This window comes from Cibotium barometz, chromosome 27, assembly GCF_041138505.1.
Source record: "Cibotium barometz isolate CiBa-2024 chromosome 27, ASM4113850v1, whole genome shotgun sequence".
Lineage (NCBI taxonomy): Eukaryota > Viridiplantae > Streptophyta > Polypodiopsida > Cyatheales > Cibotiaceae > Cibotium > Cibotium barometz.
The window spans coordinates 34,520,543-34,664,721 of record NC_141072.1 but is presented as its reverse complement, the minus strand read 5'-3'; the positions used below and the strand labels follow the sequence as shown (position 1 = coordinate 34,664,721).

Sequence of the window (144,179 nt, the reverse complement as noted above, 5' to 3'; positions counted from 1 at the left end):
TGCACTCCCTTGGGTTCCAGCCGAAGGCCAAGATGCTAACGTGGAGGGATGGTGTGAACCTGTGTAAACTGAAACGCTTTCTAGTGGCTCAGGCTCTAGCACCCGACCAAAATGTAGATGCATGTGACGTGGGTACCCTACATGCGTTGGTAACTACCCTCGAAACTCACACAAGTGATTTCTTAGGTGTTTCGCACCCCGTTTTTACTTGTTTTTAGATTGTTTTTAACTCGTGTTTGACCCCCTTACTTACGATCAAACTTGGACTAAGGCGTGTGATAGCTCGAAATGAGCGTATCGTTTAAAGGGTCCTAGCGTGCTTTACAGCACCGTGTTTGCCTATCCAGAGCTTCTGTGGTCCTCAAAACAGTCCGTTTCCCTATGGGGGAAGGGGCAAAAGCCTATTTGCTTGTGGAGGAAAGGGTGAGGGCTTTATCCCACATGCTCACTTTACTCCTTGGGGAGTGGGCTACATATAGGGCACAACTCTCCATAAGCTCTCACTTGAAAGAAAGCTATGGAGGCTCACTCTCCTATATATATATATCAAAAGACTGAGACCGAGGCCGGGGTCGTGGGTCAACTAGTCGACTTGCTTCTGTAGGAGAAAATGTAGCCACCGGTAGCAAACAGTAGGTTGGCTGGACCTAAAAACGCAACACAGCTAGGAAACGTAGCCACTTGTTATCACAGATCTGTACCTAGGAGAGAGATGGAGAGAAATGCATAGCAAATGAGGGAAGGATGGGCAGATTTGCAAAGTTTGGAGTAGCCTGGATCTAAGCATATGATACCATGAAGGAGATTTGCAGAGTTTGGAGTAGCCTGGATCTAAGCGTATGATACCATGAAGGAGATAGTAGAGGCAGAAGCATAAACAATAAACATATGAGAGAGTGCAAAGGATATTAAGAGAGTTGGACAAGATCACCTTTTATAACAGCAGTAAAACTTTACAATGGCGATAGCCAACAACTGAGTGTTGAACAACATGCAAGGGAAGTGGATGAATGAGTGAATAATGGGGAACTCCTTATATAGTGCAATAGGGACCCGGCCCACTGCCTCTAGGGCTAGTTGACTGGCCCTGGATTAAAAAAATAGGAGTAAAATACAATAAAATACCAGATAAATGGTAAAGCCCCAAAACATAGAGATGCACAAATTTTAACACTTTCACCAATACTACAACAAGTTGTTGAGCACTATATAACCATGATGCATTAGCCGCACTAAATGTGTTAACTCATGACCATGCCCAACATATGAACAAATACAAGGTGTATGTTCACCAATCAGTAGCTTCTAACTGTAAACAAGCTAGGGGGAAGCGACCAAAGATGGTAGGCAAGAGTGAGTTAATGTTCCCTATCTAAGATGATGCTAACAAGGGAACCATAGAGTCATGATTGATAGAATCTAGAGAGTTTCTTTATACAAAAAGTATCCAAACAAATAGCCCTAGAAAGGTTAATAACCACAAAGGGTATTGGTGAATATCCCAATGTTGAAAGAGAAATTGATAAAACTAGAAACAACAAAGGGATTGATTCGAGAAACCTAGGAGAAGTTTGAACAAAAGATAATTAGCAGTAAAGCTCTTAACACAATGTATTCCTAAGATAAGGTGAAATAGAGAATTGGACATTCCAGAGCCGATTTGAGAACAAGGGGAGAAGCAAGAACTTAGCTCTAGGGAAGTGTCAGGAGACGACTTTATGAATAGAATATTTGAAATAGTGGATGAGGCATATACTCCTAGATAAAAAAAAATATTGAACATGTCTTTAGGGAAAGTGTGATAGCATACGAAACATGGGATGTACCTAGTTTGAATTCATTCTTATTGTCAGAGGTGAAAATGCCTATCGGAACCTTGCTTCATAGCAGTCCTCTTCTATGGAGGGATGGAAAGAATGGATTGAAAGAACTTCAATCCATTGGGTTATCCAGAATGGATTGAAAGAACTTCAAAACCATGGGTTATCCAGGATGTGAACCATAGGGAATGCCGGCCTTAGAACGAACAAGCCTTGTAAAAATGGTCGATAGAAAATTTTCAAGATTCATGGGAGTCTTGCAATTGATACTAAGTTAAAAATCTTTTTCGTTAAGTATTAGCACACTTTTATAGTGATGAATTTATTGCACCAATAACTAGATTTGTATAATTTCATGCTTGGAATTAGACAGTTCATGAAGCCTAGTAGGTGCATGATTAGGCCTTAAATTAAGTCTATTTATGAAAAGACACCCAACTATTTAAGGACATGGAAGACTCATCCTCATATGGAGGGTAACGTCTTTAGAAATGAGTCATTTACCACTGATCACACCACATGAGTGTAAGTGTGTGAACCAAAAGTTGCTCCAACTAAGGGTGAGGAGAAGGACTTGATGTATGCATCCCTCCATCCTCTAGATTTTAGTGAAAATTGGAAGCATGTGTTATTAGTGATAGATGTATGCCCTAGTTGGGGAACAAGTACATGAATTTGGACTCAATGAAGCAAGGCCATTTGACTTCTTTCATAATTATCAAAAAAAATTTCTTCAATTAAAAAATCTTTCCTCTCCACACGTTTGGTTTTTTCTTTAAAAATAAAATTTAATTTTTAAATTTTTTTTATTTTTTGAAATTAATTTTTTCTTTTTTTTTTAAGAAAAGTTTTCTAGGGTTTCCTTCTGGGGTTCAGCCTTGGCCGCGGCGCAGTTCGCACATAGCACAGGTCTGGGGATTCAGAAATCCCTCTCTCGCGCAGAAAACCAGATAACACAACGCACGCCCACACGCGGAGTGGAAAAATAACAAAAGAAACAGAAATACAGAAGACAAATTACAGAAACAGATTGCAAAACACAGAAACGCCTCAACAACAAACACACAGACGCCTTTCCTACAGTGTAAATTAAACTTCACGCAGCAGCTCGAGCTGCAAACTGCAGCTTGGTGCAGGGTAACTCGCCGGCAGCGGCGCCAAAAATGTGCGCTTTTGCCGCATAGGTCGTATAGCTGGGGACTTGCCGAGCACCGTATGCGAGCCACGAATGGCTGCAAGCATACAACCAGGGAAGGAAGCTCAAACAGAATGCAAAAGGTGTGTCACTCACCGCTCAACCGCCGCCGTGAAGGATTCCCGCGTCGCAGCCGTGAAGAAGGAGCCGCCATCGCCGCTCTACCGTCGTTGCCGCTCCACCGCCTCTCCACCGCGCCGTGCCGCTACACAGTGCTCGATCGCTCTCTCACTCTCTCTCTCTCTCTCTCTCTCACATACGCAAGAGAAGGAAACCAAGGAGATAAGACAAGAGCACTCTTGTATTCACAACACATGAGAATGAGGATTTTAGGGTTACATTTGACTCTTATAGGTGACTTGGCCGTTCACACTTGGGCGCCCATACATGGCCGGCCAATCCTAACCCTTATCCTACTGATATTCAAGGTGCGCCTCTCATCGGCCATCACCCAATCCCTTTATCCTTAACATATGGTGCCGACAAGCCCGGCCCATGACTCAGAATATCTAAATTAATGACGTAAAACATAGTATGTCTCAATGTCCGTCTCATGGGTTAACAAAGTCTAATGTATTGTAATGTCTATTAACTTTCAATTCTTACATGCCAACTTCATAGGTCTCACAACAACTGCAGAATATAATGCATGTCCAATTTGTGGTCCAAACAAGTACATGCACTAAAGAAAGTGGTGTATGATGAACATCATCAATTGCTTCCTCCAAACCACCCAAATTATGCTCCATCAGAGGTTTCTCCGATTGTGATGAGAGGTGCAGAGTGGGAGGCCATGTGGCATTTGCCTCCTACAATGCCATTGGAGGGAAGGTGGAGATATGGAGAGTGGGACGAGAGATGGAGGGTGACTCCATCTCTCGTCCCACTCTCCCACAGGTGTTGTGACTCCCATCACAACACCTGTGGGCATGAAAAGGTATTCAATCGTCTATCATCTACTATATTGGACAAAGTTAAGCATAAATCATATTTTGGATCCAATGCACATTTTTAAGAATGTGGCATCAATGATTTGGGACCATCTAATTGGTAAGAAAGACACCCATGCAATAAGGGATGACCTAAAGGATATCGAACACATGGAAAATGCATGGCCAAGGGTAGTCAATGACAAGGTTGTTTTACCAAAGGTGCCATGTAGGTTGACAAGGAAAGAGGAAAAGAATGTCAAGAATCAAATTTCATCTTTTCATACACCAACTGGTGTAATGCACTCCACTCATTAAAGGGTGCATTTACAATAACAAAAAAGAAGGGCGAGCATCAATTGTATTGACTCAAATCACATGATTAGCACAAGATGATGCAGGTACCTACATAACTATATCTATTTTTTGGGCACTCCTTGGTTTATGTTGTGTGGACTCTATATTGATCTTTTATTGTTTTCAAAAATTGATTGCACTAGTTCATACTTCCAATATCAATTGTTGGTGGGTGTGCGGAGAAGAGAAAGCTCAAAATGCCATCTATAAATTAGGTGGATTGGTGAGGTGAGTTCCAATAAAACATATAGATTTGTGCATTTGGTATAACATATAGCTTTGAAATTATCTATTATTCTTTAATTTACACTACAACAGAATGAGGGTGTAGCAGCAAAAATAGTAACATTTTTATAACTAGAAGGGTAGGTAGATGTCAGGCTATTTTTGCTGCTCTAGAAATGCTATTATTTTGGTTTGTAATAACGGGTTCACTTGCAAAATAGGAGGAAAATTTTGCTGATAAGTAGCAGCTACTCAACAGCAAAAGCACTGTGTAGTAAAAAAGAGCTGGGGCAAACAAGGGAGTTTGCATAGGACTCCCAAGTCTACCCTATATCTCTTTTTTAAAATTAAAATAGAGTCACAATTTCAGTTTTATGACACAAACACAAACGTAGGAAACATATAGATTGTGAAGAATGAAATTGAGCCCAAATTTTATTTTATTTCACAAAATGTCGGGCCTTTGGCCATATATACAAAAAATGGCTACAATGAAGAGGTGGCTAAATGGAATCCTCATCGAATTTTGCGTGATCATCATCATCATCTTCGTCGTCTCTTCACTTACTTCCATTGCTTCATGCTCATAATCAGGATCCTCGTCTTCCTCTTCCCCTTCGTTCTACAAAATTAATGAGGAGAAGAAATAATTACTAAAAACAGTATACAAAACAAGAAATGAAGAAGGACTTTCCTCTCGAGCCAAAGTGTGAAGCCCCTAACCTTCATAGTCGGGAAGCACTTAGTGCCCGCTTGTTGTTGAAAAGCTCATGGGTGCTTTCTCACGAAGCTGCGTGCATGCCTCCACTCCTTAACAAACTATACAAACGCTGGGCTTCTCCAAATTATTTGTTACTACTCTCTTGATATTTGCTCTCCTATTAGAGAGAAAAAGCTTGATTCGTCTCTTTATCCACTTCTCAGAGAAGCAAAGACCCACATGTGGAATAGGGAACTCCGACTTAAGTACATCAATGATGTATTGCTTTGAAATTTCATCTTGTGCTTTCCACTTTTTGAAGGAGTTCATGAAGGTTTGCAAGTACATGCATGCAGTTCATGACTTGCCTTCCTCGTGCATTCATCATGAGGGCACCATCTACATACACATTGTATGGTAGGGTGTGTGGATTGAATGGTGGAATGGGTCTCCTTGGGGCTAGCTCATAATTTGTAGATGAAGAGCCTCCCTACTAGGGGAGACGTATTGGGAGACGTAGTGATTCTTTTGCCAAAGCAAAAGCAGCCTGTTCCCCCTAGCTAGCACGTCTACTAGCCCCCCGAGACTCCCTACTATGTCATCTTTGTGGTGAAGGACGGACGTGAGGGAGCGGGGGTGGGTCTAGTCGAGGAAGGTGGTGTGGGCTCATCACAAGTATATCGTGATGGGCCTGCACCACTCAACCCCACGCCACTTTTTCTCATACCTATCAAAGGCGTGGTCTATCCCGACTGGCCAAGTGGGATAGATTGCCCCCATGCCATTGATGAGACTAGCCCGATTGTAAGCCCGCCTCCTGCATATAGGATTAAAAAATAAGACTTACATAATGCATAAAAGATTAACTTTGTGTATGTGAAAAGGTTTGATGGAACCATATCTGTTGGTGGCTGAGTAAACTGAGACCAAGCTTGGTGCCCATATCATTTGTTTATAATAGATAGTATATTTGCCACATCAGAGTATTGTGAGGGATTGATCAAAATTGCCTATACATACATCCATGAGGCAAGAAAACATGATTTCTCTAACAAAATCCATGCTTAAATCTTAAATTAAAAAAGGCAACATGTGATATTAGAACAATTTTAAGACCTCCTACAATACTTCTTAGCAAGCAATGTGGACAATGCCCCTTTTTTCAGATGATACCTTTTGAGGATTTTCCACACACTCCCCCAGTATTAAAGCCAAAGGAAAATCCTCTTTTATAAGAGAAGAATAGTGAGAAGATCAAGGGCTCCCCCTCCACTATAACCACCTACTCGCAGCAGATAACTACTCCTAACTTGACATAAACTGCATTCTAGATGGCCTATAACAACTCCTCATATCTCTATGCATAAGCCTATGCATAGACTATCCATACCCTATGCATTGCTTATGCATACCCTATGCATAGCCTATAGCCTATGCATACCCTATGCATAGCTTATGCATACCATATGCATAGGCTATGCATATCCTATGCATAGGCTATGCATATCCTATGCATAGATTATGCATAGCTGTTATGCATAGCACTTATGCATAGGGTATGCATAGCCTATGCATAGCCCTTACGCATAGGCTATGCATAGCTTAGGCCCCCATTTCAATGTTACCATTATCAAGGACCTCACCGGGTAGTAGTAGAGTGCCCACACAAAATCATTACTTCTAGTCAATAGAAATCTCCATAAAAAACATTAATGGCTTCTACATCTACATGTACAAAGTGTAGACGACTATCTAGTCAAGGATTATCCATACAAATCAAAAGGAGAAGCATCAACTTTTTGAAGGAGATAGCACATGCGGAAGCATAAATAGTAAACATATCAGAGAGTGCAAAGGATATTGAGAGAGTTGGACAAGATCACCTTTTATAACACCAATAAAGCTTTACAATGGTAATAGCTAGCAAACAACTGTGTGTTGAACAATATGCAAGTGAAGTGGATGAATAAGTGAATAATAGGGAACTCCTTATATAGTGCAATAGGGACTTGGCCGACTGCCTCCTTGGTTGACTAGCCCTAGACAAATAAATAGGAGTAAAATACAAGATAAATGGTAAATCCCCAAAGACAAATAAATAGGAGTAAAATACAAGATAAATGGTAAAACCCCAAAACATAGAGATGCACAAATTCTAACACCCCCTCTGCAACTCATAGTGTGTAAGAGTTGAAAGAAGATAAGTCGATGAAGATGCAACCATGGACCCTCCAGCACCACAAATACTAGAATCACCTGAGAGAGAGCACCCGCCAACCTCTTTCCTCGAAACAAGATGCTACCAGGAACTTTGCTTGGCCACAAATTCCTACACAAGTGTTCACTGAACTCCAAGAATAGATGATGAGTTGCTGGACACACCGTGCCCATAATCCCCAACAATGGACGTAACACATCACTTCCCAAAAGCCTCGAACAATGAACTTGGAATAGATCTAGTTCATAATCTATGCTATACCAAAGATAACCATGTCCTACACGATGTCTAATGCTTCGAACTCTGAATCACAGTCTCCATGCACCACTAAGTGGAGCTGCAAATTAGCCCCCTCTCCTTCCCACAAGCCTCTTCTGACTGGAAGCACATGGGGAGAAACTGCATGTGTACTAGAGAAGTACACCATCTGGGTTCTCCTGAGAGCTGAAAGCACCCTGAGAGCCCTAGAAGTGGTACTAGAATCAGTATCACTATCTTGTGTTGTGTCTTTGCCTTTTCTCTGAGATGAAGCCTTGCCCTTGGTCTTGTCCTTCTTCTTGGACAAACAATCTTTGGAAAGATGGCCTTTTTTTCCATAAGTAATGCAGTGACTCTAACCTTTCTTCTAAACCAAGGAAAATGGCTGGTCAGAACTGTTTGTGACTGACACCTTTAATTTACCCTATGAGATGAGAATGGACTCCTCCTCCAAAAGTAGGGAGTTAAGATCATCAAAATCCAGCTGAGTGGATGTGACCTGGCACTGCAAAGATCAAGAAATCACATCATAGTCCGGAAGCTTGGTGAGGATAAGAGCAGCCAATTGAGAAGAGGACAAAGCAACACCCATAGCCAATAACTAGTCATGGATAACCTTGGCCTTCATGAGAAAAGACTGCATGGAATTATTTTCAAGGAATAACAAACTGTAGAGCTTCTCCTGCTAGGTAACTGCCCTCATCGATGAATATCGTGCAAAGAGATCCTCCAATTTTTACCATATCTCATGAGCACTGGTGAGAGTTTACAGGACCAGTGAGACCTCCTTTGTGATGTTCCACATATGAACAGAATGCGCCTTCGATTCTCGATTCTCCCAGTCTTGTAATTCAATAGCAAATTCATCCTCTTGATCCTGAGTCCCCCTCCTAGAGTTTTGAGGATGCTCAAGCTTCCTTTCAGTGCCCTGAACAATGTTACACAAACCTTGTGGATGAAGAACCAGATCCACATTTAAAGCTTCCAATGAGCATAGTTGGGTCCTTTCAACTTGTCATCCTTGTTCGTATAGGGGGGAGCCATCCTTGTCATCCTTTCAACTTTTCATCCTTGTTCGTATAGGGGGGAGCCATATCCACAACAACAAAGAACAAATATCAGCTCTCAAACACTTATCTCAAGTGCTTTCCAATAAGAGAGGCACCAGGAGCAATCAGCCCCCTCTCAAAACTTAGAGAGAAAGAAGCTGGATAGCAGCAAAACAATCCAAGATCCACTAGGAACCTCCTACCGGAAGGGCAGGGACTCGTGGAGGAAGAAGACAATGTAGGGCCACTTATCTGGCAAGACCAAATGCAAAGAACTTACCAAAAATAGATGCCGGTGCAGAAAACACAGCCACAACTCCACCTTTTGCCTCTGTAGAAGAAAACAAAGTCAAGTAAACTAGTCGACTTGCTTCTGTAGGAGAAAATGTAGCCACCGGTAGGAGCAAACAGTAGGTTGGCTGGACCTAAAAACGCAACACAGCTAGGAAACGTAGCCACTTGTTATCACAGATCTGTACCTAGGAGAGAGATGGAGAGAAATGCATAGCAAATGAGGGAAGGATGGGCAGATTTGCAGAGTTTGGAGTAGCCTGGATCTAAGCATATGATACCATGAAGGAGATTTGCAGAGTTTGGAGTAGCCTGGATCTAAGCGTATGATACCATGAAGGAGATAGTAGAGGCAGAAGCATAAACAATAAACATATGAGAGAGTGCAAAGGATATTAAGAGAGTTGGACAAGATCACCTTTTATAACAGCAGTAAAACTTTACAATGGCGATAGCCAACAACTGAGTGTTGAACAACATGCAAGGGAAGTGGATGAATGAGTGAATAATGGGGAACTCCTTATATAGTGCAATAGGGACCCGGCCCACTGCCTCTAGGGCTAGTTGACTGGCCCTGGATTAAAAAAATAGGAGTAAAATACAATAAAATACCAGATAAATGGTAAAGCCCCAAAACATAGAGATGCACAAATTTTAACACTTTCACCAATACTACAACAAGTTGTTGAGCACTATATAACCATGATGCATTAGCCGCACTAAATGTGTTAACTCATGACCATGCCCAACATATGAACAAATACAAGGTGTATGTTCACCAATCAGTAGCTTCTAACTGTAAACAAGCTAGGGGGAAGCGACCAAAGATGGTAGGCAAGAGTGAGTTAATGTTCCCTATCTAAGATGATGCTAACAAGGGAACCATAGAGTCATGGTTGATAGAATCTAGAGAGTTTCTTTATACAAAAAGTATCCAAACAAATAGCCCTAGAAAGGTTAATAACCACAAAGGGTATTGGTGAATATCCCAATGTTGAAAGAGAAATTGATAAAACTAGAAACAACAAAGGGATTGATTCGAGAAACCTAGGAGAAGTTTGAACAAAAGATAATTAGCAGTAAAGCTCTTAACACAATGTATTCCTAAGATAAGGTGAAATAGAGAATTGGACATTCCAGAGCCGATTTGAGAACAAGGGGAGAAGCAAGAACTTAGCTCTAGGGAAGTGTCAGGAGACGACTTTATGAATAGAATATTTGAAATAGTGGATGAGGCATATACTCCTAGATAAAAAAAAATATTGAACATGTCTTTAGGGAAAGTGTGATAGCATACGAAACATGGGATGTACCTAGTTTGAATTCATTCTTATTATCAGAGGTGAAAATGCCTATCGGAACCTTGCTTCATAGCAGTCCTCTTCTATGGAGGGATGGAAAGAATGGATTGAAAGAACTTCAATCCATTGGGTTATCCAGAATGGATTGAAAGAACTTCAAAACCATGGGTTATCCAGGATGTGAACCATAGGGAATGCCGGCCTTAGAACGAACAAGCCTTGTAAAAATGGTCGATAGAAAATTTTCAAGATTCATGGGAGTCTTGCAATTGATACTAAGTTAAAAATCTTTTTCGTTAAGTATTAGCACACTTTTATAGTGATGAATTTATTGCACCAATAACTAGATTTGTATAATTTCATGCTTGGAATTAGACAGTTCATGAAGCCTAGTAGGTGCATGATTAGGCCTTAAATTAAGTCTATTTATGAAAAGACACCCAACTATTTAAGGACATGGAAGACTCATCCTCATATGGAGGGTAACGTCTTTAGAAATGAGTCATTTACCACTGATCACACCACATCAGTGTAAGTGTGTGAACCAAAAGTTGCTCCAACTAAGGGTGAGGAGAAGGACTTGATGTATGCATCCCTCCATCCTCTAGATTTTAGTGAAAATTGGAAGCATGTGTTATTAGTGATAGATGTATGCCCTAGTTGGGGAACAAGTACATGGATTTGGACTCAATGAAGCAAGGCCATTTGACTTCTTTCATAATTATAAGGATGGGGACTAAAAAGTTGTCAACAAGCTTTGATAGTGAATCATTGCCAAAAGGGAAGCACCCAAAATGATTAGGGAAAAGATGCTATCAAGCTAAAAATAACATGTTATGAAGCAAATGCATAGATGCACAATGGCGAATACATGTTAAGGCTACAAAGGTGTATGAGGAGTTTTCTAATAATTAGGGCAAAGAACTAAAAAAAAATCAATGTCCTTGATAAGACACACGAAAAACATCAAGCTCCAAAAACATTTGAGCTGTAACTTTCTAGATCAAAAAGACATAGAAGAAACTGAGCCTTGGCAGAAATAACAAGAAGCTAAGAGGATATTGGCCCAGATCAACACAAAATAAGATGATGTAATGGATTTAAGACGAGTCCATAAGCAACTTTAAATCATAGATAATTGGTGAACAAACAATTGTTTTTCTTAGAGCCCACCAACGTTCTAAGGAAGGGAAGGATGGATTGGACTTGCTGAAGTTTAGGCCGTAGACTTAATGGAAACATGGGAGGAACCCAAACCAATGTTCAATTCTAAGGACCTAACTCTTGATGAGGAAAGGGAAGTGGTAGACCTATTAAGATAATTCAAGGATTACTTTACCTACAAATATATGGATATGAAGGGAGTGTCACCTAGGTTCTACAACAAAGAATCCCTATCATACAATTATCAAGACCAAGAAGGCAAAGAACTCATCAAATTTATCTAAGAAGAGATTGACAAGATTATTGCTACAAGATTTATTTACCAAATCAAGCATATTGATTGGGTATCGCCCATTATCATAGAAAAATGAAAAAGTATGAGTGTGTGTGGACTTGAAAAAAGTGAATGTGGCCATATGAAAAGATCATTACCCATGGATCACCACAAGACCACATTTACTGGTAGTTTTTGTTGGTGGGGAGCATACCTGGGGCTCTAGGTTATAGGCTTCACAAGCTCACTAGCAACTCCACTATAACTTGCACTATGTGCTGGATAATTTTTACATAAAAGAGTGTAGGCTCTCATTGTTGTACTAGTTGAGGAGATCTAATAGAAAGCGGTACGTGAGGTTCAATGAAAGTAACAAACTCTGTTTCTGTTATACAAGATCTACCCCAAAAACCATGGTAGAGAATCTAGTTGGCGAGGGAGGTAGATAATTTAGTTGGGGATGGAGGTAAATCTTACTATACATATTGCTCTCCTTCTTTTGAAGCCTCTTGTCCTCTACTTCCTGATGGAACATTCTTGACAAGGACACAGTCTACCAGATGTCTTTTTTTATCCTTCCTCTCCTATCTTTTTCTTATGTTCCATACCTTCCAAAATTTCTTTCGTGCTTGCTATAAGTATATTGTGTTGGGTCTGGACAACCAAACGAGTCGATGGGGGCCGAACAGGTCGGGACACCATAGTCGTAGTTAGTACCTCTAAATGAGTCATGGCCAGTTGGCACTTGTAAAAGTAGATTTGTTGTCTCAACCATCATAGATGTAACATAGCCCCATTGCTTAGAGCACGAAAACTTCTCCTATTGCAATGCCACCTTTAGCAGTATAAATTGTAATGGAAATAAGAAAAAGATTGTTGATTGTTAGCCAGTTTGATTAATCAAGTGTCTATTGTATATATCATTCTTTTCTTTCTTTTTCTTTTTCTTTTCCTTTAGGTAATACATAAGCATCGATTCATCTCTTGTATATGGTATTTCATCTCTTTTGATTTAAGTTATACTTAGTCTTATGCACCTTTATGCGTATTTTTATTGGGCGCTACAATGGTTTATGTTCCGCACATAACCAAAGAACACTCAATAGGTTATCGAATCGTGGTCACCCGATAACACTTTAGCAACCACGATGCGACTAGCTATTTTTTCTTGTTTTGCTGTCTGTGTAATTTTCTTTATTTTTGAGTCCATCACTCCTCCTTGCATGGAAAAGAGAGCCCATATCAGCACATGATCAGTGCTATTTAGCACATTTACATGCTCGAGCACTTCCATTTGTTGAATCCAGCTCGGAATCATCACACGAGGAGGAGAAGGACGAGTCTATAACTCGTCCATCCTCTCCAAACGTTGAGAACAACCCACCACCACAACACCCACCACCTCCCCCACCCTTACAACACTTCCTCAATTTCAATCACTTCAACATGCTTCCTAGGACCAACTGTCATGTTGAAGTATCTAAAATTATCCAAGAAATCCTACGAGAATGTGGATGCACACATTATTCTTTTTGACAGTGCTTGGGTGTGTGAATGTCATCAGGTCGATTGATCAAAATCTTAAGAAAGTAACCTTTGTACCAATCTTACAAAAGAGTGTAGCACTTTGCATTGCAGAATATGAGTTTGATCCAACCTATGATGCAATATGGGATGCATTTCTCTAGAGATTTTGGGAGGACAAGACCTCTATACATGTGCTAAATAAGGTATGCCAGGTGAACCAAAAGAAGTTGATGGGGTGGAAGATTATGTTGCAAAGTTTTGGAAGCTCCTCAAAAACTAGATGCAGCTCATTGGTTAGTAGAAGAGATCCTCAGTTTCTACTCTGTAAAGAGATTGAGTAAACAACTAAAAAGGGCAGTTTGCTAGTGCAAATCTCACAAATTTGACTCTGGTGAAATTCAAAGTGGGGCGGTGCTATACACATGGTACATCCTTGGGAGAAAATCCTCTTGGGAGGAATGTACGCCTTCTATATGGTTCTTGTGGAGCCATGTGTGGCGCAAATTGAACTACCGCCACCACTGGAGCCGGTATTGCAGTTAGTTGAGGTAATCTTCTTCCATTATATTTGCAAGCATCCGTGTTGTGTGTGGCAGTTCTACAAATGGCACACCATAGCGCATTTAAGCCACATTCCTCAGCCACATGGTTGTGATTCCGACATCTCACACACCAAGTGATCAATCAGACTTCTTGAGAGGTCTTTGCTCCGTCTCACAGTGGAGAACTTAGCCATAGTTGCCGTTTGTAGCCAGTTCCTTGCCTTCTTGTCTTTGACCATGTCTTGCGGCTTTCCTCCTCATCCTCCAATTCTTCACTTGAATATGAGAGATTGGAATCTTATTCTTCTTCCTCATCTAGAGAGTTGGAAGTGTATTTTTTTGACTTGCTTTTGCCTTTGGCTGATGTCACCAACACTCTCTTCGCCCTGGGTGGTGATTCCACCAGCTTCTCCAAATTCACATTTGTGAGATTTGCACCAGCAAACTGGCCTAGCAGATCAGCGCATAGTAAACTCTCTTACCCATATTCCTCTTCCTCCTTAAAATGGTAGATGAGCACAGACTACAGTTGCTCAGATTGATCCGTGGACTGACAATGAAAGTCTCTGGATTCAGCTTCCAAATAGGAGTGGTGGTGCTGCACATGGAGGACATGAAAGGTGCCTACCCAAGGTTATTGGGCAGACCATGGCTCCAAAAAGCATGAATAAGGCAAGATTGATATGTGAATAAAAGCGCCATCTGGAGAGGCAAGAAGAAGGTCGGACTTTTAGTGGCCAACCGTCGCAAGAAAGAGGAGAACCCGTGTCAAACAAAAGTAGTCAAAGGAGTCAACATGCTGGAAGGCTTGGATATGGATGAAGAAGAGGAATATCTCCAACAATAGAACACCAATCTGATTAGTTTGTTTGAGTTGGATGTGGTCTACATCATGGAGAAGTACCACCTAGCCGGTAAACACCAGAATGAGGTAGGCAAGAGTCACTAGGACCCACTGAGGTAGGTGGAGTCTCTAGATGAGGCCCAAGACTTTTATGAAGAATTGGCCAAGGATGACAGTGTACTAGACCTCCAATAGATCGTTGCAGTGGAGAAGGCTTTTAAAAAGGACCTGAAGCAGTCCAAATGGGTTAAAGAAGATGAGGTGATGGAAATGAACCTAGGAACAGAGGTAGATGTGAGGATAGTTTGAATCGGTGCAAAATTGGATGATGCATTCCGAGGGATTTCTCACTTACTTCAAGGATGTATTTACATAGAGATGTAGAGACATGAAAGGGATTGACCCTTGATTCTACTAGCATTGGTTCAATCTGAGGCAATCCGATATAGCAAAGATATTGGATGAACTCAAACTATGAAAAAAGGGTGGAGGAGCTAGATAAGCTACTGCATGCCAGATTCATATATCTGATCGATTATGCAACTTGCTTGTCACCGATTGTGATCATCCCCAAGAAACATCAAAAGCTTAGAGTGTGTGAACTGTAGGAAGCTCAACTTGCCGCAACCATTTCAGACCCCTTTCCTCTGCCATTCATAAATTCCCTATCGGATGCAGTAACCAATCACAAAATGTATTCATTCTTGGATGGATTTAGTGGCTACAATCAGGTAGTATAGATTCCCTATTGGATGTAGTATAGCCAGTCACAAAATGTACAATCACATAGTATAAATGGCACCAAAGAATCGGGAGAAGATGGCATTTGTGTCACCGAATGGTGTGCGTTTGCATTCAACATGATGATTTTGGGCTGAAGAATGCTTCAACATGTCAGTGGATGGTTCATGAAATTTTTGAAGAGCATCCCTTGTTTGTGTTAGTACACATACCAATTTTGATGCATAAATATGCACATGGAAGATTATATCCCATTTTGGGAGTCTTAAGATAGGTGCACTTTTCAGGGCCTTCTCTTAAGTTCATGATATGCTTGCCAAGGCCTTCTCAAGTTCATCATATGCTTATCAGAGCCTTCTTAAGTACATATTCATGCTAACATTCTTTCATCCATTTAAAGACTACCAATAGTCTATATAATGGCCTTACAATTTCTACATAGAATATAATAAACTTTATGTAGTACCCAACATGTCCCATAAATCTTTGGAATCCCTTAAAATTAGTAGTTTTTGGTATTTCTAGAATCAATTTGACTTTGATGTAATCCATGGAGGTATCATTTTTAGACAAAATGTGTCCCAATATAACCACACTTTACTCAAATTGACATTTCAATGGGTTCAAGGGTATTTGATACAATCGACGGCTTCGAGAAACTTTTCTCAAGTAAGCTAGGTGGTCCTCCCATGTGGAATGCGCATGCAAATCATCAATAAAAACTTTCAACCACTTATATAGGTAGTCCTTGAAAGCTATTTAAATGGCAAATTGAAAGGTTGTTTTGGGGGCATTGATTAGTGCAAAAGTGAATAACTTGGTAGGAAATCATACCACCCATAGTAATAGAGGGTAAGGAAGAAGAAGAAAAGGAAGACACTCAGAAATCCAAAGAAGTGGTACCAAAGAAGGAGAAACAATAACGAAGAACATCCAAGGATAGAAAAAGCGTTAGAAGGAGAAACTCAAGAATAAAATCCTCTCATAGAATAGGTAATAAAGACAATTGAGGAAGAATGTGGGGGAGATGATGAGCTTAATATCCTTGCAAGAAGTGGTACTAGACAAGGAGAAATAATAAGAAGGATAGAAAAAGCTTCAAAAGAAGAAACTCCTTTCATAGAATAGGTAACAAAGCCAACTAGGAAGAATGTGGGGGCTTGAGCTCCCTGTAAGTAAACACACACACACAAGAGTGTATATAAGAGAGATGGATGGCTAGATTTGTTTCTATTCACCTTTCTTATCTACTACCATTAACATAAAGTGATAAGAGTACATGCATATTAGAAGGGAAAGTACTCTCCTATTATAACATACAAAGTTCGATCCATAGTGTGAATCTAATTACATGAGTTGGTGCTATATGAGAATGCCCTGCAAAAATCTCAAGCATACCAAGAGGCTCACCAACCTTCTCTTTTCCTTTCTATGATGTACCAACTGCATTTGTAGGACTGGTATTTTGATGCAGTCTTCCACTCCATGGTCTATCAATAGACCCAACATAAGAGGATGAGTTGTATGCATTCCAACATGGGCGATTGGATGAGTAGTATCATCTCCTGTTTCAACAAAAACTGGCTTTTCACGATTTTTCATATCCTTGAACCACTTGCCATGACTGGTCATGTGGTTTGAAGCACCTGAATCCACATACCATACATAATCATTGCATGTGGAAATATCATTTTCCAACATAGCATTCAGCACATGTCGCATAACAAACAACCTTTCATTGTCCTCATTACTTTGGCTAGAGGACGCATAATTAATTTGCTGCACTTTTCCACTTCTCATGTCATTTTTCTTCTTATAACAATTTGCTTGCACATGCCCAGATTTTCTACAATAAAAATAGCCTCGTGTATCATTTTGCTGCCTTTGCCAATTTCCACGACCTCTTTGACTCCCCCTGCCACTAAACTAGCGTTTTCCACCTGTGTGTTGTTGTTGTGATTCATGGGATTGTTGTTGTGCTGACCATAATTTTGATTACCTGTTCAACCCCACCACCTTGGACATGGACTCGATCTCTACCTCGTCCTCTTCCTGCACTTGTGGAGAAGGCATGTTGCTCCGAATTGCCTTTGTTTTGTGAAGACTGGTCTTAACCCAAACTCTTATCTTCAATGATTAGCATTGACACCAAATCTATAAAGTTGGGAATGTTCTCCCAAGTTTGAATAGATGTCTTGAATTCCTTGTATTGTGGCCTGAGACCATGTAGACATACTTCCACCTTATCATCATCATCAACAGCTTGTTGTAGCATGATATGCTGGCTACTTCGTGTCAGTTTGGCAAGAAGTGGGACATTTTTTAGCCTCCTTCATATGATGTAGCATGCACATGTAGGACTAAGCCTATGTTACCATAGATCAATTTTTTCGTGAAACACCAAGTAATAAGCGTCCTTTGATTTAGACTTTGGGTGGACAAACAGTGAAAAGTTGATTAAGACAGGTGGAAAATGGACTTCCCTTACTCAAATTCACTCCATTGTTTTTGTTAAATTCATCATGACAAGTACTTTGATCCATAAGAAATTTAAGTGCAATGAGGGTTGTATAAAATTTATATAATTGAATTATTAAACTTTTGCAGGCCCTTTAAGAGACTGAGTGAATTTTTGTAAGATTCCTCCCCAACCTTTCAGGATGTCCAGTATCTTCCCCTATAGTCAAATCCCTCTTCAGAAATATCAAAGATCTTGTTTCTACCAATTTTGGCCTAGAGAGAGAAAATCTTCTAGAGAGTGGTAATTCAATTTTTAAATACTTTTGGATGAAAAAATATCTCTTCTTATTAAAATAAGTTCCCCCGAAATAGAAGTTCAAAAAGATTTTTAGAAGGTGCATTAAAAATTAAGTATAATCTGTTCAAGAGACATTATCCTAGGAGTCAAGATTTTTTCAAAATTTTAAATTAAGGTTCCTATGGACCAATAAGATTCATCCAAATGTAGGGAGGAGATAAATGGAGAAATAAAAGGAAAATCTCCCAAAAATGAGTAAATACTCACATAAGATGAAGAGTTGACTAAGGACAAGGTTAATAGTTAAAAAAGAGAGATATTTAGAAGATATGATGCATTTTTGATGCCTCAGTATGGGGGAATTCCCCTCATGAAGGAGGCGCCTACTTCACATGCTTGAATGAGTTTTAAACTCAAAAATAATGTGATATTTTTATCTCTCCTCTCTCTTGGATCAAACCGAATCAAAAAGGAACCAAACTAGGTCCAAATCTGGTCCAAACTGAATCTAGAAAATTCTAGAAATCAGTTGGTCTTGGTTAGAGCCTCCCTCTCCTATAAATAGAACCTGAGCCCTTTGTAAAAAAATAGGAGAATTATACTATGCCAGAATTATGCTGAAATAATGATAATTTTTGCTATTCTCTAAAATTCTCTCCAAATTGAAGAAATTGGAGCTTCCCTCCTTTAATCTCCATTGGTGGCTCCATCAGCATAACAAACTAATTGATTGGTTGGGGGCCTCTATCGTGATCAAAGAATAAAGCAATTTGTAAGGTAAAGTGTGAATTTTGATCTTTTTTTATAATTTCTCAATGTTTCTCTCTTCTCAACCCCTCTCAAGCTTGAGAAGCTTAATTGGAATGGCTTTTTAATGCTATTGAAGTTAATTGATGAATGGAACTAAGGAAATACATAAAGTCCCATGTATGCTTGATTTTTGTGGTTTTTTTTTATGATTTTTGTCTTCTCTAAATTGAATATGATGTTATGCCTCATTGAAAAAAGGCATTCCCCTCTCTTCTTTAGTAAATCCAACCATTCTTTATCCTAGATGAATGATTAATGGATAAAATCAAGTTTTTCATAATGTTTCGCTTTGATAAGTAGAAAATGTTTACATTAGAATGATTTAAATACTCTTGGTGAACTTCCAATTAATTTTAGAGAATGAAAAATTGAAAAATGATCAGCCATACAAAGGAGGTTATGGCAAAATTCTCTAAAATTGTGAAAAATAAGTTTTAATTTTTTTTATTCAAAAAGAGTAATTCCCATCGTATATGTATTCTTAAAGTGTTAATTTTCATCCTAGGTATAAGAAAATGCATACTAAAAATATTTTATTAAAAAAATATTACTTTCTTTAGAATTAAATTCCATGCATAGAAGGAAGTATATTGAAATTGTTATTTTGATTATAAAAGTGTGATTTTCATCATAAATGATTTTGATGCATAAATAGATACATAAAAGAAATTCTTTTATATTAAAAGAGTGATTTTCATCATAAATGATTTGTATGCATAAACATATGCATAAAAGATATTTTTTATATTAAAAGTGTGATTTTCATCATAAATGGAATTTATGCATAAATTAGATGCATAAGAGAAATTCTTTTATTCTAAAAGTGTAATTCCTACTAAATTGGATTTATGCATGGAAAGATGCATAAAGAATTTATTTTAATCCAAAAGTGTTATTTTCATCAATTTTGATTTTATGCATAGAAAGATGCATAAAGAATTTTATTTTTAATTCAAAAGAGTTATTCTTATCAATATTAATTTTATGCATAGAAAGATGCATAAAAGATTTATTTCTATTTCGAAAGTATTATTTTCATTGAAATTAAATTTATGCATAGTTAGATGCATAAATGATTATTTTTTATTTTGAAAGTGTTATTCTCGTTTTAAAATGGAATTTATGCATAGTAAAATGCATAAAAGATTTATTTTTATTTTGAAAGTGTTATTCTCATTAAAATGGAATTTATGCATAGTAAAATGCATAAAAGGTTTATTTTTAATTCGAAAGTGTTATTTTCCTTAAAATGAAACTTTTGCCTAAATAGATGCATAAAAGGATTTTTATAAAAGTGTTATTCCTACTAAAGTTGTCTTTATGCCTAATTAGATGCGTAAAGAATCTTTATATTAAAAAAATAGAATTCTCTTACATTCAATAAATAGATGTGATGAGATGTGATAGGAATCAGATAGATGTAAATGGATGGATGGAAGTGATATGAATCAGATAAATGTAAATAGATGAATGGATGAGGATGTTTGTGAATGTGAATGTGAATGTGAATGTGAATGTGAATGTGAATGTGGAAATGTGGATATGGATGTATGATTGAGGATGTGGATGTGGATGTGGATGTGGATGTATAAATGTGGAAGTGGAAATGGATGTGTGGATGTATGGATGTGGATATGGATGTGTATGTATGAATGTGGAATGTGGATATGGATGTATGAATGTGGACTGTGGATATGGATGTATAAATGTGGAATGTGGATATGGATGTATGGATGTGGATGTGGATGTGGATGTGGATGTGGATGTATGAATGTGGATATGGATGTGTATGTATGAATGTGGAATGTGGATATGGATGTATGAATGTGGAATGTGGATATGGATGTATGAATGTAGAATGTGGATATACATGTATGGATGTGGATGTGGATGTATGGATATGGATGTGTATGTATGAATGTGGAATGTGGATATGGATGTATGGATGTGGATATGGATGTATGGATGTGAATGTGGATGTGGATGTATGAATGTGGAATGTAGACATGGATGTATGAATGTGGATGTGGAAATGGATGTATGGATGTGGATGTAGATGTGGAAATGAATGTATGGATGTGGATGTGGATATGGATATATGAATGTGGATGTGGATGTATGGATGTGGATATGGATGTATATGTATGAATGCGGATGTGGAATTGGATGTATGGATGTGGATGTACGAATGTGGATGTGTATGTGGAATAATGAATGCGAATGTGTATGTGAAATGATGAGACGTCGATATGAGTGAATGGATGAGATGTGATGACATGTGAATCGGGATGTGAATAAATGATATGTGATGTGAATGAATCTGATGTGATGAGATGAAAAATGATGTGATTGGATGAGAATGAGTACACATATGAATGGAATGTGGACTGATGAGGGATAATGTGGAAAGACGAGAGTTCATTATAGAAACTGTATTTGTGACCTATTTGTAAATGACTGTTTTATGTCAAGAATGCTGGGGAAGCATTTTGACCGTCTTGTGATTAAGGTCGTGGAGACCTAACTGATAAAGTTGCAATAGCTGACAGAGAGTCAACGGAGGACATCTCGCATAGCATGGTCGGCCGAGGTCTTGACCAGCCTCGGTTCGATTTAAATGGTGAGCTTCCGGTACGACGGATGAGGGACCAAGGAAGCGGCCTATGAGTGAAGCGCTAGGTGACCTGTGAAGGATCCTAGAGGGTGCTGACCATACAGTGCTCGAGCTCTAGGTCGCCCGAAGATACCCACGTGCATCATGGAAGATATTGAATCAAGGAGTAAGGGTGCATTTTGGTGGCTGTAATGGGGAGTCGTGGTAGGGGAATGTAAACGTATTTTGGTGGCCATGGCTAGGGAGTGTAGAATATACACTTAAAGCCCATATACTTATAGAATATACACTCCAATAAACGTATATGCATCATGCATGCAAGTGTAAATAAACGTATACACTCCAATAAACGTATATGCAGCATGCATGCAAGTGTAAATACTCCAATAAACGTATATGCATGCAAGTGTAAATACTCCAATAAACGTATATGCAGCATGCATGCAAGTGTAAATACTCCAATAAACGTATATGCAAGTGTAGATACTCCAATAAACATATATGCATCCCAATCATGGCTACCAAGAAGAAAACTATGTATGGTCGGTTCGTACCTTCTCAAATTGATATCTTTTATTCATAAAAACTGTGTATATGCATGCAAGTGTAGATACTCCAATAAACATATATGCATCCCAATCATGGCTACCAAGAAGAAAACTATGTATGGTCGGTTGGTACCTTCTCAAATTGATATCTTTTATTCATAAAAAATCCCTAGCATCTTTAAATCCATAATAGAATTATTATCTTTTTGGTCCACTGTTGTGGGAGGTTGACATGAACCCAAATAATGGATTGCAAAAATATTAAATATCAAGCATAAATAGAATAAACAATTGCTCGTCGACACAAGATTGGGCCCAATTCGCCCCAAGACAAGAGTGAGCCCACAGTTCCTCTTGGTGAACTTAAATATATTCTTAAGATAACTTTTGGGGCTCAAAATAGTGTGTGTTTACTTCAAAAATAGATGTGAACCTAAAAACCATATAAAGGTATACATTTCTTGTAAAATCAAATATGCACAAGGGAGCTTTCACATGTCCCAAATAATATATACATCGTCAATAAATATGGATGGTCCCCAAAATGAATTAATGGCGCTTGTTGTTGTCACAAAATAAAATATTATCGTTGATACTCAAAATTGGTCATCTCAAAATATTCATGACCACCTACTAGCTCACCTCCATTATCCAATCCAATGATTTGCACTTACATCAACTACGCCACAACCAATTAATAAATTCATTGATAAAAATATAAACAACCATATGAAACTCATAACATCAAGAAGATGCAACCGATACTCCCATACATGTATAGATTCACCCGAGTATACGCAAAGTAAGCTATGATTGCTCGGATTTAGAAAGGCATGCTAATCTAAACCCCTCTAGGAGAAAAATAGGAAAAGCAAGAATATATATTCTATGAATTAACTCCAATTCATAAACATGGTAAACCTTGGAATATATTCCATGAATTAACTCGTCATAATATGCCCCAGGGGTGACAAGCAATTTTCCTCATTTATTTTCACAAAATCATAAATAATCATCATGGGCTAGTATGAACATAAGATGCAATCAAGCATGGATAGGTAGTAAGGGCATGATTAGGTAGCCATTGAGAATCTTTGATGGGGTGGCCATTATACTTGACCAGATGATAAATATTACCTTTTCTTGTTGTTGGTCTGCTCATGGTTTAAAGTAATTTTTGGTTTGATTCTCAAAATCTTTGTCTAATAATGGAGGGTCATCATAGACTGGATGGCTTGAAGAGGGGCTCTAATGGTTTAAGTGAACTAATGTGAAAAAAGTTATGAATATGCCAATATGATGGAATATCTAAATGATAAGAATTTTTATTAAAATGAGAAACGTGCTTTCTTTATTATAGGTCCAAGCATACCTAGATGATCAGAAATATTTTAATGTTCAAAATTACCCTCTTTCTTGAAAGAGAAGTCGTCGTCCTCATGGTTGACTCATGTAAAAAGAAATGCTTGATGAAATGTCTAAAAAGCATACATTGACAAAACCTTTGAAATCTCCTGTTGCATGTAGGCCTTTATGCTTAATTTGTTAGAGGTCTAGTACTTTGGATGTACCCCTTTTATAAAATCTCCTTGGGCAAAAAGAAAAGACCTTGTGGGAAGCTTAAGTGTTGAGGGTTATGCATTGTATTAGCTTTTTCTTAGGCTAATCTGTATAAGAATTTTGAGAGCTTTTAATGTAAAGATTTTAAAGCTTGTAAGGCTAGGAAAATTTAAGGCTTTTACGAGATTTGGGTAGAGCTGAGGAAAGTTTGAAAATGGAAAGCTTTTAAAGTTTTAAGATATAAGGCCTTTTGAATGTAAACCTTAAAACTTTTAAAAGCTTTTGAAGTTTAAAGCTTTAAAAGCTTTTGAAGTTTAAAGCTTTAAAAGCTTTTGAAGTTTAATGCTTTAAAAGCTTGTAAAGCCTTAAAGCTTTTAAGCTTTAATAAGCCAAGACCCAAACAGAAGGTTTTTTGTATTGTAGAAGTCTTAAGATTCTAACATCCTGACGAGATCCAACGGAGTACTCTGTTGCGTTTGGGGCTCTCGCTTATAGGCACATCTCCACTTATGGTTGGCTTTTGGGACTTCCGCTTATTGGCACTTCTCCACTTATGGTTAGGTTTTGGGAATATTAAGCATATATAGAATAAACAATTGCTTAAGACACAAGATTGGGTCCAATTTGCCCCCACACACGAGTGAGTCCACACTTCCTCTTGGTGTACTTAAATATATTTCTTGAGATAACTTTTGGGGCTTAAAATAGTGTGCTTTTTATAAATATATTAAATTATTTAAGAATAGCTTTCTTTATTGAGTGTGCAAGCTAATCTACTTCAAAATAGATGTAAACCTAAAAACCATATAAAGGTGTACATATATGCAAATATGCACAAGGGAGCTTTCACATGTCCCAGATGATATATACGTTGTTAATAAATATGGATGTCTCTCAAAATGAATTAATGGTGCTTGTTGTCACAAAATCAAACATTATTTGTCAAAAGTCAAAATCGATCATCTCAAAATATTCCTAACCACTACTAGCTTGCCTCCATTTTCCAATTCAATGATCTGCACTTACATTAACTACACCACAATCAATTAATAAATAAATTGATTAAAAATATAAACAACCATACAAAACTCATAACATCAATACTCCCACATATGTACGGAGTTACCCGTGTACGCATAAATTATGGATTCAGCCGTGTACGTGTAAAGTAATCTACAATCACCCAGATTTAGAAAGGTGTCCCAATCTAAACACGTCTAGGATAATTCATAAAAATGGGATGGGAATATGTTTCCATAAATTAACTCCAATTATATTGGGAAACCTTTCCATAAATTAACTCCAATTATATTGGGAAACCTTTCCAATACTCCCACGCATGTACGGATTCACCCATGTACACGTAAAGTAATATATGATCACCCAGATTTAGAAAGGTGTCCCAATCTAAACCCGTCAAGGAGAATTCATAAAAATGGGAAATGTGGGAATATATATTCCATGAATTAACTCCAATTCAAAAACATGGTAAACATAGGAATATATATTCCATGAATTAACTCCAATTCATAAATATGGTAAACATGGGAGTATATATTCCACGAATTAACTCATCATAATATCCACACAATAATAGACTCTAAGCATCCCCATTAATAACCACTATTGAATCACACTAGTTGTTGGTGGCTTGTAGGCTCATGTGTTATTAGAAGGTGGAACAATGCATGAGCATGCAAGCCATCAACTTATATGATCTTATCAATAGTCATAATCATGAGATTATGTTAGTGGGTGAAAGATAATATGGATAAAAGATGATGCTGATTTTCTATGAATAAAAGATTTTACCTATTTGAGAAGGTCCCAATCTCTACCATATAAAGTTTTCATCAAAAATTTCTTATTGAACTACATTAAGAATGCCATCATGCACAGGTTATGATGCACTAGGCATAATCCATGATGCATAAGGTTTCATGTAGTATGCAAAAGCTAAATTTGTGCCGATTTACATTATCTCACAATATGCAGTACAAAGTTTAATTTGAAGAGTTTGATTTATTAGCCTTTATGATCAAGAATTCAAGGCTTGGTTGGCCTTGACTCGATGGTGGAAGGAGGTCAAGGTCTTAATCATCATTGGAAGCTTTGCGATAGTTGTTATACTACATAATTTCTCAAAAAATGACATAAAAGTTCTCAAAAAACGATATAAAGTTCTCAAAATTTTTGTAGACAAGCTACTATAGTTGGAGATGAAAAGCGTGCATAGGATGAATGCTAAAAAATATCACCATTTAGAGTCTTATGACAAACCTTCATAGAAACTCTTCTTGTTTGCTAGGGACATTGTGTGATAAATAGGATTGGCATGCTTTGTAATTGTCGTCTATAACTCTATGAACATCTTCTTCATCTATGCCTCCCTCTTTGGGGAAGCCTCCATGCCCAACTCAATATTGCCCAAATGAAGAAAGGAGAAAGGTCACTTACAATGATGAAGAAAGGAGAAAGGTCACTTACAATGATGAAGGGTTTTCTCATGTTGGAAGCCTCTAGTTTTATGTAGCATAGGGAGTGTCTTTTTTAGATGATGGGCATTTTTGGCAGAATTTTGAGCTACTATGACTTCTCTCTTATAGGTTCCTAGCTGGGAGAGTGGTGGTTTTCATCTCATGTTACATTTTGATATCATCATTGACGGCGGCCGCATCATGCACTTGGTAGCATTATAGGGGTTCACTCAACTTGCACAAAGATTTGATGCTGATTTACTATCTTCATCTTCATGTTGGCGCTTGTTGTAGTAGGCAAAATTTTCCCATCCTTTGAAAATGGAGCTCCTCCTCCAATTAGCCCTACATTTGACACTTGTTCGGCCTTTTCTTCTTAATACAAAAGGCAAAAATGTAGACTAAGAATGATTATTGGAACCAATGACATAGGAAATATATAATAATAGAATAAGAATGATTCTTGGAACTAATGACATAGGAAATAAATAATAATACAAAAGGAAAAACGTAAGGTTTCTTGTTTTGGATGACCATTTTTAGTAAGCCATTATAAAAGTGATAAGCATGTTTCTCACTAGATCTACTTTCTTTTTACATTCTTTATCTCTTTAGTCTTTCTTTATTTCTTTTTGCTAACAAAGCATGCATTTTAAAAATCATAGTGTAATCAAAGTAAGCCATTATAAAAGTGATAAGCACGTTTCTCACTAGATCTACTTTCTTTTTACATTCTTTATCTCTTTAGTCTTTCTTTATTTCTTTTCGCTAACAAAGCATGCATTTTAAAAATCATAGTGTAATCTTGTTGGAGTGGAGACAAAGGTAGCAACACACACATAGATGCATGAAGGAAGCAAAGATAGAGAGAAGCACAACACTCAAAGTAGATTGATAAGAATGAGTGAAGTACAAGTGAAGTGATATGATAAGTTCACTTACACATTAAAATTAAATTGATAAGAATGAGCGAAGTACAAGTAAAGTGACATGATAAGTGCACTTGCACAATCAAAGTAGAGTGATAAGAATGAGTGAAGTACAAGTGAAGTGACATGATAAGTTCACTTACACACTCACTCATAAGAGATGCTCTAGGGAAAAAACCTCATAAAGGAAAGGGAAAGTGATACTATATAGATGGCTACAAATTCCCTAACAATCTTTACTTCTCTTTACATATAGAGGGTACTCTCAATTACATAAACAATCTTTACTTCTCTTTACATATAGAGGGTACTCTCAATTGGGACTATTACAAAAACCATTTGTAATCAAGTATGCATTTACCTTTTCATACCATGCTTTGAGAGCTTGCTTAAGACAATATATAGAGCTTTTCTTAACTTGCATACTTTAGACTCTTACGCTTCTTAACAAAACCATGAGGCCTCACGAGATACATAAACCTCCTCATGCAAATCACCATTCAAGAGAAGGCACTCTTGATATCCAACTAATGTATATTCCAACCATGATGCACTGCTAATATGCAATGATACACCTAATTGTAGTCATGCACTAGACATATGGATAAAGGTCTCATCATAATCTATATCCTTCTTTTAAGCATAACCTTTTGTAACAAGCCTTGCTTTATAGCAAGCAACATTACCATCAGCTTTACACTTAAGCTTATAAACCCACTTTATACTAATGGCATTTTAACCATAAGGTAAATCTACCAAATGCTAAGTGTTTTAGGATTAAATCGTACTCATCCTTCATGGCCTTGATTGATCATTTTCCTATGCTTCTCAAAGGAAATAGGTTCCTCCACATGGCATATACTAGCAATGAGAGCTTGGTCCACAAAATAATAAGAAGCATGATGAGAGCCAATGCTAGGCAAAAGGAGTAGATAATTAACTATCCCACAATCTCTGCACCAGTTATTTTGGCATACTCTTAGACATCTATATGGTTGCTCTTTCCTCATCCCACTGTAGCATCCACAAGTGTCTCATTAATAGGCTGAACCATGGGCTGAAATTTGAGCCGATTTTCAGTCGTCGGTATGGGCTAGTTGCAGCACCTTGTTGTTGTGAGCAACATTCATTTTCTCCCCATATGGTTGTCTAGCATTGTACAAGTTTAGGAGTGTATTATGTCATGTGAGTACATTTTGATGTTTTTTGTAAAAAAAGCATAGGCTGATATGAGTTCTCAACAAAGACATTATCTCTTTTCACCAAAATATGCCTTGTGGCAAATGGTAGAGTCTATACCCTTTGTTTTCTAAGCTATATCCCACAAAAATGCATTTTATTGCCTTATCATCTAGTTTATTCCATTGTTGCTAAAGCACAAGAGCATAAGTAAGACAACTAAAAACATGCAAACGAGCCACAAAGGGCTTCCTGCCATTCCAAGCTTCATAAGGGTAATTGTCTGCAAAACTTCCTCCAATCAAAAAACATGAGGTAAATCTTGGTCTTTAACCATGCAACGTGCCATCACCATGAGAGTTTATTCTCCCTCTCACCCACAACATTTTGCTGAGGTATGTAAGGCACCGTACATTGATGTTCTATGCCTCTTTCAACCATATATACATGAAACTCCTTTGACATATACTCCCTCCCTCGATCTATATGAAGGGTGCCAACTTTACATGTAGACATATTTTCACCCAAAGAAACAAAGTGTATAAAGCATGTAAAAATATCTAGCTTTACCTTCAATAAATACACCTAGTTGTACTTGGAGTTGTCATCAATAAAAGTCACGACTCACAAAGTAGAGATATCCCTCGATTGATGGTGTCCTCTGAATTACACATACATCATTATGTATAAGCTGTAATTTTTGGACATGGCTCACTGATCCATCTTTTGGGAATGATTCCCTTTGTATCTTACCCAAAAGGCACCCCTCACATACATGTTTGATAGGGGCCTCAAGCTTTGGCAACTTTGACACCATCTCTTGCATTTTAAGGCACAACAAACTGTCAAAATTCAAGTGCTCAAATTGGGCATGCCATAACTCCGTGTCACTCATAGCACATTTGGAGGTAGCTAAATAAGCACTTATGTGCCAATCTATCACCCTGTCTAACCTATAAAGCCCATGGCTTAGAGTACTGTATATATACCACATTGATTTCTCCATCACTCTGGTCATGAACTATATAACAAATCTGACCACACTAGGCCTACCCTAGCAATGGCAGAGACTCATATCAAAGCGCTTTTTCATTCCTAGAATAAACAAGACTTGTGAGAGAGTGATTCTCCCACCGTTTATAGCAATGAGCACAACCTTACCAACTCCTTAAACTTCTTTTTAATGCCTGAAATAAATAAGACTTCTGAGACAATGATAGTCCCACCATTTACAGTGAGCACAACCTTACCAATGCCTTTCAATGGATATGAGGAGTTATGAGCACTACCTTACCAATGCCTTTCATTGGATATGAAGAGTTTCTTGCATAGCCTTCCTAATCTTATCGGATGTGAGCACAACCTTACTAACTCCTTTCACTGGATATGAGGATTTATTTGCACATATGACTATTCCTCCTTGAGGACCAAACTCAAGGGAGGTAAATAACTCACACTGAGAAGTAATGTGCTTGCTAGCACCACTATCAAAATACCAGACATGCTAATTTTTCTGTGACATGCATACACTATGGACATAAGGGTCATAGCCGCAGTAGTGAACAATGAATGCCAATCATCATGTGCATAGTTTGATGACTTCTTCTTTTCAACACTTGTTACTGATGTATTAGCCACAACCATGCATGACTCTTTTTTCTTCTCCTTCTCTAACCTATTCATTCATATAACGGCGGCCTAGATTTCTATAATCATTTCATTTGCCTATCTTCTTAGGCTTATCACCCCCCTTCTTGGCATTCTGCTAGAAGATTGGGCTGATTCTGTCTTTGGCTTATAGCCCTGACAAAAGGCTTTGCCTTTACCTTTTTGACTGGCAGACGAATGCCTAATCTACCACACGCATACTAATTTGGTTTTGCCAAGATGCTCTTTTTGTAATTGCAAACCAACTCATTAAATGTAAGGGCACTAGGGTTACCCTTCATCATGAGCCAAAATGTGGATGCAAAACCGTGGTATAAATCTAGTAAATCTAAAAGAATAATAGACACCAATGAATTGTCCGGATAGGCCTTTTACATATATATAAGCTACTCTCTGAGATATTTGATCCTCGTGAGAAACTCATCCATTAAGTTTCCCTCATTCATATGCTCGGACTCTAATTGCTTATGCAAGGAGGCCACTCTACCTCGTTATGCACCTGATAAAGCGCAACAAGGGTATCCCAAGCTTGGGATGCATAACAAGTACATCCCAAGCTTGGGATGCATAACAAGTACATCCCAAGCTTGCCTGATAGTTTTATATGAGTAGATATAAGAAATAATGCTCTTTTTCTTTTTCACAAAAAGTTCCACTAATACATGTGCCAGTGAATCCCTGTCATCCCATCTGGCTTGTTCCACTGTGGGAAATGTGAAGGTGGATGCCACAGTTATATTTGAGCTAGTATCACCATCCAAGGGACATGTACCATTGTGCACTAGCGAGACAAGGCATGCCTCAATGCTAATAACAACATTCTAAAGCCCTTTGGCAAACCACCAATACATGACATATTATATAGGATCACAATAGATATGCTACTCCCACCATGCTTATCCTCCATGAAAACATCCCAATTACATCACTACTTGCCATTTCAACCTGCAAATAAAGAATCTTTTGACACAAAATGCAAATATCCCAATAACTTATTATAGGTATTTTTAGTAGATCGGTGATGATGAAGAAACCTGTAAAGTGTATGAAAAATGCTACAGTGTAGAGTTTTAGAAATGTTACTAGCTAGGATGCAAAAGTCGATGACAATGATGATTAGCTCAAAGATGCGATGTCGATGACGATGGAGAAGTGGTGAGATGATGACATTATCTGTACACCAAATGTAGGACACTATAGTGTAGAAAACCTAAAATCGAACAAAGACAGTTCGAACTGACATTCCCCCAAGATGTCTTACGAAAATCTTATAGCATGTGAATGAGCCTTGAAATGCCGGAAATGGTAGAAAGGCATTAAAACTTCGCAAGCATAGTTAATAGCACACTATAGGGTATACCTTCTCTACTTATGAGGATAGCTTAATCTGAGAAAATGAGAAGAACAACTTGAGGATGTCATGACGAGGGGATGAGGGCTAAGACAATCTACTCTGATACCAATTGTTGGAGTGAAGACAAAGGTAGCAACACACACATAGATGTAGGAAGCAAGCATAGATAGAGAGAAGCATAACACCCAAAGTAGATTGATGAGAATGAGTGAAGTACAAGTGAAGTGACATGATAAGGTCACTTTCACACTCATACGAGTGTGTACACATGCTCGAGGAAAAAAACCTCCTAAAGGAGGGAAATAGTGGCCCGACCCATTATTTGCCTACATCCACACATCACTACCATAGACGACAACAAATCTTTAGCAACTTGATCGAATTGCTTTTAAAAAGTGAAAGTTCTAGATAGGGCTTCACATTCCAATTTGATAACAATCTCTTGTCTAGATATCTATACAAACTAACTTAGTGGAGGGAAATGGTGGCCCGTTCGACCCATTATTTGTCTACATCCACATATCACTACCATAGATGGCAACAAATCTTTAGCAACTTGATCGAATTACTTTAAAAAAGCGAAAGTTCTAGATAGTGCTTCACATTTCGATCTGATGCTAGCAGTCTCTTGGCTAGATATCTATACATATTCAGAATAACTTAGTGATTTACTTTTGTGAATAACAAAATTTTTCATTTTAACACAAGAAAGCCCCTATCTTTGTTACACAATTGAGAGAATGGGTATAATCTCTTACTACACAAGACCAACATTCTATAGAACTAATTTATGATTTGAAATACACATGGATTCATAACACAATTGAGAGAATGGTTATAATCTCTTACCACACAAGACCAACATTCTCATGCAATAAACTTTTTCTTTGATACATGTAAATATGATGCTTGCTTGACATATGGCTTGGAATACATAATGTACAACACATGAATTATGGCACAAGCTACTTGGCACAAAGGAAAAACTTGTTCTATAGTTTTGGGAGCCTTAATACCTTTCAACCGTCACCCTTTTATACCTTTCAACTTTTACACCTAAACCCACACCCACACCCCCCCCAAAAAAATAGAAATAAAAAAAATGCTTTAATACCTTTCAACTTTACACAAAGTTCTCTCTCTCTCTCTCTCTCTCTCTCTCTCTCTCTCTCCAACTTCACAAATGTTGTGACAAAACTTACAAGGCTTCTCTTTTGTATATCTCTTCTCTATAGTATATAAAGGAAGAGTTTCACAAAGTTGCCACGTGGTAACAATTTGAAGATTTGAGAAAGAGAGAGAAGGTTCAAGTAGAATTTAAATTTGTAGGTCTCAAAAGACAAAGCAAGTGTTTGCCCACTAGAGAGACAAAAATTACAAAGTCTGGCTGAGAAACAGCACCACACTCATAATTAATTCTTGCGCTTGTTGGTTAAAAAAAAAAGTGTTTGCCCACTAGTACTTATTAAAGCTCCCCGTGGAGACATTTGTGACAAAAAAAAAAAAAAACTTACAAAGCTTGGAATGAACACAACACCTTCCTTGGAACTCTGGAAAGGTTCAAGGAGGGTAAGGAGTATCACGTACTTCAACTTCAAGCCCTATAACTGATCTTTGCCTTCATGCAGTCATTGTTGAAACTCCTCCTCCTCCTCCTGCTTGCAGCCCTGCTTCTCTTTTTTTTTGGGTGCTCGAGTTGCATTCCCATGGACTCATGCTCTTCGTCAAGCTCTAGTGGTCTGCTGCTGGACGGCAAAGAAGACCGCTATGGTGGCTTCATCATCGACCCGCTCTGCCTGCCCACCGACCCCTCCGCATTCGCCCAAATCCTTCACCACTCTCTTCTCCACTGGAAATCGCAGGTACCATCCAGACCCTCCCACCCTTGTTTATGTGTTTATTTGGCAATGCCAATTTGCAGAGTGTGATATCCTAAGGAATCTTTTGCCGAATGCCGATCTAAAACCGACGAGTAGAGGCTGGGTCTCTGGAGTCAGGGACGTGTGGCATTGTGAAGGTCCTCCCTTGGTCCATCTGTTACCGTGGACCTTGCATGGGCTGTGTCGCGTGGAGCCCTATTCTGAGACACAAACAAGTCGGTGATAGATGTCTGTGCGGTACTCGCCTCTCGTCTTTGTTACGACTTTCAGTTCTCGTAAGTATAGTTATCTGTTGTGCATCACCCACGAGAGGCCCGAACCCCTCCCTGGAGAGGCAGTGGAAGCATTCGTATGTTTCGTAGTACAAACTCTTGACTTCTCATGACAGGCAGAGCATGTTAGACCTAAGCATGCGTATGGATCATATGGTGGTGCCCATAAGGAGTCCAAGGACATGGCAAGATATTTTGGCTTCTGGGCAGAGTCTGTATGGATATTGTTTCTTGTGAAGGCTTGGCGATATCCATGGTGCCTGGGTGGATTATGACCATGTACACATGATGTACTGAGATTGCAAGTGGAATTTTGGAAGTACAAGAAAACAAATGGGTGATTCTCCAACTTCACATGTGCATATGCATAATTTTGCAGGCTCTGACATTATTATTCTTTGTGTGTAATGCTCCTTTGTCTCAACCTCCCCTGTCCTATGCATACCTTGCGTATCCATTCCCCCTAAGGGGTGCGATGATATGCTATACCCAACTCAATCCGTATATGGTGGGATGATATCCGAAACTAGCGAACGGTGATCGGCATGGCATGTGACATCATACATGTGCCTTTGAAGATAGCCAGGGATCCATCTTTTGAAACTTGTAAAAGTGCTCTTTGTAGAATTGGAATTTGTAGTGAGCTCTAGTGGAGACACCCATGTGCGACTCTTGTGCAGCCCTGACATATCGATGCGGATAAGGTAGTTGATCTCCTATAGGGAGAGATCAAGAATTGGTGAATCAAGTTTGTACTCGAAAGGGTGGAGGTGGTCCAATTGAATGCCCTATTCGTCCAACTAGCTAAGCACTTGTGAATACCAAGACTTGTTACGCCCCTCTCAGGTGCGCTGCATGGAGAATTCAAGAGCCAAGTGTGGGAGATGATCTATAGCCGAAACCCTAAGCCCGGGCTGATCCAACTCCACCCTCCCATCTAGCTCACAGGGGTGGCGGATGCCACACTTCCGGCAGCTGGGGCTAGAGGCTGCAAAGAGATCGCATGATAGTGGTACTCTACTCTCTAAACCTCCAGTCCTTAAAAGTGCAGGTGGGGCCTCCATCCGGACTTCAATTTATCAGGGGCCTGCTCCTAGAGCTATTAAAGGAGGCTAGATTGCAACAGACTCCTCTCCGTTCCTGTGTTGCCACCTGGAGATAGGAGCTAATCTCACATAAGGCCCTATCAAGCGAGGCTGCGGCAGACCCAGGATTAAAACCAAAGAACTCCCAGATCTCCAGCACACCTCTAGAATTCAAAAAAAGGACAACTCTTTTTTTTAACCCAAGAAGGGACCACAGTTCTTTCAACTAATAATGGAAAAAAATCTACTCACCTTATAAAGATCATACACTGAATTGTTGTGAGCTAAAACCCGTGAAAATCCATCGATCTCTGGCTGGAAATGAAATTGTGCATAGTAGGCTTCCTACAAAGGCGAGACAAGAAACCAACATTATTATCTTTCAAGTGTTAGCAAACGTGATGGAAGGAAGAGAAATGAATAATACAAGGGGATTGAATAAACATTCCAAGGAAAAATTAGAGTGCCATAAAGAACACACGAATACATGCTTGTGGTACACCTCGCTATAGGTGGGAGCCTCAGTCAGTAATGGGCTGCCCAGGGTGGATAGCAGGACATTGGGACACATTTTGGACATTGGACTTTGAAGCAAGAGAATTCAGCAGCAGTTTTGGCAGGAAAAGTGGTACAAATGGGCTGGAAAGGTGCTAAAAAACTGCCTCTAGCCTAGTATTTGGTTGGTCCAAGAGATAAAAACCCTAAAAATGAGGCAAAGAAAATCCTTTATATAGGTAAAAATAGGGAGAAAAGAGCTGGCCGACTGCATAAGTTGTCTTCCAGAAATATTCAACTTTGTTGAATAGGAACCCAAGCCCACTCATCCCTCATTCTTGCCATTGGAGCCTGTGCACCCAAACTTGCCCTCTCTGCTTAGATCGTGGGCAGCCACTTGCGCTTAAATGCAACCCATTTCAGTGGCAAGTTTCTCTCTTCCTTCTCAGCCAGCATTTTCCCTGCAGAGAGAGGATCTGTCGCAGCTTGGGTTCACCAGGAAGACATCTTCAGGAGAGATTTTAGGTATCTGTCTTCTGTCCAAGTCGTCAATTGCTTTTTAATCTATAATGAATGTTTGAGACAAATAGACCTTGCAATGCTTGTTTGGCCAATGGCCTCTTGACATCATTACTTAGCTCATTACTCAACCCTACTTCTACCTTGCACTATATAACACCTCCAAAAATGCCCCCTATCTAAGGCCCTAGACGGGGCATCTCTAAAACCCCCTATAAAAGTCTCTACGTTGCATTGCAACTTACAAACAGTAATAAGGACTTCACAAATGGTCATAGCCTATCAATACCCACGCCACCACCACTTCACTCCACCTTTATAAGACTACATTGCTTCAAACTCATACGTAATACACAATCATCAGATGTATCAAACAAGTGACAGACAAGTCACCTTGCTTATAAGACTACATTGCTTCAACACATAAGTAATACACAACCCTCGGATGTATCGTCTAAGAGGATAAAATGTGCAGTGTATACAAGAGACCACTCACAAGGAGTAGAATCTTTCATAGTACAAAATTTTAAACCTCAAATTGCACAATAACAGAGATAGAGAAGAATATTGTATTGCTGAAATGATACAATAGATGGCAAAGCCCCACACCCGTGTGCTCCTGTGAAGGGCTGATCTGGAAGTGCTAAAACGGGGGTTGTATGCTAGTAGAAGCTAGGGTGTAAACTCGCAGTGATGACTGATGACCTTTCTAGAGAAGGGGCTCGCCGTGTATCTATATAGGCATGTATTTGGCAAGCGGCCACATCACATGACTGCATAGGTCTGTGGTCATAGTCGGTGACACTGCCCCTAGTGTAGACTTGGAACTAGCAACTACTATGGAGTTGCCCCACATCTCACAACATCTAGGTTCATCTTGGGCCCCGTTCATGCCTCACAATGTCAACACATGGTTTCCAAGAGTAAATTCCACCTAATCCATGTGTGAACCATTATGAGATAGTGGTCCATAATGGTCCAATGTAGCATGTAGCCTATTTGACAGTGTGCCAAATCTAATCCAAGCCATTGCTACACCATTTGGCCTCTTACCCCACCTTCTCATGTGAATACAAGGATGCCAAGACACCCAGGCTGCTCTCAACCATGGCTACTCCTCACAATGGGGACCGTACAAACATGAGCTAGCCGATGCCTCGACAATACAATATGAGAGCGGAGCATTGATATCAACACCCTCCCTCCTGAAGGTGGACCACCTCTGTGATCTGATGTCGAATCGATGAAGATTCAGCTCCATGTGGCCTTTGCTAAGAGCCTTTATGAAGATGTATGCACAATTCTTTATCATTGGGCAGTAGACCATATCAACCTCCTTGAACATGATGAGCTCGCGCACAAAGTGATAATGAATTTCAATGGGTTTCGTACAGAAAACATAGGATTTCGAGCAATGGCCATGCAACTCTGGTTGTCAGATTGCAACGTTGTAGGCTACTTCTCCATCACACTCATATTCTCACATGCACACATGCACTGAGGTGCAATGTGACACACTGACTCATCATTAATTCTATACTTATACAGAAGTAATACCTTTATTGGGAACATTGTCATACGCTATGACCCCATTGTGAGCCCTAGTCCAGGGACATGTCAGGCAACAACTACGTAGGTCATTCCAAGCACTAGGTGTCAGTGTCTCTCACTTAACCCACAGGGAGAACAATCACTCATTTAGGTCATCCTAGCATTAGCCAAGATTTAAAGGGATTTAGCAAAGGTATTAAGGCTCTAGGCTGGCTCCCAAGGGCCAGCCTATGAGCCTTGGAGCTAGTGGGCACCATGGCCACCTAAGGGGCATACAAATGGCATTAGCAGCCAGTCGGCAGCATTGGCAGCTTAGGACAGCCAGTCAGTGATGTTTAAATAGCAGCAGGCGGTGGGCCAACATATTAATAGATAGGCGCTTCACACGTGTAAAGGTGGCTGTCATAAATGACCATTTTCAGCAAATTGTGGGCTTTTTCACCTAGCCGACGCAGCATAAATCCAACCAGCAGGCTGGATGCATATAAAAGAAGCCCTCAGTTCATTGCTAAAATGATCTCATTCTTCATCCAATTCAGTGATAGAACAGTGCAGAATATGTGCGCTTAGGACCCCTGTCTTTTGCATACATAATTCATAGCCAAGCACCTAGTGCTTCAGTCCCAAGGAAGACCAAAGCTTTGCTTCAGCATTCAGCCTTCAGAAGTGCATCTCCCTCAGCAGATCTGGAGTGCAGAAGACACTCCGAAGTGGCTTCAAAGTTGTCTTCAACCCACTTGATGTTCGGCAGACGACGGTCTACAACAGCCTTGTGATTGGCAATCTCCGGCAATCAGCCTCAGTAAGTTTTCTGCATTGTAGCAGAAGTTCCCCAAAGTAATAAAGCAAATACTCCTCCTTGCGGGAGGGGGCCCTTAAGTGGGTAGATTGTGACCCAATCTGGTGTCATGTCTGCATTACTCATGGATTCATTGTAACTTTTGGTCTCATAGACCCTTGCGATCCTTTGCAAACGATAATATATCTTTCATTCTTTCTTTCTTTCTCTTCAACTCTCTCCCCTGTGAATAAAGATAAAAGTGGATTGCTTCATGCTCACTAACATAAAGGTATAAAGAAGGTCTTGCTGAGCGTTACACGATCATACCAATTGCATGTTACATTGGTATCAGAGCTTCTAGTTGTGACCCAGCTTGACTACCTAAAGTGAGAGCAAGTCTGTGAATGGTAAAATTGAGATCAAGAAAAACCACCCAGCCATTCACCATGTCAGGAAAACAAGAAAAAAGCTTCAAAGAAGGCATCATTGCAGAAGAAAGTGTCCATGAAGACACCACTACAAAATAAAGTGTCCACGAAGCCACAAGAAAATCTGACTCGCCCAAAAACCTGCTCATATAATGCATAGATGCCCCATGTCATATCTGCTGGTATGCCAAGAGACTGCAGGCGCTGAAAGAGTCTCTCTCGTGGTACTGTGTCAAATGCCTTGCGGAAATCCACAAAGCAGCAATAGAGCCTTCTCTTACTCACTCTGGCCTGATCAATCATACATCTCAAAGTGAATACATGGTCAGTGGTAGAGAAAGCTCTCCTGAAGCCTGCCTGCCCTGATGAGCGTAAACCTGCTCGCTCAGCATATAAGCTAAGCTCTTGCTCCAGCACTGCACCATAGAGTTTGGCCAACACGTGGCCAACCATAACCGTCCTGTAGTTGCTCGGATCGAGCATATCCCCTGTTTTGTGGATCGGCACAATGGTGTGCATCGTCCACTCCGCACGCAAACCCTCTACTAGTGCCCTGTTAAACAGGTGTGCAAGAAAAGGAGCTAAAGAATCTACTGCATATATGAGATGCTCACCCTACAGGCCCATATGGTCGGCGGCCCGTCCATGCTGTAGGCGGCGGATAGCTTCCTGTACCATCGAGTGGGTAAAGAAGCTAGCTGTGGTAGGTCGGGGCTCTTGTGGCTGAGGTATAGGTGGCTGCTGTGGGGCATGGTATAGGCCCTCTGCATATGTGTGCCATGTCTGTGGGTCTGCAATAGGTGTCGGGGTCCGGGGCTTTCTGAAGTGCCGCCATGAGACAGGGCTATCTCTACTCATGAAGAAATGAAAGATCTCTAGCTCCTGTATCTCTGCGAAGGCCCGCCTTTTGCGGCGAGTAAGTCTCCTCATCTCTCTCCTCGTCTCCTGCTCTGTGATGGCTCCCAAGGCTCTCTGTATGCGAAGCCGTGAGTATAGGGCTCTGCACTCGTCATCATACCATTTGTTCTGGGGCATAGTCCCAGGTCTCACAGGCTCTCCTGAGTGTACACGATGTGGGAAGCTCTGTAAAATAGCCGTGTAGGAGTGATGCCAGCTGGGCTGTAATGGTACCCATAGGTGCCAGGGGATCCATGAGTAGGAGCCCATCCTCTACTCTGCCAGTGTATATGTCTGCCATGTCATGTGTGAAGTAGATGATAGTGTGTGGCGTCGGTATGTGGGGGGCTGGTGATATTAGTGATCCGGCTAGTGAAAATGCCAAGTATGTATGATCTGCCCCAATAGGACGAGGTGGAATGGAGAATGAGGTGACAAGCTGTGATGCCTCCAAAGACCCCATAATGTAGTCTACCACCATGCCTCCGGTCCGTGTATGACCCCCATGTGGGAAGCATGTCAGCCCTCCTGATCCCGGCCACTGTAGCATCCCGTTATAAATAACGAGACGATGCCTGGCTCCCAACTCTAGTAAGTGGTCCCCATAATGTCCTCTGTCTAGTCCAGTGTCCTCTGATGCCCAACTAGCCCCTATCTCCTCTGGATCCACAGGGTGGAGGATCCCCATGTCATCATAGTCATACACCTCACACTGTCTGCTCTGTGTGTGGGCATTGAAGTCGCCCGTAAGAAATACTTCCCCTAGTGTAGAATAATGCATAATCTCCTCTGACAGACAAGTGTATGGCGAGGCTCCTGTCTCCTCACCCTGTGGCATGTCCTCTGTAATGACATAGGAGGATCCTGATGGAGAAAAGTAACATAGAGCTATGTATATAACCCTGTCTTGTGAGAGCTGTAAGCTGATCCACATGTATCTGGCCTCTGGATCCTGTGCTACCACTCTCTGTCTCCCCTGTAGCTCCTGTCTGAATAGGACTGCTACTCCCCCCGACCCTCTCGAGGTACACTGGCGTGTGGTCCTCCTGTATGCTGACTCCCACTGGAATCCCTTTACTCGAGGTAGCCCTCTCCCTGGGCTTTGATGTGTCTCTGTCAGAAGTATGATGTCTCTCCCCACCATAACATGCTCCAGTCGTCCAGGCTGCACCCATAGTGAACCATTACAGTTCCATACTGCCATGTGTATCTCTGTCAGTGGCCTGGTCTGTGTCCCATAGGCCCCAAACCGCTAATCCATGGGCCGGCCATCAATGATGACCCGACCATCTCGATAGAAGGCTTTCTTGCCTTCTCTCCTCGCGTGTAAGACTCGTGGCATGCAAGTTCTCCTATGCTCAAGTTGCATCCTTGTGAGATCATCATCCAAGAAAATAGGAGCTCCCTCTAAACCCCGTAGTATGACCCTCTTCCTCATGAAGGTGACCCTCTCCGTCTCTCCTGCAAACTGTAGGATGAGGGCTCGCTTGCGTGTTGAGTCTTTCCCAGCTCTCCATGCTTTGGTGAAGGGGAGAGGGTGCTCTTCCTTGTAGCCGAGCTTCATGCATAGAAGCTGTCCATCTCTCTCGGGAGTGGAGTCGGGTGTCTCGGCTATACCTGTGACTCGAATGTTGAGGCGGCGGGCATGCCTCATCTTCTCCTCCTCAATGGTGGTGTGAATGATTTGGTGTTCTTCCCTTTGAGTCTCCTCCCGCACTTCTTTACGGATGTTCTTCTTCACCACCTCGACCCATCCTGATTGCTTGGCTTCGAGCTTTCCCTCCATGTCCTTTGTGATCTCCTTGGAGATCTCTTCTTTGATGGCCGTGAGAGTGTTGTCATTGATCTCCCCTTCTTCCTTCTCAGTATTCTTGATGGCTACAATTTCCACTTTCAATACACTCACCTCCTCCTTGAGTGCCGTGTTCTCTTGTTCGAGGTTCGTGACCCGTGCTTCGAGAGCTATGATGTGCCTGTGTAGTTTGTTTTCCACCTCATTGAGGGAGAGAGAGAGAGAGAGAGAGAGAGAGAGAGAGAGAGACTCTGAGTAACTTGAGCAATGAGCGCGGCACGACCAGAGAAGACCAGCACAACCAGCCCACGAGCGCCCACCCCGAAGAGAGAGAGCCGCACGCACGTAAGAAACAGGGAAAAAAAACTTGATGTTGACGTGCGTCAGTTTTTTTAACCTACATTAATCAAAATCCCAAGGACCCACGTTCACTAACATTTCCAAACGTTAGTGAGCATTTCAATCGTTCCAAACGTTTGGAGCAGATCCAAACAACGTTTGGATGCAACCTTGTGCATTACATAACCTTAGCTAAGTTTGGAGCATCCCCTCTCGTCATAGATGGCCTATTTCAAACTCACACTTACATACACCATGTATTATACACTCACACAATCTAGGGCTTTTTTTCAAGCTCTTTGTTAAGGATTCCATCCTGTTTCTAACTCTAGTTTAGAGGTATGTCTGAGACTATTGCTAGCACCATTGGTGTGAAGCAAGGATGCCCACTTTCCCCCACGCTATTTGGGTTATACATTGATGAGGTGGCTGACTTCATTACACGGGGAGGCGGAGATGGAGTCGATTTAGCAGGTACCTTAGTACATATTATGCTCTATGCTGATGATATTGTATTAGTGTCTGAGTCTCCAGGTGGTTTGCAGCAGCATCTACATGCACTCCATGATTTCTGCACACAGAGGAGTCTTACTTTGAACCTTGGGAAAACCAAGGTTATGGTCTTTCATACATCGAGACAGGGTAGGAGTCAGCTGACATTCACTCTCGCAGGATGCCAGGTGGAGGTGGTGACATCATACGTGTACCTAGGGGTTACCTTCTCTGCAGCAGCCACACGCTTCACCATGGGTTCAGCAGCCAGAGCTAGATTGACATGGGGATATGCAGCATTGGCTATGCTAGAGAGACAGTGTCACCAGGCGCATTTTCAGGAGCCCCGGACGAAGGGGTGGCTATTTGACACATTAGTCACACCGGCATTGATGTATGGAGCAGCGGTATGGGCGCCAGGCCTTGCTACCCATTGGTGGACACAGATAGAGAGACCACAGGCCCTCATGATGGCACGCATGATACGCAGCAAACCGTCAGTACCTCATGACATTATTCGAGCAGAGTTTGCTGCGCCTCCTATGATGGTAGAGGCCATATTTCAGACTATATGCCTGCTAGACAGATTCAGAGAAATGCCACAGGACAGATTGTCATACAGAGCTTTTGAGGCATCTAGACAGCTGGCTGAGGCAGGAGACAGAGGATCATGGTATGCACAGGTTACACATTGGTTCTCACAGCATGGCCTAGACATGGATCATCTACCACCATTCCAGTATGACAGGGATGCACCACATATCCGTCTCTCTCATAGTGAGAGGAACAGAGTATTGAGACAGGATCTATGGCAGCTCTATACACGAGAGACATGGATATCGCCTACACAGCCTCTTCCACCGAAGATGCTATACTACAGAGATCACTTCATGAGTATCACTGATGATGGATTTATACAGAGGCCTAGATACATGGAGGGCTTTTTACCACACGGCTCCCGAGTGGCTATTGGTCAGCTCAAAGTTTCATCACACCGATTGGAGATTGAGACTGGCAAAGCAGCACGGATCCCCCGAGAGGAGAGGGTATGCAGATTGTGCAGAGAGGTGGAGAGTGAGGAGCATTATGTATGCAGATGCAGAGCATATACAGCCATCAGAGAGAGATATCCCATTTTATTCAGAGAGCCACATTCCCTACGCCAGATCTTTGAGGCAGCAGACCAGCGCATACTGGGGAGATTCATTCTAGACATACAGCACCGCAGAGAGACATTATTACAGGCTCAGACAGCTCCAGAGGGGGGGGGCGACAGACACAGATTACTACATTTTTTCAGAGATCCATCCCCCTCCCAGCCCCTACACGGGTGGGAATTACTCTCCAGAGAGCAGAGACACTTAGAGCCCGCAGGAGACAGAGGACACCTGGCTTTCGGACACCACGCCTATACCAGAGAGAGATGACAGAGATCAGAGCTTAGTTTCACAGAGAGGGTGCGGAGCGACTGGCTCGCTTCAGAGCACACCCAGGCATGTTCTTCAGGGAGCTGTGGACACCCCCTTCACTGATGTATACCATTTTATACCCCCAGTATGGTACAGGATGGAGCTAGCTAGGTTGCATATCATGATTGTATACTCCATGCATATAGCTTTGCATTCTCCTAGTAGTAGAGCTCCATCCCCTGCACACCCAGATTCAGCTTTTTTGTTCAGTACTTTTTCATTTTGTTGGGATGACAGAGGATACCCCATACAGGTACTCCGATTTCTCATAGGCCGAGTTCGGTCTTTTGGAAGACGTTAATAAAATCTTTCTTTCTTTCTCTCCCCCTCCCGCACACGCTCGTGGTTGGCCGTTGAACTCTCTCTCTCTCAGATTACAGACTTCTTTCGACCAGAGATCGAGCAGTCAGGTCAGCAGGCATTGCAGCTAGCCCCAGAGTACAGCCGCACCAGAGGTACACTGATTGATCGGGCTATAGAGCTGGGGCGGTCTAGGCGCCCCAAGATGAGAGGCCCATCTCGACACCGGCGGAGACTACAACAGAGGATCAGGACCATACTAGCACGGCATGGGAGACGTCCAGTCAGAGTACTCACCATGGAGGACATTGAGGATATCCGCCATCGACCGATGAGAGACATCTTTGGATAGTGATGTGTATGATGCTTACCTTTGTTGCTGGAGTTTTCCTCCTAGATGTTATCCATTAGGAGTTCCTGGTACCGTACTTTTCCTCATAGTTGTTTCAGTTTCAGTTAGTTGTTTAGTTGTTTTTAGCTTTCCTTACACAGACATTGTATCAGATACACCAATTGTTGTAACCTTTTTGGTCTCATAGGTCATTTTGGCCTTTTGAAGATGTTAATATATCATTTCATTTCATTTCATCTCTCTCTCTCTCTCTCTCTCTCTCTCTCTCTCTCTCTCTCTCTCTCGCAACTCTCTCTCTCTCTCTCTCTCTCTCTCTCTCTCTCTCTCTCTCGCTGAGCGTTGGTGGTCCATGGCGCGACGTCGCGCAAGCCCCTCCCTGCTCGCGCTACGCGCTGGTGGTCTCTCGTTCGTATCCATCCGCTCGTGCTGCGCACCTTGGCTGTCTTGTGCCTGGCGCTGCCACGTCCATGCCATGGTTGCATCCAAACTACGTTTGGATGTAATCCAAATGTTGCAAACGTTCGGAACGTTCACTAACGTTTGGAAACGTAGTGAACGTGCACTTTTGATTTTATAGGTTAAAAAACAGATGCAAGTCAACGTCGTTTTTTTTTTTTGCTTATCAAACTGCTGTAAAAAGGTAAGTGCCTTTAACTTATCTTTGGTCCCACTGAATGTGTCAAATTTCACAGCAGCTCCCCCTTCCTTATAATCCTTCATAGGCGTTAGATTATCGTAAGGAAGTGGCTTCACAAGATTGCTACCCCCAGCATTCATGCCCATCATAGGGTCAACATTACCAATTCCCACACCTGGCATGCCATACATTCCAGCCATGTTTCCAAACATACCATTATGCATACCGGGCTGCATGCCCCCATACATATTTCCTTGCATTCCAGGCTGCATGCCCCCAAACATGTTTCCTTGCATTCCGGACTGCACACCACCATACATATTCCCTTGCATACCAGGCTGAAAATTAGCTCCAAAAGTCCCTGGAATGGCCATGCCTCCCTGAGAGTAACCCCCAGTCATGGATTGGAACACAGAGCCACCACCGAAATAACTTGGATGCATAGACTGCTGAGGAATAGATGGCTGTCCGAAAAAGGAACTCTGTGAGTTGGCACCAAAAGCATGTTGCATGTTCGGAAACTGTCCAAAAGATGGATCCTGTGGGAAGGCACCACTATTGCCCTGAGGTAGGTTCTTAGAACGCACTTTCTTCTCTTCTTCTTTTCAGGCTCAGAACGGGATCTCATAAATTCAGCAAACTTCTCACTTTGAGTGAGCTGCATAAACACATCCATTACACCTGCCAAACGATTTTTAAACTGAGCATCATCGTCCTCTTTACTAGGCATATCTTCTGGCTGTGTTACATCCTCATATTGTGCATCATCTGCAGCCTGTTCTCGTGCAAGAATATCCTCAGATTCATTTCTCTCAAGAGAGGTCTCTTGCTCTTCCTCTTCATTATAAAAATATTCGTCTTCTGTGTCTGACATGCTGCTGAATTTTTCAGCAACGACTTTCCTCGAGTCAACCACGAGCTCACCCCCTTAAAAAAGTTGATGATGGGTCCCGGCAACGGAACCTTGAAACCGGCCTCTGGTAGAAACCAAAGTGCGGTAGACTAGCAGTCACCCTTCCACTTGTAGTCCAAATAAATAACAAAATTAACAGGAGCTAGAATGCTCCAAAACTGAAAGGAAATCGACACCTGTTGGCCCCAAAGCTTGGCGCCCCTTTCGGTATTTCTTTATTCAAATTCAATGAAATGTATAACTGAGTACAACAAAGCTAGTCCAGGAGAGTAAACCTGCATGTCCAATCTGGCAGTCCTCAAGACCTCTTGGCACAGAGGATTCACACACAGATCTGTGTCCCACAAAACCAGCACACTGTGCTTCCCTCTAATCAACCAAGACAATTCAGCAGGGCATCCGTGAGCACACATCTGGCATATTCCATGAACATGGTTTCACAACTCAGTTCAAATATACATCCACTGTCCAGTCTCTGTTTCCACCCTTCAAACTGCCATACCCCTCCTCTCACAAGGGGCTAGATGACACAACTCTGCAGCAGACATAAGCCAGTGGAAAGAAAGAAAGATTGACAAGTTCATAGCTTACCAATTCAATGCGTGGTTCTGTACCAAAGGGACTGACTGTACCAATCTGTACTTGCAACAGGTTGTCTGTACTGTTCTCCCTGTAGCCGCCTATGTGATGCACCACCTAGACTCTGATAAAACGCCGCCTGCAACTGTTCAAGACTGAACAGTACTGTAGCAGCCCGTACCAGCCCGTACAGTTCTGTAGTACTCTGCTGTACCTGTCCGTACAGTTCTGTACGTGCAACTACTACCTGTGTCACCTGTTGTACATCAGCCGCCTGCTGTCTGTACTCTGGTCGCCAGTGCCGCCTGAACCAGCCGACTGCACAGCCTGTACCTGCTGTCGTACAGCAGCAGCCGCCGCCACTACCAGCAGTACGGACTGTACCTGCTGTCCGTCCGTGTCAGCGCTGCCTGAACCTGCAACAGCCGTACCACTGTACTTGCTGTCAATAGCTCTGTACGGGCAGCCTCCAGCAGCGCTGTACGGCCTGCAACCACCTGGTCTGTACGGCCAGGATCTGTACGGCCTGCTCTTCACACATCCAAAAACCAGCAGATACTCTCCCTGTAGCTAGCTTCCACGATTGCTCCAAAAGCAAGAGAGAGAGAGAGAGATGAGAGAGGCGTGTAACTCCCAAAGTGGAGTTGCCCCTTTCTCCAAAAATATCCTAGCGGCCCCTTTCTCAAGTTTATTAAACTTCTAAGGGTCACTATGCCTAGGGGCCACCCAAGGTTAAAACATATGGTTCCCCTTCACACTTGGGGATGTCCACACATCATAACATTTGTCCAGGCATCCCAAATATGAATCATTTAATATTTATCTTGCTAACCGACCACCATGCCCACACTTGTGCTGTTCCACTTTCACAGGGTCATGACATACCCCCCTCTTGAAAAATGGCAAGCGTCCTCGATTGCAATCTGGTGATACAGCCAAATATCCAAAGTGAAATGTACAATATGGCAAGATCAGCGTCCCAATCTCTTTAAGCCATGCATATGTAACAACATTCACTGCAAACCAATGGTGTAGTAGTAGTCCAAGTTGTATACCTCTGTGAGCCATACACAACCACAACATCCAATGTGACTAGTACACATATATCATAGAAGTCCCATAAACAGATGTACTATCAGCCATCAGTACCTTCGGGTGAGACAAAAGCTGCACCAAGCGACCTCTAGATTGAAGGGAGCTATTGAAGCTCAGCTGTAGAGAGTTAGGGTTTCATGTGGGAGACACATACAGAGAAGAAGGGAGAGAGAGAGAGAGACATGTGGGGATAAGTCAACTCATAGTATGAGTGTGTGACTCCCCTATCACACATGTATATTTGCTTTAGTACACAGTGCACTTAGTACATTAAAAGTACTAAGTGTACTATGTACTATAAAACTTATGGGCTTATACACACTAAAAGGGTGGGCATAATGCCTTTACCCCAACAACCTCCCACTTAAAGGCAAAGTGCCCTTAAATGAAGGAAAAGAAAAATCAGCATGTACATGATAATATACAAGGCCATATCAAGGCTGAAACTGGCCTCATCCAATGCCCATCAAGTGTCTGCAATGAGCAAACCGCTCTGGAGGCAAACTCTTTGTCAACAGATCAGCCGGGTTGTCATCCATATGAATCTTGACAAGCTGAATGAGCTTGTTCTCTATCACCTCTCTGATGAAGTGATACTTCACATCCACATGCTTCGTCTTTGCATGAAAGACAGGGTTCTTTGCCAATTGGATGGCACTCTGACTGTCACAATGCAACAATGGAATATCCCCTGTATAACCCAAATCAACCACTAACCGAGATAGCCATAATGCCTCCTTGCAAGCCTCTGTGGCTGCAATATACTCGGCCTCTGTAGTAGATAAGGCAGTGCACTTTTGCATCCTGGATATCCATGACACAGCACCTCCTGTGAATGTAAACACGTAACTGGTAGTAGACTTCCGGTTATCTTGATGACCGGCATAATCCGAATCCGTGTAACCATGCACTAATGCATCCTATTTGCCAAAGCACATGCACATATCCTGTGTGCCCTTCAGGTATCTCATGACACCTTTCACTGCTTCCCAATGCTTCTTGCCAGGGTTGGCCATGTATCTAGTAACCACTCCCACTGCAAATGCAATGTCCGGCGTGGTAGCAACCATGGCATACATGAGACTGCCACAAGCTGAAGCATACGGAATCTTGGCCATATCAGCCCTGTCACTATCCGACTATGGGCTGTCCATAGCACTGAGTTTCACATATGGAGGCAAAGGAGTACTAGTCTTCTTCCCCCCGTCCATATTGAACCTCTGAGTCTTTATGGGCTCAAACAGGCACCAAGGGAATGGTATCATAAATTTGATACATTTGTGAAATCCGAGGATTTCAGGAGGACATAGATCACTGCTTATACACCAAGAAAGCTTTGGATAGCAGTCTATTGATCCTCATCTTGTATGTTGATGATATGTTGATTGCCGGGAAATCTCGTAAAGAGATGGATGCCTTGAAGAAGAGGCTGCATGAAACCTTTGATATGAAGGATTTGGGTGATGCAAATCACATTTTGGGTATGCGGATACTTCGGGACAGAAATCAGCATGTGTTGTATTTGTCTCAGAAGGAATACATTGTCAAAGTTTTGCTTTTTCAGCTTGCATACAAGCTTCTCCTTTCCATTCACTGCATAACTCTTTGGCTGTTGCATATATATCTCCTCATGGAGATCACCGTGAAGAAAAGCAGTCTTCACATCCATCTGAATCAAATCCAGATCATCATGAGCAACCAAAGCTAATACAGCTCTAAGTGTGGTCATTTTGACCACTGGAGAGAAGATCTCATCAAAGTCCACACCATATTCCTGCTTGAAGCCCTTAGCCACTAACCTGGCTTTGTATCTTGGCTTTGCATCAGGTGCAACTTTGAGCCTGTAAACCCACTTGCATGGCAAAACCTTCTTGCCTGTAGGCAAATGCACCAACTTCCATGTTCCATTTTTGTGCAGAGAATCCATCTCTGACTTCATAGCACGCTCCCAAAGAGCCTTGTCTGCCCTCTGTAAAGCCTCCTTATAACAAGAGGGCTCTCCACAGTCAGTAAGCATCAAGTAGTCAACCCCTGGAACAACCTGTCAGGGGGTCTGGAGGGTCTTGTGGACCTCCGTACCCAATAACCATCATTTGCAGGTTGCTGTCCAGCCTGCATATCACCTATTGGTGGCTCTTGTTCCATGCCATAAGGTTGAAAGATCATGCCCGTTATCTCCTCTAACTGTGGAATATCCATAGGGATATCTTCTGCCATCTCTGGCTGTCCATTTGGACCATTTTCAGCACCATTTAAGGGCTGGTTTTGTTGCTGTAATGGCTGATTTACAGCCCTTGGTTGTCTTCCATGATGTCCATCATCATCAAAGATGACTTTGCCAGGCTCCTGTTGCCTTGCAGGCTCCTTATACATGCACGGTTCATCAAAAAAGACATCATTGCTGCGTTTAATCTTTCTATTCACTGGATCCCAAAGTCTATACCCCATTTCACCTCTGTCACCATATCCTAGGAATATGCATTTGGGAGACTTAGGATCAAGTTTGGTGCGTATTTCCCTGCGTATGTGCACGTACGCAACGCAACCAAACACTCTCAAGTGCTTGTAGGATGGAGGCTTCCCTGTCCATACTTCGTCTTGCACTTTTCCACCAAGCCTCGTGTTAGGTGACCTGTTTATAAGATGAACGGCTGTCATAACAGCTTCAGCCCAAAAACCTTGAGGTAACGCAGCATGTGACAACATAGAACGGACCTTCTCCTGAATGGTCCTGTTCATCCTCTCTGCTGTCCCGTTCTGTGGAGGATCATAAGGAGCAGAGAGCTCCCTCTTGATGCCTTTAGCATCACAAAAGTCCTGAAATTGTTTGGACATATACTCTCCACCATTGTCGGAACGCAAAGCCTTCAGTGTTTTGCCAGTTTGATTCTCAACGGCAGCTCGGTTGCATTTACATTAGCATGGTGACACGGCAACAACCAGTGAGCCCTTACTAATCTTCCACTTTCCACGACCAAATGTGGTAACATAATCAGCATCATCAAGCTGTCCAGTAGAAAGCAGGTTCTTCTTGATCTTAGGCACATGCCTGACATCATGGAGCATAAGCTGTGAGCCATCTGAAAACACAAGCCTCACATCACCTCTGCCAAGAATCTGGCATGCATGGTTGTCACCCAAATAAACTACTCCTTCATTGCCAGCAGTATACCTGACAAACAAGTCTCTGCAACCTATGACATGAAAGGAGGCACCTGAGTCAATGATCCACGAGTGCATACCATGACCATCTCCTGCAAGGAGTGAATGGGCATCAAGTGAAGACGTGAATAGGACTTCATCCTCACTGTCACCTGCATGTGAGTCGTGATACATTGACTTCTTCAATCTTGATTCTACTTTTGCCCTTTGGCTTTGCATCGTTGGCTTCATCTTTGTCTTTGTCTTTTCCTTTGCCCTTTTCCTTTTGATCATTCTTCCATTTGTAGCATTGCTTTTTGAAATGTTCCTTCTTGCCACAATAATGGCATTCCAAGTCCTTTTTGGAGCGTGACTTGCTCCTTCCCCGTTCTTGGCTTTTACCCCTTTGCTGGGATCTCCCACATGCATTCATTGCATTGGACTTTCCAACAGAGTTGTTCTTCCTGTTCATCTTCTCTTGAAGGAGAGCACCCTCCACATCTGCATATGACAGCATAGCATTTGAATTGCTAGTGGCTGTCCTGAATGTGTCCCAACTCTCTGGCAAAGTGCATAAGAGAAAGGTGGCTTTGAACTCATCGTCCATTGCCAACTTTTGATTGATGACCTGGCTGACAACACCATTAAACTCATTTAGATGGGCTGTCATAGACGCCCCTTCCTTCATTTGAAGACCTATGAGTTTCTTCAACCAATACACTTTGCTTGAGGCACTTTGCTGGGCATACAAGTCCTGCAATCTTTGCCACATTCCCCAAGTTGTCTTCTCTTCACGAATGCTGAAAAGTAAAGTGTCTGACACAGACAACATGATGGTGGATCTTGCCAGCTCATCCATATCTTCCCATTCTTCAGGAGTAAGAGAAGCGGACATTACACCCCTTTCTTTGATGGGCTTGTGTTGCTTCTTCTGGAGCAACACATTATAGCACTGGGTTTGCCAAATGTCATAATTATGTGAGCCTTCAAGCTTCTTGATGTGAAGCAATGAAGAGCTCTCACCTGTGGTTGCCATAGCAATATGCAACCTTTGACACAGTCAATGCGTGACTCCCTGCAAGATGTGCAAACACTGCACCAAAGCACAAAATGCTCACAGTTGTTCTCCCAAAGTTTATCTCCCACTGCGGAAGCACGAATGCAACTCTCCTCCCACTGAATGTGATAAAATCACCAAAATATGGTTGCTGCAGATTTACGACAGCACCTTAAATGTGCTCTGTTCCCCTTCCAAAATACTGTACAACAGTACTAAGTGCTTACCAATGATGTACCAAATCTGCACCGGCAAGTACAGCAACAGAAAATGAGCCTTTTTCTCACTCAAATCAATGTACAGCCATGCCAAAACTTGTACAAAGTTGTACCAAATCTGTACGAGCAAGTACAGTAGCAATAAATGCTCTCCTGGCTATCCAAATGAGTGAAAATCAGACCTTGACAGTCCCCACCACTGCATACAACAGTCCCAGACAGAAATTGGGCAAAAGCCCCTTGACTGCAAGTGGATTTCTGAGGGTTCAAGGCATAAAAGTTTTCCTTGCTGCTTGCCAAGCTCAACAGGCACAAAATCTTGAAAAGCCCCTTGATTCAAGATCAATTTCTGATCATGAATGGTACATTAATGCACATGAAGGCATCCAGAGTCTTCACAATGCTTCCCCCTGGCCACATATACATCCAATACATAAAAGCCCCTTGATTTACTGGCACATTGAGTGCTTGACAGGCATCAACACATTGCCCAAAGCATCAAATGCCAGTGCCTGCATGCAAAACAACCCAATTGGCACAAAAGCCCTTTGATTTACACTGCAATTTCTTGCAATTTTGGCATGAATGTGAGATTGCTCACATCATACAGCATGTATGAATGCTCAATGGCACAATTACATCAAAAGTCCCAAATGTTGACACCCAATTTCCTGCAAATTGACCCGGAATGTGACCAATGTCACCCAATGTTGCCAATTTTGCTCAAAATCTGAGCCATTTGGACCTGTACCTGCTCAATTGATGATAATGGACTTGCAAATTCCAAAATTGAAGCAAATACCTTTGAAATTTTCTGATTTCTGTTGCAGAAAAGAGATGGGATTTGTTGATGGGCTTGCAGATGGTTGCTGACGTGACGGGAGCATATGTGTGCAGAGGGACCGCTCTGTGGATTGCAGCTGGTTGGAACTTCTATACACAGAAGCCTAAGCTGGTTCGCCTATCTACATATGGTGCTGGAGGGGACAATGACGGGAGTTGTTTTGCTGAAGGCGACCAAGATGCAGGCGCATGCGACGGGAGCGAGGTAGGCGCATGGGAAAGCACTGGACGGAGTGTGGCGAGACGGCCACGGCACAGATAAAGCGATGACGGCCACGGCCTTCTGCGATAGAGGCACTGTCGGAGGCGGCGTCGCGGGAAGCTCCTTCAATCTAGACTTCCTCGGGGAAGCTCCAGTGGATGCACATGTCCTTCTTAGGCTCCGGATTCCATCCTTGCCTGTATGCACAGCAGCTACCGATTGGAACGGAGCCTCTCCCGCACGGTGCCCGACTCCTCCAGCTGCACGCGAAACTCCTTGCGCTTGCTCGTGAGGCGCCGCTGCCCTTCCTCCTCGCTCGCCGGCTTCTTGCTGCCGCCCGCTACCACGTGTTTTTGCTCATGCTGCCAAAAGTCCAGCGCTGTCTCAAATGCTCACACACACAGGCTGTCGACCTTCAGTCATGCGTGCTTGGACACACACCTGCAAGCTACCTGCCTGCGCTTCACCTGTAGCATCTCCAATGCTGGCGTTGACCTTGCGCTGGTTTGCCCTATTCTGCACACAGCAACGATACACACATGTGCCTTAGCACCTACACAAGCGTCTGCCCAATAGCTCCTACCCACGTTGCAGCTTACGGTGACCTTGGCTCTGATACCAGTTGAAGGGAGCTATTGAAGCTTAGCTGTAGAGAGTTAGGGTTTCATGTGGGAGACACACACAGAGAAGAAGGGAGAGAGAGAGAGAGAGAGACATGTGGGGATAAGTCAACTCATAGTATGAGTGTGTGACTCCCCTATCACACATGTATATTTGCTCTAGTACACATAGTGCACTTAGTACATCAAAAGTACTAAGTGTACTATGTACTATAAAACTTATGGGCTTGTACACACTACAAGGGTGGGCATAATGCCTTTACCCCAACATAGATGTTATCTGAGCCTGTCTGTATCAAGGGAGTGGAGGTGCTACCCCCCTCTTGAGCATCAGGCAATGCTCCAAACCCATGCTCTGCTGAACATGAATGAACCATAACAAGAGTCGGCTCCAACTTCTAGGTTTAGTGAGTGGATTAGCAAAGCTAAGGAGGATCAAACATGGCTATGGTCATGGTTAGGTCATGGTTAGAAGCAAGATTATGAGTGGATTAAGAAATGCTAATGAAACATAGTTTAGGCATAAACATAGAGACACACGAGTTGTTATCTTCATTAGCAAGGGCCTCTTATATAGGCAAGTAGTACATGACCTCATGACATTACCTATGATGTCTTACAGGCATAAGATGCCATCTCCCCCCATGTGGGTTTGCCATAAATGAACAAGATGTCCTCTAGCCTATTTTGAAATAGGCGCCCATTTGAGGATGAATCTTGAGTAAAGTAATCAAGGTAATATAGCCCCTTTCAACCTTTGAATGGATTTGGGTGATATTATTTCCAACAAACCCTCCTTCAACCAAATCCATGACAATGCTACCTTTATGATGGCAATTCTAGGCTCTAGTTACAACATACAAAAACTAGTTATGATGACCATGCTGGTGCCCGTAGGTCTTATTCTAGTTAGGTTTACAATGCTAGCAATGATGGATGATGCTAGAATACCATAGTAAAGCTTACAATGAGATAGTTATGTTTAGGATGGAGAGGTTTTAAACATGGTACGGGCAATCCCTTGATTTTACTCAAAAGGCCCATTCATCTTCGATAAAATTGGCCTCTTCAGAGGCCTCTTCTTGAAGCTCTTCTTTGTCTTGACTTGTGAGGAATGCCTTTTGTGCCTTTTGTTTGAAGAAACAATTTTCTTCAATATGATTGTCCTTGCCGCAGAATCCACAAGTCTTCTTCTTTCCTTTTGTGTCGATGAAGTTCTTCTTCTTGAAGTGTGACTTGTTGTTGGAGAAGTATGTCCCTTCAATTACCCCTATCTTCTCTCGCTTCTTCTTGGGCTCCTCAAGGAGTGCAGCTTCAATGGCTTCTAAAGTAGGGTCCGGAAGATTCATGAGAGTTGACACTAAATGTCCATATTCATCATAAGGCATGCTTTTCAACAAAACTGCAATGGCATCTTTCTCATCTATTGGTGTTCCTATTGTTGCAAGTTGTGACATTAGGCTTTTCATATAATTAAGATGAGAAGGTAAAGACTCAGAAGCTTTCATTTCAAGTTTAAAAAATTGGATTTTCAGCCCTATCTTGGAATGCTTCCCTTTTGCCCCAAATAATTTCTCTAGGATTTCCCATGCTTCAGCGGAGTTATTTGCATTAGAGATATGATGTATGTAGTTGTCACTTAGACCTAATGCAATTATGGCAAAAGCTTTCTCATCCCTAGGTAACCATCCTTGCTCACCATCTCTAGTGGTAGGTTTTTTCTCCTTTCCACTAGCAACTCCCCACAGACCTTTCTTCATGAGAATAAATCTTACTCTAACTTGCCAGGTATGAAAGCCTACCCCATTAAACTTGAGTATGTAGAGGATGTAATCTTATTCAACATGAAATGAGGATGTAGACATGATGATAAAGCAAGGTCTTACCACTTGAGTATCACTCAAGGGCAGTGTCTAATGCTTTTACAAGATTAGATACCTTCACCAAATAGATGAAAGATTATTTATGAAAAATTCAGACCAGTCATGCCCTCCTGAAATATTGTTTGCTCTTGGGTTGTAGACATTGTTTCTTACCTGTCTCCTCGGCTTTCTGCTTTTCTTCTTAGACTTCAAATGTTGAATATTTGATGATTCAGCATCAGATGGTTCAGCCATTGTGATTCAAAAAATGATGTGAACAATAACATCATCACAATATAGTAATATCATCAAGTATATGGTGACCAATGTGATAAATGCTTTCAAAATAGTTTCTAAAAATTGGGTCACTTGGAGTACTTGAAAGAAGTAGAGGCCTAGGTCCAAGCACCTAATGCTTTAAGCACTTTCAATATCAGTGATTTGAGACTAATTTAAGCACAAAACATTGGTGATTAAGTGGAATAATCACTCATTCATTTACTGTTAAGAGATGAAGCTCCAGAAGCTCTGTCAGTCCTACAGCCACCAAACCACGAAACCATTTGCAAATGTGACCAGATAGGCGTGTTCGCAGCATATGAAAACCCTTGAGGCTCTGAGGAATTAGAGATTGGCAAAGCGATGGCGATGGGGCAACGTTTTTCCCCAAATAAAAAGGCGCAGGTCTCTGCAGCAATGCCGTTGACTCCGGGCACTCTTTGGCTAATTCCGCCCGTCAGCAGCTTCGTCTTTGTGTTGAGAACGCCTGGCTGAGCGCTTGTGATGAGTCTTGAAGAGGACGATGAGATCTTGATCCTCCATGGATTGCCTATATTTCAGGCTAGATAAGTGGAGGGGATAAGATAGGCTTAAGCTAATGAGGTGCTAATTAATCCCTAATGAGTGAGATTTGGATAATGTTAATCCTAAGCTCTGATACCAATTCTAGGTTTAGTGAGTGGATTAGCAAAGCTAAGGAGGATCAAACATGGCTATGGTCATGGTTAGGTCATGGTTAGAAGCAAGATTATGAGTGGATTAAGAAATGCTAATGAAACATAGTTTAGGCATAAACATAGAGACACACGAGTTGTTATCTTCATTAGCAAGGGCCTCTTATATAGGCAAGTAGTACATGACCTCATGACATCACCTATGGTGTCTTACAAGCATAAGATGCCATCTCCCCCCATGTGGGTTTGCCATAAATGAACAAGATGCCCTCTAGGCTATTTTGAAATAGGCGCCCATTTGAGGATGAATCTTGAGTAAAGTAATCAAGGTAATATAGCCTCTTTCAACCTTTGAATGGATTTGGGTGATATTATTTCCAACAAACTCAAAGGCGTCGAGATAAAGCTGCAAAACCTGAGGTGAATCTGTTAAGTCACCTTCCTCCATCCACTTCGCATCCATCGGTGAATAGTTCTTGAACTTCACAAGATAGCGACGGGAAACTTTACCTCGTACCTTTCTTTGCTTATGTGCCAGTATCTGCTCTGGAATAAGGACCTCATCAAGTTCCTCAACTTCCGGCTGAGCCTCATTTGATACATCCTCAGGCACATTCCCACGGAAAGGTCTAAGGAGACTCACATGAAATGCATTGTGAATCCTCCAGTGATCTGGTAGCTTCAAACGATAGGCCACCTCACCAATCTTTTCCAATACCTGAAAAGGTCCATAATAGCGCATGCTCAACTTAGGGAATAAGCGCTCTTTACCCTGCATCTTCTTGAGCCTAGCTTTTTCAAAGCGCAAAAGAACCCAATCACCCAATGCAAACTCTAATGCACGTCTGTGACGGTCTGCTGCTTTCTTTTGCTTTTGCTGAGTTTTCTGGAGTGCCAACTTAACTCTCTGATAAGCTTCATCCATATTCTCCAATACTGATCAGCCTCAAAGATCTTATCCTTTGTGTGCAAAATGGGTGGTACCTTCTTCCCTCCTTCCACAATCTCAAAAGGCGCCTTGCCCGTCGAGGTATGGACCGTGTTATTATATGCAAACTCCACCAAAGGAAGATACTTTTCCCATTGTTGCTTGTGCTCTGACACATAACACTTAAGAAGATCTAACACTGTAGAATTAGCCTCTTCCGATTGACCATCTGTTTGTGGATGAAATGAAGATGAAAACTTGAGAGTTGTACAACACCCATGTTGTCAAACAACCCTCTCCAGAATAAACTCGTCATCCGTGCATCACGGTCACTAATGATAGACGAAGGCAAGCCATGATACATGATGTTCGCCATGAACAACTTCACCATATGATCAACTTTGATCGTCTTATGCACGGGAATGAAATGAGCCTGCTTACTGAACTTGCGTATGATAGTCCAGATGCCATCATTCCCCGTTTGTGTACGTGGAAGATCAAATATAAAATCCATGGCAATGCTCTCCCATGGTCTATCTGGAATAGGTAAAGGTTGAAGTAACCCTGGTGTCTTTTGACGGTCAAACTTCACCTTCTGACAAACGATGCATTGCCTAACAAAACATCAAGGAGCTTGAAGGCTCACATAATTATGACATTTGGCAAACCCAGTGCTATAATGTGTTGCTCCAGAAGAAGCAGCACAAGCCCATCAAAGAAAGGGGTGTAATGCCCGCTTCTCTTACTGCTGAAGAATGGGAAGATATGGATGAGCTGGCAAGATCCACCATCATGTTGTCTGTGTCAGACTCTTTACTTTTCAGCATACGTGAAGAGAAGACAGCTTGGGGAATGTGGCAAAGATTGCAGGACTTGTATGCCCAGCAAAGTGCCTCAAGCAAAGTGTATTGGTTGAAGAAACTCATAGGTCTTCAAATGAAGGAAGGGGCGTCTATGACAGCCCATCTAAATGAGTTTAATGGTGTTGTCAGCCAGGTCATCAATCAAAAGTTGGCAATGGACAATGAGTTCAAAGCCACCTTTCTCTTATGCACTTTGCCAGAGAGTTGGGACACATTCAGGACAGCTACTAGCATCAACATCTCTTCGCAAGGTTGGCCAATAAAAGAAAGTCTCAACTGCTTTTACCGTGGCGTCAATTCCTCTATGACCTGCATACGGTGGAGCATGACTTTCAATCATAACCTTGAGTCGCAATTGCCTGGTAACACACAGTCTACCATGCATCAACAAAAACCCATCTCTGAGAGTAAAATGATCATGCCGCGGACCCTCAGACATCTGATCATACAACCTGCCAAAATCCTCATCATGGGCATACTGCTCTTTCATCTCATCAAGCTCATGATAATAAGCAAGTGAAACTGCTGAAACCTGTGGCTTGCATGACAAAGCATCTGCCACAACATTCTTTTTGCCTTTCACATGCACAATCTGGAAGTGGAACATAGACAAAAAGTTTGCCCATCGCATATGCTTCTCAGAAAGCTTAGTTTGCGTGAGGAAATAACGCAAGGTCTGATGATCTGTCTGCACAGTGAAATCAATCCCAAGCAAATAGTGTTTCCATGTAGAAAGAGCATGAATTACAGCCAACATCTCTTTCTCGTAAACCTGTAAATGCTTCTCGGCATTCTGCAATATTCGACTCTCATAGGCTATCACATGTCCTTCCTGCATGAGAACTGCCCCAATGCTGTTTCCACATGCATCACACTGAACAACAAAAGCCTTTCGGAGGTCCGGTAATACCAATACTGGATCCGAAGTAAGCTTTTCTTTAAGCTTTGTAAAGGCTGTAATTTCTTGATCAGCCCATCTAAACGGAGTTGCCTTCTTTGTTAAGGCATGAAGGGGCGAAGCAATTTCAGCAAAATACCGTATGTACCGCCTGTAATAGGAATACAATCCCAAAAAGCTGCGTACATCATGCACGGTCCTCAAATCTGGCCAATTAAGAATTGCTTCCACCTTCGATGGATCCATACGGACTCCATGCTTAGACACAATATGCCCCAAGAAGTGTATCTCTTGCAAGAAGAACTCACTCTTCTTGCCATTAATGACCAGCCTATGCTTCCGGAGTTCGTCAAACACAATGGCCAAATGCCTCCTATGCTCCTCCTCAGTGTGTGAATGCACAATCATATCATCAAAGAATGTGCCCACAAACGCTCTATGAGGCCGGAAAATCCTCTCCATCATTCTGTTAAATGTGGCAGGTGCATTTGTAAAACCAAAGGGCATAACCAAGAACTCATATAACCCAAAAGTGGTTCGAAATGCTGTCTTATGCACATCCTCGGGTCTAATACGTATCTGATTGATGGGAGAATTAGGGTTAGGTTATGTGGGAGACATACACAGAGAAGCAAGGGAGAGAGAGAGAGAGAGTTGTGGGGATAAGTCAACTCATGAGGCATGAGTGTGTGACTCCCCTATCACACATGTATATTGCACTAGTACACATAGTGCACTTAGTACATTAAAAGTACTAAGTGTACTATGTACTATAACTTATGGGCTTGTACACACTATAAGGGTGGGCATAACGCCTTTACCCCAACAACCTCCCACTTAAAGGCAAAGTGCCCTTAAGTAAAGGAAAAGAAAAAAAATCAGCATGTACATGATAATATACAAGGCCATATCAAGGCTGAAACTGGCCTCATCCAATGCCCATCAAGTGTCTGCAATGAGCAAACCGCTCCGGAGGCAAACTCTTCGTCAACAGATCAGCCGGGTTGTCATCCGTATGAATCTTAACAAGCTGAATTTGCTTGTTCTCTATCACCTCTCTGATGAAGTGATACTTCACATCCACATGCTTCGTCTTTGCATGAAAAACAGGGTTCTTTGCCAACTGAATGGCACTCTGACTGTCACAATGCAACAATGGAATATCCCCTGTATATCCCAAATCAACCACTAACCGAGATAGCCATAATGCCTCCTTGCAAGCCTCTATGGCTGCAATATACTCGGCCTCTGTAGTAGATAAGGCAATGCACTTCTGCATCCTGGATATCCATGACACAGCACCTCCTGTGAATGTAAATACATAACCGGTAGTAGACTTCCGGTTATCTGGATGACCGGCATAATCCGAATCCGTGTAACCATGCACTAATGCATCTTGTTTGCCAAAGCAAATGCACATATCCTGTGTGCCCTTCAGGTATCTCATGACACCTTTCACTGCTTCCCAATGCTTCTTGCCAGGGTTGGCCATGTATCTAGAAACCACTCCCACTGCAAATGCAATGTCCGGCCTAGTAGCAACCATGGCATACATGAGACTGCCACATGCTGAAGCATACGGAATCTTGGCCATATCAGCCCTGTCTCTATCTGACTGTGGGCTGTCCATAGCACTGAGTTTCACATATGGAGGCAAAGGAGTACTAGTCTTCTTCCCCCCATCCATATTGAACCTCTGCAAGACTTTGCCAATGTATTCCTTCTGAGACAAATACAACACATGCTGATTTCTGTCCCGAAGTATCCGCATACCCAAGATGTGATTTGCATCACCCAAATCCTTCATATCAAAGGTTTCATGCAGCCTCTTCTTCAAGGCATCCATCTCTTTACGAGATTTCCCGGCAATCAACATATCATCAACATACAAGATGAGGATCAATAGACTGCCATCCAAAGCTTTCTTGGTGTACAAGCAGTGATCTATGTCACTTCTCCTGAATTTCTGAGATTTCATGAATGTATCAAATTTATGATACCATTCTCTTGGTGTCTGTTTGAGCCCATAAAGACTCTTTTTCAGCTTGCATACAAGCTTCTCCTTTCCACTTACTGCATAACCCTCTGGCTGCTGCATATATATCTCCTCATGGAGATCACCGTGAAGAAAAGCAGTCTTCACATCCATCTGAATCAAGTCCAGATCATCATGCGCAACCAAAGCCAACACAGCTCTAAGTGTGGTCATTTTGACCACTGGAGAGAAGATCTCATCAAAGTCCACACCATATTCCTGCTTGAAGCCCTTAGCCACTAACCTGGCTTTGTATCTTGGCTTTGCATCTGATGCAACTTTGAGCCTGTAAACCCACTTGCATGGCAAAACCTTCTTGCCTGCAGGCAAATGCACCAACTTCCAAGTTCCATTTTTATGCAGAGAATCCATCTCTGACTTCATGGCACGCTCCCAAAGAGCCTTGTCTGCCCTCTGTAAAGCCTCCTTATAACATGAGGGCTCCCCAAAGTCAGTGAGCATCAAGTAGTCAACCCCTGGAACAAACCTGTCAGGGGCCCTGGAGGGTCTAGTGGACCTCCGTACCCAATGACCATCATTTGCAGGTTGCTGTCCAGCTTGCATATCACCTATTGGTGGCTCCTGTTCCATGCCATAAGGCTGAAATATCATGCCCGGTATCTCCTCCAACTGTGGTATATCCATAGGGATATCTTCTGCCATATCTGGCTGTCCATTTGGACCATTTTCAGCACCATTTAAGGGCTGGTTTTCCTGCTGTAATGGCTGATTTACAGCCCTTTGTTGTTGTCCATGATGTCCATCATCATCAAAGATGACTCTGCCAGGCTCCTGTTGCCTTGCAGGCTCCTTATACATGCATGTTTCATCAAAAATGACATCATTGCTGCGTATGATCTTTCTATTCATGGGATCCCAAAGTCTATACCCCATTTCACCTCTGTCACCATATCCTAGGAATATGCATTTGTGAGACTTAGGATCAAGTTTGGTGCGCATTTCCCTGCGTATGTGCACGTATGCAACGCAACCAAACACTCTCAAGTGCTTGTATGACGGAGGCTTCCCTGTCCATACTTCTTCTGGCACTTTCCCACCAAGCCTCGTGTTAGGTGACCTGTTTATAAGGTGAACGGCTGTCATAACAGCTTCAGCCCAAAAACCATGAGGTAATGCAGCATGTGACAACATAGAACGGACCTTCTCCTGTATGGTCCTGTTCATCCTCTCTGCTGTCCCGTTTTGTGGAGGATCATAAGGAGTAGAGAGCTCCCTCTTGATGCCTTTAGCATCACAAAAGTCCTGGAACTGTTTGGACATATACTCTCCACCATTGTCGGAACGCAAAGCCTTCAGTGTTTTGCCAGTTTGATTCTCAACATGAGCAACAAACTTCTGAAACACTGAGAATGTATCACTCTTCAAACGAAGAGGATAAACCCACACCTTGCGTGTGGCATCATCTATAAAAGACACAAAATATTTTGCCCCTCCCAAAGAAAGCTGAGGCATCTCACATACATCTGTATGCACAAGCTCTAACTGAGCATCTTTCTGTCCAAGAGCTTTCTTGTGGGGGCACTGTAGTTGCCTGCCATATATACAATGCTCACAAAATTGAAAACTTGAAAACTTTAGAGAAGGCAAGTAACCCAAACGAGACAATTGCTCCATTCCTTTGACACTCATGTGTCCCAACCGGCTATGCCACATAGAAATTTCCGGCAGCTCGGTTGCATTTACATTAGCATGGTGACAAACACCTGCATGCATGAAATAAAGAGTGTCCACCTTAGAGCCTCTGGCAACAACCAGTGAGCCCTTACTAATTTTCCACTTTCCACTACCAAATGTGGTAACATAATCAGCATCATCAAGCTGTCCAGTAGAAAGCAGATTCTTCTTGATCTCAGGCACATGCCTGACATCATGGAGCATAAGCTGTGAGCCATCTGAAAACACAAGCCTCACATCACCTCTGCCAAGAATCTTGCATGCATGGTTATCACCCAAATAAACCACTCCTTCATTGCCAGCAGTATACCTGACAAACAAGTCTCTGCAACTTGTGACATGAAAGGAGGCACCTGAATCAATGATCCATGAGTGCATACCATGACCACCTGTAAGAAGTGAATGGGCATCAAGTGAAGACGTAAAGAGGACCTCATCCTCACTGCCACCTGCATGTGACACATTGATTTCTTCAATCTTGACTCCACTTTTGCCCTTTGGCTTTACATCTTTGGCTTCATCCTTCTCTTTGTCTTTGCCTTTTCCCTTTTCTTTTTGATCATTTTTCCATTTGTAGCATTGCTTTTTAATGTGTCCCTTCTTGCCACAATAATGGCATTCCAAATCCTTTTTGGAGCGAGACTTGCTCCTTCCCCTTTCTTGGCTTTTACCCCTTTGCTGGGATCTCCCACGTGCATTCATTGCATTTGACTTTCCAACAGAGTTGTTTTTCCTGTTCATCTCTTCTTGAAGAAGAGCACCCTCAACATCTGCATATGACAGCATAGCATTCGAATTGCTAGTGGCTGTCCTGAATGTGTCCCAACTCTCTGGCAAAGTGCATAACAAAAAGGTGGCTTTGAACTCATCGTCCATCGCCAACTTTTGATTAATGACCTGGCTGACAATACCATTAAACTCATTTAGATGGGCTGTCATAGAAGCCCCTTCCTTCATCTGAAGGCCTATGAGTTTCTTCAACCAATACACTTTGCTTGAGGCACTTTGTTGGGCATACAAGTCCTGCAATCTCTGCCACATTCCCCAAGCTATCTTCTCTTCACGAATGCTGAAAAGTAAGAGTCTGACACAGACAACATGATAGTAGATCTTGCCAGCTCATCCATATCTTCCCACTCTTCAGCAGTAAGAGAAGCGGGCATCACACCCCTTTCTTTGATAGGCTTGTGCTGCTTTTTCTGAAGCAACACATTGTAGCACTGGGTTTGCCAAATATCATAATTATGCGAGCCTTCAAGCTTCTTGATGTGAAGCAATGAAGAGCTCTCACCTGTGGTTGCCATAGCAAAATGCAACCTGTCAATGCCTGACTCCCTGCAAATGTGCAAACACTGCACCAAAAGCACACAAAGTGCTCACGGTTATTCTCCCAAGCTTTATCTCCCACTGCGGAAGCAAGAATGCAACTTTTCTCCCACTTTTTGTGATGAAAACACCAAAATCTGGTTGCTGCAGATTTTGGACAGCACCTTAAATGTGCTCTTTTGCCCTTCCAAAGTACTGTACAGCAGTACCAAGTGCTCACCAATGATGTACCAAACCTGTCCCGGCAAGTACAGCAGCTGAAATTGAACCTTTTGGTCACTCAAAATAGTGTACAGCCATGCCAAAACATGCACAAAGCTGTGCCAAATCTGTACCAGCAGGTACAATAGCAATAAATGCTCTCCTGGCTGTCCAAATGAGTGAAAATCAGACTTTTACAGTCCTGTACACTGCATATAACAGTTCCGAACAGAAATTGGGCAAAAGCCCCTTGACTGCAAGCTGATTTTTGAGGATTCAAGGCATAAATGTCTTGCCTGTTGCTTTGCCAAGCTCAACAAGCATTCAAACTTGAAAAGCCCCTTGATTTAAGATCAATTTCTGATCATATATGGTACATTGACGCACATGAAGGCATCCAGAGTGTTCACGATGCTTCCCCCTGGCCACATATACATCAAATACATGAAAGCCCCTTGATTTACAGGCACATTGAGTGCTTGTAAGGCATCACCACATTATCCACAGCATCAAATGCGATTGCCTGCATGCAAATCAACCAAATCGGCACAAAAGCCCCTTGATTTGCACTGCAATTTGCTGCAATTTTGCCCAATTGTGCGATTTATCACATCATACAGCATGTATGAGTGCTTAATTGCACAATTACATCAAAAGCCCCAAATTTCGACATCCAATTTCCTGCAAATTGATCCTGATTGTGACCAATTTCCTGCGAATTGATCCTGATTGTGACCAATGTCACCCAATTTTGCCAATTTGCTCAAAAATTGAGCAATTGGGCACCTGTACCTGCTCAATTAATTTAATTGATAAGAAATTCGCAAAAATTAAAGGCAAGTACCTATGAAATTCTGAATTTCTCTGAGTTTCTTGACTTGCAGGCTGAGATGGAGGCGGTGGTGGCGGCGACTTCGGTGCTGGGCAGCTTCTGGAGCAGCTGGGCAGCCCCGTGTGCTGGCTGTGGGCAGCCTGGGCTGTATCAACCCTTTATTCAACAGCTCCTGTACTTGACTCATAATTTCTTCTTGTTGGGTTGCACTAACACGGTACGGCGGTCTGTTTTGTGGAGTACTACCCGGAATTAGATCAATAGCATGATCTTCTGGCCTTTCCGGAGGAAGTTCTCCTGGCAATGACTCGGAAAAACAATCTTGGAACTCACATAAGAAATCAGTCCTGTCCTTATCTAACGTAGACAAATTAGATTTAGACTCATCATCGTTTGCATCCTTTACATAAATCAAGTACGCGGAAAGATGCTTTTTCATTAATGATGAAATTGCCGAGGCTGATACAATAGGAACAGATTCCCCTCTAAGCTTTACATCCAAAACATATTCTTTCCCTCTATGAGTCAAAGTAATCTTCCTATTGTATGTGTCCACCACCGCATGTACTCTGTGGCACCATGGCATTCCCAACAAAACATCACATCCATCAAGTGGCATGATGAAAAACTCCTCGTTGTCCACATAATCCTGCAAATGAAGCCTGAGCTTCCCAATAATAGGAGTGACGGGTTCTGCATACCTAGGACAAGCCATGTTAGCCTCGTACAAGGGCCCCATCTCCTGTGCACGGATCCCTAATCGGCCAGCCAAATCCGGTGAAATAAAGTTGGCTCTAGCACTTGTGTCAAAGAAAATCAAGGCATTTTGATCTCTCACTTTGTCCCATGTCCTGCACAACTCAGTCTCTTTACCACCTGGCTGTTCCCCAACAAGAACAGGAACTAACCCTGCAGAAGGTTTTGGTTTCTTTGACTTGGGCTCTCCTTTGGTGTCAGAGTCCTTTTGGGACTTTCGCTTGGGACAATTAAAAGACATATGTTCCTCCTCTGTACAGTAAAAACATTTCCGAGCATGCATCAAAGCCTGTCTCTCCTCAGGAGTTCTCATGGGCATTGGTAACTTCTTATACCGCTTTAACACATATATCATAGAAGTCCCATAAACAGATGTATTGTCAGCCATCAGTACCTTCGGGTGAGACAAAAGCTGCACCAAGCGACCTCTAGATGTCATCTGAGCCTGTCTGTATCAAGGGAGTGGAGGTGCTACCCCCCTCTTGAGCATCAGGCAATGCTCCAAACCCATGCTCTGCTGAACCTGAATGAACCGTAACAAGAGCCGGCTCCAACTCAAAGGCGTCGAGATAAAGCTGCAAAACCTGAGGTGAATCTGTTAAGTCACCTTCCTCCATTCACTTCGCATCCATCGGTGAATAGTTCTTGAACTTCACAAGATAGCGACGGGAAACTTTACCTTGTATTTTTCTTTCCTTATGTGCCAGTATCTGCTCTGGAATAAGAACCTCATCAAGTTCCTCAACTTCCTGCTGAGCCTCATCTGATACATCCTCAGGCACATCCCCACGGAAAGGTCTAAGGAGACTCACATGAAATGCGTTTGTGAATCCTCCAGTGATCTGGTAGCTTCAAACGATAGGCCACCTCACCAATCTTTTCCAATACCTGAAAAGGTCCATAGTAGCGCATGCTCAACTTAGGGAATAAGCGCTCTTTACCCTGCATCTTCTTGAGCCTAGCTTTTTCAAAGCGCAAAAGAACCCAATCACCCAATGCAAACTCTAATGCATGTCTGTGACGGTCTGCTGCTTTCTTTTGCTTTGCTGAGTTTTCTGGAGTGCCAACTTAACTCTCCGATAAGCTTCATCCATATTCTCCACATACTGATCAGCCTCAAAGATCTTATCCTTTGTGTGCAAAATGGGTGGTACCTTCTTCCCTCCTTCCACAATCTCAAAAGGCGCCTTGCCCGTCGAGGTATGGACCGTGTTATTATATGCAAACTCCACCAAAGGAAGATGCTTTTTCCATTGTTGCTTGTGCTCTGACACATAACACTTAAGAAGATCTAACACTGTAGAATTAGCCTCTTCCGATTGACCATTTGTTTTTTCTAGCATGTCCCATTTTATGCTCCAGTCAGCCTGCTTTGTGTTGGCTGGCTGGGCTCTCTAGGTGCTATATAAGCATGGGCTTTGCCCTCAGTTGCATTATCTCATTTTTTCGCATATTGTGGGATATTGGCTGCACCTATGGTGTGCCTTGTGCTGCCTACTCCAGCTTTGTAACCACCTTTTGGTGTATATGATCTTCCTTAAGTTCTTGTGCATCTTGTATTTGTGAACTTCAGTTCTCTTTCATTGTTTGGCACTTTGTCAAGCTGCTAGGGTCTGGGTGGGAGTTGGGCTCACCACGGAAGCCATGGAGGCTGGTGTGGTCGTCTCTGGAGTGCTAGTCTTCTTTGAACAATCCTTAGAAGTGTCCTTTTGTGTGACAAAAGAAACACCTCTCCTCCTTGTACTGAGCTGTCTCTTTGGGAGTTAGTTTCTCATCGGTCTTGGCTACCTGAGCTTTTTGATCTGGATTAAGCTTGGGCGTGTTTGTCAAGTTCTTGGAGCCAGAGGTTCCCGTGCTCTGTCCCGAGGAAGACTTGTTTGGTTCTGGTCTTTCCCCCTCGAGGAGGGTGCCTTGGGAGTGGAGGGCTAGGAAGTCTTGGGTTTCTACCATTGTACTTCATTTCAACACTCTGCGCAAGCAAGAGTGCATCCTCGAAGTTGGTTGGCTGTATGTGTAGATGTAGAATCCTATCACACAAAGTCTCACACATCTTCTGTATCATGAGTTTTGTGAGTCTTTGGCAATCCACTTTATCACTTCACACTTTAAGAGATGAGAAAGAGAGAGAGAGATTTAAATGTACACCTCATTGCGTCCCAAATTACCCATTGAAGGGCCCCCTCCTATTGCAAGGAGTATTTGCTTTATTACTTTGAAGAGAATGACTGACTTTGGGGCTGTAGATAAGCCAAGCGCAAGACCTTCGGAAGACCAAGAGTTGGGCTCATTGTACACAGCTGTAGAAGCACCAATGATGACCAATCTCGATGCCAATGCACTCTTCCAAGGGGCTGTAAGAAGGCTGCAAACTGTGGTTGAGAAAGGGGCTGAATGGAGACTGTTCTAGGTTGTGAATATGCAATGATGTTGAGTGAGTATGCTGCGTTTTCCTTCACTTGGGAGGATGGAGAAAATGATGAGATATGAATGCTGAAATCTGCTGTGGGTTGAGTAGGGCTGAAGCGCTTCTTCACACTGCTGTGTTTCTTCTTGCTGAATGCTTGTATGCTGAAAAGGATGATGCTTGATTTGCTGAATGCTGGGATTAATGATGAGATGCAATCGCTTTCTATTTATATGGGTGAATAGTGTTGGTCGACCAGCCACAGAGCTGACTGACTGCTGAATAAATGCTACATGACTGGTATATGTGATATATGCTGAATATTATGCTAAATAAGCTGGCCGACTGGATATTAATGCTGGCCGACTAGATGATAATGTTGGATAAAATAATCTAAGGCTTATGCAAAGGTTTATATACTTATGCAATGGTTCATGTGCACATGAGATGAATGCTATACAAATGTAGACCACGAACTAATGCAAACCCTAAGGCTTCTACTGACTTCCACATGCATGAATGATTCTATTCAAGTGGGTTAAGGGACTTGACTGACTGACTGACATTCTAAGGTTGAGGAAAGATCTACATAGCTCGTGCCTAACATATCCCGGATTGGGGCTTACAATGGGGCATAGTCGCCTGAAACGTTTCAAGGTTTTTGGGATTTCGGGACAAAATGTTTCGGCCATCGGCTAAGAAACGCCAAGGTTTCGGTTTTTTTTTCTATATAATTTTGCATTGCTTAAGTTCCAAACAATAGGAACTTTTAACATTTTGAGAAACATTTTTTTTTTGAGAAACCAAAAAAATTAGGAGTTTCTGAAATGTTTCTTGCGTTTCGGGGTTTCGGGGTTTCTCACTCCAGAAACGCGTTTTCATGTGGCTATGCAATGGGGCCACGACATACGACAAAATCATATCCTAAAGGGTCCTACTGGGTGGTCTTAGGAATGTCTCAATCCAAGACCTCTTGAACCTTTGAGGGGTCCAATGATTAATCGAATCGCGGAGGAAACGATGATGTAGCCCAAGTATTGAACCTCTGTAACGTTGAAGATAGACTTTTTGGCGTTGATGTAGAGCCCATTATCTCGCAAAAGTTGCAAGACTTTCTCCACATCCTTCTCATGCTGCTCCGCAGTGGCTGAGAATATAAGTATGGTATTAAGAAATATGAAAACACACTTACCAATGAGTACTGCGAAATCCTGGACATTATTTTATTGAAGGTTGCCGGTGTGTTGGTAAGCCCGCATGACTACGAACTCGTAGTGACCACGCTCTGTTCAAAAAGCTACTTTTGGAATGTCAGCTTCAAAAATGCGGACTTGATGGTAACCACTCTTGAGATTGATCTTAGTGAAAAATTTTGCACCGTCTAAATGCTCCAAAATGTACTCGATCCTGGGCATAGGAAACTTATTCTTGATGGTGAGTTTGTTTAATGCCTTGTAATCTACACTAAGGCTGTCCTTCTTTTGGACAAATAGGATGGGTGCAACAAATGGGACCGAACGAATCCGGCTCGGAGGAGCTCAAATAACTGCTTTTCTAGCTTGCTCTCTAAGGTCTTGGAAAGATGATAGGGAAACTTGCTAGGAGGTTCTGTCCCATGGGACCAAATCGATATGATGATCCTCAGGATGAGAGGGGGGAAGATTGGGTGGGAGATCGTCCCTAAGCATAATGTCTTGGTATCGAGATAGGAGGTCTGCTAATTTTGGGACTGAAGATGAAGATGAGACAGCCGCTAATGATGACGTAGAAGCTGTTTGAGCTCGAACATAAAGCAATGCTCCTTCCGCTCCCTTGCAGATAGCTCGTTGGGCCTGGAGATAAGAAATCAAAGGAATGCTAAGAATGCTATGATCCCCACAAATCATGACAAGCTTAGGAAAACCTTTACAGATAGTAAAAGTGTCCTGCCTCAAATCAGGATTCATACTGGCGGAACAACTGGATTCCTAAAATCATCACACACCCCGAAAGAGGCGAGACAATGAAATCTCATTGGAATGAGGCTTTTTGAACTTGAAAAGGAAATTGCTATGTCTTTTGAGAAATGTGGGTGCGGAGACTATATGTAAACTGTCAGAATACACAGCGGAAATGAAGACAACTACTGTAGAGAGCAATACACAGATGAAAGAGAGAGAGAAGCTTGTGTAACTCTGCTATATACACCAATAAATCTCGGAAATACACAATACAGGAGTGTGGGGGCAAGGGGCCATTTTATATGGCCCTTGGTTGCTGGTCAGCCAGCCTAGAGTCAGCTGATAGCAGCCCACGACCAACAAATGCATAGTCGGCCAGCACCAAAAAACAGTCGGGCATCACCAGATCAATTGGGTAGCACAGACACAGTCGGCCAGGCATTTGGGGCAGCCGATAGCCCCCACACAGCTCCGGAAAAATAGGAAAAAATACGGAGAGTGAGGAAAAATGAGAAGACACCAAATACGGGCAGGCACACCCACAACAGAGGCCCTGACATAGTGTACAGACAGGAGATGACTACTAACACCCCCCCTAAGCTCCTGGATGTGGAACCAACCCCAGTGAGCTGGAGTGCCGTTGGAGTATAGCCTGAGGTAGAGACTTTGTGAAGAAGTCTGCCGCATTTTCCTTTGTTGAACAATAACGAAGCAAGATGTCACCAGCCAAGATCTTCTCATGAATAAAGTGATATTGTATCTCTATGTGCTTGGTCCAGGCATGGAAGACCGGGTTCCGAGCAATAGTGATACAGCTCTGGTTATTGCACTGGATGACTATGGGCTTCTTTTAAATCCCAATCTCGCCAAGCAACCTTCGTAGCCACACAACCTCACAAGCAGCACCACAAGTAGCCCGGTACTCTGTCTCTGTCGACGACAAGGCAATAGTTGGCTGCCTCTTGTTGCTCCATGAAACTGCTCCTGAGCAACTGCGGGCTCAGCCTCCTCAACTGACTGAGGTTGTCTAGCTGGAACAATCGACTGGGAATCATCATCAGGATCCTCTAGGTCTCCAAGAAGCGGTGGCTCATCAACAGTGGAAACTGGAACATGCTCATCAAAAATCACATCCCTGCTGGCGACGACCTCGTTCCTCTCTGGATTGTACAAGCTCTGTTCCTTGGAAAGGGAGTTATATCCCACAAAAACAAGCTTTTGGGACTTTGAGTCAAGCTTCCCCCTTTGCTTCTTTGGAATGTGAACATATGCATCACTCCCAAACACACGAAAATGGGAGACATCGGGTTTCCTACCAAAATGCACCTCAAAGGGAGTCATGTTTGGTATTGAAGTCGTCGGAGAATGATTGAGGATATGGACAGCCGTAGCCACAGCCTCACCCCAAAGTGGACGAGGAAGATTACGATGCTCAAGTATCGTCCTCGCCATCTCCACCACACTCCTGTTCTTACGCTCAACTACTCCATTCTCTGACGGTGAACCTGAATTGGCCAGCTCCCACTTGATGCCATGTTCTGCACAAAACCGCACGAATGCATTGGAAGAAAATTCTCCTCCTTTGTCAGCCCTAAGAGTCAAGCCAGACTCTTTCTCCACCATCACATGCCACTCCTTGAACCGAGCAAAAGCTTGGTCCTTCTGTGAAAGAAAATAAACCCATGTGAATCAGCTGCAATCATCAACAAGCAGCATAAAGTACAAAGAACCTCCCAAGGATGCTGTCTGCATAGGTCCACACAAGTCAATTTACAACGTCCCTGCCTGCTGCCAACATTTGGCAAGCCAACCACCATCTGGTCTCGGAAAGCTCGCTGCTGTGCATCCACATTCAAGTGGCCAAACGGAAAGTGCCACAAATCACCAAACTGAAAACCTGTCAAAGAGGAGAGTGCTGAGAGTTTGTATATACCATTCTCCACTCTGCCTTTCCAAACAACTTGGCTAGTCTCGCGGTCCCGTAGAGCAACAGAATGCTCCTCAAACTCCACCCGGAAGTCAGTCTTGCACACCTCATGTACTGACAACAGATGAAAACCAAGTGCGAGGACGTAAAGAACACGAGAGGAATGCTTCCCCCCTCTCCCATCGGGAATGATCTCCATCCGGCCCTCACTGTGAATCGGTATGGTGGAATTGTCGCCAATGAAAATGCGACCTGACTGTTGTTTCAGATCCTGAAAGAAGTCACGGGAAGGAGTCATGTGCTTGGAAGCACCACTATCAAGAATCCATTCTCGAGTATCCTTGGCGGTGAAGCCAACTGCCTCCGTGCTCGAAGAAGATGAAGCATCGGTGTCCAACATCTCCAAACGCACAAAGACTGGAGTCTTTGCAGCTGAACGTGAAGAATCAACACTCTTTCCAATCCGCTTGGGACAATTCCTCCAATAGTGGCCTTTCTCGCCACAATCATTACAGGTCCTCTTGGCCTTCGGTTTCTCTCGGTCTGGGTCGGGCTTCTTCTCAGAAGACTTCTTCGATGAAGACTTCCCTTTGCCCTTGTTGTTGTTATGGTCTTTTGACCGTTGGCCAGTCAAGGCCTCAAAACCTCCGCCCTGTGGTGGATTCGTGAATTGCTCTTCCTGGTCCAAGACCATGGGCACAAGCTTCTCCCATGTGATGGTGCTGAGCTTGCCACTGGTGATCAAAGAGGAGTAAAATGCTGAATATTGAGAGGGCAAGTGTGACAACAACGTTATGGCCATATCCTCTGACGATATCTCTTTCCCGGCCTGGAGAACTTCTTGTTGAAGAGCCTGCATCTTGTTGATGTGGTCCCGCATCATCGACGACTTTGTAGGATTCATCATCCGCATGTGAACTTCCAAGGAGATCCTCTTCATGGGTGATACCCTATTGTAGAGAGAAGCCAAATGCTGCCAAATCCCTCTGGCCAGCGTCATATGCTTTATGTGATTGATCACCTGTGGTGTGCAATTGAGGAAGATGAAAGAACGGACTCGGGCATTAACACGATCCCATAACTGTGCCTGTGCCTCCCGTTCCTTCCGAATAGGGGGTAATTCCCCATCTTCCTACTCCGGCCGTGGAACCCCAATAACAATGAAATCAGCTCCTGTCCACCTGTCGGTCCACTGAGAACGTGGGGAGTGTCGGGATCTTCATGTGCTTCTCAGCCATCTCAAGCAAATCAGCCATCTCAAGGGTTCACAAGGTCTTGTGAAGGGAGGGTGGGTGGGAAAAAAGAAGAGGAGGATGCAAATAGAATGCAAGGTGGTTGTCCAACGGTGATGGCCGCCTTTACCTGATCTCCAAGTCCCGTACAGCCCAAGGAGTCTCCAATCAACACCTTAATCAGCAAACCCTCGACGTCCCACTGTCTCCAAGCTTCAAGCCACCTAGGGCTCTAATACCATGTCAGAATGCACAATGGAAATGAAGACAACTGCTATAGAGAGAAATACACAGATGAAAGAGAGAGAGCAGCTTGTGTAACTCTGCTATATACACCAATAAATCCCGAAAATACACAATACAGGAGTGTGGGTGCAAGGGGCCATTTTATATGGCCCCTGGCTGCTAGTTGGCCAGCCTAGAGTCAGCCGACAGCAGCCCACGACCAACAAATGCATAGTTGGCTAGTAGAAGGGCAGTCGGCCAACACCAAAAAACAGTTGGGCATCACCAGATCAACTGGGCAGCATAGACATTGTCGGCCAGGCATCTGGGGGCAGCCGACAACCCACACACAGCTCCAGAAAAATAACAAAAAAATACGGAGAGTGAGAAAAAATGGGAAGACACCAAATACGGGCGGGCACACCCACAACAGAGGCCCTGACATAGTGTACAGACAGGAGATGACTGCGAACATAAACCCGTCCACATCCAAATGATAGGGCACTAATGTACACTCATTTTGGTAGCCAACTGGGGAGAGATGGCGTCCTCAGAACCGGTCATGTCAAATAGGACTACAAACTGGTGGCCCTTGGTAGAGCCATAAGCTCAGATCAGGCTTTTCTGTGCAGCATCACTGTCACCCTCCTGCTTAGCATCACATACCACGGATGGCATATGATGCATAGAAGGTAAGAGCTGAACTGCGTTGGTGGTAGTAGGCGGTGCTGGAGGAGCAGGAGATGCTGTGGCAACTTTGGAAGAAGGTGGCTTGGAGGCTTACTCTGCTTGCCATTTTCGACAATCCTTCTTACCATGCCCAATGGTATGACATTAAAACATCGGTTTTCTGACTGGTACTTCCTTTTCTCCTCTGGAGGAAGATAGTGTCCAGTGATGCCTGCTTTAGCCTTTTCCTTGGGGGTTTTCTTAGGTTTGGATTCCTTATCCTTCTTACCCCTTCTTAGCATCTTTAGAAGACGGGTTACCCTTTCCCGACTGCGAAGCATTGCTGTTGCTGCGAGGGCTTGGTACTAGATTGTGGTTGTTTTGGCTTGCCTCCGTTCATGGCAACGGTTCTAGAGGAGGATGATCCTCCAAGGGGTGGAGGAGTGAGAGTGCCAGACTCATTTCTCAGGAAAGAAGACCAAATATTGTGTTCAGGGACAGGGCAGGAATGGAATGGGGACTAGATGGACTAGATGCATAGATCTTCATCAGAATTAGAGTGGATTTGGAGACCGGGCCGGGTGTTTAGTTAAAAGGTTCCCAGAGAGGGAAGGATGATGGGGGGACTCCGGGAATAGAGAATGGGATGATGACAGTGAAGGAGCTAAAGAAGCTCAGCTGAAACAGTTAGGGTTTCATGTGGGAGACACACACAGAGAAGAAGGGAGAGAGAGAGAGAGAGACATGTGGGGATAAGTCAACTCACAAAGTATGAGTGTGTGACTCCCCTATCACACATGTATATTTGCTCTAGTGCACATAGTGCACTTAGTACATTAAATGTACTAAGTGTACTATGTACTATAAAACTTATGGGCTTGTACACACTATAAGGGTGGGCATAATGCCTTTACCCCAACAACCTCCCACTTAAAGGCAATGTGCCCTTAAGTGAAGGAAAAGAAAAAATCAGCATGTACATGATAATATACAAGGCCATATCAAGGTTGAAACTGGCCTCATCCAATGCCCATCAAGTGTCTGCAATGAGCAAACCGCTCTGGAGGCAAACTCTTTGTCAACAGATCAGCCGGGTTGTCATCCGTATGAATCTTGACAAGCTGAATCAGCTTGTCCTCTATCACCTCTCTGATGAAGTGATACTTCACATCCACATGCTTCGTCTTTGCATGAAAGACAGGGTTCTTTGCCAACTGGATGGCACTCTGACTGTCACAATGCAACAATGGAATATCCCCTGTATAACCCAAATCAACCACTAACCGAGATAGCCATAATGCCTCCTTGCAAGCCTTTGTGGCTGCAATATACTCGGCCTTTGTAGTAGATCAGGCAGTGCACTTTTGCATCCTGGATATCCATGACACAGCACCTCCTGTGAATGTAAACACATAACCGGTAGTAGACTTCCGGTTATCTGGATGACCGGCATAATCCGAATCCGTGTAACCATGCACTAATGCATCTTGTTTGCCAAAGCAGATGCACATATCTTGTGTGCCCTTCAGGTATCTCATGACACCTTTCATTGCTTCCCAATGCTTCTTGCCAGGGTTGGCCATGTATCTAGTAACCACTCCCACTGCAAATGCAATGTCTGGCCTGGTAGCAACCATGGCATACATGAGACTGCCACAAGCTGAAGCATACGGAATCTTGGCCATATCAGCCCTGTCACTATCTGACTGTGGGCTGTCCATAGCACTGAGTTTCACATATGGAGGCAAAGGAGTACTAGTCTTCTTCCCCCCATCCATATTGAACCTCTTGAAAACTTTGCCAATGTATTCCTTCTGAGACAAATACAACACATGCTGATTTCTGTCCCAAAGTATCCGCATACCCAAAATGTGATTTGCATCACCCAAATCCTTCGTATCAAAGGTCTGATGCAGCCTCTTCTTGAAGGCATCCATCTCTTTAAGAGATTTCCCGGCAATCAACATATCATCAACATACAAGATGAGGATTAATAGACTGCCATCCAAAGCTTTCTTGGTGTATAAGCAGTGATCTATGTCACTCCACCTGAAATCCTGGGATTTCATGAATGTATCAAATTTATGATACCATTCCCTTGGTGCCTGTTTGAGCCCATAAAGACTCTTTTTCAGCTTGCATACAAGCTTCTACTTTCCATTCACTGCATAACCTTCTGGCTGTTGCATATATATCTCCTCATGGAGATCACCGTGAAGAAAAGTAGTCTTCACATCCATCTGAATCAAATCCAGATCATCATGAGCAACGGAAGCTAATATAGCTCTAAGTGTGGTCATTTTGATCACTGGAGAGAAGATCTCATCAAAGTCCACACCATATTCTTGCTTGAAGCCCTTAGCCACTAACCTGGCTTTGAATCTTGGCTTTGCATCAGGTGCAACTTTGAGCCTGTAAACCCACTTGCATGGCAAAACCTTCTTGCATGTAGGCAAATGCACCAACTCCCATGTTCCATTTTTGTGCAGAGAATCCATCTCTGACTTCATAGCATGCTCCCAAAGAGCCTTGTCTGCCCTCTGTAAAGCCTCCTTATAACAAGAGGGCTCTCCACAGTCAGTGAGCATCAAGTAGTCAACCCCTGGAACAAACCTTTCAGGGGGTCTGGAGGGTCTTGTGGACCTCCATACCCAATGATCATCATTTGCAGGTTGCTGTCCAGCCTGCATATCACCTATTGGTGGCTCCTGTTCCATGCCATAAGGTTGAAAGATCATGCCCGGTATCTCCTCTAACTGTGGGATATCCATAGGGATATCTTCTGCCATCTCTGGTTGTCCATTTGGACCATTTTCAGCACCATTTAAGGGCTGGTTTTGTTGCTGTAATGGCTGATTTACAGCCCTTGGTTGTTGTCCATGATGTCCATCATCATCAAAGATGACTCTGCCAGGCTCTTGTTGCCTTGCAGGCTCCTTATACATGCATGTTTCATAAAAAATGACATGATTGCTGCGTTTAATCTTTCTATTCACTGGATCCCAAAGTCTATACCCCATTTCATCTCTGTCACCATACCCTAGGAATATGCATTTGTGAGACTTAGGATCAAGTTTGGTGCGTATTTCCCTGCGTATGTGCATGTACGCAACGCAACCAAACACTCTCAAGTGCTTGTAGGACGGAGGCTTCCCTGTCCATACTTCCTCTGGCACTTTCCCACCAAGCCTCGTGTTAGGTGACCTGTTTATAAGATGAACGGTTGTCATAACAGCTTCAGCCCAAAAACCATGAGGTAACACAGCATGTGACAACATAGAACGGACCTTCTCCTGAATGGTCCTGTTCATCCTCTCTGCTGTCCCGTTCTGTGGAGGATCATAAGGAGCAGAGAGCTCCCTCTTGATGGCTTTAGCATCACAAAAGTCCTGAAACTGTTTGGACATATACTCTCCACCATTGTCGGAACGCAAAGCCTTCAGTGTTTTGCCAGTTTGATTCTCAAAATGAGCAACAAACTTCTCAAACACTGAGAATGTATCAGTCTTCAAACGAAGAGGATAAACCCAAACCTTGCGTGTGGCATCATCAATAAAAGACACAAAATATTTTGCCCCTCCCAAAGAAAGCTGAGGCATCTCACATACATCTGTATGCACAAGCTCTAACTGAGCATCTTTCTGTCCAAGAGCTTTCTTGTGGGGGCACTCGAGTTGCCTGCCATATATACAATGCTCACAAAACTGAAAACTTGAGAACTTTAGAGAAGGCAAGTAACCAAAACGAGACAATTGCTCCATTCCTTTGACACTCATGTGTTCCAACCGGCTATGCCACACAGAGATTTCCGGCAGCTCGGTTGCATTTACATTAGCACGGTGACGAACACCAGCATGCATGAAGTAAAGAGTGTCCACCTTAGAGCCTCTGGCAACAACCAGTGAGCCCTTACTAATCTTCCACTTTCCACTGCCAAATGTGGTAACATAACCAGCATCATCAAGCTGTCCAGTAGAAAACAGGTTCTTCTTGATCTCAGGCGCATGCCTGACATCATGGAGCATAAGCTGAAAAAACACAAGCCTCACATCACCTCTGCCAAGAATCTGGCATGCATCGTTGTCACCCGAATAAACTACTCCTTCATTGCCAGCAGTATACCTGACAAACAAGTCTCTGCAACCTGTGACATGAAAGGAGGCACCTGAATCAATGATCCACGAGTGCATACCATGACCATCTCCTGCAAGGAGTGAATGGGCATCAAGTGAAGACGTGAATAGGACTTCATCCTCACTGTCACCTGCATCCTCACTGTCACCTGCATGTGAGTCGTGACACATTGACTTCTTCAATCTTGACTCCACTTTTGCCCTTTGGCTTTGCATCTTTGGCTTCATCTTTGTCTTTGTCTTTTCCTTTGCCCTTTTCCTTTTGATCATTCTTCCATTTGTAGCATTGCTTTTTGCAATGTCCCTTCTTGCCACAATAATGGCATTCCAAGTCCTTTTTGGAGCGGGACTTGCTCCTTCCCCGTTCTTGGCTTTCACCCCTTTGCTGGGATCTCCCACGTGCATTCATTGCATTGGACTTTCCAACAGAGTTGTTCTTCCTCTTCATCTCCTCTTGAAGAAGAGCACCCTCTGTCACCATTTGGCCACCCAAATGGTTCACTCTTGCTTTCACACTATGTACATATTGGATTAGTGTCCATGGCTTATGGAATATGCCTATGCAAGTGATTGACACGTGTCATGCTGTAAAGTTGGATATGATATTCCGCTGGGACTTTATGTTATCATGCCCGGAATATCTGGAGGACTTGGCTTTCCGCTGGGACTTGTGCCTTTGTGTACATGCCCGGAAACGCTTGGAGGACTTGGCTTTCCGCTGGGACTTGTGCCTTTGTGTACACGCCCGGAAACGCCTGGAGGATTGGCTTTCCACTGGGTCTGGTATTGCGTATACTTGCCTGGAAACGCTTGGTCTTATATGGTTTCATGAACGGAAATTGCTCATGCCACCTGCATTGCATAGCATCTTTATGTGCTTGCCTGCAAATGAAATTGCATGCTTTTTTCATGCCTGCATGACCTATGTGTAGTTCCGGGCTAGGGGATGCCCGCCCGTGAACCGTGCGTGTGAAACTGTCTGCTGACATGGTTGTGTGGCATGTGAACAGGTGGTAAGTATTACCCAATCTATGCTCAAATAGCCCTTAGGACTTAGCCAATATTTATAAGTGAGTGCGTTCCCACTTCATTAAAGTTTGGGCGCCCAAAAGTCACTTATAAATTATGACCGCTTCCAAGTTCACACTCACTGAAGTCCCGAGGCGGACAAGACTCAATGTCCAGGACCGGATCCTCCCTTTTTACTCATAAATGGGCATCTCCCCATGTCCCTTCACCTGATTGGACCCCAATTCACTTACTTATTAAGAGAAATTCGTGTTTTCTCTTCATCAGGATTTTTGGAGGCTGAAAACTCTGTTTTTCCACCATTTCTCTCCATTTCCAAGCTCTCCATAGCCATACCCAACTTGCTAGGGTGTTTTCCAAGCTTCCAAGAGTGTTTCCAAGTGCTAATCACTCTCCTACTCACTCCCAATGACTGAAATTCAGCAAAACAGCTCTCATTTTTACTGTAATTTCTGGTCTTTTTGCTGAAAACCCTAATTTCAGCCTTCCTTTCTCAAGTTGAACCATAGGGGAAGCTTTCCCAAGATTCCCTTCATCCTCTTGAAGACTTCTGTCGCGAAGGATTGCGGCAAATCGAAGATATCAACACTTCTAAAGCTTCCAACGCGAAGGCTTCCGCTTGCAACAACTTCTATGAAGACTGGTAAGGTAATTGGACAATGTATTGTCATTACTTACTCAGTAGAAGGGCATGACTCCTTGTTTAGCCGCCCTGTGTAGTATTTCTCTTGTCCTATGTGCTCTTGAAGATGTTGCTACCTTGCTTGGTAGAACACAGAGCCAATGGTAGAGAATATGGGCACTGAAGTCGGGCCGGGCATCAAGGCAGCTCCTTGGTGATCTACATCGACATACCATTGTTTTCTAAATGCTGAATTTCATATGCATTGGCATGGAGGATTTGGCAATGGATGTCCGTGAAACTATGTATTGAATTTCTCCAACAGTAATACAATTTACTCAAGGGAGGGGTCGGCCGTTCCGGCTCATTGTGTGCCTCTTGTCAATTCAGCAATTTACTTCTTGTATTTGAGCAAGTGTCCTTCAAATCTTAGTGTATTTAAGTGTATTGATTAGCATTGTGTTCAACCAAGTTACACCCTCCACATCCGCATATGACAGCATAGCATTTGAATTGCTAGTGGCTGTCCTGAATGTGTCCCAACTCTCTGGCAAAGTGCATAAGAGAAAGGTGGCTTTGAACTCATCGTCCATTGCCAACTTTTGATTGATGACCTGGCTGACAACACCATTAAACTCATTTAGATGGGCTGTCATAGACGCCCCTTCCTTTATTTGAAGACCTATGAGTTTCTTCAACCAATACACTTTGCTTGAGGCACTTTGCTGGTCATACAAGTCCTGCAATCTTTGCCACATTCCCCAAGCTGTCTTCTCTTCACGTATGCTGAAAAGTAAAGAGTCTGACACAGACAACATGATTGTGGATCTTGCCAGCTCATCAATATCTTCCCATTCTTCAGCAGTAAGAGAAGCAGGCATTACACCCCTTTCTTTGATGGGCTTGTGTTGCTTCTTCTGGAGCAACACATTATAGCACTGGGTTTGCCAAATGTCATAATTATGTGAGCCTTCAAGCTTCTTGATGTGAAGCAATGAAGAGCTCTCACCTGTGGTTGCCATAGCAATATGCAACCTTTGACACAGTCAATGCGTGACTCCCTGCAAGATGTGCAAACACTGCACTAAAGCACACAAAGTGCTCACAGTTGTTCTCCCAAAGTTTATCTCCCACTGCGGAAGCACGAATGCAACTCTCCTCCCACTGAATGTAATAAAATCACCAAAATCTGGTTGCTGCAGATTTATGACAGCACCTTAGATGTGCTCTGTTTCCCTTCCAAAATATTATACAACAGTACTAAGTGCTCACCAATGATGTACCAAATCTGTACCGACAAGTACAACAGCTGAAAAAGAGCCTTTTGCTCACTCAAATCAAATGCCAAAACTTGTACAAAGTTGTACCAAATCTGTACCAGCAAGTACAGTAGCAATAAATGCTCTCCTGGCTGTCCAAATGAGTGAAAATCAGACCTTGACAGTCCCCACCACTGCATACAACAGTCCCGGACAGAAATTGGGCAAAAGTCCCTTGATTGCAAGTGGATTTCTGAGGGTTCAAGGCATAAAAGTCTTCCCTGCTGCTTTGCCAAGCTCAACAAGCACAAAATCTTGAAAGGCCCCTTGATTCAAGATCAATTTCTGATCATGAATGGTACATTAATGCACATGAAGGCATCCAGAGTCTTCACAATGCTTCCCCTTGGCCACATATACATCCAATACATAAAAGCCCCTTGATTTACTGGCACATTGAGTGCTTGACAGGCATCAACACATTGCCCAAAGCATCAAATGCCAGTGCCTGCATGCAAATCAACCCAATTGGCACAAAAGCCCTTTGATTTGCACTCCAATTTCCTGCAATTTAGCCTCGAATGTGAGATTGCTCACATCATATGGCATGTATGAATGCCCAATGGCACAATTACATCAAAAGCCCCAAATGTTAACACCCAATTTCCTGCCAATTGACCCGGAATGTGACCAATGTCACCCAATGTTGCCAATTGTGCTCAAATCTGAGCCATTAGGACCTGTACCTGCTCAAATGATGATAATGGACATGCAAATCCCAAAATTGAAGCAAATACCTCTGAAATTTTTGATTTCTTGCGATTTGCAGACTGAATTTGCTGATTTCTGTTGCAGGAAGGGGGGGGGACGTCGTATTTGCCGACTCGTGTGCTGATGCTGCTGCTGCTGCTGCTGTGCAGGTACGGATGCTGCTGTGCAGGTACGGATGCTGCTGTGTGCTGTACGGCTGTTGAAGGGAGCTGCTGCTGGACTTGCTCGCTTCTTAGCGTACAGTATATTCGTGCAGGTGGGCGGTAGCTATATTCGTGCAAGTGGGCGGTAGTAGAGGAGCTCTGCAGCGATCACGCCATGGCGGACCTCAAGAACTGTAGTGTGCGTACGCGCAAGTTCATGACCAATCGCCTTCTCTCCCGCAAGCAATTTGTTGTGGATGTACTGCATCCTGGTCGGGCTAATGTCTCCAAGGCTGAGCCTTGGATGGGCAGTTACACAGAGGAGCAGCGTGGTGAAGGAGAGGGTAGGTAAGACGGCCCTGGGATGCACCAAGAGGTCCAGATCACGGAAGTCGCTAGCCCGGACATCAGGTTTCCGTGTCCGCCTTTGCACCCCAAGTGGTCGGAATGTACTCAAAAGGAGGCGGGCCAAAGGCAGAAAGGTCCTCTGCCCTTGCAGCAACCCTAGCAGCGGCAAGCGGGCTTAAGTTCATGCATGCCTATGGCATACCTTGCACAAGCGCTTACCCTAGAAGATGCTCTGATACCAGTTGAAGGAGCTAAAGAAGCTCAGCTGAAACAGTTAGGGTTTCATGTGGGAGACACACACAGAGAAGAAGGGAGAGAGAGAGAGAGACATGTGGGGATAAGTCAACTCACACAGTATGAGTGTGTGACTCCCCTATCACACATGTATATTTGCTCTAGTGCACATAGTGCACTTAGTACATTAAAAGTACTAAGTGTACTATGTACTATAAAACTTATGGGCTTGTACACACTATAAGGGTGGGCATAATGCCTTTACCCCAACAGACAGTTTCAAGAATGCAGATTGGAATCCCGTCATCAAGTTTAGCAGAGGGGGATGTCATGTGCAAGACATGCATTGGTTGAACTAAGATGCTAATCCTGAAGGGGCAACAAGATAAAGATAGATTTGAACCAAATTTTGGAGCAGGTGTTGCTGATTTGGCAAGCGATGACTATTGGACTTGGAGGGCTGTCGGCCAGCATATACAGGTGAATGTCTAGTCGCCTGCAGCCAGCAAGGTGAATATTGGTTGTCTAGGAGCTGGCTGACCAGCAGTCGGCCAGTTCAGTATGTGTTTTCTAGCCTATAAAAGGGAATAAAGCTCATCGTTTTCAGCATTCAGGCCAGCAATGGGCTGGATCATAGGATTAGGCCTAGACTAGGGTTTACACCTTTTCATGGAAGGTACCCAAGGGCTGCAAGATTGTTGTACCTTTTTGTACTATATGATATACTGAATACTCAGCTCTCTCTCTCTCTCTCTCTCTCTCCTCTCTCTTCTGAAGGCGTTTTGCATCAGCATGTTCCTAGATGGTATTTAAGGTCGAAAGAAGACTCCGAGAGCTTCTTCATGTGATATAGTGCTTCTCTCAATTGGGCATTGAGTTAATCGTTACTCTGTGAGTTTTGCTTTAATTCAATCTCTTTGAGAGCCTCGTGGTGAGAATTTTGTCATGGTATCAATAATCAGAGCTACCTTTCCTAGGTTCCATTTCATGTACGTGAGGCATGAGTGGATTTGTGGGTGAGTTCTTGCTTTTTATGTCTTATTTTCTTTGTGAAGTTTTACTTCCTCTCTGTTGAGTGGCACAATTGAGGTAGAGGTTACTTTGTGAGCTTGGTGAGGTTCTGTGTGTGTGTGAAAGAGAGTTGTTTTAAGAGGACATTTTGTTCTTTCACTTGAGAGAAAGAAAGAAAGAAAGAGATTTTATTAACGTTTTCTAAAGGCCAAAAAACAGCCTATGAGACAAAACCTGTGTACATCATCATCATGTCTCGATGGACATCAAATGGATACAAAAGAAACAAACTACAAAGTACTCTATAATGTGGAGCTAAATCTCATACAATGCTCTGGTTAACTATTGTGGGGTGGGTGGGAGGGAGGGGGGGTAAATACATCCAATAAAGCATCTAGCTCCAAGCGGTGCCAATCATTGGGTGTAGGATGTCATACATTGGGTTAGGGGCAAGATATCTCCCAATTTGTGCTAGATCAATCTGGGGTCTATCCTCTCTGCTATGTCTCCTCACGATCTCATCAATCTGTGTCTGGTGGAGACCTAGGGGGCGAGGGCCAGGTGTGTGGGGGCATCTCCTGGATCGTAGCTCTCTTGCTTTGGCTGATGTCACTCCTCTGGTAGTAGATGTAGATATAGTGCGTCTCTGAGTGACCTGGGTTTGGACCGAAGGAGCTGTGCAGGATGTCCCACCACTAAGTGACTGGAAGAAGGTAGTGATCCATGTCTGAGATGTAGTATCCCTCTGATATGGGAGGTGCTATGATAGCCGCTCTCTATGACGTTGTAACTTGATCGAAAATCCCCCCAAGCATCTTTGATCATGAAACTGCATAACTCTGTTGAGTGGACCAAATCCCTCCTTGAAGAGACAGTGGCATCGCCCCTGAATCTCATAGTATACCGGGCAATGGCAAACATAATGCTCCTCTGTCTCCACCTCTATGTGGCACAATCTGTAGATACGTGTGGGCTCTTGTAGCTCTCCCTGCCTCTCTCTCTAGAGTGTGTGAAGATACCCAAAGCTGCCTAATAGTAGTGCGCATGGCATGAGACATATATACATCCATGTAACCCGGTCTCTGCACAAACCCATCCTCTGTGAGCTGTAAGAAATGATCGTGGTAGTGCTGCCTCTTCACAGGAAGAGGCTGTGGAGGATCAATCCATGTATGACGTGTGTGTAGCTGTATCAAATCCTGACATATCAATCGATTCCTCTCCACACGGGAGAGTCTCATGGTCAGATGGTCCTCATCATACTGAAATGGAGGGAGCCTGTCCATACTCATCCCATGTAGTGAAAACCACTGTAAAACCTCTGCATACCATGACTGTCACCCTGATGTTGCTACTCGCTTTGATGACTCTAGGGCCTGTCTCGGTAATCTATCTGGGGGCATGTGCCGAACCCGTTGAATAAATGTCATTGTTTGAAAGAGTGCCTCCACTAGCATGAGCGAAGGCACAAACTCTGCCAAAACTATCTCATGTGGTGTCGAGGTTTTACTATGAATCATCCATGAGAACATAAGTATCTGTGGGCGCTCTAAACCTCGCCGCCTGCTCGCTGATAGTCCTGGAGCCCAGATGGAGAAGAGAGCTCCCTACCTTGATACGCCTCTAGATTGGGATGCATACATCAAGGCTGGTGTGACCATGGTATCAAAAAGCCAAGCAAGAACACTGTCTTAAAACAGCAAATGGCCTATATGTGAAAGGGCAAGCGGCGACCTCCATGCTCTAGCTGCAAGAAGTGGCTCCTATCTTCTCATTGATCCTCTATCTGGGTTGCAACAGGCAGTAGAAGTGTGGCCCAATAACAATCAATTTGGTGGCTTTTTGCTGAGTAGGTGGCTCTGGTTTGGTTCGCAGGGATGGGTGGTTCTGGATGGTCTCTTACTGGCTGGAATCGCCTTCCTTGTGGTTCAGAATGTAAATATCTCCCAAGCATTAGATAAAATAGAACAGCTCCTTAATGGAGCTCTGAGACATTCTGTCTTAATAAGAGAGCTGCTAGAAGCACAGGCACGCCATCTGCAAAGAGGCCTTGCGTCTCCTTATCAAGCTGCATGGGCAAGAAGTTGTAACTCCTCTGTGTGGGTCATCAACTCCAAAAGTTGACACCTCGACTGGATGACTTGTCTTCTGCATAGTTGGGCCGAACTCTTTCTCCCAGTACAGTGTGATTCCAATGGCTTCCTCTGGAGTCTGGGTAACAAGGGGTTTGGTTTGATCTGCTTGTCCATGTGCAAGGGCAGCAGCAGGCAAGGACTTCTTCTGTGTAAGCAGCCAATGGCAGTTTTGTGCAACATCGACTCTGTGAACAAGCACATTCCATTGGAGACTCAGCTCTACAAGAACCAAGCAGTATCTTCTTTGTGTAAAGCAGCAATGCTGCGGGGCAATATGGTCCTAGCAGGTGCAATCGGTGTGGGGGGTAACGACGATAGGACTTTTCCGCTGCAACTTATCAGCTCCGCGTGGTGGCCCTATTGTGCTATCTCTGTGAGGGTAGCCTAACTAGTTGCGTGGCAGTCATCGGTGGTTGTGACCAGCACGGCATCTTCAAGCAGAGTAAAACAGCTGGAAGCTGCACAGTGCACTGGCAGCAACCTACATGAGCTAAGGTTCATTATTATTGCTTGTAATGGTTCTTAGAAGTGCTACCATTACAAGATGCATTGTGCAAAAGGGTGAACCATCAAACGATTTATTGAAGAGAGAAGGAAGAATAAGGGGAAAGATGCCAGGAGGGAATTCCGGATTAGAATTTACCAGCCACAGTATCAGCAAGCCTATTTCTGATGCGGGATTTTCGATTGGCATTCTTTTCCTCATGTTACAGAAAGGGAGGGTTGGAAGTACGACTGATCGAGTTGCTTATTTGGATCTGATTGTGATGCCGCGCTGAAATTATGGATGGAAAATGTGACGTCGACAGCTTGATCAACAAGATGACGATTCTGTACTAGAATGCTTCTTGATTGTAGAGTGCAGACTGAGTTTCCGATGGTCCCCATCTGTGATCCCGCCCATGATTTATCCTCATAGGGCTGCCACATGTCTGGTTATAAAGAACCGTGATAACAAAGTTCGTGAACTATACTCTCTTTATCAATATGAGTTCCATGTGTGCAAATATGGATGAATGCTCTGCCAAAACCTTCAAGAAGTGTTCCATCCTCTGAGGTCACAGCTACAGTTCCATTCTGAGAGTTTCAAAGAGTGCATAGTTACAAGAAACATTTTGAATATTTTAAAGGTTTGTTTCAGAATGTTTTGCCTCCATGGAAAAAAAAACTGTAAGGTTTTGAAAGTGCAGACAGTGTTAACCTACAAATATATGCAATTTGTTTGTTGTTTTTGGGCTCAATAACGTGTCTTACATGTCTTTTTCTTTCCTCAAATTAATTATTTAGGGATTGAGAGAAGGCTTTTTGTTAACAAAATCTCCATATATCTGCAGTCTTTAAAAGGCATCTGGCTCAAGCTACCGATTGACAACGCAAACCTTGTCCATCCGGCTGTTGAGGTAGTAGGTTCAAGATGCACTCTACTCTAACCTTATATTTGATTTTTGCTGTGCCTTGGACTGCTGATATTTAGATAATGTTTGGCTAAAGCACTTGCCACCTTTTATGTGGCACAAAGTTGAATTGTTTAATCATTAAGCTAATCATAAATTCTTGTAAATGGCACTTCATGGTTTATATTTTGATTTGCGGTCATGACATTCTGTCAAATGCAGGCCTGTTATATTTGGTTCTACCTTGTCACATGCAAAGAGTTGTATCATATGGAGTTAGCCAATTATTGAAGGTCCTCTTTGTCTCTTCCCAATGGGTAGTAAAATTAAGGCAACAGCAAGTACTGTGCAGCTGCTCTTGTCTCTCTCAATGGGTAGTAAGCTAGCCCCACAATCTTTATGATGCGAAGTTGTGCCATGCTATGTGCACATTTCTCAGGAAGACATTATATATGTGACACAATTTGCAAAAATTGTATTCTGATTAAGACACCATTACGGAGTAGGGAACGGTACAGCTGTTCCTGGTTGGAACAGCTGGCAGAACCGTTCCAGTTAACGCAAAGGTTGCGAGTGTGCTATTGGAAAATCAAAAATTTCCAGCTATTCTCTAAATTTGATTTGGGAGTTGTCTTCGACCGAAATCCCCAGGCTGGCCCAGTTTATGGATGGCTCAGATTCGCTGTGAGTTGTGAGATGCCTGCCTCTGGCCATGACAAAGGCGTCAGGACATTTGCTGCAGCTTTTTTTTGCTGCAGATTCACTGTGAGGTGTGAGATGCCTGCCTCTGGCCATGACAAAGGCGTCAGGACATTTGCTGCAGCTTTTTTTATGTAACCATGGCAACTCTCTATTATCAAGAGGTGGCAGGCTTCGGTCTAGTTATAAATGAAATGTGCAGATTTGTGAAGGTGATTAAGGTAATGGGCTTAAGCTTTGCAGCTCACAAGAAAATATTTTGGGTTTGCTTTTTCTGTTGCATGCATGAATTGAACTGACTGCAAGGCTGTGCAGATTCCCTCCACCAATATTAATTATAGCTATGGTACAGTAATGCTGCATGCACCAAGAGAACAAGTGTGTGCTTGTGGCTTGCCTTACCTTGTTGGCATTAAGTGCATGGTCTGACAGTTACCATTTAAAGCATGGAATATATTTATATCCTAAGCACTGGGAGCGTTGTTGGTGTTATGTGCATGGTCTCCTGCTGATGGTTCACCAACAAGAAGGGATAATTGTGGAATACAGTCTTGTCCCAAGCACGGGATGCCTTCGTCCAGGAACTTCATTATGTATAGTTGTTGGTGGTGTGTCATCCATGCCCAACTGTGGAGTGTTAATTTGAATATCCCGGTGAAAAAGCGTAGCCATTGAATTGAAATCTCCATCTCATTAATTGACCCTCGGCTAGTCTTTGTGGAATAAAACCTAGTGGTGGTCCTTCAGCCAACTCATATAGAACCATCATCCATCATCATGGTGAGAGATTCTTCACACTTATGCTGTTATAATTTTGGGTGATTTCCAAGGGCCCAAGGCCACAAAAAGAAAGTGTTGTGTGATTCTTGTTTGCTCTTTCTTTTCCAGTGTGCCATCGATGCCCTTATATACTCATGCAAGTGGTATTTGCATGTTGTAAAGCACCCCTAGTGGCAATAATTCCATATAGTACCAAACTTCTTACAGTTGTGACACTTATGCTGCATTTGCTAGCTTAAAAATTGAGTAGATGCTGGGGCTTGCTTCAATACAACTTTAAAATCACCATGTCTTTAACCTCAGTAGTAGTGACAAGTCAAATCTCATAAAAAATGGTGATGTAATCAAGATAATGCACTCTTCAATCTTCCTTGGAGAAGCTTTTGGCATTAATAAGAGGCCTTGGAAGACAATTAATTACTTCTTGGCATTCAGAACTTGCCCTTCACTTTTGGTCCTTGACCACGAGACAAGGGCCTATAGCTGGAGCAGCTTGTTCAAATAATGTAGTTTGACTGTAGCAACTCCTTTGGCCGTTTCTCTAACCTTACCTCTATGTGTTTGCTAAGGTGGTAAAGAACCTTGATTTGAGGTTTGCATCAGGGCTTGAGTTCATTGCGGTGATTCTCTGTCCTTGATGGTGGTAAACGAGGAGGCATATTGAATGAAAATGCAAACAGAGTAAGAAGATATTAACCATGTACTTCAGCATTTTGAGGTGATTGATTATGGGACACCCTCGTAAATCTCCAGCTTTGAGTTGATTGGACATTGCAAGATAATGGGAAGCTTGAGGGTGCACATGATGGCCACAGGAGTAGTGACCTCAGGTGCAGTCAAGAAAAAATAGTGCTCTCAATCAATCTTAAGCTTGAACTTGTGAGACCATTTGATTCCCTGCATAGGAAGCACCCATAAATTCGTCCCTTCAATCACAAGCTTTGTGTTGCACATTATATAACAGCGCTGCTTGGTTGCCTTCAAGTGCTCTTTTTAGATGACCTTGAGTAGCCTGAGAATACGTGAATATGAAGCAGAAGCAAGTAGAGATCAAACAAGAGAAAGTAGACAGCCAAGAACTGAAATATTGAATTATGGATGAACAATGTCCATGCTTATATACATATCTGTAGAGCGAGTCGGCTGAAGCAAAAAGCTACTAATTTGGACAAATGGTGAAAATGCCTAAAACTTAGTAGTAAAATCGCTGAAAAATATGGGGAAAACCCCTAATTACATAAGATAAATATCTGGATAAAAAGTCACATAAACTTGGAGCAGATTCAGTTGTACGTACAGATCATCAATCTCTCACGTACATTTTCACTTAGCCTGTAATGAACTCTCGACAAGGCCGATGGGTTGAATTCTTGGCTAATTTCCACATGACTATCGAGTATGTTCCTGGTCTTCAAAATGTGGTTGCAGATGCTTTGAGCCGCATGCCTCGAGCCACTCATCACAGATGTGCAAATGGAAATCCTTGCTTGTTTCAAAAATGAGTATTTGACTGATAGAGATTTTGGAGATGCGTTCTGTGCTCTGAAATCTTCTAATCCCAGTCCTGCAGAAATGAACATGTTTGCAGCCTACACCATCATAGATGAGGTGCTGTTCGTTTCTGATCGCATTTGTCTGCCTCACAATACTTCATTGCGGAAGATTCTCATTCAAGAGCATCATGAAGTTCCTTATGTTGCTTATCCTGGTATCAACAAGACATATCGGCTTTTGTCTGCTACATACTGCTGGCCTCAGATGCAGCAAGATGTTATCAAATTTGTCAAAGCTTGTCATTCGTGTCAGATAATGAAAGCCTCTCGACAACTTTCAATCGTTGTAAGCTCCTAATGAGAGATGGGAAAGTATCAGTATGGATTTTATTACCACTTTGCCTCGTTCATCCAAAGGCAATGCTCAGATTCTTGTGGTGGTTGATCGATTTTCCAAAATGGCGCATTTCATTCCTTGCAAGAAAGCTGCTTCAGCCCCAGATGTGGCGTCATTGTTCGTACAACATGTCTTCAAATTGCATGGTTTGTCGAAGACCATCATCTATGACAGAGATCCAAAGTTCACTGGACATTTTTCGACGTCTTTGTTCAAATCTCTTGGCACGAATTTGTTGTTCAGTTCAGCCTAGCATCCTCAAACAGATGGACAGACTGAAAGAGTCAATCAGATTTTGGAGAAATGATTCGCATTACATTCAATCCCGTTTGGCATCATGGGAAGATTATTTGCCACTCGTGGAATTTGATTATAATAATTCCCATCATTCAGTAATTGGATTAACTCCATTTCAAGCAGCATATGGGCATACTCCTCTTGTGCCTACAAACTTTGTTTTACAACACAAAGTGGCGTTGGAAGATCAGTTGGTTCAGGAGATGCAAGATGTGCTTTTGCAAGTTCGAGATTAATTGGTCCATGTGCAACAAACATATCAAAAACAAGCCAACAAGCATCGTCGACATGCAGATTTTCAAGGAGGAGATTTGGTCTTGTTATATGTGGCACCTCACCGCTACAAAACAGTGAAGTCAGTTTTTCCAAAGTTGCGAACTCGCTTCTATGGGCCTTTCAAGATTCTTAAGAAAAATTCAGTTGTCAGTTACAAGTTGGAACTTCCACCTTCATGGGGGAAGGTTCGTCCGACTTTTCACATTTCTTGGCTCAAACAGTATGTTCAAGGAGATTCGCCTATTCCAGACTTATCTTCATATGTACCAAAAATTGAAGATGACCATATTATCCTTGTTCCAGAAGTAATTCTTGACGTACGACAAAAGGAAACAAGAAGAAAGTTGACTACAGAATTTCTTGTGAAGTGGATGGATTTGGATGAGTTTGATTCCACTTGGCAAAAAAGGCTGGTCCACAAGCTCCCATGTATGATTCCTCTCAATGGAATCAATCTTGGCCTCCATGGTTGCCTGCCACACAGGAGGAGCAAGAGCCTTTTTAGCTATAGTAGGCTCATATGACTGTATCACTGGATTCATCAGGGCGAGGTTACAAGAATGAAAAAGTGTTGTAATCTCCATGCCCATGTCAAAGGTTGTGATGAAGAATCAACAAGCTGGAGAGATGAGAATCACGAAAAGTGGTTTCCAGCCATCGTGAAATCCTTGGAGGAATCCTCCATCGCATAGGAACAGGAGGAGGAGGAGAAGCCGGGGAAGGAGGAAATGGGGGTGGAGAGACAGGGGGTAAAGAAGTTGATGGTGGAGAAGCTGGTGGTGGAGTTGGGGTGGCTGAGGAAGGAGGAGGGACCTTGATGGTAAGCTTGGGATGAGAGCGAGGATCATCGGGGGATTGAACAAGGTGAACATCGCGAGAAATCACCAAGGATCGCGACTCCGGATCTCGTAATCTATAAGCTTTGGAACGAGAGCTATATCCAAGGAATTTGCACTTCCTGGACTAGGGATCAAATTTGGATCTGTAAGAATCAGGGATATGAACATAGGCATCACAATCAAAAACCCTGAAATGAGAGACGAAAGGTTTATGTTTAGTAAAAGCCTCCTTTGGAGGCATATGAGAAACAACCTTTGTAGGAGAACGGTTGATGTTGTAAACAGTAGTGCTCAAGCTTCTCCCCAGAAAGAGGAAGGAAGATCAAAAGAAGAAAGCATGGTACGGGCCATCTTCTGAATATTTCGTTCAAGCACACCATTTTGTTGAGGAGTGTGAAGTGTGGAAATTGATGGCTTATACCTTTTTGTGAGCAAAAATTATGGAAGGCTTTGGAGATGAATTCTTCTCCATTGTCGGAGTGGACTTGTCGAACCTTCTATGTGGTTGCAGTCTTGACCAAAGTCTCCCACTCTTGGAAGCAGAAGAAAGCTTGAGATTTTTCTGCCAAGAGTTAAGCCTAGGCTTTGCGTGAGTAATCATCAATAATAAGCATAAAGTACCTAGCTGCTCCTAGGGTAGTGGTCCGCATGGAGCCACATAGGTCCATATAAATGAGCTCCAAAATATGAGAAGCCCGATGAGTAGCCTTGTGAGGAAAGGCATCTCAGTGTTGCTTGCTATGAAGACAAGCCACACAAAATTGAGATGCCCGTAGCGAGCATGTCACAAATCTGTATCCACATGAGCTACCAAGGCATGATAGCTGTGAAGAAGTTGCAGTACATGAAATTGGGACTCATTCAAAGAGCCACTAAAGTCCTTCAACCAATAAAGACCACCTTCCTGGATACCTGTGACAACAATCTGCAAGGTGCTGATGTCGATGATCTCAAGGATGGAACTGTAGAAGTAGGCACCATATCCCTTCTCCACAATCCAAAGAATTGAGAGGAGATTGCTAGAGAACTTGGGAACATGAAGTACATCCCGAATGGTAGAAGGTTGGCCCGGGGAAGAGTTAAGTCGCACATTACCAACTGAAGAGGCCTCCAAGTTGGAAGCATTACCAATGGACATCGTCGAAGAGCTGGGACGAATGTCATGAAGAATGGTCATGTCAGGAGTCATGTGAGTAGTATACCCACTATCAACCACCCAATCCGTAAGACATGAGGTAGAAGGAACATGAGAGTTAAAGGGAAGCTCCTCGATACCGATAAAGACAGTCTCCTTGGTGGAAGAGGTTTTTTGAGTTTGGTTGGTGGATGAAGTGGTTTGATTGGGGGGTTTCTTAGCAGAACCACCTTCTCTCTTCTTCTTGCAACAATCAGGCTTAATGTGACCTTTGAGACCACAATAATGACAAGTAAGCTCCTTATGAGCGGGATTGCTGGCAGGTTTGTGGTCACCTTTGTTGCTTGTGGAAACCTTGGATTGCCATTTGCTTTTAGCTTGAAGAAGGGTCTTAGAAGTACCGTGGCAGGTCTTCTTTCTCATGGCCCTATCTTGAAGCATGCCAACAATGGTATGAAGATCAAGACTAGTGTTACATGCACCGGAGTTGATCGTGATAACGTGCAACTAGGCCTTCTTTATACCTTTATGTGGTGAACTTCAACTTCAGAGAATAGGGAGAGAGTAGAGAATGTAGAATGTAGAAGACGACACTGGATTGGGTCCCAATACCCACTGAAGCCCCCCCCTCCCCCCCCCTCCCTTCCTTTTGCAAGCAGGAGTAGTTGCTTATACTATTCTTTGGAGAAATGCTGTACAATGCTGAGTACAAATGATATGAATGCCCAACGCAAGGACGAGGAGGCCCAAACTTCGGCGGAGTATCCAGCTATCCTGAGGCTCTGCTGAAGACTCTTCTTGGCCACTTATGCAAGTCCAAATGACTGAAGGACTGCACATATGTTGGCTGAGATGTAGAGTAACTTCCTTGTTACCTGGAGATGAGCAGGATGCTGCAAACTGTAGTTGTTTTCTGCTGAATACCTGAATATTTAAGTGGGACTGAGGCACATGCTTTTATATTGCCTCTTGGGGCTGGTCGGCTGCTTGAGAAGGCTGTCGGCCTGTTGTATTATTTCCCACGACTGTGTAAATGCTCAGTCGGTTGGTATAGAACAAGTCGGCTGCTGTAAATTCCTTGTTCGCTGGTTGTAAAAGCCCACGATTGGCATATTGCCCGGTCGGCTGTTGTGGGGCTGGTCGGGTGCTGGCCAACTGGCCCCCTAAGCCATATGGGCTGGCCGACTTCATGACAAAGGCATTGATGCCCTTTGCAAGGCTAGCCCAAGTGGGCTGCCTTCTTCTAATGCAATGGTCTTAGACATGCCTACACATATATCTAATCTAATGCTAGGGCACTAGGTAGACACCTGAATGCTTCTTTATCATGCTTTCTCCAAGTGGGTTAAGAGGACTGACATCTGACTGACCTCTAAAGCTCAGGGACTGACTTACATAGCTTGTGCCTGACTGTCCCTAGACTGAGGGCTCACAAAGGGGTCACGACGTATGACAAATAATCCTAGAAAATGTTCTACTTCTGTACAAATGTTGCACTGAAGATCATGCCAGTGTGTCATTGTGTACCCCAGTGCAGGGTGTCACATGCACTCTGCACTGAGTGCATGGTGACAAGATGGCTCATCATCAGAAGTGCAACAGTTGTACAGTTTTAGAACCCAATAGAATGATAATTGTCGTACGCCATGACCCCATTGTACATCCTCAGTCTAGGATAAGTCAGGCATGAGCTACGTAGGTCATTCCTCAGCCTTAGCGGGTCAGTCAGTCAATCAAGTCCCTTAACCCACTTGGAGAGAATCATTCATGCATGTAGAGTCAGTAGAAGCCTTAGGGTTTGCATCAGAAAGCACTCTGCATCCTGCATAATATGCATTCATATGCTTGTGCATCATTTAGAACATCCCCGAAGCCTTAGGGAATTTACTGGGATTTATCTGGTTATTTTTCCATATTTATTAGTATTTATTTAGCATTATTTGCATTATTGGGCATTTATAAATATAAACTTTATTAAATGACCAACCTCCAGTTAGTATAAATAGGCTTGCCTAGAGCCTATTTTCTCATTCAGTCTTCATTGTGCTAAGAGCTCTCCTCCTCAGCCTTAGGAGGATTCTTGCCTTCAGCCCTAGACTAATCCAGCCCTTGGAGCTCATAAGCTTGCTTCTCCAGTCTTGAGAACCCTTGCTTCATACAGCCCTAGGCGCTTGCTATCAGCCTCCAGTCAGCCTGTTTTCAGCACCAAAGCACCCCTGATTCAGTTCCTTACAGTCCCAGATTCAGCCTACAGCTCTACATCAGTTCAACGCCAGAAATCAGCCTGCAGTATGTACCCTGCGTTTTTCTATCCAGCAGCAGATGACCTCTGCGTTTCTGTCCAGCAGCCTCAGTACCCTGCAGTTTCTGTCCAGCAGCCCCAAAACTGCTGCGTTTCAGTCCCTCAGCACCCCTACAGGCCTGCGTTTCTGTCCACAGCAGTTTCCAGGCCTGAATCAACAGTCTACAGCAGTTTCCAGCCCTGAATCTGCAGTTTGCATCAGTGTCCAGCCTTCTGTGCATCATCCATACATGCATCAGTCATCTGGTGAAGGTAACACAGCATTCATAAGTGTTTTTAGCATTCTAACATAGTGTAGAACAGTCCACCTTCTTCTTCTCTCAGTCTCAGGTGTGCAGCCCTTCCTCATGCCCTTGGGAAGAGTGCATAGGCTCGAGATCAAGTCATCGAGGTGTTTCTACAGCAGTGTACAGATCAGCCACTCTCCGATCCTCCGAGATCTTGCGTTTGGCTTATCTACAGTCCACAGTCATTCTCTCTAAAGAAATAAAGCAAATACTATCTCGTTATCGGGATAGGGGGGCCCTTCAGTGGGTAATTCGGGACCCAATCTGGTGTACAGTTCTCATCTATCTCTCTCTCATCTCTTGAAAGTTTGAAGTATTGAAATGGATTGCTAAACTCACGAAACTCAGGATACAGAAGACGGTGTGAGCATTTGTGTGATAGGATCTTCCAATACAAAGACTTCCGCTGCATATCACATTGGTATCAGATTCAGATAGTCCACACACACCGTATCGTAGCGTGGGGGCATCCTTGGATGGTTAGATTGCGTTCCGGCACGACCACCGACTTCAGCATCATGTCTACAGGAGAGAGTACTCATCAGCCGGATGACGTCTCCCCCGAAGGAGACCTCGTTCTTCCGCCTACAGCAGACACCATAGCTCTTCTTAGAGCTCAGAACGAGTTGCTCATGGAGCGTCTCCAACTCTTGGAGGCAGCAGCAGCACGTCCTTCTACACTTCCAGCAGCACCCGACTACATCTCCCTCTTCTTTCAGATGGAACAACAAAGGAGAGAGGACGAGGCCCGAAGAAGAAGAGAAAAAGAAGAAAGATGGGACTATGAGGAAGCCCAACGCAGGATCGGCGAAGACCGGCGTCAGGCTGAACTCGCCGCTCGAGAACACCAACGTGAGCTTGATCGAGAACATATGTTACTCGAACACCAACGAGAAAAGGAGGCCATACACTTGAGGTATCAGCAGCTCTCCTCAGTCTCCCCAGTCATATGTGTCACCAGCCAGCAGCCCGCAGCAGCATCAACCACCATCATTCGCAGTCAACCAAATTTCAGTAAGTATGATGGTAAGTGTGATCATTCTTCAGTTAATCAATTTATTTATCAGTTTAATGCTCATTTTCCATTAGCTAGGATCACCCACAAGACAAAGTCCACTTAGCGGCTCCCCATCTCACTGGTGAGGCAGTCACTTGGTGGCAGCATTGGTCTAGTATTCATACAGACCAGGCCAGAGGTGTCATAGCCTTTGATTGGGACATCTTTGTCCATGACCTGAAGACGAGATTTCTCTTGCCCCAGTACATGACTGGTCTAAAAGACGAGTTCTATGGACTCAGACAGAACGGATCTCGAGTGCTTCAGTTTTCCGGTAAGGTTATTACTTTAGCACAGTAGTTAGGGTTATCTGAGCAGGCCAAGATGGAGCAGTTCATTCGTGGATTGGACTCTAACATTCGGTTCACAGTTCGTAACTTTGAACCAAGTACATATGACCGGGCTCTGACTCTCGCTCAGAATGAAGAAATGAAGCTCAACGGGGGCAAGCCCAAGCAGGCATCTCAGTCCAGTACCAAACCCTCGTAGCAGCAATCAGCTGCACAGATAGGGAAAGGTAACGCATCTTCTAAAGATGCTAAGAAGGACAGCAGTAATAGCTCCAGTTCAGGGGGTAAGAAGGTTAGAAGATGCTAAGAAGGACAGCAGTAATAGCTCCAGTTCAGGGGGTAAGAAGGATAAAGAACCTAAGAAAACCCCTGATGAAAAGGCTAAAGCAGGCATTATTGGAGGTTATCTTCCTCCAGAGGAGCAAAGGAAGTACCAGTCAGAAAATAGATGTTTTTTCTGTCATATTATAGGGCATGGTAAGAAGGATTGCCACAAATGGCAAGCGGCACAAGCTGCCAAAGCCCCTTCTGCCACAGTTGCCACAGCCTCCCCAGCTCCTCCAGTCCCGCCTACTGTCTCAAATGCAGTTCAACTTTTACCTTCCATGCATCCTATGCCATCCGTGGTATTTGATGCTAAGCAGGAGGGTGAGAGTGATGCTTCTCAGAAGAGCCTCATCCGAGCTTATGGCTCTGCCCAGGGTCGACAGTTTGTAGTCCTTTTCGATATGGGTAGTTCTGAAGACGCCATCTCTCCCCAGTTGGCTAATAAATTGAACTGCACATTAGTCCCATATCATCTGGATGTGGACGGGTTTACCTGGTCTTCGCACCCACATTTCCCAGAAGGCACAACAATTTGCCTTTGAAGTTCAGAAGGCCTCATTTCAACGAGATTTCATCGTCTCCCCTCTGTTAGGGTGTGACATGATCTTAGGAATTCAGTGGTTCCGTCAGTATGAGCCTATTCCCAATTGGGGGCAGGACACTTTTACTATTTGTAAAGATTTTCCTGAGCTTGTCATGATTCGAGGGGATAGAAGCATTCTTGGCATCCCATTGATTTCACATCTCCAGGCCAGACGAGCTATCCGTAAGGGAGAAGAAGGAGCACTCCTTTATGTTCGTGCTCAAACAGCCCCTCCCTCATTTGTAGCATCCCTTACATCTTCAGTCCCTCAGTTAGCAGACCTCCTATCCAGACACCAGGACATTATGCTTAGGGACGATCTCCCGCCCAGTCTCCCACCCTCTCGCCTTGAGGATCATCACATTGATTTGGTCCCTGGATCAGATCCTCCTAGCAGGTTTCCATATCGTCTTTCCAAGACTTTAGAGGGCGAGTTGGAAAAGCAGTTATCTGAGCTTCTTCGAGCCGGATTCATTCGGCCTTCTTCCTCCCCATGTGCTGCACCTATCCTATTTGTCCAAAAGAAGGACAAGTCTGCACGCCTTTGTGTAGACTACAGGGCATTAAACAAACTCACTATCAAGAATAAGTTTCCTATGTCCAGGATAGAGTACATTTTGGAGCGTTTAGACGGTGCTAATTTTTTCACTAAGATCGACCTCAAGAGTGGTTACCATCAGGTCCGCATTTTTGAAGCTGACATTCCAAAAACAGCTTTTCGGACAGAGCGTGGTCACTACGAGTTCGTAGTCATGCCTTTTGGGCTTACAAATGCACCAGCAACGTTCAATAAGATGATGTCTAGGATTTTCGCAGTCCACATTGGGAAGTGTGTTTTCATATTCCTTGATGACATACTAGTCTTCTCAGCCACTGCGGAGCAGCATGAGAAAGATGTGGAGAAAGTCTTGCAACTTTTGCGAGATAATCAGCTCTACATAAACACCAAAAAGTCTATCTTTGGTGTTAAGGAAGTTTAGTATCTGGGCTACATCATCGGTTCCGATGGGATTAGACTGGACCCATCAAAGGTTCAGGAGATCTTAGATTGGGACATTCCTAAGACCGCCCAAGAAATCCGTTCAGCCGTAGGTCTTTGTCAGGCCTATAGTACCCATGTCCATCAGTTTTCCAACCTTGCAGCACCTCTTACCGACTTGCTCAAGGGGGTGAAGACTCGCAAGCAGAAAGTCTCAGTTTTACAGGTAAGGCACTTGATGCATTCCGTGCACTCCAGAAAGCTGCCTCAGAAGCACATGTATTAAAGTTAGCATCATGGGACGAACCTTTCGAGGTCATCACCGATGCCAGCAATGTAGCTATAGGTGCAGTCCTCCAGCAGGACAATAGACCCGTGGCATATTACAGCAGAAAGTTGGATGTCGCCGAAAAGAATTATTCGGTATATGACAAAGAGCTTTTGGTTGTGATCACAGCGCTAAAACATTGGAAGCCTTTTCTTTATGGACAGGCTTTTACAGTGAAAACAGACCACCAAGCACTTAAGTGGCTTCAGACTATGCCAAGTGTCCAGTGGAGTGATCGACAGGCCAGGTGGAGTCAAATCTTCCAACAGTTTGGAGGTATGATTGAATACATCCCTGGTAAGCATAACCCAGTAGCAGATGCTCTCAGTCGAAAGTCCAGCATCCAGGCAGTCCAAGAAGCTACCATTCTCGAAATCACGGGGAAGGACTTGGATAGTATGAAAGACCAATATGTCGACTCCCCTGAGTTTGGTACTCAGTATAGTTTGGCTCTCACTTCTGAGCCTGGCCACTATTCAGTACAGAACGGTTGGTTGTTCTACAAGAACCGTCTCTGTGTTACTCGGGAAAAGCGTTCCGCATGCCCATGACTCCTTAGTTGGAGGACATAGGGGTATCAACAGTACCCTCGAGAAATTAGAACGGTCCTTTTATTGGCCAAAGATGAGGCGTGATGTCTATGCACATGTACAAGCCTGTAAGATTTGTCAAAAAGTCAAGGTTCCCCATACAAAGAAGGCAGGTTTACTTCAACCTTTGTCTATCCCCGACGGACCTTTCATCGACATATCTATGGACTTTGTCGGGCCTCTACCAGCATCCACTGGATCCCGTAACACTCAGTGTTTTACCATTGTGGATCGCTTTAGTAAATTCTGCATCCTCATCCCATGCAAGCATACGGCTTCAGCCGAGGACATAGCCCGTCTGTTTCTCAAGCATTGGTATCCAATTTGTGGTTTGCCTAGCACCATAACATCAGACAGAGATTCCAAGTTTACCTCGCATTTTTGGAGGACATTATTTGAAAACTTTGGAACTAAGTTGCAGTTGTCTAGTGCATTCCATCCCCAGACAGATGGCCAGACAGAAATTTATAACCAGTTGGCCTTTGATGTCCTCAAGTCATACTGTCATGACCAGCAGTCCAAATGGGAGCACTATCTTCCATTGGTCCAAGCTATCTTAAACGACACTCATTCATCCAGTGTCGGACGGACTCCATATGAAGCAGCCTTTGGTCGCCGTTTTTCTTCTCTTTTGACGAGAATGGTGTCTCCATCTTTAGAGGCTAATAAAACCACGGAAGCATTTTCCGAGATCATTGAGTCAGTCAAAGACCGCTTGACCAAAGCTTAGGAAGCATATAGCAGACAGGCAAATAAGTCCAGACGAGATGTCCACTTCAAGGAAGGGGATTGGGTCTATTTGCGTATCATGAAGCAGAGATTGAAACAAGTGGGCAAATGTTGTCCCAAGCTTTCATTCCGTAGTTTTGGTCCTTTTCCAATAGTTAAGAAGATAAGTGATGTCTCAATGAAGTTAAAGTTGCTTGCCAGTTGGACAATGCATGATGTTTTCCATGTTTCTTGGCTAAAACCATATGTTGGTCCAGAAGTGTTTGATGTTTCAGATGAACAGCAGCCAGACGTGGTAGACGAGGCAGAAGTGATTGAGCCTGAGCAGATCCTTCTTCATCGATGGAAGCATGGTTCCGGTCGACGGATTCGTCAGTTCTATACGAAATTCCGAGATCGAGGCACCCACGAAGCCGTATGGCTCGACGAGGAGTTCTTCCAGGAGTACCCCCAGTTATTGGCGGACTACTTGGAAGCCATGAACCTGCCGCCAAGCTAATCAGGAGGGAATGTCACATGCACTCTGCACTCAGTGCATGGTGACAAGATGGCTCATCATCAAAAGTGCAACAGTTGTACAGTTTTAGAACCCAATGGGATGATAATTGTCGTACGCCATGACCCCATTGTACATCCTCAGTCTAGGATAAGTCAGGCATGAGCTACGTAGGTCATTCCTCAGCCTTAGCGGGTCAGTCAGTCAGTCAAGTCCCTTAACCCACTTGGAGAGAATCATTCATGCATGTAGAGTCAGTAGAAGCCTTAGGGTTTGCATCAGAAAGCACTCTGCATCCTGCATAATATGCATTCATATGCTTGTGCATCATTTAGAACATCCCCGAAGCCTTAGGGAATTTACTGGGATTTATCTGGTATTTTTTCCATATTTATTAGTATTTATTTAGCATTATTTGCATTATTGGGCATTTATAAATATAAACTTTATTAAATGACCAACCTCGAGTTAGTATAAATAGGCTTGCCTAGAGCCTATTTTCTCATTTAGTCTTCATTGTGCTAAGAGCTCTCCTCCTCAGCCTTAGGAGCATTCTTGCCTTCAGCCCTAGACTAATCCAGCCTTTGGAGCTCATAAGCTTGCTTCTCCAGTCTTGAGAACCCTTGCTTCATACAGCCCTAGGCGCTTGCTAGCAGCCTCCAGTCAGCCTGTTTTCAGCACCAAAGCACCCCTGATTCAGTTCCTTACAGTCCCAGATTCAGCCTACAGCTCTACATCAGTTCAACGCCAGAAATCAGCCTGCAGTATGTACCCTGCGTTTTTCTATCCAGCAGCAGAAGACCTCTGCGTTTCTGTCCAGCAGCCTCAGTACCCTGCAGTTTCTGTCCAGCAGCCCCAAAACTGCTGCGTTTCAGTCCCTCAGCACCCCTACAGGTCTGCGTTTCTGTCCACAGCAGTTTCCAGCCCTGAATCAACAGTCTACAACAGTTTCCAGCCCTGAATCTGCAGTTTGCATCAGTGTCCAGCCTTCTGTGCATCATCCATACATGCAGCAGTCATCTGGTGAAGGTAACACAGCATTCATAAGTGTTTTCAGCATTCTAACATAGTGTAGAACAGTCCACCTTCTTCTTCTCTCAGCCTCAGGTGTGCAGCCCTTCCTCATGCCCTTGGGAAGAGTGCATAGGCTCGAGATCAAGTCATCGAGGTGTTTCTACAGCAGTGTACAGATCAGCCACTCTCCGATCCTCCGAGATCTTGCGTTTGGCTTATCTACAGTCCACAGTCATTCTCTCTAAAGAAATAAAGCAAATACTATCTCGTTATCGGGATAGGGGGGCCCTTCAGTTGGTAATTCGGGACCCAATCTGGTGTACAGTTCTCATCTATCTCTCTCTCATCTCTTGAAAGTTTGAAGTATTGAAATGGATTGCTAAACTCACGAAACTCAGGATACAGAAGACGGTGTGAGCATTTGTGTGACAGGATCTTCCAATACAAAGACTTCTGCTGCATATCACACAGGGTGCACGTGACATTCCCTCCTGCTTAACTTGGCGGCAGGTTCAAAGCTTCCAAGTAGTCCGTCAACAACTGGGGGTACTCTTGAAAGATCTCTTCATCAAGCCAAACTGCTTCATGGGTTCCGCAATCCTTAAACTTCGTATAGAATTGTTGGATTCTTCGATCGGATCCATGCTTCCATCTGTGGAGGAGAATCTGTTCTGGTGCTATAACTTCAGCTTCGTCAATCATATTTGGTTGTTGCTCTTCTGAGATATCCTGCAATGCTGGACCTACATATGGCTTCAACCAAGAAACATGAAAGACATTGTGCATAGTCCAACTTTTCGGCAACTTTAACTTTAAAGAGACATCACTTAACTTTTGAAGGACTGGAAATGGGCTGAAACTTCGGAATGAGAGTTTAGGACAACGCTTGCCCACTTGCTTTAGCTGTTGTTTCATGATGCGAAGATACACCCAAGGGCCAATCCCCTTCCTTAAAGTGGACATCTCGCCTGGATTTGTTGACTTGCTGGGTATATGCTTCCTGAGCCTTGGCAAGGCGCTTCTTAACTGATTCCATGATTTCTGAGAATGTCTCGGTGGTCTTATTGGCCTTAAGAGATGGTGACACCTGTCTCGTCAAAAGAGATGAGAAACGGCATCCAAATGCTGCCTCATACGGCGTTTGGCCAATACTCGATGAGTGAGTATCATTTAGGATTGTCTGTATCAAAGGAAGATATTGTTCCCATTTCGATTGCTGGTCATGGCAGTATGATTTGAGAACGTCAAAGGCCAATTGATTGTAAATTTATGTTTGGCTATCTGTTTGAGGATGGAATGCACTGGACAATTGCAACTTAGTCCCAAAATTGTCAAACAATGCTCTCCAAAAGTGGGCCGTAAATTTTGGATCTTTATTTGATGTGATAGTTCGTGGCAAACCACCAATGGGATACCAAAACCGAATGAACAAGCGAGCTATGTTCTCAGCTGTGGCTTGTCTGCTTGCATGGAATGAGGAGGCAAAACTTACTGAATCTATCAACAATGGTCATACACTTTGTGTTTCTAGATCCAGCTGAGGCAAGAAGAGGCCTACGAAGTCCATACTGATGTCATGAAAGGGTCCCTTAAGAATAGGCAAAGGCTGTTGTAACCCTTTTTGTTTGGTATGAGGGACTTTCACTTTTTGACATATCTGGTATGATTAGACATGTTGGTAGATATCCCGACGCATCTTAGGCCAATAGAATGACCTCTCTAACTTCGCCAACAATCATGGGCATCATGGAGGAGGACTGGACGCTTGTCTTTGAGTACACAAAGGCGGTTCTTGTAAAATAACCATCCATCCTGTATATTGTAATGGCCTCTGTCGGAGTTGAGGGCCAACTGATATTGAGTCCCAAACTCTGTTGAATCTAGATACTGGGATTTCATACTATCTAAGTCTTTGCCTTGAATTTCAAGCAGAGTGGACTCCTGCAATGTTTGAATAGTGCCCCTACGACTAAGAGCATCGGCAACGGGGTTATGCTTGCCCGGAATGTATTCAATCGTTCCCCTAAACTGTTGGAACAATTGACTCCATCGGGATTGCCTGTCACTCCATTGAGCACTAGGCATGGTTTGCAACCATTTAAGTGCTTGGTGATCTATCGTTTTAACCGTGAAGTCCTGTAAAGGAAGTGCTTCCAATGTTTAAGAGTGGTCATCACTGCCAAGAGCGCTTTGTTATACACCGAATAATTCTTCTCGGCGTTATTCAACTTGCGGCTATAATAAGCCACTAGTCTACCATCTTACTGTAAAACAACTCCAATGGCAAGATTACTGGCATTGGTGGATCATCCCATGGCGCCAACTTCAAAGCCAGAGACTCAGAGGCAACTTTCGTCATGGCGTGGAATGCCTCTAGAGCCTTGCCCATGACGGACACTTTCTGATGACGAGTCTTCATGCCCTTGAGCAAGTCAGTAAGAGGTGCTGCAAGGTTAGAAAACTTGTCCATATGTGTGCTGTAGGCTTGACAAAGGCCCACAAATGAGCGGATTTCTTGGGCCGTAGTGGGGACATCCCAAGTGAGAATGGCCTGTACCTTTTCAGGGTTGATGCTAATACCTGAAGAACTGATGATGTGTCCTAGGTAATGGATTTCTTGTACTCCAAACTCACTCTTCTTGGCATTGATAAACAACTCATTGTCTTGCAAGAGTTGCAAAACTAATGCCAAATCTCGCTTATGTTGCTTTGCAGTCCCTGAGAAGATAAGAATGTCATCTAAGAAGATGAAGACGCATTGCCAATGAGATCCCAAAAAACCCGAGACAGCATTTTGTTGAACGTCGCTGGTGCATTGGTGAGACCAAAGGGCATCACCACAAATGGGGAACCTATTCTTCACTGTTAGCTTGTTGAGCACCCTGTAATCCACACATAATCGTGCATACTTATCTTTCTTCTGGACAAACAGAATGGGAGCGGCAAATGGTGAGGATGATGGTCGGATAAAACCGGATTGGAGTAACTAAGCTAATTGTTGTTCGAGCTCGCTCTCCAATGCCTTAGAAAGGCGGTAGGGAAACTTGCTGGGAGGTTTTGAACCAGGAACCAACTCTATGTGATGGTCCTCAGGTCTACTGGGTGGGAGGTCGTCTTGCAACATGATGTTGCTGTATTGAGTTAAAAGACTAGCCATCCGTTGCACCCCTGCGGGTGCTACTTGAACTGCATTAGACTGAGAGCGGACGTATAGTAACGCACACTCTGCTCCTCTTCTGATCGCTCTTTGGGCTTGAATGTGGGAAATGAGTGGAATGCCAGGAATGCTCTGATCCCCGCGAATCACGTAAGGCTCAGGAAAGCCTTCAATGATGATAAAAGTGTCCAACTTCCAATCAGGAATGGGTGCATATTGTCTAAACCATTGGATCCTGAGGATCATGTCACACCCTAAAATAGGGGAGACAATGAAATCCCGCTGAACTTGAAACTCAAATTGTAGAGCTTTATGAGTAATGTGAGTACGTAGACCAGGGGTAAACCCATCCACATCCAAATAATAAGGAACCAAGGTACAACTCATCTTAGTAGCCAACTGCGGAGAGATGGCATCCTCAGAACTATCCATGTCGAAGAGGACAATAAATTGCTGTCCCTTTGAAGTGCCATAAGCACAGATGAGAGCCTTTGTCTTGCCCTCAACCTCACCCTCCTGCTTATCATCAAATACCACTCGTTGCACTGAATTCAAATAAGGTAAAAGCTGAACGGCATTCGAGGTTGATGGCAGAGGTGTGGATGATTCTATGGTGGCTACTGTGGAAGTGGATGCCTTAGTAGACTTTTCAGCCTGGAATTTAGGACAATCTTTCTTCCCGTGTCCCACAGTGTGACAGAAGAAACAACGATTCTCTGTTCGGTACCGTGTTTGTTCATCAGGCTGGAGATAACCTCCAGTTATGTCCTCCTTAGCTTTTTCCTCAGGAGTCTTCTTGGGCGTAGAATCTTTCTTATGTCCGATTGACGTGAAGAATTTTCCTTTTGGTCTTTGCTGTTCTGATCCCCCTTACCTTGGGTAGATGACTGTTGGGTGGATGACTATTGTTGGGGCTTTGGGGTAGATTGTACCTGCTTGGGCTTACCTCCGCTCAACATCAGCTCCTGATTCTGAGCGAGGGTCAGTGCCCGTGCATAAGTATGAGGCTCAAAATTCTGCACTGGTCACCTAATGGTAGTATCTAGACCTTGAATAAACTGCTTGAGCTTTTCTTCTTCCGAGATGCCCAATTGTTGGGCCAGTGTAATGACCTTGTTTGAATAGGTCAAAACAGGTGAGTGAGTTTGTAAAACTCATCCTCAAGATTGGTCATGTATTGTGATGGAAGAAAACGGGCTTTGAGATCAGCCATGAAGGTGTTCCAATGAAAACGGACTTGGCTTGTGATGGGGTCTGTGTGAGTTGGGGGGTGGCCACATGGACTTAGTCTTGTGGATCTGTGATTTTAGCTAATGGAAAATGTTCTTCAAATTGATGAATACATTGAGTAATTGCAGCATGATCACACTTACCATCATAGTTACTAAAATTTGAAGAGGTTCATATGATGGTGGTGGTAGGGGTGGTGGAGGACGAGGAAGGTGCTGGTTGATGAGGGAGAGCCACCAAAATTTGTGCAATGGTTTGTTGATTCTGGATTTGCACAGCCTCCTAGTTGAGTCTTTGCTCGAACTCTCGGTCCGGTCTTCTCTTTGCGGCGTCGGTCTTCCTCAAATTTGCGTGTGGCTTCTCTATCCCTCTGTTCCTTTGCATGTCTCAATTCTCTTTCTTCATCTGCTTTTCTTTTTGCTTCGTCGTCTTTTCTTCGTTCTTCTTCAATATGTAGTAGGACCTGTGCTAGATCTGAGATGCCTTCTTTGGGTTTGTCCTTTTCGTCGGCAAGCTACATCTTCAGAGAACTTATTTGCTCCATCATCGTTTTCAGGAGCTCTTCTGTGCTTGGCAGAAGCGCTTTTTCTGTTTGGAAGCTTCGTGCCTCGTCATTGTCATCAAATTGACGAGCAATAGAGGGTTTTATGTTGAAAAAGATTAAGGAATGGCCCTTGCATCTTTGTCAGCCCAGGCATCAATCTCAGCCTGAGGAGAAGTTGCATCGGGAGAGGCATTAGTACCAGAAACAATATTCCATAGCCGATGATACCGAAGGAGAGTCTTCATCTGTAGTGCCCAATCAAGATAATTGGTTCCATCTAAGATGGATTCCATGGGAAGTTGAGGAATGGATGAAGAGATAACAGTTGGTGTAGAAGTCATGGAATCCTCTTGAATTTACAATGGAAAGGCTGCAAGTAGGTACCCGGGGGCTGCCCACTCCTCCCTAGATGCTAGGTGAGGTGAAAGAAAGATGTAGAATTTTACTCAAACTAGAGATCAAGACACGGGTGAAGATGGGAGCCGACTTGATGCGCGATGAAGTAAGGGAGGGAGAGGCTAATGGAGCAAGTGCACAGTGCTGCCGCTAGTTTGGGCTACGTGCAGTAGCGGGCTAGGTGCATAATACTAGTCGGTGCTAGGTGCAGAATACTAGGGTTTGAGGGTTCGCCAAGATGAAGGAAAGAGGCTGAAAATAGCCCTAGAATTAGTGCCAAGAGAAGCGCTGATGTGTGCCTGAAGGAGATCTCCAAAACGCAACTACCAAAGGAGCTGAAACCGATCCCGTCAAGTGGGAATAGACTCCGTTGGACACCCACACGCGTAATAGCACAACTTAATATCACAATTTGAAATGGACAACTTAATAACAACTGAAATTTGAAATGAAATGAAATGAAATAGATGGACACCAGCACTGGGGCCGGAATGGGCCGACCCCCCCCTAAATATATGATATATTATTGGGAGTATTTAACAAATACAATGCTCCATGGGTTCAATGAACCAGATGATGTCCATGTACAAATGAAAACAGTACCAAACAAAAGGCTCGAAGTAGATATTCGAAGGAGAGCGATCACTTGAGTGGTCCAGTCTCTACGGTCCTGTGCCTTCACTGGACTCCGCGGAGAGTGCCCCACTGGTGTTCCAGGACTACGCACAAACAGGCGCTCCCGTACTAACGCCTGGCTCTCCCGATCTCAGCACCTTTGGACGGTGGTTCTCCAAAAGCTTGGACTACCCGGCACCGAACGGGTGTTAGCCGTAGAGAGAATCCTTTATCAGATTCACAACAAAAATTCTTTACTTAAAATTTGAATTCACTTACTTGTAGCTCGCAGATGGAAGACCAATACCCGGAAGTATCTGTGTGCAGCTACTAGTGATAAACACCAAGACACAGCAGCCTGTTGAGGAGGATGAGGGGTAGCTGCCTGTGGAGGTGTAGCCACCGGAAAGTTGGAGAGGAAACCTGGCTGTAGTAGAGAAGGGGCAGCCGTCTGCAAGGGAGGAGAGCCCCGGCTGCAGCCTGCTGGTGAACAAGCGCAGCCTGCTGGAGATGGAAAACTTGCTGGAGATGGAAAACCTGCGCAGCCACCAGCTATAGGTACAGCAGCAGTCTGGCTGCAGTGCACAGCCGCCTGGCTGTAGGAGAGGAGATGGAGGCGCCCAATCGCCTGCAGTAGACAGCGTAGCCTGCTGAAGTTGGCACACAGCCGCCTGTAGAGTAAGCAGAGCAGCCTGCTGGAGATGGCAGCCAGTTGCCTGCAGAGTAGGCAGCGTAGCCTGCTGAAAAGAGGCAACCGCCTGAGAGATGGTGGAAGGAGCCCTCTGAGGGGATGCAGCCGCCTGAGAGCCACGAGAAGGAGGAGCAGCCTGAGGAATGGTGGAAACGATCGTCGACTGCTGAGATGGTGGAGATGGAAGCGCACGATCCTGTCTCTGCAGAAGGGTGGGCGTTTTCTTATGTAGAGATTGGAGAGGTAGTAACATGACCACAGCTGGCCGGCTCCCCACGTTTGCATGGGGGTGGCCAACTTCATGGTGGTGTGGGTAGGTGACCATGCACCCACCCCCACACACACAAAAGGTTAAGTGTGGCTCCCCACCTTGGCCCATATGTGGGTGCCCATAGTGGGTGCTCACTTTTAAGTGAATGTGAACATACAACCTTATAAAACAAAAGGTTAGAATTAAAACTATTACACCAATAAGTGTAATACACTTACCACCTGTTCACATGCAACAAAACTCGTCAGAAGACAGAGCAAACTTCACGACTCACTAGCAGGCGTCCCTGCTCAGTAAGTGACACGTCAAGCAAGCAAACACAAAAATACAAGTCATGCGAAAACAGTTTCAAACATGCAAAACATGAGTGCATGTGCAAATAGTATCATGGACATATCTCCCGTTCATGGAACAAATACAAAATATCTGTCGGGCACAAAAATGGCATGACATAAAACATAAATCCTGATCTTCCTATGGAGTGACAGTCCCATAGGTAAAACACAGTTCCAGGCACGAGCCTCCCTATGGAGTGACAGTCCCATAGGTAAGACACGGCACAAATACTGGCCCTTCCATGGCGTGACAATCCCATGGATAGAACACAGTCCAGGTCATACACGGGTGGCACCAGTCTGGCTCCCGTCCATACGACACCATCCTGCTAACACACGGGTGGCACCAGTCTGGCTCCCGTCCATGTCAAGCAAAAATACTGGCCTCTTCACATGAGACACCGGCCTGGCCTCAAGTGAACGAGACACAAAATTGGAGATGGACCGAATGGTCGGCCAATTGGTGACATCCCCCTGGGCTTCTAAAGAGTTGTCCTCAACTGAAAAGCCTCAAGATATGCGTGCAACACCTGTGGGTAGTCAACAAAATAATCCTCATTTACCCACTTTGCATCAATAGGCAAATAATTTTTGAACTTCACAAGGTATCTCCTGGAAAGCTTTCCTGCAGGTAGCTTTCGCTCCTTGTGAAAAACAATCTGTTCTAGTCGGAGGATCTCCTCAAGCTCATCAATCTATGGCGGGTCTTCTGTGACAGGTTGGCTCCACATATTTCCGAAAAAGACTCACATGAAATGCATTGTGAATCTTCCTGTGACTAGGTAAAGCAAGCCTGTATTACACTTCATTGATCTTTTGAATCACCTTGAAGGGTCCATAATAGCGAGGAGAAAGCTTAGGATATGATCATTTTTTTTTTGTTTTTCGTCCGGGCCTCTTCCGAAGCCTAGCCTTCTCAAATTTCAGCAAAACCCAATCACCTTCTTTGACTTGCATGTCCCTTCTATGCTTGTCAGCAGCCATTTAATGCTTATCTTGTGACCTTGCAATGGCTGTCCGCACTTGAGCAAAGGCTACTTTCAAGTCATGAACATATTCATCAGCTGCAAAATTTCATCCTTTGTACGAAGGATGGGTGGCAATACCACTCTGCCATAAATAATCTCAAACGGAGCCTTTCCCGTGGAGGCATGGATCGTATTGTTGTAGGCAAACTCAACAAGAGGAAGATACTTCTCCCATGCAGTCTTTTGATCTGCCACATAACATTTCAACAAATCCAACACGGCAGCTGAATTTGCAGCTTCACTTTGGCCATCCGTTTGGGGATGATAAGCTGATGAAAACTCAAGTTTAGTATCCATGTTATCAAATAAAGCCCTCCAAAAGAGGCTCGTAGTCCTGGGATCTCTATCCCCAACAATGGATTTAGGTATACCATGATGCTTGAAAATGTTACCAAGAAAAAGCTTTACTATATGATCAACTTTAATGGTTTTCTTGACGGGCAAGAAATGAGCTTGCTTGCTAAACCTGTCCACAATGGTCCAAATAGCATCATTCCCATGCTGGGATCTAGGCAAGTCCATGATAAAATCCATAGTAATACTTTCCCAAGGTTGCGAGGGAATAGGCAATGGTTGAAGCAAACCTGGAGGTTTTTGCCTGTCAAATTTCACCTTTTGGCAAGTAATACATGCACGGACATAAGCCTCAATGTCTTTACGCATGCTTTGCCAAAAGAAATATCTGTCAATCATGCGTGTAGTGGGCATGATATCTCTATGACCAGCATAAGGAGCGTGACATTCCTCCATAACCTTTGGACACAAATCCTTCACCACACATAGGCAATTATCTTTCATAAGATAACGCTTGTTGATAACATAAGAGGCATGTGAATGACCAGCCATCAAATCAGTCCATATATGGCAAAAATCAGCATCCAAATGATACAAATCTCGCATAGCAGATAAGTCCCCATGAGAGGCCACTGAGACTGCAGCTACATAAGGCCTCCTGGATAATGCATCTGCCACCACATTTTTTTTTCCCGGAGTATGCACAATCTGAAAATGAAACATGGAAAGAAAGTTTGCCATTCTCATCTGCTTCTCCGAAAGCTTTGTTTGAGATAGAAAGTATCTCAAGCTTTGATGATCTGTCTTGACTACAAATTCAGCCCTAAGAAGATAATGTTTCCATATCTTTAAGGCATGAATTACAGCCAAGAGCTCTTTCTCATAGATATCCATATGAAGCTCAGCATCATGTAATCGACGGCTCTCATATGCAACTGCATGCCCTTCTTGATTTAGGACAGCCCCTTTGCAATCGCCACAGGCATCACATTCTACCACGAATGATTTTTGCAAGTCAGGAACAATCAATACGGGTCCACATATGACAGCATGCTTGAGCTGCAAGAAGGCATCCTGTTCTTTTGAAGTCCATTTGAAAGTGGTTTTCTTCTTTGTGAGATCATGTAGAGGGGTGGCTAATCATAGCAAAATGTAGAGAGGTGGCTATCATAGCAAAATGCCTTATGAAACGCCGATAATATGAGCATAATCCCAAAAAACTACGTACTTGATGTACGTTTTGCAATTCTGGCCAATTCCAAATGGTCTCTATCTTTGCAGGATCCATTGTTACTCCATCCTTGGATACAATGTGACCAAGATAATGTCTCTCTGAAAGGAAGAACTCACTTTTCTTGGCATTAATGAAAAGTTTATGCATCTGTAACTCTTCAAACACTGTGACCAAATGAGTTCTGTGTTCGTGCTCATTCTTGGAGAAAACCAAGATATCATCAAAGAATACTCCTGTGAATTTGCGATGGGGTCGGAAGATCCTATCCATCATACGATTAAACGTAGCAGGAGCATTGGTGAGACCAAAAGGCATTACCAAAAATTCATATAATCCAAAGGCTGTCCTGAATGCAGTTTTATGGACATCTTGTGGCACCACTCGTATTTGGTGATAACCACTCTTCAAATCAAGTCAGCTAAAACAAGCCGAACCATCAAGCTTATCCAAAATGTCATCAATGCGCGGAATTGGGAATCTGTTCTTGATGGTAAGCTTGTTTAAGGCTCTATAGTCCACACACATGCGGAATGAGCCGTCTTTCTTTTGAACAAGAAGCACAGGAGAGCAATAAGGTGAGGAACTAGGATGAACAAAACCTTTTTCTAAAAGCTCATTTACCTGCTTCATGATACTCTTCTTGTTGTGCGGCACTCACACGGTATGCGGGTTTGTTAGGTGGAGAACTACCTGGCACAAGATCTATGCGATGATCCTCGGGCCTTTGGGGAGGCAATTCGCCTGGCAGTGCATCAGCAAAACAGTCGTTGAATGCATGAAGAAAATTCAGCCTATCATTAGTCATAGCATCCACATTTTGATGATTTGGCACAAGGCTATCACGAACAAAAACCAAGTACGCAGAAAGACTCTTTTTGATTGCTTTATTAATTTGGATGTGAGATTCAAGTGGGATGGAATCCCCTTCTTTGCTCGCATCAATGAAATGCATGCGGCCTTTATGCATAAAAGAAATCGTGTCGGTCTTGTATTCTTTGCGGGGTTCAAGCCTATGATGCCATGGCTTGCCCAACAATACATCACATCCATTTAGTGGTGCAACTAAGAAATGTTCATTATCAAGGTAGCCCTCGATATGTATGCGCAACTTCCCTATCAATGGGGTAACCTGCACCTCTTTACCAACAAATGCAGCTTCGGCTTCATGGTTGTTGCGGTACGAAAATACGATACCGTACGATACGATACCGTATGGGAATTTTTGGTACGATATGAAATTTTCGGATACTGTACGATAAAATACGGTTTTTATTTTTTACACTTACAAGCTATGGAGCTTCAAGCTTGAATGTGAGGGAAGGTTGGGAGGGGAGGAGTCTATAGTGCTTGAGAAACCAGTACATGGATATGTGTCTCTCTCGGTTGGATCTCCCGATTGTCTCCAAAAAAGAACCTGGATGGGTAATGCAATACCAAAGGTCTCCCAGTGTAGCGTTTATGACTAAGGGACCGTCCTTGCACAAATACGAGGAGTGCATCTAGGGTGATAAGTTTAGGGACTCCTCTCTAGATCAAAATGGCCATGTTCAAATGTTCTCCCTCGTGTATAACTTGAGAATCTAATTGTCTAGCCTACCTATACCAGGGATCCCCAAGTGATGTAGCAAGATTCTCTCATCCTACCAATCAAGTGTACACTACCAGTCTACCTCGCCAGATTTTTTAGGTCTCTCCACAACCCCATATGGAATACTGAGTGGACACGAAAGTCGCGAAGTATTGCGAGCATTTGGGATCTTCGTAAAGCAGGGTTTCTATTTTTTTTTAGCATTTGGGATTTTTTTTTCAAGGAAAAAATATTTTTGAAAAAAAAACCAACTCGTACCGTACGATATCGTACGAATTCGTACGGTATCGTACCGTACGACTCGTATGTACGAACCTATTCGTACGCGTACGAGAAACAACTATGTTCGGCTTCAATCTGAGGTTCCATGTTTTCAACCTTAATACCCAATGCAGCTGCCGTTTGTATAGAGATGAAGTTATTGGTTGCATAGTCATCAAAGATGAATAAGGCGGGCTGATCCTTGATTTGATCCCAAGCCTTGCATACCATCCGCTCTTTTGCATCATGATTTGTGTTTCCCTGCACATCGGGAACTGCATGTACATTAGCCTTGGTCTGCTTGTCCTCGTGCTTTGGTTTGCGGTCAGGGCATTGTTGAAACATGTGCTCTTTGCTACCACAAGAAAAACATTTTCCCTCCTTGGCATATTGCTCTCTTTGGTCCGTGGTCAAGCCAAATTTGTTCTTCTTTGGGCTTTGATCTTTAGATGAGGTATTTTCAGCTTTACCTCCCTTGTGGGTCTCCCGGAAGTTCTTTTTAGGTGGCTATCCACCTTTTTGCAGACTTGGGACAGCCTTGTCTTTCCCCTTTGAACCGCCTTGATCCTGCTTAATTTTGAGCACCAATTGCTCCGTAGCAAGAGCAGAGGTTGTGAGCTGTTGCAAAGTATGTTTCGGGTGCAATTCAATGCCTGAACGATAAGCTGGTTGTGCAATCCAGAGCGAAACTTCCTCTTTCTTTCATCCTCAGTGATTTGCATAAAAGGAGTTACCTCCAGCAACACTTTCCAAAACTTGTTGATATACTGTTACAGACTTTCATTATCTCTTTGCTCAAGTCTGTCCCACTTTTGGGTGAGAGTTTGCTCCGCATTTGGTGGCAAGAACTGAGCATAGAATCTGTCCTTAAACTCCTTCCAGGTGCAAATGGGGTCCTTGGTGATCTTTTCAGTGATCCACCAATGAGCAGCGGTCCCTTTCAAAAACATGCTAGCATGGCGTACTTTAGACTTCTCAGTGAAGTCCTCATCGCTAAAAGCAATGTCAAACTGTGCCACAAATGCTAACACTTTGGAAGCATCATGCTCTCCATGAAAAACATCAAACTTAACAGACTTGTCACCTGCTTTAAATTCCTTGAGCTTTCTGGCATGAGGCTCATGGTCCTCTCTTTTTCTTTTCCCTGTATTCAATGGGGCAGCCCTATCTGCATGGGCTTCATGGGCCATCATAGAAGTTTCATGAAGCACGGTGGCGTGTGCTCCACGAACTTGAGAATCAGATGCATGTGACTTTCCTGCATAAGGCAATGTCTCTACATGAGACAACTCAGAAGGCAAAGCTCTTTAGTGGGAGACCTGTCACCCCTACCATGGGATACATGTCTTGAATGCATGTGACCATCATGCCCTCCATGAGCACTAGCATATATATACTTGTCAGGCTTTGTGCCTTGTGGAGAAGATGCATGACGAGAGGTGACTGTCACCTCTTCCTTTTGCATAAATGACCTCAACCTTTGAGATGCGGGATCTCCATGCTTCAAGCGAGGTGGATTTCTGAATTTCAGCTCTCCGTCTTTCCCCTCTTTGATGTCACCTTTGCGGAGGAGGTAGGAAAGTGCCAACTCTCTTGGCTTCTTGCCTACTTCTCATGCCATGGACTCAAAAGTCACATCTACCATTGCATTAGCTTTCCTTGCTTCAATGGCACTTTGCACATGGGGATCTTCATGCAAAAATTTCAGCTCTTGCTCTTGTGCCTGCAAAAGCTTTCTCATATGCTCCATTTCAGCCCTCATTGCATCAGGCTCTTCTTCTAGCATGACTGTCTTTCCTCGAGACAGTTGTCCCTTTGAATCACTATCATTTACCCTTTCAAGGGGCTTGTGCCTTCCTCGTAGAGTATCAGAACCATGCGAGGCACTTGATGGGCCCCTCGAATTAGGCACTTCCAAAGGGTTGCCTTGGCTGTCCATTGTGCTAAGTGTGCTAGAAGCGGGGTGTCCAATACACAGGTTCGTTTCCCCACTAAGAAGAGAGAAACAACCGTGCTCTGATACCAATGAAACCGATCCCGTCAAGTGGTAATAGACTCCGTTGGACACCCACACCCGTAATAGCACAACTTAATATCACAATTTGAAATGGACAACTTAATAACAACTGAAATTTGAAATGAAATAGATGGACACCAGCACTGGGGCCGGAATGGGCCGACCCCCCCCTAAATATATGATATATTATTGGGAGTATTTAACAAATACAATGCTCCATGGGTTCAATGAACCAGATGATGTCCATGTACAAATGAAAACAGTACCAAACAAAAGGCTCGAAGTAGATATTCGAAGGAGAGCGATCACTTGAGTGGTCCAGTCTCTACGGTCCTGTGCCTTCACTGGACTCCGCGGAGAGTGCCCCACTGGTGTTCCAGGACTACGCACAAACAGGCGCTGCTGTACTAACGTCTGGCTCTCCCGATCTCAGCACCTTTGGACCGTGGTTCTCCAAAAGCTTGGACTACCCGGCACCGAACGGGTGTTAGCCGTAGAGAGAATCCTTTATCAGATTCACAACAAAAATTCTTTACTTAAAATCTGAATTCACTTACTTGTAGCTCGCAGATGGAAGATCAATACCCGGAAGTATCTGTGTGCAGCTACTAGTGATTAAACACCAAGACACAGCAGCCTGTTGAGGAGGATGAGGGGTAGCTGCTTGTGGAGAAGGTGTAGCTACCGGAAAGGTGGAGAGGAAACCTGGCTGCAGTGGAGAAGGGGCAGCCGTCTGCAAGGGAAGAGAGGACTTTTGTGGGGTTCTGCCTTGCCTTGTGAAGGTTTCCTTAAGGAAGGGAACAATAGTTCTAAGTCTATCTTAAGGCTAGGGTAAGGTAAGATGCTTAGATTACAAATACACGGAGGATTATCATTAACCTAGAAGTGGAGAGAGATACGATTGTTGTGTGATGTTGAATTGATGATAGTGGTAAGTTACATGTAGTGTGGGCTTGTTAGGTTTAAGAACTTGTAGTGTGGGCTTGTTAGGTTTAAGATGAGTAAGGATGAAGAACTGTTGACATGGAAGAGTACATGTCATAGCCATGGGCTAATGGGGCCCTAAGATATAATGTTTAATCTACAACCTTTTGCGATACATGCAATTGCGGTACAAATAAACCATTGCAACAGTTTGATTATGCATGTTTCCATGCCCATTCATTAGTTCTTGTTAGCTTTTAAAAGTCTGTGTCCATATTGTATGGTAGAGACTACCTTTCTAATACTAAAAACTATCATGTCTTTCAATGTTTGACTTTTGTATCATGCTGCAGGAAGGTTTTAAGTATCACCATGCTGAGCAGGACTATCTCATGTTGACATATTGGATTCCTGAAGTTCCTTCCACTCTTCCTTTGAACGCATCTCATCAAGTTGGTGTTGGTGCGATCATCATTAATGATCAAAATGAGGTCCATTTTGCCTCACTTTGAAATGTTTGCTTCACTTTTCTCAAGTTCTTAATGGTGTGTTCCCTTGTTGTCCATATAGCTGATTAGCTGAGTAGTTTTTTAAAACTAGAATATTGGAAGAGGTAAATGCTGAAGTGTTTCTTACTTGCTAGTAGGTTCTGGTTGTACAAGAAAGGTCAGGTCCTACACAAGGTTCAGGCGTCTGGAAGATGCCCACTGGTGTAGTTCTTCAGGTGAGCATAGGAGAAGGATTAAGGGCTGAAAGGTGATGTATGCTTTTTTGTTAGTTCTTGTTGAGGGCCTTTATAGACATCTCTCCTGCAACATCGGACGACGGTTAGGGGTTGGAGTCCCCCACCCACGAGGAGATCTCCCCTTTTCACGATGCGACAGTTTTGTCCTTACTGCCTCATTAGGGCCTTCACAAACTGGGTTTTTAGGGAAAAACTGGATGGAATCTCCCCCACCCAGGCTCATGGAGCCTCAGGAGTCTCTCCTGTCCATCTATCCACCCACCTTATTTTTAGGGAGGGGTTCTGGGATTCATGTCAAGAGTGTGTAAATCCCCCAAGATCCCCCCTGCCTATAAGGGATGGGGGAGTGAGATCTCCCCTTCACATGTGTCTGTAAAGCCCCCGATTGGGGTCTTCACTTCTTTTTCAACACTCTAAGAGGGCATTTTGTACAAAAAATGGCAGGGAGAAGATATCATAGCTGGAGCAAGGCGTGAAGTCAAAGAGGAAACGGGGGTAAGGTCACCATGCTTTTTCTTATCCCCTTTTAAAAAGCCGTAGTTCTCATCGTGCACAAGGGAGCATGCAGAAGTCTTGTTTTGTGCAATTACTTCAAGTTGGAGAAACTTTCTTGTTCTAATGTTGGAGAAATAAAGAACTTTCTTGTTCTTAATGTTGGAGAAATCAAAAACTTCATTGTTTCGTTCAAGTATTTCAAGTAGGAGAAATCAAAAACTTTCTTGTTCTAACGTTTTTGGCATTGTTGTATGAAATGGCAGGTGGATACCGAGTTTGTTGAAGTTCTTGGCTTCAGGTCCATTGCGCCTCTTGGCACTCAAATTGATTCTTTGATTCTTACTAGTTTCTCTAGCTACCATATTTTTTGTGTGGACTATCCCAGTTTTTGTATCAGAGTATGGGGAACACAGGTGCCCAAGACAGGGTTGCCTGAGGAAATCAAAGATCAGTTTAGTTCTTAAACATGGTCACTCATGGCCTGCTATGGCTCTATACGAGGGAGTGATAGAAGAGACGAGTTTGGGTTTTCTAGCATATTTCTTCCACTTGCTACACGAGGTTTTGACTTGTATATTGATACATAATACACAATCCTTCGCATGACAATGGAAACAGAAAGAGCCGCTGCTAATTGGAATTGCAAAAATTCATGAACCACCTCTAATAACTGTGACAAAATTAAAATCAACAAAATATTAGACATAAAACTGGACGTTTAAGCAACACATTTTAGTCACATGGAAATTCCGAGTTGAGGAAAGGCAAGCAGGCAATGGCACCCAAGACAAAGTCACAGCAAAACAATTGTTTCTGTGCGTACAAAGGAGCTAGTTACATGCATAGAGGCCTTCTCCATGCAGGTGTTACTGGCCCTTCCCCTAAGTGAGATTTGTGTCTTCTGAACATGTTAATTGCACATTACCTTGGCTAGTTTGAGGGAGTTTACATCAAATATCCTCTCCTCCAATAAAATGGTTTTATTACATGAGGTCCTGGTAACGAGATGCTAGCCCATAGGATTTTTGTTCAACTTGGAAAAGCTGTTAAATAAGTTTGTTGCCATTACAAGAGACCTTATAATCTGGCTATATGTTAGCCTTAAGCATACACTATGGCTCCTTGCAAATGAGGCTGAAAAATCACCAATGGGTGGGATTTTGGATCCCTTGTCCATAAGCAAAGGGCGGTGCCCTAAAAAGTGTGTGGGAAGTTGTAGCCACGGGTGAAAATGGGATGTGGTTGATTCTAATTTCAAATCCCCCCCCCCCCCCCCCCCCCCCCCCCCCACCTGCCCGCCCGCCCTTAAATCACCACTACCACCCCCTCTTCTTTTCGAGCGTTGGTGGGATCAGCTCCTGTAAAGCTCCAAACCTGAGAGTTGCTTATAAGTGCATTTTATTTTAACTCTGGCATTTAGGAGGCTACACTATTTTTCTGCAGTTCACTCACCTTTTTGAGCAGGCAAGCGCATGACGTGGCATTTGGAAAATCGGATATCTTTTTTCTCTGCTTGCTACGACCTTTATCTTCGCAAATAGTGCTGCAGGAAACTGAAATAGCAGCAGCTAAGGTATGGATGTCAAAACTCTGTCATGTGAAGGATGTTGATCTTTTACCTTCTTTTATCATGTATAGTTATCAATCTGTTAATGCTGATGTGAGGGATGGTATTGTTCTACCATCTATGATCATGTGTATAGTTACGATGATGATGTGATGGATGGTCATGTATGCAGTGGATGCCGTTGGATGAGTTTAGATCTCAAGAATTTAATAAAGCAAGTAGCCTGCTGACAAGGATCTCGGACATTGCAATTTCATCTGTGGAAGGGGAGTATAGAGGGTTTGGTGCAGAGACACTGGCATTTGGTTTTCGGAAGAAAGGGTCCTACTTCTACCATAACATTCAAGACATTAACGAGTTCCTACGTCGTAAAAATAGCAAGGTTTGAGCTACAAATTAGAGGACCTTTTCACTAATGCAAGCAAGAACATACAAGGAAACATTACAAACCTTCGAGGTTCCAAATACGTACCCCAGACTTTTATTTTTATTTTTATGCTTATAGCACTCATGATATAATTAATTCTGGATAAACATACCTCGAACTGGAAATTGGCAGCTGAGAGTAGCAAAGAACTACATTCATTGAGAAAACTCCATACACAATGATTTGTTTTATGGGAATGTTTATTTTGTGAGTGTTGTCGTATTGTACCCATTGGAAGCCTACATTGTTTGATTTGTGGATTGTGGAGTAATTATTATGGACGTGTTGAACATACACACAGCTATTAAAAGTATGCTTTGCTAAGGTACATAAATACGCAATGATTCCTGTCACAACTTAAATGCTGTTGGTATGTTTATGGAGTCCTCTTCAGGGCTGAAAATTGAAGGCCTACCCCAACCTTCAATTTGAAGGCCATAAACTAGGTTGACCTTCCAATTATATATGTTTATGTGTAAATGTTCCGACTCAAAACAAATGCGAAATGAACGGTCTCTTATCTTATTATGGTCCCAACCATCCGCAGGTAACACCGGTGAGATCTTCTAGGGAGGAAAGCCCCGGAGAGAAGTCAGAGGGCCCATACCACCTGCCTACCTTTTAGGAACCGGGAAGGACTTAGCGAATGCCAAGTAGAAGGGAAGGAGCCTATGCATTTGTCATGCCCTTCGAAGCAGAATAACTTTTAAGGCAAGCAAGTTTTACGTGACTACACTGAAAAGCAAGCCATTTTCCTCTCTGCAAACTCCAGGAGGGAGTGGACCAATTTGAAGGCTGTAAACTAGGTTGACCTTCGATTTGAGGGCCATAAACTAGGTTGACCTTCAAAATATATATCTTGGTGTAAAATTTAGAGAAAATCTCAAAATTGAGGCCTTTTTTTTGCAACCCTATTTTCTAAGAGGCCTTCTCTAGAGGGTTTGGAGGGCTTTGATGCCTTTTGAAGGCTTCAAATTTCAGCGCTGGTCCGACTCCTCTTTGCTTATCCATACCTGAACCTTCTGTAAGGTTGGGAGGGCCATACTCTTTAAGAGTTTGACTTGTGGCATTTGAGGGTCATTCGCCTTTTATTCGTGAAGATAAAACGGTTGCCCCTATGTGATAAACCCCTCCCCATATAATCAACATACGTCCTTCAGGTTGCATGCATCTTAAGTTTAGCATCTTCATTCTCATCATTAAAAAGATGCTTCTCCTCTAAGTGATCCTGGAATTTGAAATAGCATTTATGCTACTTTTTAAACCCCAAATATACAAGCATTAAAAAAAAAGGTGGTCTTCTTCTAGATTTCATTATTTTGTAAATTGTGGATGGCTGAAAAAAAAATGCGTGTTAATGAAGTTGTGTGAACCATCTCACTATTTATCAAAAAGTAGTTTGTGACAGTAAATTTGATAAGATTATATCATCATTACAATATGAGAAAGCTATTAAAAAGATGACCATTTTTGTCACCATTAAGTTTATTTGGCAAATTTTGTGAGATTATATCATCATTACAATATTATATAATGTGTATGAGAGCTATCAAAAGATGGCTGTTTTTGCCACCAATAAATTTGATTTGCAGAACAAATACAGTCAGAACCTCAGATTCGCTAAGGTTCTTCTTTGGGAAAAATCATTTGTCTAATCTCTTTATAAAGGAGGAGAATTTAGAAGAATCACTAGGCTAATCTGTGATTAACACTCACATCAGTGATGGAACCCGTGAAAATCTGATTGCAGTAGTTTTTTTTTTAAAATTAAAAAAAGACTTTTTGGACATCAGGCAGCATGCAATAAAATATTAGTTTTTTTCTTCAATTAGAGCAAAACACAAGGATTTAGGAAAGGGGCTTTGGGCTCCTTATCATCTAGTTGCCTTGTGACACAGGAAATGCATAAATTGTTTATTAATACTAAACCTTGCTATTCTGCAACCAAGCAAAGATGATCGTATTGAAAGACAAATTTCACCATAAAAGAAATTATCATTGGCCTTTCATATCAAACCCCCCCTACTTAGCTACCGTAGCGCATGGAGTCTTCTTATGAATGTATAATACATCAAGTTAAAGATCAATTAACTTGATATATTATAACTTGGGAATAACTCATAATGGATAATGATTCAAGTTAAAGATCAATTAAGGACTATGGATCTTGTATAAGCTAGCCACCACAATGGTAAACTTGGTTGGCACCATCCCTGTGGTGGACGGCTCATGGCTCACGTATCTAGGCTCACGGCTCACGTGTCTAGACTCAAAGCTCACGTGACAGGGTTGGTGGTGTTTTTCATTTTCCAATAGTTATGAAGGACAAGAATTTTCCTTGGAATTTATAGTTGGTACAGATTGTATGACAAGAAATCTCCCAAGGAAATGGATAGGTGTGTCGAGTCTTTATGATAGTAATGATTGGTACATACTATATTAGGTATACCTATCTCCAGGCTAATGTCTCCAAGCTCACATCTATAAGTTCATCTATCTAGGCTCATGACTCATGGCTCACTTACCCAAGCTCATGGCTCACATGTCTAGGCTCACGGCTCATATGTCAAGACTTAGAGCTCATGTGGCAAGACTCAGAGCTCACATGTGTCACGTGTCTAGGCTCATGGCTTATGTGTTCAGACTTATGACTCATGTGTCTAGGATAGTCATTTTGTGCAAGCTATGGGCTCACGTTCTCTACCCGAGAGCTAGTTTGGCTAGGTTTTTGAGATTTATTTTATTATGGGTGTTATTAATGGTCCTAATCCTAGTTACTAGTTATGATACAACTACTTAAGTGTTTTTAATTGTTTTTTGATGGTTTAGCATGCTTCTAATCTACCAATTCCAGCAATGCATGAACAAATTATAAAAAAACATGGAGTGCATAAATAAAATTTGACAATTCCACTCTAATTCAACCTCATAGAGTTCAATGTTCATGTTTTCAGAGTGGATTCCACTCCTAATTAAATTACTAAGCTTATCCTTTGATCAAAGCAGTGAAATTCAATTCTCTTGGGCTCCAAGTTCATGTAAATCACCAAAGAACCAAGGTTTTATCATACCAATAGATAAATTAGAATGCCTTTATGTAAAATAAACTTCAAATCAAAATCAAAAGCAACAAATAAACATGTCCAATGGCTTTAAAATTGTGTGGTTTTTTTGAGTGTAACCTTCTAATCAACATCAGGCAATATTGGGTGATCTCGATAGCTTGGAATGAATAGAGAAATGGAGCTAAGTCCTAGGCTAGTCCGTGGCATGCCGTGCCAAATATGTTCAAGTCAAGAGCTTACATTAGCCTTGCCAAAGCATATGATACAACACCTACATGAGCGCTCCTTTGTATTGATATAGAGAGGGATTTCCACATGTATCCACATAGATTTTCACATGTATACTTAGGATGGATGAGGATGATATCACTCCGACATGAGTGCTCCTTTATATTGATAACAGCTCTACCAACAACAAGCAATGGTGAAGTTCTATCGCCTTTATGAGGTCTTAGCTTGGATGTTCGAGAGAATTCCATACATCACAAAGGTAATAAAGGATCACCTAAATGGCAGACTACTACATGTAAAAGAAGTTGGTACATTCAATGTGGAGTGGCATTTAGGTGGACACTTGAAGACCATCAAGTGCATGCTTGGTTATCCCAAGGTGCCTCTACTCACTATCCTTGCCCCTTTTGCATGCGTGAAGTAGAATGCAAAGACAAAGCCAAGGAAAAGGATAAAGGCAAGGAGAAGCGTAAGGACAATCATGTGGCCATTGAGAAGGGAAAAGGTGCTAGCTACGCAAAGGGTGCTACTAAGGGGAAGGGCGCTAGCGTAACTGAGGACCACCAAAATAGTGATGATGATAGAGAAGAGGAAGAAGTAGATGATGGGAAATGGGTTGGTGGAGTCATGTCATGCAATATGTTGGCAGTGCCCAATAGAGACAGGGTAAATTTAAGTTGGCAGCCCATCATTCCATTCCTGTGAAGACAATATTCATTTTTCCTGCTCCATGCATTCGTGCGGGTTCTTGATCGACTACTTAGGTGCCATATTGATTTTGCATTTGCAATGCCAAGAGGAACGAAAGAAAGCCATGATCACCGAAGTGGAGGGGTTACTTAGTAGCTTAGGATATGCCATGGAGGAAATGTCAAGATAGCGATTAATAAAGCATCTGGAATGACTATGAGGAGTCTCCATGAGTGGAGAAAAAGTAAGGTGATTTCTCAAGCATCCTGCTAACAAAGAGAACTCCAGTTTATCTTGGGAGCTATGGAAGGACCTCTTTAAAACACAATCGATGATTGCAACCAAGGAGAATTCCACTTTATCTTAGGAGCTATGAAAGGACATATGTAAATACACAAACTGATGATTGCAACATTCTAAGCCTTCGTCTACACAGCGCTCTAAACTTTGGGTTTACTTGAGTAACATTATCACACTGTTGAACAGAAGAAGAAGAACAACGGAGAAACAATGAAGTACCTTCAAAATAGAGCTCGAGTCGTTCACACAAGCTATTGTGGATAGTTAGGGAGAGAAAAACATCACTCATTACATGGTAGGTTTATGCAAGATTTACTTTTGGAGTTTTAAGTCTTTGATATTTAAAGGATATAATATGTATGATGATTGTTATTTCTCATGATAGTTGGTTTTTTGTAGTATATACTATATGAACAAATATGGTTCCTTGGACATGTGGAGCACTCAAGGAATGGAGAAGTCCCACTATCGAGCAAGAGAGGTGTCTACTTCAAAAACACTCTTCATGGGGGAGGAAAGAATGGCACAAATTATTTGGAGGAGATGTTCAATTGGTTTTTTTGATATACCTTTGGAAGGTTGTTGAACATGGAGAGGGCACAAGCATCTAAGCTTGCCAAGGCCATTCGAAAATCCAAGAAGGTTTCAAATTTTGAGAAGTGGAAGCAAACATCCACCCTTGTTTCCCATGCCACTTGGCAATTGACTAATTGACAATGAGAAGACATGGAAAGCATAGAGCAAAATTTGTTGTGTAGCTTGTACAATTGGTGCATGTGTATTTGTGTTGGATTAAGAAAATAAGTTTTGGTATGTGCCTTTTTGCCTTTTTTTAAAGTACGATTGATAATTTTAATTTTTAAAAAATCAGGGTTTTTTTGGGGTAATAATGCCATTTTTAGCCCTATGAATATCTATAAGAACTCATTCTCCTCATTCTCACTTTCCATTCTCTCTCCCTCTCTCTCTCTCTCTCTCTCTCTCTCTCTCTCTACACACACACACACACACACACACACACACACACACACACACACACACACACACTCTACACACACACACACACACACACACACACACACACACACACACACACAACTCAACCCTGGTGTGTATTAACTTGAGTAGTTTGTGGGTTTGTCGCGTTGATCTTATAAGGACACTCAGCCACTTGGTGAGGTCCTTGACCATGGTAGCATTGCAACGGGGCTCTCGTTGCTGTGGTTTAATATCCTGACCCTTCCATTTTGCACTGCAACTTGGAAGGCTGGCATTGGTGTATTCCCTTACATTAGAAAATACTTTGGGTTTACCTCCCAATTGTCATCTATCTCCTCTATAGTTGGTCAAGGCTCCCGTGCATATTCACCTTCCTCTAGCACCTCTTGAATGATCATTTGATTAACGCATGTTATGCAAGGTGTTGGTGGTTGTGGTGGTAGAACAAGTGGCAGTATAGATACTTCGGGCACTCTATACATTCCCCTCTTTTAGTTTTGTACATTTGATAGATTTGCCTCTAGCGCAAGCCCTTGCCCAGGTGGTGCTGCAGGTAAAGCTAGCTCTTACTGTGTAGAAGGCAATTGGGCACTTGAGATACTTGCATCTATTGCATGAGACATGGATACCTACACGTTCTCGTATCATGGTTCCCAAGTCAAATATAGTGTGCGCAATACATCAATGAGCGAGGCAAAAACTAGAATAATCTTCTCCATGTATCGTCGTATAAAAAACATGTCTCTCGACCAACTCCTTGTGGCGGGAGATCTAAGGTGGTCTTTTCTTGTTTAAGCCTTCTAAGTTGGGCTTGTGCTTCTCTCATTTTTTCCTCAATCTCCAGTTCTCTGGAAGTGGAAAAGCAAAACTGCCTGTGTTCTTTGGGCGCTTACAGGATTCCTTTGTATTCGTGGAGTATATTGCAGCGTGGGCTAAGGATTATTCTATGCATCTAGATCTTTCAGTGCTCACTTCTTGGTCCAAACTTTATGGTTGCCCCTTGGCAACCTGTAGAGTTTCTCTTTCAGGCTCCTGACCATATCCTAAGATTCCCTGGACTAAATCCATGAACCTTCTTGTTAATGTTAGAGAAGTGCCCTTCTCTCCTACCACTTCCTCATTAAAAGGATTTTCTATGAATTCCTCACTATATGATGACTCAAAAGATCTCAGCCTATGCAAGGCAAATACACTCCTTTGTGTGCTAACCTTTGTGTGCTAACCGTGCGAGCTGACCCGAAGCGTCTTTGGCAAGAGGACCTTGGTTGGTTAGATGCACTATGGTTCGGCGAGGGGATGTTGTCACCAATAAGACTTCCCAACCTTAAGTACATGAAATGGTTTTAACTAGCCAAAACTTTGGAATTGCACTCTTGAAATTATTAAATATGCAACTAGTCAAGTTTCTGTAGAATCACGAAAATCACGGGCTTAATCTCAACAAAATTCATGAAAATTTTGCTAGATACTCTCAACTACTCACAACTTCGTTTGTGCTAGGAATCCCTTAGGAACACTCCTAAAAAATTCTCCTATTGATTTTCAAGATGTTAGTTGACATGATTTTGCAGGGTTGAGAATCACGACCGTGATCCTCTACAAAATCAGGTAATAGTCCTTTTCCAAAATGGTACAACGATTTTTCAAATGAGTTTCTTGACACCCCTTGCCACTATTTTAGATGTCTATCTTATCAAATGGTCAAGTACCTTCATCGTGATCTTTGGTGACTTGGCAATCACGACATGATTGTCGAACAGGCGTGATTCTTAACTTTCATTCACACGCCATGGTTTTAGCGACGTGCTTGATGACATGTTAATCACGGGACGTGATCAGTATTCACATCCTGTGATTTTTCAAGCATGATTTATGATGTGGTAGTCACACGGTGTGATTTGTTGATAGGATGTTTTATGGCCAAGACGACATGCACAATGGAGATGCTCACCCCGGCCCCAAGAGAAGAAAATAATAAATTGGGTATGGTTAGGAAACATAGGATTTTTGCATGGATATTAGCGTAGTAGTGGACTAGTTATTATTTGTTGTTATTAGTTGCTGTTAGGACTATTGCATGGTGAATAGCCGATAGGATTGGGTAGAGTAGGTGGGCATATGCATGGAGATAGAGCGTAGTTGCACAATGGAAAAGGTGTAAGCAAGTTTGGATTGTACAAAGTGTTGAGAGAGCTTTTGTGTGTTGAAGAGAGAGGTAGGGTTTGGTTGTGAAGATTGCAGTGAAGTTAGTTAGCTATCTGTGGGCTTGTTCTGTGTAGAAGGCGACGGGTGATTGTTCAGAAGAGTTAGATCTATCCAGAGTAGGGGATTTCAGGAGTGGTTGAGGATCCTGTGTGGGAGACGTGTCCCAGAACCTCTCACAGAGTGCAATACTATTGGAACTTGGGCCAGATTAAGGATTTCTCACAAGCATTTCCCCGCTGTATTAGCGAGTTGGAGCCTACAAGCTATGTCTATGCAGATTATATAGTTGTTGATGATCTTGTTGAAGTTGAGAATATATGTTTGCGTTTCTTTTGTGGTCATTTGTTTCTTTTGATCTGTTGGCTAGTTTCATTCATCTTCTCAAGTCTCAGGGTTTGCTGCATGGTGCAGTCTTCTTAATATACACACAGAATCAAGTTATGTGATATTAAAGAGATTTGTGGTTTTGGTTCAATTCTGTGTTGGATGGAGTTCTTTTGAAGAAGAGGGTGCATGTGAAGAATTAACTTTGGTGGTTAAGTCTGTGTGCTGGGGGACAGGCAACTTGTGTGTCGGGGACAACCATTGTCTGCTGTGATGACATCACATTAGTCAGCAAATGGCTGGGGGACAGGCAACTTGTGTGTCGGGGACAACCATTGTCTGCTGTGATGACATCACATTAGTCAGCAAATGGGTATGGGGATCTTGTTCTATCTTGTTTAAGTTCAAGGAAATCAATTTTAAAGCACAACTTTGGGTTCTAGGTGTGTCTGAGGACAGTTGTTGTCAGAAGGCTTATTGTTTTACAGGGTTTCTGTGGTACCAGTCTAACACTAGGTCAGCCGAGAGTTTCTGAGGCTTAGTTGTGGTCTTGTTTAAGTGTTTTGAGGCTCCTATGGTGTTAGCTGACTCAAAAAAAGGAGAGAGAATATGTGTCAGCCAGGTTAGCTGGCTAGTTGGGTGGAAACAATTTATGCGGAAGGAGCTGTTGGTTTGCAGTAGTCAGCAGAGAGCATGTAAGGTGATCTTTTGTTAAGCTTAGAAGTGCTTGAGAGACTATAGAAGTCTGAGGATGTTTGAATAAGTTTTTGTGTCAGATAAGACTTTGGAGAGATAGACAGTTCTGTGTGGCAGAACTTTGGAGGTGAAAGATCAAGGGACGGTTGGAGGAGGGTCGGCGGGACAACTAGGACGGTCTAGGGAGTGTAGCTACAAGGTCTGCAGATGTCGGAGGATTGTAGAGGACATTGGAGGATCAATTCTGGACTAGGAAAGCCATCAGAATTTGGAGGTAGGTATCAATGAGTATCTGACTTGTCTGTGGTTGGCAGTTGAGAGAGGATAGTGTTAGCCAGTGTTGAGGGTAGCTGCTTAGTCATCATGAGAGGATTTAAGACTAGGATTTGGAGCTATCTGATGGTGGAGGACACTTTGGGACTCTGGAGAGTGGATTTCTAATAGGAAACAAAGAGAGGACTTCGGAGCCAGAATCTGAGAAATTTTGTGTCAGATGAGTTTATTCAGTTGGATGTCAGCTATGGTTAGGAGAGGTTGTTAGGTCGTAAATCAAAGGTATTGGAAGTAGGAGTTGACCTTAGAGGAAAATCTGAGTAAGTAGCTAGATTGAGTAGGGAGGCTGGGAGGGTATTGAAGTATCCAATTGGGGTAGCCTGAGGACCAGGGGATGTTAGCTGGGTGTGCCGATGCCTTCTAGTATTGTTTCTATTGGGCTTCTGCTGCGGTGCTTGTAATACCCTCCTCTCATAGTGGTGTGCTTTAGACGGAGCTATAGAGGTAGTATCTACCAAAGCCTTCATTGCTTTGGTGCCTCCATAGAGAGGAGGGCTTTCAAGGCACCCTTCAGACTATTGGTAGAAGCTGAGAAGTGTCAACTATTGAGATGGCTTCAATGATGTCTTATCCCATGTTTCATGGTGGACATGTTAATGAGGATCTAGAGGTATTTTTGGCCAAGATTGAGCTGACAACTTTTACATTTGGAAAGGACAGAGATGAGGAAAAATCAACATTGTTGTCCATGTTATTGAAAGGAGATGCAAAAAGGTGGTTCCAGACTTAGAGGGGTCAACCACATCAGGGACATGCATATGAGGATGTTAAAGGAGCTGTGGTGCAACATTTCAAGAAAGGTGAATCCTTGAATGCTATTTGGAAGGATATATACAGAAATTTAAGCATAGTCTATTAGATGTATTTGATAGATTTATAGATCATTTTGAGAATTTGTGAGGTGGGATGCTTCATTGGGAACAGAACACCCACTTGTACTCCTTAAAAAGGATATGTTCACTCAATCCCTTCATGCTGGTATGAAGGAGAAGGTAGAGTTAAAAAGACCAGGTACCTTTGATGATATGTTAGCAACCAAAATAACAAAGGGTGCAAAAGGTGAAGATGAAGTAGGACCATCTAGAAGGAAGGAGGGAAAGCAAGTAGAGGACCAGTTCAAAGAAGGTAAGAGGAAGAGCACACCCAGTAGACGTATTGGGATGCAAGATTTTCCTTTATGGGTTCAAGGTTAGGGGTTCAAGAGTAAGAGTATGATCTGAAGAGGGATCTCCAGTAGAAGGGACCCACTTTGTCTTGGCCCTAGTTGTTGTAGATGTGCCCCAAACTCAGAGGAACATGGAGCAAATTAGTTAGCACAAGGGTTTCCAAGAAGGAGAAGAAAGCAAGACAACTGAATATAGTACGTGTTAAAAGGGAGACAAGGATTATCTGCCTATCATGGATGCCTGGATAAACAAGTTCAAAGTTCCCAAAGTGTACATTGATGGTGGTGCCCAAGTTTGTGTAATGACCTAGCAAACTATGGAGGCCTTAAGGCTTAAGGTGAGTGCACCTTCTGAGTTTAAAGTTAGAATGGCAAATAATGCAAAGGTTAGATGTTTGGGAGTGGTGAAGAGGCTGTAGGTGACTATTCTTGGACAGGAAGCTGAGCTGGACATGTCATGTCAGCAAGGACAGAAGCTTACCCCTTAATTTTGGGGAGACCATGGTTGATAGCAATGATAGCAAGAAAAGATTGGTGGACCTTATTTTAGGTTTGGACTAGTCTGCTAGGAAGCAGATATGACATGCCCAAGGGGAGAGAATTGATCCCAAAGAGGGTACTTTAGAGGATGATGAAACCAGTTCCACAAAGGACTCTGAAACAGAAGAGGATACCTTAGAGGATGATGAGGGGGGAAGTTCAATCACTGGAACTAGATACTGACCTCATGTGCATGTCTCTACAGCTATGTACAGAGGAAGGGGAGAAGGTAGAAGCTGAGGTTGAAGAGAAGTTAGATAAGGAAGAAGTTTTACAAAAAATGCTTGCCAAAGATCTAGCAGTGGTTGAGAGGAAAGAGTACCTAACAGTGTTGCAATAGTTTCTAGATCTCTTTATTTATTCTTATACTGAAGTTAGGGGGTGTCAGCTGTGCAACATGAGATAGAGTTGAAGCCAGAGGCTAAACCAGTTGTGCAAAGACTAAGAAGATTGGGGGTAGTGCAGCAGCAACGGGTATTGAGAGAAGAGGTGAATAAGTTGTTGAAAAAACAGGTTTCATCTTTTCAGTTGAAAATTCTGAGTGGGCTTCTCCAATTATGATTACTCCCAAGAAGAATGGAAAGTGGAGAGTCTGTGTAGACTTTAAGCCTTTCAATGCTGTGACCAAGAGAGACCATTATCCACTGCCTTTTCAAGATGAAATCTTAGATAGTGTAGCTGAGCATGAGAGGTATAGTGTTTGTGATGGATATTCAGGTTGTTTCCAAATTTTAATTGCCCTAGAGGATCATAAGAAAAACTACTTTCGTTACACCATGGGGGTGCTTTGCATATAGGGTGATGCCCTTTGGGCTTACAAATGCTCTTGCTATTTTCCAAAGATTTATGAACCTGGTGTTTGAGCCCTATTTGGGGTCCTTCACTAGAGTGTTCATTGATGATTTATGTATCTATAGTGGCAGATTAGTTTACTATGAGGAGCTAAGGATGGCATTGAAGAGGTTTTATGATCTGGGTGAACAGTTGAACCCTGACAAGTGTCATTTAGCTTAGGCCAAGGTCACCCTACTTGGAAATGTGGTTTCTGAGAATGGAATTGAGGCAAATCAGAAGCTTTGCTCTTACTAGAGGCACCTCAAAATGTGAAGCAGCTGATGACATTCACACACAAGGTAAGATACCTAGCTAGTTTCATTCATCTTTGACCTTTGGCTTTATACCCATTGCAACAAGAATCCCAAAGGGACCCCTTTGTGTGGCAAGACAAGGAAGAGGAAGCCTTTCTGCTGCAAGTTAAGGAAATTCTGAGCACTTTGCCAGTTGTTATGTACCCAGACTGGAGTAAGGAGCTCTTTGTAAATTGTAGTGTGGGAGAAGATGTCAATGTTTTCCTTAAGAAAATCAAAGTCTTATTTATTTCCCTAAGCCTTTCACTATACTAACCCATTACTTTTTTACTTCCTCATTTGATTGAGTCTGATCTTCCATCTAAGAGATTGTCTTAATGGTTGGTTGAGATGCAAGAGTTCCAATTCACTTGTATAGTGGAGGATAGTACAAGGGCTACATTGGTAGATATTTTAACATATGGACAAAATCCTTTAGTACTACTGAGGGAAGAGATAGTGATGAAGAAGAAATTCCTCAGGTGGAAAAACCCTGAAGCAGAATTGCCAAATGCTTTTACTCTATTTTTTGATGGAGCCTTTAAGAGAAGCTTAGGGGTCAACAGTGGAGGTGTTGTTTTATTGGATCTAGAAGGTACAATAGTATGTAAAGAAGGGATTAAGTTGCAAGTGTAGACCAGCAATGAAGCTGAGTATGCCACCTTAGAATATGGACTCCAAAAATGCCTTCAAAGAGGGATTAGAAGGCTTTATTAGACAACTTCAAAATGTCTACTAGGCCAAGAATCGCAAGTTAAAGGATTGGTGCTTTCAAATAAGAAGGATGCTGTAGAGATTTCAAGAGGTACAGATTTAACATGTGAAGAGGGAACAAAACCAAGCTGTAGACACATTAGCAAAAGGGGGATTAGGCAAGGATTTGGATGCATATTCCATGATTGTAACCCACTCTAGTTATGTGGGAAGGGAGAGTTTACAAGAAGTGGAAGAGTTTTTGCACACAAGTTTGGTACTTTTAAACTTATCCAAAAAGCAAAGATATGGTTTCATAAGGAGAGCTTTGCAGTACAGTGTTGTAAATGATCAATTTTATGTGAAGGGCAAGGATTTGATTCTGAGAAGGGTTCCAACTAGAGAAGAGATATTAGCCATAATGGCTTCAAGTCATGAAGGGGTATGTGGAGGGCACTTTTCCTTGAAGTTAACTTTGAGAAAGATTTTGGTTGCAGGTTATGTGTGGCCCAGTTTGAGGAAGGATGTTAACCATTGGGGTAGAAGCTGTGAACCATGTCAAAAACAAGGAAAGAAAGTGTTGCACCATGAGTTAAGGAAAAACATTGTTTCATATAGAGCTTTGGAAAAGTGGGGAAATTGGTCCTCTACCCACAACTGCTAGGGGTAGGACACCTACATCTTAACTAGAGTGGATTACTTAACCGGCTGAGGCTTGGGCTGAGGGTTGATGTGTGAAGATCATTACTACTAAAGGAAGTGGCTAGGTTGGTCTTTGAGGATATCTATGTAAGATTTGGTATGCCATTGGAGTTGTTGACAGATCAAGGACCTGGTTTCAAAGGCAAGATTGTAGAAGAGCTTATGTAGAAGTTGCACATCACACACATGTTTTTAATCCCTTAATATCCACAGTGTAGTGGGTTGGTTGAGAGATTCAATGGGGAGTTATGTACCATGTTAACCAAGTTTCTGAAAGAGCATCCCAAGAAATGGGACTTACATGTATCTTTGGGTCTATGGGCCTACAGAGGACAACTGTGAGAACAGGTACAGAGTTTTCACCATACCACCTAGTTTTTGGGAAGGAATCCCTGATGCCCATTGAAGTGGAGATTCCCAGCTTGCAATTTAATTAAAACATTAGGAGAGAGATATAGATGAGTATGAAGAGAGGTTGCTGGATCTTTAGGAGCTCTAGCTAGCTAGGGAAGAAGCTTTGGACCACTACACCTAGTTGAGAAATAGAAGAGCTAAACTTTTTAATGAGATAGTTAAGGATAAAGGCATCAAAGAGGGAAATCTCGTGATTAGATAAAATAGCAAATTGGATAACACTTTCCAAACAAAGTTCCAAATCAAGTGGGAAGGTCTCTTTAAAGTTGTGCACATTTATGGGAATGGTACTTTTATCAGCTTGTAGATCTAGATATTCAACTTCATTCAAAGAGAGTTAATGATTACAAATTAAAGCCATATTGATGCAGAATCATGATAGTTCAAAGAGATTCAGAGACAGTGGATGAAGACCTGCCTGATGAGATGAAGTTGCTGCAGAACAACATGAAGAAGCTTGTTGGGACCTAGATGTATTTTTTGCTAAGGATTGTTTCAATGAATCCATAACATCTGGTTGAGCATAAATTCTCTAACCATGGGGGGTTTGGCAAAAGATGATAGGTTTTTTTATGGCCAAGAGGACATGCACAATGGAGATGCTCACCACAACCCCAAGAGAAGAAAATAATTGGGTATGGTTAGGGACCGTAGGAAACTAGGATTCTTGCATGGATATCAATGTAGTAGTAGACTAGCTATTATTTGTTGTTATTAGTTGTTGTTTGGACTATTGCATGGTGAATAGCCGACAAGATTGGGTAAAGTAGGTGGGGGGTATGCATGGAGATAGAGCGTAGTTGTGCAAGGGAAAAGGTGTAAGCAAGTTTGGATTGTAGAGAACGTTGAGAGAGATTTTGTGTGTTGAAGATTGCGGTGAAGCTACTTAGCTATCTCTGGGCTTATTCTGTGTAGAAGGTGAGTGATTGTTGAGAAAACTTAGATCTATCCAAAGCAGGGGATTGCAGGAGTGGTTGAGGCTTATGTGTGGGAGATTGTGTCCTAGAACCTCAGCGTGAAGTATTGTTGGAACTTGGGCCAAATTAAGGATTGCTCACAAGCATTTCCCAGTTGTATTAGCCAATTGAAGCTTGCAAGCTGTGGCTCCCGATTATGTAGTTGTTGATGATCTTGTTAAAGTTGAGAATATATGTTTAGTTTTCTTTTGTGGTCATTTGTGTGAGAGTTTCTTTTGATTTGTTGCTTGTTTCATTCATCTACTCAAGTCTCAGGGTTTGCTGCGTGGTGCACAGTCTTCTTAATATAAACAAAGAATCAAGTTATGCGGTATTAAAGAGTTCTTCTATGGTTTTGATTCAATTTTGTGTTGCCTGGATGGAGTTCTGGAGTCTGTGCTGGGACACTCAACATATGTCGGGTAGGGAAAACCATTGCCTTCCAGACATTGGATTCGTCTCAGAAATGGGCATGGGGATCCTGTTTTGTCCTATTTGAGTTCAAGGGAAGCAATTATAAAGCACAATTGATGGGTCTGAGGACAACTATCAGAAGGCTTATTGTCTTACAGGGTTTCTATGGCAAGCAATCTGACACTAGTGGTCAGCTTAGAGTTTCTAAGGTTGGGTTCTAGTTTTGTTTAAGTGTTTTGAGGTTCCTATGGTGTTATCTAACTCAAAGGAGAGAGAATCTATGTCAGCCAGGTCATTTTGGCTGGTTGGGTGAAGTAGCTGTGGGTTTGCAACATTTAGCAGAGAGCCTGTAAAGTGATCTCTTATTGAGTTTAGAAGTGCTTTTGAGGGATTGTAGAAGTATGAGGATGTTTGGAGAAGTTTTTGTTTCACATAAGACTTCGGAGAGACAGACAATTCTATGTCAGAACTCTATAGGTGGAAGATCAAGGGATGGTCGGAGGAGGGTTGGTAGGACAACCAAGACGGTCTAGGGAGTGTAGCTACAAGGTCTGCGGACGTCGGAGGATCCTAGAGGACATTGGAGGATCAATTTTGGATTGGGAAAAGATCAGAATTTGGAGGCAGGTAACAGTGATTATTTGACTTGTGGCAGTTGAGAGAGGATATTGTCAGAGCCAGTAGTGAGTTGAGGGCAGTTGCTTAGTTGTGAGAGGTTTTAAAACTAGGATTTGGAGCTATCTGACCGTGGAGGACACTTTGGGACTCTAGAGAGTAGATTTTTGATAGGAAACAAAGAGAGGACTTTGGAGGTAGAATCCGAGCAATTCTGCTTCAACTAGAGATGAGTTTAGTCAGCTGGATGTCGGCTATGGTCAGGAGAGGCTATTAGGTGGTAGATCAGAGGCTGTTTCAACTCGAGATGAGTTTAGTGAGCTAGATGTCGGCTATGGTTAGGAGAGGCTGTGAGGTGGTAGATCAGAGGTATTGAAAGTAGGAGCTGACTTAGAGGACAATCTGAGTAAGCAGCTGGATTGAGTAGGGAGGCTGGGAGAGTATTGAAGTATCCAATTGGGGTAGCTGAGGACCAGGGGATGTTAGCTGGGTGTGTTGGTGCCTTCTAGTATTATTTCTGCTGGGGCTGTGGTGCTTGTAATACTCTCCTCTCATAATGGTGTGCTTTGGATGGAGCTATAGAAGTAGTATCTCTCGAAGCCATCATCGTTATCCACCATGGTCATGATTGGATAAGGTGGAATCTTTCAAAAATAGGGTACATTTAATATGTAATCACAAAAATTGAGGAAAATCACACCATGAATAAAAAACACAGCCATGATTTTGCAGTCTACAAGATCACATTAGCATGATTCTGCAAGTTTTGACCAAAAATCAAGGTTTCAGGGTGCAAATCTTAGTTTTTCCAATTCATATTGTCCAATTTGATCCCTTACAACATAAATATTCTAATGGCAATAAGCAATGCAATCAATGGCTCTTAATGTTTTTGATTTTGTAAGATTTTGAAAAATGTAGAAAATGGGTGTTCCTTGCACAATCATGGTAGTGATTATGAAGTTCTCACCATGCAAATATTGATGCAAATACTTGTTTTGTTGATTTCCTAACTTTTAAACAATGCAAATAAGAACTTGAAATGCTAAAACAATGCAAAACAATCCTTTTTCACCTTTTTTTCTCCTCTTTCATCACAACTTTATCTACAACATATTCTCTTCTTCACACCAATCGCATAGCTTCAAAAAGCCATACTATGGGAAAAGAGGCTTGTAGAAGATGTCATGGAGTTAAAATAGAGTAGAAAAGATTGGTGGTTCCTGGCATAGCGATGCCAAAAATTTTACTAGGACAATGCTCACCTTAACTTGTTGTGGGAAACTTGTCAGTGTCCAAACTCGTATCCTGGTAGACTCTAAGCTTTGCTTCTAGTGGTAACTAGAACCACTCTCTTGCCTCCTCCTCAAGCTGTCACCCCATGAGGTTGCTATTCTTCATACAAGGAAATTCACTCCTCTCTACTCTCACACTTAAGGATACAAGAATGAAAGGAACATGTACCAAAAATGTAGCTTTCTCTTCTCAACTCAATCTCTCTCTCTCTCTCTCTCTCTCTCTCTCTCTCTCTCTCTCTCTCTCACACACACACACACACACACACACACACACACACACACACACACACACACACACACACACACACACACACACCATAGACAAGCAAGAGAGCAAGGAAATAAAACTAGACTTAATTGTACAAAGGGAGACTGTATCTTGTATTATGAGAATAATTTTATTTATACAAGTGATCCTTATTCACACTTGGACGTCCAAGTATTAACTACAATGAGATCCAAGCTCTTCATCAAATCTGTAGTGACTTTGGTAAAACAGAGATTAAGCTTTCAATATTTGGTCAAATCTTGTGTTTCTTGGCTTAATCCTCTACTAGACTCATTGCTATTGATGCCTTTGAAAGCATTTGAGCTCATTTGAAGTCTAAGACACCAGATCTGGACTCCCCGCATACTCTGTTTTTTACACACAAAATAGTGGATTAATTTGCTAATCAATGATTAATCAGTGCTAATCACTATATTTTGGTATAATTGAGGGTTCAAATTAACCATTAGGTATCTGATACAGATCCTTATAACTTCAGATTTTAATTCGGAGTTGGTTTGATACTCCAACCATCCCGTAAAAATTAGTTACCCTTGATTTAATGTAATTTCTGGGAAAATTGTGCTGATAAAATTGTGATAATCATCATTTTGCATTTAACCCTTGGTTAATGCCTATAAATCTCACTCAAAATCAAGATTATTCACAGCTAGAGTTGCATTTGGGAATGTGCATGAGAATGAATGCTACACGCATTATGTATTGGGCACATTACATCAGTGTAAATATGGGATCAGACACTGCCCTTGTCCAGAATAAGGCAAGAGGTAAGACCTCCCGCATAAATTTGGGTTTGCATTGCATAATGATACAAGATGAACATCAAAAGCCCAAAGAAACTGTCAGCAAAACATTGAAACATGTTGCTCACATGGAGCAAGAAGACGTGACGGACGAGCTCATGGCCCCAGCCATGAAAGAAGAAGAATATCTCTTTCCAAGAAGAGGATCCACACCAAGAAGATTTAAAGGAAGACATGGACACGAGAAGAGAAGCTGCCACAGGAAGAGAAGCTGCCACAAGAAGATTGAAAGAAGACATGGACGTGTGGAGAGAAGCTGCCACGACAAGAAGACTGAAGACAAGAGAAGATGTGAGGCTCCAAAGAGTGAGGAGCCATGTGAAAATCTGAGAGAGAGAGAGAGAGAGAGAGAGAGAGAGAGAGAGAGAGACCCCACAACCCAATGTAACCTGCCCCAACAAAGAAAAACCACCTCTGAGCCACCGATGATGTAGGCCAACAAGTGGTAGATAGATATATGTGTGAGCACTTTAGTCAAGGTCGCGGGCACTTATAGTAGCCTTGGACACATAGAGAGAGAGAGTGTCAAGGACTATGGAGTCTAGGGACTTGAGGCACTGGTCGCGGGCTGTCAAGTAAGAAAGAAACTTGATACAGGGTCCAGGTGTGCTAAGATAACTTGAGGGGAGGTGTGCTAGGCACTAGTCGTGGACTATCAAGTAAGGGGAGGCAAACTTGGTATAGGGTCTAGGTGTTCTAGGAGTATTCACTTGAGGGGAGGTGTTGAAAATACAAGTGAATAGGGTGTGTGCGGGAACAAGCCCTTGGTTAGAGGCTGTAAAAGAGGATGTGTAAATGTGAAAGAACCTATGAAAAAGTGAGAAGAATCTACTGGGAGAGAATAAAGGGTAGCATGAGAAGATTTAGGAAGTGTGGAGATATTCTGGGAAAAGTGAAGAGGTGTAGAGAATCAAGGAAAAGAGGTGGAGTGAATCATGGAGAAATCAATGGGATTTGATGCTTGATGTAAACTCTATAAATTGAGGCATTGCCCTAATGAGAATTTGCTGGTTTTTGAGTATCCATGCCTACATTAATCTATTTGTTAATTACCCACTAATTATATCTTAATTATTTACTAATCACTTTGTTAATGATGTTAATTCTAGTGTTTGATCCACCATAGCTCATCACAATGCTCAAATTTCAACAAAGGCATTTTCTCATAATGAATGGACACAATCCCCCTTTGTGCTATGAGAGTTCTTGCTTTTGTCTTGAGAGAGAGCATTCTAGCACTTGTGCCTTCTCTATACTTGCATGTTGTATGCTTATATTGAGGAGTGAGAGAGAGTGATTACCTTGTGTGGTGGTGTGACCGACTCTATGGTGACAGCGTGGAGGTGGAGCTTGGAGGATTGGAGATTTTCAAGTGAGCTTGGAGACCTCAAGGGACACAAGTTTGAAGCATTGGTAAGTTCCCTACGATAGTTGTATTCTATTGCTCTTTCCAAAGGTGAATGCTCTTGGAGGTGTGGTAGCCCATAATAGGTGGACATGTTTCTTATTAGGGTCAGAAACATTGGTAAGTTCCCTATGATAGTTGTGTTCTATTGCTCTTTCCAAAGGTGAATGCATTGAGTTCCCTCTTGGAGGTGTGGTAGCCCATAATAGGTGGACATGTTAGGTGCAAGCATCTGACTTAGACTATAGTCAAAATTTGATCAGCTATGTGTCAACTAGGAAGGATTCAGATCAGCTCTTTTCAAAGGAAGTGAGATGAGGCATATAGGCTAAAGATCAGAGGCATTGGGAGATAGATCTAGCCTAGGAGGATAGATGGAGGAGTCAATTGAGTTAGTTTGGAGTGTGAATAGCTGTACAAAGGTGTCAGTTGGAGGGCTAAGGATAGATTCAGAGTTGATTGGTGCCCTTGGAGTTGGGGTCTTAGCGTCGCCCAGTTCTGATCCCTTTACATTTTCTTTTTGTGTGCTTGTTGGTTTTATAGAGGCCATCACCTAGTAACCTCACAATGTGGGATGCCCAAAATTTATGCTCGGATTCAATTCCTTCCTCATTATCTTGGATAGGGACACCTTCATCTTGATTAGTTCTTGGTGGTATCTTGCGTTCTTCATCTTGTACTTGACCCTCCGCATGTTCATTTTTGACTGCCTTGTCCATGAGCTCTTCAACATCCTTATCTTGAAAAGAACTCTTTAAAAAAGGAGCGACATTCGTATGACATACCACCATTTCTTGTCATTTATATCTGCATGAAAGACAACCCTATAAGAAGAAACACATTGAGTGTAAATAAACATGTATAAGGATGATATAATAAAAGCTTATGGGGTTGGAATTTACTTGTTCACAAGGGTGAGATAGCACAAATGCGTCCCTCTTTGTTTGTCAAAATTTTGTGGAATCGATTGCCATAAATCCATTTGGATGCCTTTTCACAGTTGATTGAGCACCTCCACACACATCCTTGAACCACTTCACATCAAATATAAAAATTTGAAATGTCCTGAATCCAATCTTTAGGATTTTTTGAATCATGCCACAATAATCAAGCATTGCTCCACTTTTTTGCTCAAAGTTTGCCATAACCCCACAATCTTGGGTATTTCACTTTATATCTATGCATTGACTGTAGAAATGTCTTCTTTCAGACCACATGGCATTGTATACCTTATACTACCACCAACACCAAATGAAATATATTTATGATATTGAATAACCATATCATGAGATTCTACTTGAATAAAAAAAGAGAAAGTAGAGACACTTACATGAGGCTTGCATCCTCTTATGTACTCCCACTCTTCTTCTGTCACCATCTCTCCATGGATGTTCTTTGGCATTTTCCATTTCTTCATAAAGCCAATCAATAGTAAAATATTTTGGAAGTGATGCAAGCTCCAAAGGAAATGGAAAGCCTCTCGAATGCATCCTAAGTGCTCTTCTTTCCTTATATCGGTTTCTCCTCACCTCTTCATACCTTGCCACCCGCCTCTTCATAACTTCACTATTGAGAATACAAAATGTTTTCACCTTTTTCGACATTGATGTGTCCATTGTCCTTGCTCTTCCTTTGCATTATGGTTCGTGGGACAGCATGTGCTCATCTACCTCATTGCTCCACAATCATAGCATTGTGGGATTCACTCAAGAGAGATACTCTAGAATGTGGACACATTCTTCTTACACTAACCAACCCTTTTCCATGCTTCCTTTTGGCCTATCTCTTTGCCTTAAAAAAATCCTTCAAGGTCTTCATGAAACACTCAAGGAAGAACATCCACCGAGCATGCACAACACCGCACACCGACACTTCATCTATCAAGTGTATACACCACAAGATGTAATTGACTAGTGAGGATAGTTCTTAGGAGGTTTTCCTCTATTATGCTCATAGCCTCCACTTACATTACTCAGGCTACATCAATAGAGGATGGATGGATCTCCTTGGAACTTATGTATGTAAGATGGAGTTGAGGCCATTTAATTGGCACGACATGTCTTCCAAACTAGTGCAACAATAAAATAAAGCCATGTTAGAATTTTAGTTTTTCATACCTCACCACCACCCCCATTTTGTAGATGGCCTTGCACACTTTTTTATCTCCACACCCGCGTTAATGTATATGGGAAGAATGAACTATATAACATAGAACATTGTAATCAATGTTATGTACAATGAAAGACCATCATGAAGCTTATATAAGTAAATTGAACATACTTGAAACATCTTGTGCCAATCATGCATTTTTAGACCATACAATTGAGTTGATTCTTTCTTCTTTGTTTTTGTGAATGCTCCCTTTAAATAATGCATGACACCCGTAGGAGTACGAAAGGAGGAAATTTGATCCTTCACTCTCTTCTCCTCGTTCTTTATCAAGCCTTCCAAGGTGCTTTAGGTAAAAGTACCTTCGCATCACTATACACATCGGGGGTACAACAACATTTTTGCAGCATTTTTGGAAGGAAAATGTTAGGGCTTTTTGGAAGGAAAATGTTGGGCCTATTTAATGTCAGGCCTATTTAATGTCAAAGGATTTTTGCAACTTCCCCTCAATGTGATGAGGGTCTAACACCTAACACGTATTGACCTAACCTACACTCCATACTCAGATGGTTGGAGCGTTCCGTCTAGGTTGCTCTATGAGCTACAATGTTGGCTTTGTCTGGAGAGTTTACACATCGGGAGAGTGGGGTTACAACTAGGGGTTAGAAGCCATGCCATTTTTGACTTACTTGATGTGGCCTCCATCTTGGGAAGCCTTTATCTTCATCTTCTTTACAACCGTCTTCATGTCCATGTAGCTCGGCTTGGTCTTCTATGTTGTTGACCCAAAGGCCTCCTTCTTGTTAGTCGGCTTACCCTCCTCCTTGGGAGACTCAGCGGCCACCTTCTCTCTTGTTTCTTTGATTACTAGGTCCATCCTATTTTCATTTTTGTTTAAGGTCTTGGTAGCTTTTTTTTTTAGAATTTTGTTTTATGAGTTTTCATAATGCACCTTTGCTTTGATTATGCACACATATGCTCACATACCTATTTGGTTGTAGGGTTTTCACAAGAGTTTCACTCTTCTCTTTCATATAGACACATGTTAGTATGCTCATTTGGCCGCTTAAAATAGTTACATAGAAAAAGCCAATGATCATGATGGTGATAATCATCCAAGTGAAAACCCTACAATAGCACGACCCATGTTGATGCCAAAGACTTTGGCAATGCTTGTCAACCTTATAAACACTCAAAGTGTAAGGCCCATGTGAACACCTCTTATAAGAGGCTCTTTTACACCAAAACTTAAGATGATAAGGATGAAACCCTTTGAGCCACTGTCACAAAATAAAGATTTAATTATCTTCTACCTGGTTCGTGGTCGAACATCGTTAGACATACTACTTTTGCTTCATCTTCGTAGTACCACTGTGGAGGACTGCAGTAGAGAACTTGAAGCTGCCCACCTCATCTTGGGCTATCAAGATCATCCCGTGTGTATGGTAGGGAGGTCCAATCCACACCAGCTTTACCTTCTTCTCGAGCATCACTTCTTCTTCCTCCTACTGCCCTTGCCATCGGACTTGCTACTACTGGAGCTGTTAGCCCCATGTTTCTTAGCCTTTCTGCTAGGCTCAAACATTACAGCTGCTAGTAGCAGTAGCAAGGTTGAGCCTTCCATGTAGACTCGATGCCTGCTAACTGATGTAGTGGTTGTGAGATACAAGGCAACATGCCGAGAATCCCTCTGTTTCTTCTCTAGCTGATGCCTGTGGCACATCTTCTCAAACTCTTTGGTCTTTTGATTTCAATAATATAAATGAACACAATTCGCTATAGCCTTGTGTTCAAGAAAAGATGCAATTCTGCTCAAGTTATTCCTAATCATGGAGTACCTATCCAAGAAGATCTTCTGTTGACCATGGATTCATGGCTATCTACTCTTGCTCTCCCAAGAGCATACAAGGCATTCTCAAGAACTCTCCTTCATTCTCGATGGGGGGCTCACTTATGAGTTTTCTAGCCACTTGATCCTTCTCACTAATGCAATCCTCCTCTCTTCTTGGATAGATGCCTCCCTATTATAGAGAGGTGATTCTTGCCTATCCTAGTCAAATTAGACCTAAGCTAATCACTTGCAAAGAGACTAGCCCCTAGGAGACTCTGATACCATGTTAAAATACATAGATCGAGGGTAGCTCATAGAAAGTGATCAAGACCATAATGAAATAATAAGAAAATACTAATATATGATTAAGATAGATATTAATCAATGAAACAATGATTTACACATAAACTCAATAATCTCATTGCCATAATCAAGTTGTATAGACCCATATCTGTAGCCTTGGGAAGGGCTCCAATCCAGGATTTGTGTGCACCCTAGTGCTAACCATGTCTCCATAAATGCTCACACTACATGTGCTCCCTTACACTTTCCATGTGCTATATTTTTGACCTTTGACTTAACTTTTTACAAATGACCAAACAAATCAACCTTTGCCAATGTACCCTTAGCATATTCCTCTTTCTAATATGCACACTCCTCTTTTTCTATTCATGTTGCACCCTCACACATTGCTTAGGCTCAAAAAAGGCCATATGCATAAGCCTCATGCATAAGTTATATATAAGGTTTATGTATGAGGCTTATGAATAAGCCACATGCATGAGACTTGTGCACAAAGCCTCATGCATAAACCTCATGTATAAAACTTATGCATGAGGCTTATGCATTAGCCATAAGCCTCTATGTTTTAGCCATAAGCCTCTATATACCTCTCAAGAGGTGGCCATATGCCTCATGTATTTACATTTATATGAGGCTAATACCTAAATCTTATGAATATATAAAGCTTATGCATTAGCCATATGAATAAACCTCATACATGAGACTTATGCATTAGCCATATGCATAAGCCTCATATAAATGGGGCCTCATGTATGAGGCCTATACATTAGCCATATGCATAAGCCTCATGTATGCAGCTTATGCATCAGGTTTGTGCATGAGGCTTATGCATAAAGCTTAT

At 42.8% G+C, this 144,179-nt stretch overlaps 1 protein-coding gene across 2 annotated transcripts; it reads left to right on the top strand.

Annotated features, from left to right (window-relative positions):
• Window positions 1–32,850: 32,850 nt before the first annotated feature.
• On the top strand, window positions 32,851–120,039 carry LOC147623328 (nudix hydrolase 2-like). Of its 2 annotated transcripts, XM_086821467.1 has the most exons (8): window positions 32,851–33,194; window positions 87,055–87,120; window positions 116,951–117,088; window positions 117,244–117,321; window positions 117,787–117,837; window positions 118,101–118,135; window positions 119,302–119,410; window positions 119,577–120,039. In XM_086821467.1, the coding sequence occupies exons 1-8, from the start codon at window positions 32,955–32,957 to the stop codon at window positions 119,790–119,792; spliced, it is 933 nt and encodes a 310-aa protein (XP_086677593.1). In that variant the 5' UTR covers window positions 32,851–32,954; the 3' UTR covers window positions 119,793–120,039. The 2 variants fall into 2 exon arrangements, with proteins under 2 accessions (XP_086677593.1, XP_086677594.1); XM_086821468.1 differs by lacking the exons at window positions 32,851–33,194; window positions 87,055–87,120 and adding an exon at window positions 87,874–88,034.
• The last annotated feature ends 24,140 nt before the right edge of the window (window positions 120,040–144,179 follow it).

Coding starts and splice junctions, on each gene's coding strand:
- LOC147623328 (XM_086821467.1), top strand. CDS start 32,955: ATGCAGTCATTGTTGAAACTCCTCCTCCTCCTCCTGCTTGCAGCCCTG. Junction 87,121..116,950: donor TTGTCCATCCGGCTGTTGAG/GTAGTAGGTTCA, acceptor ATCATGCTGCAG/GAAGGTTTTAAGTATCACCA. Junction 119,411..119,576: donor CTGAAATAGCAGCAGCTAAG/GTATGGATGTCA, acceptor TCATGTATGCAG/TGGATGCCGTTGGATGAGTT.